The sequence below is a fragment of the Lissotriton vulgaris genome, chromosome 2_1, assembly GCF_964263255.1.
Source record: "Lissotriton vulgaris chromosome 2_1, aLisVul1.2, whole genome shotgun sequence".
Taxonomy (NCBI): Eukaryota; Metazoa; Chordata; class Amphibia; order Caudata; family Salamandridae; genus Lissotriton; species Lissotriton vulgaris.
Window position 1 is genome coordinate 1426586595 of NC_141687.1, and position 144179 is coordinate 1426730773.

The 144179-nt window shown below is 43.8% G+C and overlaps 1 protein-coding gene and 1 long non-coding RNA gene across 5 annotated transcripts; one reads left to right on the forward strand and one right to left on the reverse strand.

The window, feature by feature from the left end:
• Positions 1-676: 676 nt before the first annotated feature.
• Positions 677-8220, reverse strand: LOC147732703 (uncharacterized). Of its 2 annotated transcripts, none has more exons than XR_015308487.1 (3): positions 8086-8220; positions 5511-5646; positions 677-2224 (listed from the first exon to the last, which is right to left on the reverse strand). It is a non-coding gene; the product is annotated as an uncharacterized LOC147732703 (long non-coding RNA). The 2 variants fall into 2 exon arrangements; XR_015308488.1 differs by having other exon boundaries at positions 5511-5643; positions 8086-8211.
• MMADHC (metabolism of cobalamin associated D) lies at positions 8204-100550 on the forward strand. Of its 3 annotated transcripts, none has more exons than XM_086957250.1 (8): positions 8204-8283; positions 19856-19897; positions 20446-20590; positions 31404-31621; positions 60203-60311; positions 61918-62048; positions 82191-82277; positions 99431-100550. In XM_086957250.1, exons 2-8 carry the CDS (start codon positions 19889-19891, stop codon positions 99623-99625), a joined length of 894 nt encoding a protein of 297 aa, XP_086813376.1. In that variant the 5' UTR covers positions 8204-8283; positions 19856-19888; the 3' UTR covers positions 99626-100550. The 3 variants fall into 3 exon arrangements, with proteins under 3 accessions (XP_086813376.1, XP_086813374.1, XP_086813375.1); XM_086957248.1 differs by having other exon boundaries at positions 8242-8357; XM_086957249.1 differs by having other exon boundaries at positions 8252-8353.
• The last annotated feature ends 43629 nt before the right edge of the window (positions 100551-144179 follow it).

The window sequence follows — 144179 nt, forward strand, 5'->3', positions numbered from 1 at the left end:
ATAATTCACTACTTTTTCACTCTTACCTTGTGCTCTCAAGAAAAATCTGTGACGTTCAAGCACAATATTCATTTTTTCTCCAAACTGACACTAGTTTTTTTTTTAGAGTACATTGGTAAATATCATGTTGGGGGGGTCCCCATGGACCTCATCACTGCCCCCTGCAACCTCACTCACACTATCAGGCAGATCATCATAAATTTCTCTCACTTGTTTACCCAAGTTGTGCAATAAAATATGGTGTTTGCGCACAGATGAAAATCTGCCCCCCCCCAATTGCAACCAAATAGGACTCAAAAATATTCACCCATCTCTTCGAGGGAATAGGTGGTTCCCCATCTTCATTTAGGAAAGGAGGAGGTTGAGACATTGCGAATGATGCCATGGATGACAATAGAGGAGAGGATAAGGAATGGAGGGATAAAAGACAATATTAATCAATACACTACAAAATATACTCTGTGCTTATCTGCGAAGAAATATTTTTGCAGGTAAAGTAGTGAAATCAGCTGTGCCTGTCAGCGATATGATGAACTGACAGGCTGGCACTAATACAACAATAAGAAAAATGTTTCCTCAATGGCCATAGTTTTTCAATACAGGAATACATTACATTCTTAGTATGTCATAGGTGACAGATTCACAACAAACTTTTTTATTTTCTACAAAAAATATATGAAGCTTTTTATTTTCTATTAAGCATTGCTTTCAAGTTTTTATATTTTTTTCATAATATTTCAATTCATAAGAGAAATTTTATCACAGATTACATTGCATAAATAATTTCATGGTTCATACAATGAGAAAAATATATTATAACAATCTATTTACACAAATAAAAATCAATTTATACAAATTCATGTACCCCTAATATCACACAATCAATCACAACATACTAACACATTCATACTCTCACTACATTCAAATCCTCAGCATCTGAAACGGGAACTGAGTCTTGATTGGCAGGGAGCCCCCGCCAACTAGTAGGTCTCAAAGCTCAGTTTAAGACCCCGCACTTGGCATGCAACCAAAGTGAAGCATGCGGTTATACTGACGGTTGGAAGAGTTTCCATTCAGATTCTTCGTGTCCCACAAGCATTCAAATTAAAGTGGAAGACGCTCTGCGACATATTTATGCGCAGTCAATATTTTTAAATTATCCATTCTAAACCTTGTTGGTACCAAGACTCCAATCTACTGAAATAATTCAAGCTGAAGATTCCCTGTGATATTTGTTGCACAGGCATCTTCTCTCGCCTTTTTAAACATCAATATATTACCTTTGAAGGCTGCAAGACTCCAGTCTACCAGGGTTTTCAAGATATGACGTATATGTCCTGAGGATGGTTTCATCAACTCAAGATTAGAGGCCGAAACGTCGACATATACGCTTTGTCTGCTTAATCAACTGTGAACAGGCAGATAAGCGCATACAATTGTTATAGAGAGGCTTTGTTTGATTGCTACATCTGAAATATTCTTCATATAACATTGTTATTTATTCTGTACCCTGGTCTCAAATCGATCTTTGAATATTAAATACTATATTTTTTCATACACACCTTCTCCTCTCTTCTATATTGGATCACTTGAAGTGACTTATGTATATTGATTGAACGTTTGCTGACTGTTGCTTTGCACTATCGGTCTCATGTGTATAGGGCCGCCAAGTATTGTTTGTAATTCTGTTAGAAATATATAATAACAAAATCCCTTGAAGGTACCTATACCCTATCATATCGTGGTGAAAGGGAGGCATGTTTTTGTCCTTGATATTTGGATTTAAGCGGGGACTCCAAGACAAGTTCATTTTCAGGGTCTGATGCGTCATTTTTAGTTGTGGATTTTTGATGAAGGACACTAACCATCCTTGCTAAAAGGGCCAGGTTTTCAAGTTTCTGCAAACTCATCCGCGAACTTGCATCACCAGGCTGAGAAGTTGTGCTTTCAGCATGAGCTTGGGTTACCAACTCTTATATAATCCAGTCCACTCTGCTTGGCTTTTTTGTCCTTGCATCTTTTCTCTGCAATTTCTTCCTCTTGTAGTTCGCGTAACCACCCCTCTTAAGTCTACCAGCGCTTCCCCGATTGCCACAGTCCATTAACATCTGCTTTTCCTCCAGTGCCCTTCAAAGTAACACCCGTTTTAGACCCTCTGTTGTGCCAGAACAGCTTGCAATTATCTCTTGAAAAATATCCTGAATCATTAGACACAGTTTCTTCACTAAAAAAAAAACAAGAGAAAAAAATATATAAACTTCAAAACAGATAAGAACACATTGACCACTTGCAATATATCTTCACGCTCTAGCCATTATATATAAATAAAGAGGTATTGATAATAAAGGACAAATGTACAATCTATCCATAACCAAGTAAGTATGTTTTCCTTAATAGACAGTACACATTGTAAGCCTGAACTTGAAACTCCTGGAAAAAGTTGCCTAAATAAAATAGTTTATCCAAAAATGGCTGCCTTATAGTAGTGCCACAAGCTAAACGTTTCAGTCCTTTTAATAAGTGTTAGATTTGTCTCTGGAGAGCAATCCAAGGCATATGTGGGTATGACGGTGCAGGTCCCGACGTAGCTGCCGCATTGCCCTCTAACTATGCTATTGTTAGAGTAGATAGAGAAAGACAGGTAGGAGGGGGTATTGCTGTGATTTTTAACAGGGACTTTAACTGTGACCTTGAAATGGTCAACATTCCCGGATGCGAAGCAGCATTTTTTAAAATTTCACTGAACCCAAACTTTATGTTTTCTGTTTTTTTAATTTATCGCCCTCCTGGAAACAGTAATGTTTGGGCTGCGAATTTGGTTAATTTCATTTCACCTTACTTTTTGAATGCCCAAAACCGGACTATATTGGGGGATCTACATCTCCATTTGGAGGACAAGCATAGTTGTCAATCTCTTGGAAGATTTCACTACTTTGAACATGATACTGCGAAATGAGGGCCCTACTCATAAAGCTGGGCATTTGTTGGACCCCATTATATCCAACATACAGGAGTTAAAATGGTTAAAAACTGACCCTATTTGTTGGTCGGACCATTTTTTAACTCTTTTTAGTATTACTCTTACAGAATCTAAGCTGCCATGCTCTGCTCGGCCTCCGATTTTCATGAGAAATTGGAAAAGGTTGGACTTGACCGAGTTGCAGAATGCATTAAAGACATACCCCCCTGTTTTAGGTGTTGACATGGAAACAAATGCGCTGGAAGCCCACACTTGGCTGGAGAGAACAGTCAACACTTGTTTGCCTGTTACCAGGTGCAGAGGGAATGTTCATCGCCCCCCTGGTACAATGAAGAACTGAAATTAGAAAAAACCAAGTGTAAGGCACTCGAGCGGAAATGGCGCAAACATTATGATCCTCTAAAAAAAGAAACATATCGTAAGGCCAGAAATCTTTACCATACGGCCTGCACCAGAGCCAAAGCATGCTATGTAACAGAGACCATCAACACTGCCGCCAATAAAGCGCGGACTCTTTTTAATACAGTCAAAGAACTAGCCGGAGCTAATTCTATGGCGGCTGCACGCCCCCTTACCCCTCAAAAATGTCAAGATCTTGCCACGTATTTTGTGGAAAAGATTGAGACCATTATCGCCAATATTAATCCCTCGGTAAGGGATGACAGGGAAGTTCCGTCTCCTGTAAGTCCAACAGGACATTGGCTTGACTCTTGGCCACCTATCTCTTTGGACACCCTGAAATCCTTAGCTGCTTCTATTAAGTCGGGCTCTCCCTGTGACCCTCTCCCTATTAGCATTCTGAGCCAACTGGATGACTCAGCTCTGGGGATTATTGCTGAGACATTAAATGCCTCCATTCATCTGGCAACTGTCCCAGCGGCCTGGAAGCACGCCATGGTCAGCCCTCTATTGAAAAAGCCGGCTGGTGATCCCGAGGTGCTGGCCAATTACCGCCCGATATCCCTGTTGCCTGCTCTCTCAAAAATCTTGGAGAAGCACATTCACGGTGTACTCTCAACATATACGGAGAATACCAACTTACTCCATTTTCCCAGTCAGGTTTTAGGGCGGGCCATTCCACCGAGTCCGCCCTCTTGGGAGTCACCGAGAAGATCAGGGGACTCTTGGACGAGGGGCAAACGGTTGCTCTTGTCTTGCTTGATCTAAGCGCAGCCTTCGACACCATCTCACACAACAGACTGCTTACCAGGCTGAGTGGGGATGGTGTCGGAGGGAAAGCGCTGGACTGGATTGGGTCCTACTTGAGCAACCGGACGTTTCATATCTCGTCCTCGCAAGCTCAGTCAGACACCTTTTTCTCACCCCATGGCGTGCCTCAGGGCTCAATTTTGAGTCCGCTATTTTTTAACCTGTATCTCCGCCCTCTCGCCGATCTAGCAGAGCGAGTAGGTCTAGAACTTATGACCTATGCGGATGATTCGCAGATTATTTTTTCTCTTACCAACTCCAAGCCTTCATCCCCCTCTGCGCTGAAACTAGGTCTTCACGAAGTCTTCAGCTGGATGTCAACGAACCAGCTGAAGCTCAATGGGGAGAAGACGGAGATCCTTCTCCTAGGTAAAAAGAGAGATCTGTGGCAGGATATCCATTGGCCGCCATCCTTGGGTGCTTTTCCCATCCCGGCTACCCAGGTCAGAAATTTAGGGGTGTGCATCGATGATTCTTTATCGATGAAACAGCAGGTCAATAAAGTGGCTGGTACGTGCTTCACTATCCACAAATGGCTGCGGAAGATCATCTGGATGCTGCCTGTGGATACCCAGAAGACCGTAGTCAATGCACTGATTACATCTAGGCTTGACTACGGTAACATCTTATATCTGGGCTCCAATTTAGCCGTGATTAGGCGGCTTCAGCTTGTCCAGAACTCCGCAGCCAGGCTGCTGTGTAAGATCCCTAGGACAGCAAGGATCTCGAAGCACCTTAAGGACCTGCACTGGCTCAGAGTTGAGAACCGGGTCCGGTTCAAAGCGTTGACCTACATGTTTAAGATCAAGGCAGGGACCGCACCAAGGTACCTGCAAAAACTGGTTAGGCCCTACGTTCCTGCACGCAACCTCCGTTCTTTAAATGGAGCAAACTTTGTGGTTCCTAGATTTAAACTGGCCCGAGTGGGGGGAAAGTATTTTTCCCATCTGGGACCAGTCCTCTGGAACTCCCTTCCCTTAGCCTTACTTAAGGAGGAAAACCTCGCCAGTTTTAAGAAAAACGTTAAAACTTGGCTCTTCAATAAATAATTGTGGTCTTTGACCGGGTTGCTTTCTGTGTTTTCGGCCTCTCAGTCCTGGCGCCGGGAAACCCTTTGTGGGTATCTGCGCGCATTATAAGTGCAAAAAATAAAATAAATAAATAAATAAATAAATAAATGTGGGGACATGCATGTTCATTTTTACTGTCCATTATTGGATTAATTAATCACAAATGTAGGTTTTTACTGAAACAGGTTGGTAATTTGTACCGTTATCCGGCAGTTGCAAACTTATTATAAAGGTTTACTTATTGTGCTTACCAGATGATTGGAACAGAATCATAGCTTTAAAATCTCTCTCTTCGGTGATTGGCCGACTAGCTTCATCTAGATTTTCGACCAGCCATTGATCGCAAGTGAAAAACAGGACGTTGAATGAAACCATGATTATGTCCTGCTAGATATAAAAATCAGGAATTAGTTTGTGTGTGGTTTAAGTTTCAGAGGTAAAATACAAAGCATATCAAACTTATTAACAGATTTAACTGGAGAAAAAACACCCCAAAAAGTACACTGACCTGGTGCAATTTCTATCTAATATGCCTAGATTTTGGACTACAAAGAAGTGTTTGGGCATGCACCGAAGGCCATTGAGGAAATTACTTAATAATCAACTTTATTTTTGGAGAGCCAGAGTGTATGCTTAGGTCTTGCTGCTCAGAACAAATAGTAATAGCAAAGTAGAGGCATTATGAGAGAAATAGAGAAATAGAAATACTATCAATAAGTGAACTTTCACACTGGGTTTGTGACGGGAAATCAAGTTACCTATCCCCACAGATGCATAGAGTCAGATGCCTGCTACCCTCTGCCCACCGGCACCCCCAACATAAAAGGACAAGCGTTAAAAATGCGATAGGTTTCACCTTTTATTAAGCTAAAGATACTAGCTTTGCTAGTAGTATTGTAAGTTAATCGTGCAATATGTAATGGCTTTATAAATGAAACCAAAGGCATTATAATGGCAAATGCAAAAGCATTGGTATAGCCAATAGGTCTCCCCCCTGGGACCTTATAAGTGTTTTGCCAGAGGTGTTTGGAAGTTTGGTAAGAGATGCAATTTAACATAAAGGGATCACATACCTCGTTGACACATGCAGTACCCGCAGTTCAAACGAGAAGAGGGCATGGTGAAACCTCTTACAAGATCTCAAATAATGGGGAAGGCACGCGTTACTGCAACTTGTGCGTGCTTTCACCGTATAAATATTTAACACATGATCCGAGGCAGGTGAATGCTAGAAGCGAGAGAAGGAGAAGGAGAAGGAGAAGGAGAAGGAAAGAGAGAGCAGAGAAGGAAAGAGAGAGAGAGAGAGAGCGGAGAAGCAAAGAAGGAAAAAGAGAGAGCGGAGAAGGAAAGAGAGAGAGCGGAGAAGGAAAGAGAGAGAGCGGAGAAGGAAAGAGAGGGAGCAGAGAAGTAAAGAGAAGCATTGGGCCAGGATGCTTGGTTGAAAATGCTGCCTGCGCAGCTCCCGTCGAGACCCCAGCTCGAGGTAATACATAATCCTCCATTAAGGCAGGTAGATGATTTACTGCGTTTTAGACGCTGTGTAAACACCGCCACCAGGACACGCAGGCTCCTGGGGCAGAGTGCCGCTTGGCCATGATTGAAACCCAATGGGCTGGAATAGGAAATATTAATGTGATTTATCTCAGGGCTCGATCCCTCTGCCTCAATACTTTAGCAATAGGTCAGGTTGTAACTGGATAATATATGGCTGGGATCGATAGTGGCAGATGTAACAAGACCGGCTTCATTTTTTTAGAGATCTTAGCGGTCAAGGTAAATTAGCGCAAACAGGGAATACGTAATTGGCCCGTCTCAATAATATATACAAACGAGTTAAAAACATTGCATTCACATGGAACGAAACCAGAATGATAGCCAGTTTTGCTAAAGTAGATATTGCAAGATGCGTCGGACTACGTTTCCTAAATAGGGCGTAAACCTCAATCGCCACAGGCAACCAGCCCTTTCAATTACACAAATAGCAAACAAAATAAGGAAACAGCATTACAACGGCTAAGTTATTTGAAGCATTTATCCTTATGCTTTGAAACGCATCCATGAAAACTGCCAGTGTTTTAGAAGATGTGCTGCTCTGCACACTACACAGCTTGGGGAACGTGACCAGGATTCAACAATAGAGCACACATTCATTTAGTAACGTAAGCTCACTACAAGTTGCAAGGACACAAGTAATGCTCAACAATATACAGTATTCACATAAATAAATGTGTTTAGCCTTCTTTGATTGACAACTTTTCAGTAGATCGAAAACTGTTCCATTTGATCGAGAATCTTGATTACACGCAGGTGCACTTGGAACCAACATGGGACCTACACTACACGGGCAGTAATTTATTTTTCCTTACGGCGAAGAACTTGCTGTAAAACACATTTTTTAGGCTTTTTGCAATTTTACACAACTTACAAAGGCACGCACCACGTCACAAATACACAAAAATGCACACGCTCAAACACAAAAGGTGCATATTAAACAAGCAGGCAGGCTGATACAAACATCAAACACACATAATGCACACACATTGCAACTCAGGCATTCATTATAACACGTACGAAGCACACACATGCAGGGAGCAGCGTCTGAATTTGGCCCCTTAATGAAAACTCGTGCTTTCCGAAAAATGAGGAAGCTGGTCTGGGACGGAAATTGAGCCGGCTGGACCTAGAGCGGAGGATCGATGCTGCTCTTTTTTAAGAAAGGCAGCGCTATGAATGGGAGCTCCCACCCAGGATGGGCGCGTGCAGATATAGCGTGGAGCTTGCCCCGATGGACTAACATCTACCCCTGGTAGCAGCTGCAGCACTTACCTGAGTATACGCTAGAATCGATTAAGGAAGTGGAGTTGGAAAAATGAAGAGACCGATGCCAATCCATCTGTCCCTTTCTTGGCATTGCTCTCACGGCGGTCTTCGTTCTTGCCGCAGAACAATGACGTCACTTCCGGCCCTCCCGGATGTGCGTGGGCTTTTGCAAGAGGAATCCTCCGGCTTCCGGTATATGCAAAGGTGAGAGAGCTGCTCTCCATTGAGGACCTGCGGTTGGAGTCCCAGCCAGCCGGTAGACTGATGGTTTACAGTAGGTGATTTTGGCATTGTGTTCGAGGCAGCTGTGCTTTTTAAAAATGTATTTTAGTATTGTGATGGAGGTAATTCGACAGTCACCATGACGACAAAGCTTGTTTTCTTTTGCACGACCTATTCCTCGGGCCATGAGCAGGTCTGTCCGCAGTTGTTTAATGAGTCTAACAATCGGATTCCATTAAACTATGTGTTTGTGGAAATACTGTATGAAGGAAGTGAAGCCTGGGGGTCCAGAAAGTATCATTTGCAACCACAGCAGCTCCTCCCGGCATTCCGCATCCATAAACAGTGTGGGGGTTTGTAGGGCTTTTGGATTTTAGGGCGTACATGGTTATTTTAGGGTTGAGGGTGGGTTTGTGTTTTGGGGGGCCAGGTGTAATTTAAGGGTTTAGAGCATGTTTCGGTTTGGGGTGCGAGGGTTAATTTTAGGGTTTAGGGTGTGTTTGGGTTTTAGGGTACAAGGGTTAATATTAGGGTTTAGGGTGTGTTTGGGTTTGGTGTGCAAGGGTTAATTTGAGGGTTTAGGTTTTGGGGTGCCAGGGTTAGTTTTAGGGTTTAGGGTGTGTTTGGGTTTTAGGGTACAAGGGTTAATATTAGGGTTTAGGGTGTGTTTGGGTTTGGTGTGCAAGGGTTAATTTGGGGGTTCAGGGTGTGTTTGGGGTGTCAGGGTTAATTTTAGGGTTCAGGGTGTGTTTGGGTTTTGGGGTGCCAGGGTTAATTTTAAGGTTTGGGTTTGGGGTGCAAGGGTTAATTTGGGGGTGTTTGGGTTTTGGGGTGCCAGGGTTCAGATTAAAAATGCTTTATTCGGTATATATAAATATAACCATATAGCAACAGATACAAAATAAAAATGACATGTACATCATTAGTTTACATCAGACCCTAATTTATCAAGTACCAAATACAAGCATTATGTGTTCCTTCTTGGTTCTGGGGAACACGTAATAAGGGGTTTACTTTTCATGACATATACATCAATCATAAAAATAACATGTGGTAACTATTCAATGAGGGACAACACTCATAATATACGATAGCTGAATTAATCAGATGTGCAAAATTGGCAAACACAATGTAGAATACTCATTTTCCGACGCATGTGCAAAATGGCAATGACAAAGTGCATATGGGTTAAAAACAATGTATACCTTCATCTTAAAATACATGTGCTAACTGGCAGTGGTAAAGTATGTATAAGTTAAAACCATGTATTAAGTTCATGCAATGATTGATTTCCGTGCAAAAATGCATTTTAAAATGTATGTAGCCACATGGAAGCATATATCTGGGCTCCCTAAATTAAACATCAGCTGCATCGCTGTTAGTACTACGTATATCATATTTTAAAAAGATGGGTTTCAGATAAAATTTCCTATAAGGAGTATAACATTTACAAAACAACATAAAATGACAGCTACTCTGCTTGGAAATACCGTCACAGGGGCATAAACATGTGCCATGCTGCTTAATCAGTGGGAATGCTACTAGGTGGTGTGCAATTCCTAGGCGTAAGCAAGTTAATACAAAGCGAGTTCTGGGGGGAATCCCAATAGTGTGCCTAATGTACGCAGATGACATTTTAATTTTGGACCTTACCCCAAAAGGTCTGAATGGCCGCTTACACGCCCTGAACTCTTACGCCGAGTCTCATTTCCTAAAAATAAATATTTTAAAAAGTAAAATAATGTGTTTCCAGGGAAGGAAAAAATCCAAATATGACAATTACCACTGGTCCGTTGGGGGAGAAAGACTAGAGGTAGTTAAATCTTATCCTTTTCTTGGAAAAATCGTCACGTGTAGTCTAAGTGACAAAGCTCATACTGAGAACAATAGCAGGAAAGCTCTTGCTCAAGGGAAGAGTCTTATTGCTCTCTACAAGGCGACAGGTAGAAGGCATTTCCCCATACTGCTCGAGGTATTCCGAGCAAAAATCCCCGCATCCCTTATTTATGGACTAGAAATAGTAGATATGTCATGTTGGAATTTTTTGGATTCCACTGAAGGAAAAATATTACGTAACTTTACTTCTGTAAATACTGCGATTTCTACGTCCTCTCTGAGACAGGAATTCGGTTTGCGCAGTTCCTGGGCTCAGGCTGTTGCGAGTGTGGTGCGGTGGGTTTTTAACATTGCTGGAGGAATGCCGGGTACGCTGAGGCACCTTATAAAAAATGAGCTGTTGGGTACTTTTAATGCTTACTCATCAATTGTAAGGAATTTCCGACTGGCTGTCACATTATTACAGTTAGATGAACAAGGTCTTTTTTCACTATCTGCGGCCCAATTAAAGTTAGTTCTAAAGTCTGCTTCTTGGGAGTTGGGCTATAAAGTAGATAGTGTGGCAAGAAAAATAAAGAGAGGAATGTTCTCTACCGGTAATTCTTGTGAAGTAAAAAAACTGCAGCCTTACCTATGTTGGAATCTCCCTCATGGAGTTAGGCGATTTACCCTTCTGTTAAGATACAATTTACTATCTTTAAACTGTCTCCTATCCAAATGGTACGGTGGCTCAGATATTTGTGATTTTTGTAATTCTAACTCCCAAGATCTGTTTCATGTCATTTTTGTCTGTCCGGAACTTATGGGATGTAGACGTAAATGGTTAAGGCCAATGTGTCTTCAAATGGGTATTTTTACTGCTTTTGATTTCATTGAAGCAATGCTCAATCCCCCGAACAAAGTGTTTTGTTTCATTTTTTTAAATGTTTCTTACCGTTATATTGATAGTACAATATCATGTAAATCTTCATTTAAGACATCTTGTTGTTTTTTATTGAATTATTATGTGGACCTCAATTGAGTTCCGTTACCATAAACAAATAAACTTGAAACTACAAAGCGATGAGAGCTTTTGGTGACAACAGTAAGGTATGATTGAAAGCCTTCGCTAACACTGTGCTCTTGATAGAAGTTGAACGTACTTTGTTTTACACATTCGGTCATTCTGGTACTTCTTTTATGTTTCAGGAAAGTGACTTTAAGCTCTTTCTTTGATAAACCTGCCCCCATTATCGGTTCTTTAAAAATATCAAATTCATAGTGTTTTATACCAGAATTGAATATGGCATAACCAAGGTATATTTAAGCGGTGATTGAGCTTTAAACAGTCATTTATCACATCTGAGTGAATTTTGTTTCTTCTTTTGACCAGATTGATCGCCATAGGGCCAGGGGGCGCAAGGCGATTAGGTCCTTGACATAGTTTAAGCCCACCTCCCTGTGTATTAGCTCATTTGAGGCCGCAGCCGGGGCACAAAGCAGTCGTTTCAAGAAGGCATTCTCCTCATACTGGATTTGGTTACCACTCTGAGTATGGTAGCCCCATATCCCTGCCCCATACAGGGCTGATGATATGCACCTAGAGTTGTAAATAGACACCATCTCTTGTATTCTACGGCCCCCTAATTTCGCCGCGAATCTAAAAACGCTACTAGTGTTCCTGGCCATTTTGAAACGAACACTCTCCTGTTCATTCAATCAATCAAAGACATTTGTAGAGCGCACTACTTACCCGAAGGGTCTCAAGGCGCTTGGGGGAAGGGGGGGGGGGGGGAGTTCTGCTACTGCTCGAACAGCCAGGTCTTGAGCTTCTTCCTGAAGGAGAGGTGGTCTTGGGTCAGGCGCAGGTCGGTCGGGAGGGAGTTCCAGGTCTTGGCGGCCGGGTGGAGAAGGACCTTCCTCATTAGCCCACCTTCCTCATTAGCCCACCTTCCGTCTCCTGAGAATGTAATACCCAGATAACAGAACTTTTTTACAGTTTCCAGTTTCTCCCCATCTAAATAAAAAGTCCTGTTTTTTCTTGTCTTCCTTCCATATGACATTATAAATGTTTTTCCTTTATTAATTATCAGTTTTCTACTTTCTGTGAAGGTCTGAAACTTATTGATTAGACATTGCAGGCCATTTTGGGTCAGAGAGAGAAGGACCGTGTCATCCGCATATAAAAGAATTGGAATGGGGTTACCATTTATAGTGGGGGCATCTACTTGGATTGTTCTTAGAATTTGATCAATTTGGTTTATAAATAAAGAGAATAAAAGTGGGGCAAGAACACATCATTGTCGAATGCCTCTGTTAATTCTAAATAAAGGAGTGCATTCGCCAGCAGTACCGAATCTGACTTTGCTAGACACGTTTTCATAGAGTCTGGCCAAGAAATAAATAATTTCAGTAGGGGCACCCATTTCTAATAAGACTGGCCATAAAAGCGAATGTTCTACCAAATCAAAAGCCGAACTTAAGTCAGCAAAGCATAAGAATAAATTACCTTCTTTGGCTTTTGTGTATTTACTGATGATAAGTTCCAGGTTCACGCACTGCTCCATCGTTCCCATCCCCCTTCTGAACCCGTACTGCACTGGGGATAAGATGTTGTTTTCCTCAACCCAGGCTTCTAGTCTTTCTAGAAGGACTTGACTAAGAATTTTCATTGACGAGTCAAGAAGCGAGATGGGGCGGTAGTTACGTGCCTCTGACCTAGGGCCTTTCTTGTAAAGAGGTACGATAATGGACTGGCCCCATGTTGGTGGAAAAATTGGCGTAAATAACAAGGACCCCCTGTTTAGGCAACTGAATATGTTATACAGGGAAAATAGACAATGTAAGAAAAACCAGCGATTGAATGACGTAACCAGTGAGAGAAAGCATGTAGGAAGCACAACAACTAATTAAAAAGTACAAAATTGAATTTATTCATGGATGTACATAATCATAATAAAAACATGTTAATTCCAGAACATAAACATCAGATATTCAAGAAAACAGTTGATTTAATGCAAAATTAAAAAGTTTTATCTCTAACACAATTGACCAAAATTCATAAAAAGTGGCGGGCAGAAATAGTCATCGACGCGCGTTTCGGCGTTATTTACAAAACGCCTTCTTCAGGAGCCACATTAAAATCTGAAAAACATATGTAAAGTAAATTAAAAATAAACAGGGGAATGTCACTTCACTCATATTGCACATGTAATGGTTCATATACATAAAGCTATGCTTCAGGTTGTGCTTCCAAATAAATTTCTCCCTACTTATGTAGCTAACCAATATAACTACACAAGGTACAAACTAAATACTTTATATTTGAGCAGTGTATTCATGAAATGGGGGGGGGGGCGGGGGCAGCGGGGGGGGGGGTTTCACGAAATATGGCCTCCCAAGAATGGAAGGGCCCTGTAATATTTAGACCTGACAAGGGAAAACATAGTCAAAAAGACTACAGAGGGAGTTTGTATTCTATGTCAAGAGATAGATGGACATATACGTTCTTATTTCCTGATCTATTGACAGTTCTGTAATCTGGACAGGTGAGAACAGTGCTATTTGGAAGCACAACCTGAAGCATAGCTTTATGTATATGAACCATTACATGTGCAATATGAGTGAAGTGACATTCCCCTGTTTATTTTTAATTTACTTTACATATGTTTTTCAGATTTTAATGTGGCTCCTGAAGAAGGCGTTTTGTAAATAACGCCGAAACGCGCGTCGATGACTATTTCTGCCCGCCACTTTTTATGAATTTTGGTCAATTGTGTTAGAGATAAAACTTTTTAATTTTGCATTAAATCAACTGTTTTCTTGAATATCTGATGTTTATGTTCTGGAATTAACATGTTTTTATTATGATTATGTACATCCATGAATAAATTCAATTTTGTACTTTTTAATTAGTTGTTGTGCTTCCTACATGCTTTCTCTCACTGGTTACGTCATTCAATCGCTGGTTTTTCTTACATTGCCCATGTTGGTGGAAGCCTGTCTTCTATGGCAGTATTAAAATATCGTGTCAGGATAGGTGCCCATAAGTTCATTTCATGTTTGTAAAAATCCATGGGCACCCCATCGGGGCCCGCGGCTTTACTGCCCTTACTCTTTCTAATTGCCTGGGTGACCTCGGTTAGGGTCACAGTTAACTGCTTTTTTTGCCATTTTGAGCCGGGAACTATATCTATATCCAAAATCAGCCTATCTGAATTAAAAATCCCAGTAAAATGGGCTATCCAGGCGCGACAGCTTACATGGGAGGTGATTTCAGGGATGTTATCGTTCTTTAGGATCGGGCTGTTAATGGTTTCCCAGAATAATTTGTGGTTTTTTGTTGCCGCTGCCAAGTCCAGATTAGACCAAGCCTCGTTTTGTAATTATTTTTTTCCTGTTGGCCAACGAGATCTTATAGTTATGGCGCTCCACTCTAATTTTTGCTATATCTCTGGGCTTGGTATCTAGAGCTAATTTGAGTTTATTTAATGACAGGGCACAATTCTTATCAAACCAAACCACTTGAGTTTTCCTCAGCTTTCGACTCCTGGCTGTAAGTGAGTCGTCAATCACTTTAGTTATTTTTAAAAAGTTAATGAGTAAATTGCCAGGGGTCACTTTGGGACCTAGACAGTAACCTATTTCCACGCTACATTGTAAGAGAACTTCCATCATAAATTGGGCAGGGTTAATTCTAACCCACTTTATTCTCATGCCGTTTGGTCTTTCAGCTGTGATCCCTTGAACAGGTCTCCCATAAGCGTGGGTTTTTCGCCCCCAACCAAATAGTACCAGCGATAGGCTGTTGTGATCGCACACAGTCTGCTCGACTACCCATAAGTTGGAATAGACTGATCCATTGGACACCAAGATATGGTCAATATTGGAGTGGGCGTCCCTCCCTCTGAATGACGGACATTCTACGTTATGTCTGTTCTTTGTGCAGTCTAGCAACTCTAAATCATTATTCAAGGCGCTTCCGTAGTTGGTATGGGGGAAAGGATTATAAGCAGTACTACCTCCTCTATAGTACTCGCCTCGATGACCACAGATACCCTTCTGTGCATGACTGCACGCTTGAATGTTGAAATCTCCCACCCAAATTATTACAGGGGGATCGCCTAGTTGCTCTAATACTCCCTCTATTGCCTGCTCTATGTCTTGTACAATCATACCCCGGTTAGCTCCAATGATTTTATTGTAAAAGTTTACTATAACTAAGTCCCTACCTTTACCAGGCGCAGAATCTGCACATACGGGGCCACCTCTACACAGCTACCAAGACTGAACTCAGTTAGGGTAGTTGATACCAAAGTCAAAAGTCCGCCTTTTGCCCTTCCTGCTACAGGGATTGCTGCATCCACACTATATGATGTGTACCCCTCAACTTGAATTAAAGCTCTATGCCACGTCTCCTGGAGACAAATTATATTGTGCCCTTGTGTAATAAAGGTGTTCCAGAAAGGGGTAGTTATTTTACCGGCAATACCTGCTATATTCCAGATAATGATGTTGAGGCCTTCATCAGTATTATCATGTGCAGTGTCATAAGGTGCAACTGTTTCTAGTCTCTCAGCCGGGATAGTATCTATAACGGAGGATACATCAGTCTGAACTATTTCGGCAATTGAGTGCAAACTATCACTTGCTAGCCTTTCTACAGTGTACCCGGCTACCCTCTTTTTGCCAGACACTCCTGAATCAGTTTCAGCCATTCCCCTAGTAACAGTTACATCAAGTGATTGAGATAATGTGGTTTGTTCCCTCGGTCAGTCATTCTCATCCAGTGAGCCAAACACCTGGAATCTGTTATAAGTCGAGATTACGAAGTTGTCCCAAGGATTATATATTGGAGCAAAGTCGTAAGATGTGTTATATTGATTGAAATGGGTAGCTCTGTGGTGGTCGATTAGCTGTGCGTTGGGTGTTTCCCTGACTGGCCCCTGTAAAAATAGTCTAAAGGGAGTAGAGTTGTGTTATATTCCCAATTGGAGGGCACATGTGCATTTAAGATTGAATCTCTGGCCCAGTCAGATGTCCTGAAGTTTATAACTATACAATCACCATTTATTTCCTTTTTACTGGGTCCCAACCAACCTACTCTCTGGGTTGAAATAATCTGGTTTGCCCCACGCATCGGAAACCCACAGTTTCTAGTGAGCCAATGTAGTGTTTTGTTCTTTAGTGTTTGCTGGTTTTCAAATTGGATGGGCTTTAACTTTGGTACATTGGCGAGGATAGCTACATACGCACTGCTTTCCGGTGGTAAGTTTATCGTTGCGGGGATTATATTATTGATGTTCCGGTCAGGTGCTACCCTGTCCATATTATTGGGTTCTAAGCTGCCTTTGTTCCACAGCAGATTTCTGCCCTGTTGTTATGGTAGGGATGTTGGTAGTTACTTTTTCCGGGGCGGTGACTGCAATTGGTGCAAGAGGACTAACTACTCTTGTGTCGCCACCAGCCAAGTTGTTATTAGGCTTCCCCTTTAGGGCATTTTTTGTAGGTTGCTTATACTGTGGGCTGATGTGTTCTAACAAATCTAGATTAGCTATTCCCAGCTTTTCTAAATTCTCTACCTTGTCTGTTAAGACCCTCAATCTTTCAACTATTGGGGTAATAAGTGACTTTACTAAATGCTCGAGCTGTGTTATGAGACCCTCCATATTAGAAGGTAATGAGTCTTGTTGAACAGTACCCTGGTTTTCATTTAATTGTGGGTGGCTGCTCTGCAGCGTTTTAATTTTTTCCACCCCTTGTTTCGAGGAAATTTGGGTTGATCTCTTCTGTTTACTTCTATGTCTCCACCGGATCTATTTACAATTACCAATTTCCTAATAGGTACCGGTCTACCTTTGGGTCCACTAGGTCCATTACCGCTTATGCTTTGTGATGGGCTCATATCGGCTGTCTTATCTGCTGCATCATTATTACCACAATCATCTAACTCCTCTCTGACATTAGACACATCAATCACATCAATCACAGGAGGGGGAGCCTCACTTGGCTGCAAGTTGGGGGGTTAGTGACAGCCTGCTCTCCCGAACAGCAAAATCAGTTGGTAGTGACTGTTGTAATATATCAGCACAGTTCTGATCATTCCCCGGTTAGTCCGCATATGAATGCAATAGAATGGAGTCCTGTGACAAAGTTGTTATTATGGAGGTGTTTGCAGGTATATTAGTTCCTTGCGTAGGCTGAGTTATCAAACACATGCTCGGCGGTGGTGAAAGACGCCTCTCGTTACTTTCTATGGCAGTGACAACAACCCCTATTGTTTTTTGTAACATTTTATCGATCGCAGTCAAGCTTGGAAGTGGGGTTGTTGCCTGTGCTAATTTCCTTGACGTGGATCGGGTTGACATTGGTGTCTTTTTGACCATGATGCCACTTAGCGCCTAGGCAGGTACTATGTAAAGCCGCAATCTATTCACATGTAATTCAGCAGAGTTAAATTACCTTGTAAATGTAATGTAATGTAAATTGATACTTGTATAGCGCACTACTCACCCGTAAGGGTCTCAAGGCGCTTGTATGAATACCGCTGTGGAACCCATCCTGGCTTTCCCTGTGAGGCGTCCACTCCTGGGCACCCCCAGGGTGGAGGCCAGGCATCCTTAGCGTTGTGGGGGCCGTTGTGGAGATTAAGCAAGCTATTGCCCAGAGTTGCAGAGTGGGACTCCATGATTGGAATAGGCACCGAGGTGAGAATTATCAGGTCCGTGGAATTTTGAGCCCAAGACCCGCCGAGGTGGGGAATTGAACCCTGGTCCCGGGCTAGACCTCTGCATCAGGGTCTGCCGCTCTAACCATTGAGTCACACTTCTCCACCCATTGAGCCACTCCTTGGGCAGAGACTTGATGGTGTAGCCAAGAAACGTGGCCCAGACCAGACTCCTCAGGCCTAAGAGGGCCCGCCCTTTGCCCGGGCTTAGCCCGGCGCTCCCGCGACGCAGAGGAAGCTGCAGGGATTTCAGCGCCTCCAGCCGCGCTGTAGAGGAAGTGGGCGGTGCAGTCCTCCCAAGGCAGGCTGGGAGCTGTAGTTTACCCCACTCCGCGGCCGAGCGATGTCACCAGCTCGGCGGCGGGGGCAACCACAGCGTCAGGGCCCCAGAGGTGTTGTGCAGCCTGGTAGAGGATCGCGGCGAGCCGGTAAGCCTTAGTGTCGCCCTTCGAACACTTCACGAGTGCGTGTCAACCCCCGCTCCTCCGTGGAAGCTGCAGGGATTTAAGCGCCTCCAGGCGCACTGTAGAGGAAGTGGGCGGTGCAGTCCTCCCAAGGCAGGCTGGGAGCTGTAGTTTAACCCACTCCGCGGCCGAGCGATGTCACCAGCTCGGCGGCGGGGTCAACCACAGCGTCAGGGCCCCAGAGGTGTTGTGCAGCCTGGTAGAGGATCGCGGTGAGCTGGGAAGCCTTAGTGTCGCCCTTCTAACACTTCACGAGTGGGTGCCAGGGTTAATTTTATATTGGGGATCAGGGTGTGTTTGGGTTTTGGGGTGCAAGGGTTAATTTGGGGGTTCAGGGTGTGTTTGGGTTTTGGGGTGCCAGGGTTAATTTTAAGGTTTAGGGTGTGTTTGGGTTTGGGGTGCAAGGGTTAATTTGGGGGTTCAGGGTGTGTTTGGGTTTTGGGGTGCCAGGGTTAATTTTTAGGGTTTCGGCTGTGTTTGGGTTATGGGGTGCCAGGGTTAATTTTAGGGTTTAGGGTGTGTTTGCGTTTTGGGGTGCAAGGGTTAATTTGGGGGTTCAGGAAGTGTTTGGGTTTTGGGGTGTCAGGGTTAATTTTAGGGTTTAGGGTGAGTTTGGGTTTTGAGGTGCCAGGGTTAATATTGGGGTTCAGGGTGTGTTTGGGTTTTTGGGGTGCAAGGGTTAATTTGGGGGTTCAGGGTGTGTTTGGGTTTTGGGGCTCCCAGCTGCAGGAGGTCAGACGTTTATCTGCAATTCATTGTGCAATTATCCAACAGTTTGCATTTTTCTGGAAAACTGAAACCAAAGTGGTGGACGTGCTCTTTAAATAGACAAGCAATTCCTGTTAAATTCACCAGATGCAAAAACATCTTATTGAAAACACAATAGTACCTTTGTAGTATTCAGATGCTTATTTTCAAATCACCCCAAAGTCATCAGGAACGATGTCATCTTGTAAAGTTATCGGAGAGTCATTTACAAGTCATCCTCAGATCATCAGGAATAATGACACCTTCTGAAGTCAGCAGATACTAATTTTCAAGTCATCCTTAAATCATCACGAATAATGACACCTACTAAAGTCATCAGGTACTCCTTTTCAAGTCAACCTTAACACCTTGGCTGCTAGGTGTTTTCCCCTCCTGTGCTGCAGGCACCTCTTTCCCATTGTTCATGACGAGCTCAGCTCGTCATCAGCACAGCTCAACCGTGCATCATGACGAGCTGAGCTCGTCATCAGCATCGAAAGGGTTAAATCATCACGAATAATGACACCTACTAAAGTCATCAGATACTCATTTTCAAGTCATCCTCAAATCATCAGGCTGAGCTTCTGCAGCTTGCTGATGACTTCAAGAGCTGGATGATGTCTGATGACGTGTAAATGACTTCTAAGGTAGTTGGATGATCATCCAATGACTCTGGGATGGCTTCTAAAGTAATCCTGTTTGACCTGGGATATGTTGCAAGTAGCTGATTCCTGATTTTTCTAGCCAGAGCGTATAAAATGCATTATGTTCTTTAATAAAACAGTTTTCTTCTTTGTTTCAGAATACTGGGTTTCGCAAGAAGTAGCCCCTGAGGATGGCCTGTGTGAGTAAATTTAAAAGTAGCTTCGTGGACAAGCACTGTTATTCCCCGATATTTTAGGTTTGTTCTTGCATGCATACGAATGTATGTACCTGTTTTAGTTTAGAATACTTCCAGTAGGCAGTTCTCCAATATTAAAAGGCATTGCCAGTCAAATGATGCTAGGTGAGCATGGAAACTAATTCCCTTAACTATCTCATTCATTTTATAAGGACGTTAGGCATTACTTACTTTTTTTGTGTTGACTGAATAGTATTAAAGAAATTATGTTACCTTCTTTGTTTTGAAATAGAATTTGAAGACATTGTGTGTGTTTTCATGTGTACTTATAATATGGTTGGCTGTGTGAGGATTTGTGATTCTTTGAGTATTTCATAAGTGTACCTGTAATGCTGGGATGCACCTATGCGTGCCTGTAGTGTTTACGTCTCAACATGCGCTACAACCCCCCCCCCCCCCCAAAAAAAATAAGACATTGGTTTTGCCAGTGCTTATTTTAGAAAATATTATCTACGACAAACCATCTATGCCCACTTTCTTCTCTTTTCTAGGTGCTCTGTAATAGAGCCAGGCTGGTGACCTACCTCCCAGGGGTCTACTCCCTTGTTAGAAAACTAGGAACTACTCGTTCATTTTCTACAGCAGGCTCTTCGGGCTCAGATGAGCCCCATGTTGTGACCGTTCCTCCTGATATAAGTAAGCGACTTTTGAAAAGATATTGGCTTCTTTTATAATGCAAACTCAAAAACAGTGAGTGTATTGTTTGTTTTATTATTGAAACTAGAACATTTATATCACACAGCTGAGTGTTTTATTTAATGTTTGTGCTCTTGTCTATCAAAACAATACAAAATGTTTAATCTATTCAGGTATCTAGAGTACTGTTCTGCCATAAAAAAACAATGGTGAAATGTTCAGCAGACAAGGGATATCACAATTATCGTGGCAGAGGTTGTTGTAGTTAAAGCAAGTTATACAAAATGAATGAAGCGTTGTCCAGTTCTTTTGTCAAGAGTTCCCAATGACTTGGGAACACAGTGAGCAAGGGGCCCACGTCCGGGCATACCCATCTCACTTAGGGCGAAAAGTGCTGTGCAAACAAATGATGGACGGATATCTGGGTCCAAACTGGGGTGGCGTAGTGGGCAAAAGAACAATGGATTTAACCCAGATCTCTTGACTGGGGGAGAATGTTTGAATCATTCAGTATTCCGTCTATCATTTGTTGCAGTTACACTTTTCGCCCTAAGTGGGATGGGTATGCCCAGACGTGGGTCCCTTGCTCACTGTGCCACTGGATTCAAGCTAGTCTGGCTGATGAAGGGTGACATACTCTGAAAATGGTCCCAGAATGTTTGTTTCCGGTCCAGGGAAGACTGAAACTAGAATGTCTCGATTACTCAGCTGAGTGTTTTATTTAACGTTTTCACTTCTGTTTATTAAAACAATACAAAATGTGTAGTGTAAAATATGCAGGAACTTAGAGTATTGGCCTGCCATCAAAAAAGCCATGGTTGACTGACAAAGTGCAGATGTTTGTGCTATCTTTACACCCAAACAAATTGTCGCTACATATCCTTCAGTTAGCTATGCAAATATTTCTAGTGGAAACATAGACGCTATTTTTTTCTAAGTTGAATTAAATGGGACACGATTCTGTAAGTACTGACGTATCAAATCAAAAAATGTAAAGAAATTTGACCAAATGACATTGGATACATTTTGGAATGTGTCAAAGTAGCTCGTGAGAAGGTCTCTACTGACTTCCCTCTATTCACTTAAAGATAAAGAATATCTATACTACTATAATAAAGGAAGAACTTTGCACCTTTGAGGCGGGTAAACTCGGGAACCACAACGCCAATCCAAACACCAGATACATCATTGTAATCGTCAGGGTGTGCAGATGGACATAGGCTATATAAATAAAATAAAAATACGTTATTTAAAAAATTGACGATAGTAAAAATGTAGTCCCTAGCAAGTAGCGCCGGCCGCGACCTGCATGGTGACATCAGGAGCGCGGGGAGGAGCGGCGTGCAGGAGCGGAAGAGGAGCGGCGGACATGGCGCGGGGGAGGGGCAGTGACGAACGGCGGAATGGCGGTGAGGACCGGCGGACAGGCGGGAGGAGCGGTAAGCGGCGAGGAGCGGCGGAGTGGTGAAATGAGGAGCGCGGGGGAGGAGCGGCGGCTGAGGTAAGGCTCCGGGCAGGCGGGGGTCGGGGCAGGCGGGGGATGGGGCGGGCAGGGGCCCCAGCTGCTTGACAATGTCAGGGCGAGCGGGGGCCGGGCTGCTGCACAATGTCGGGGCGGGCGGGGGTCCGGGAAGCTTGATTGCTCATGGGGGAAGGGCGGGCAGGGGCCCGAGCTGCTTGACAATGTCAGGCCGGGCTGCTGCACAATGTCGGAGCGGGCGGGGGTCCAGGAAGCCCGGACAAGGTCGGGACGAGCTGCTAGTTGTATATAAATGACCCGTCCAGCCTACATGGATACTGACGTATCCATATCAGGAGAACATACGTGATAAGGGACTATGGACAAGCCACTGCTGTATGTCTATAGTCTGTGGCTCAAGGCCAGGGCCTTGGCAGTTACTGTTACTTGGGGGTGACGAGGCACTCGCTTGGCAGGCGCTGTAGGCGCGAGGTCACCGCACACACAGCTGACTGGAACGCCAGTCGGGATCCACGCCAGTGACCCTTGCTTGCTCTACTGCCCGCGCTACCAGCCGCCTCAGGGGTCAACAGGGCAGGTGTCAATCTGGTGTCAAGTCTGGAATCTCCTTCTTCACCTAGATCTGGAACATCATTATCCTATCTAGTCTTCTGGTCATCTAAAATGGCCGCCAGGGACTGGACCGTATATAGCCAGTGCCCTGAGGTGCTGGCTCGTGCCAGTAGGTTCTAGAACCTTCTTTGGGCTAGGCCAATGACATGGCACTTCTGAGAGGTATTTGGGACCCTAACAGCCACCATACTGGGGTTCTAGAGCAGCCATTTTGTGTCCCTGAGGAAAATAAAGTAATTCCTGTCAGGAATGCGCGCCAAGTAAAAGGGCGCCAAAACCTTGAAAGGTCAAGGTTCATGGAGGCTCCAAGGGGAGTCACTCACATGAGGAAAAGGGACGGCCACCATTTTTAGGTCATTCATACAGGTTGCCAATCCCAGTCTATAATGTTACAGGTGCCTTGTAAATAGGTGCCAAAAACCTGGTGAACAACTGGGCGTCAAGGAACATCTAGCCCCATGAAACAGCACACAAAAGATCCTGGTAGACAAAGAAAAGCGACAAATTTTGGGAGGTACAGGGGAACAAAAGAAATCATAGTGGTGAGGGGACTCTCAGAAGCAGACGGGTCTAACACGCGTCCCCCCCCCAGCTGAAAGTGGGGAGAGCTACCCAACCCCTTGGGAGTTCTCAACACTAAGGCGGAAATACCTGGAGAGACCGTCTGCATTGGCGTGGTCAACTCCGGGCCGGTGTTCCACCCGAAAGTCCATTCCCTGTAGGGAGATAGACCACCTCAACAGTTTGGGGTTTTCTCCCTTCATCTGCATGAGCCAGCGAAGGGGTCGGTGGTCTGTCTGAACAAGGAAGTGTGAACCAAACAAGTATGGTCGCAGCTTCTTCAGTGCCCAGACCACCGCAAAGGCTTCCCGTTCAATGGTACTCCACCTCTGTTCCCGGGGAAGCAGTCTCCGTGACAGAAAGACCACGGGTTGATCCAGACCCTCTTCATTGAGTTGCGATAACACCGCCCCAATGCCAATGTCTGATGCATCTGTCTGGACAATGAATTCCTTTGTGAAGTCTGGAGCCTTCAAGATGGGAGCGTTACACAATGCTTGTTTCAGAGTGTCGAAGGCTCGCTGACAAGCCTCCGTCCAGATGACTCTCCTGGGTTGCTTCTTGCCCGTGAGTTCAGTAAGGGGTGCCACGATAGTGCCATACCCCTTCATGAACCGTCTGTAGTAACCTGTGAGGCCCAGGAAGGCTCGAACCTCAGTCTGGGTCTTGGGGAGTTTCCAGGCCATGATTGCCTCAATCTTCGCCTGAAGGGGCTGCACCTTTCCCCTGGCCACCAAGTGACCTAAGTACACTACCGACCCCTGTCCAATCTGACATTTGCTGGCCTTGATCGTCAAGCCAGCCCTTTCCAGGGTTTGGAAAACGGCTTGCAAGTGCTGCAAGTGATCCTCCCAACTGCTACTGAAGACAGCTATGTCATCCAAGTAGGCAGCAGAGAAGGACTCCATCCCGGTGAGGATCGTGTTCACCAACCGCTGAAAAGTGGCAGGAGCGTTCCTGAGCCCGAAGGGCATGACGCAGAACTGGTAGTGTCCATCGGGTGTGGAGAAGGCTGACCTTTCCTTGGCTCCATCAGTCATGGGAATCTGCCAGTACCCTGCAGTGAGGTCAATGGTACTGAGATATTTGGCAGCTACCAATCGGTCAATCAGTTCATCCGCCCGAGGGATCGGATGAGCATCCGTTTTGGTTACCAAATTTAGTCCTCGGTAATCCACACAGAATCGCAATTCTGGTGTGGCGCCAGGTGGAACAGCTTTGGGCACCAAAACCACCGGGCTAGACCAAGGGCTACTTGAAGGTTCAATGACCCCTAGCTCCAGCATCTTAGCTACTTCACTTCGAATGCTGGCCTTCACCTTGTCAGACAGCCGGTAAGACTTGGACTTCACAGGTGGGCTGTCTCCTGTGTCCACATCATGGGTACACAGGTGGGTCTTTCCCGGGACAAGGGAGAACAGAGGAGCGAATGACCCCAAGACCTGGCGACATTCCTCCTGCTGCTCAGGAGTCAGGGATGGCGAGAGTTTCACTCCCTCCACGACCCATCCTTTTCTTGAGACTCAAAAAGGTCAGGGAGAGGTTCTGTGTCCTCTTCCTCTGATCCGTCAGTCACCATAACCAACATGACTTCGGGCCTCTCGTAGTGGGGCTTAAGGCGGTTGGCATGTAACACCCGATGTGGGTGCCGAGGGGTCTTCACGTCCACCAAGTAGGTAGCCTTGCCCATCTTCTCCAACACCTCATAGGGGCCTGTCCAACGGTCCTGGAGGGCACTCAGCTCCCCAGGCTCCATCACCCACACCTTCTGACCAGGCTCCAGCTCCACTGGGTGAGCGTTGTGGTCATACCACGCTTTCATCACAGACTGGCTGGCTTCCAAGTTGTCAGAAGCTCGCTTCCACAACTTAGCCATTTGGCTCCGAAAGGCCAGCATGTAGCTCACCACGTCCCGGGGAACTTTCCGAGGAGACTTTTCCCAGGAGTCCCTCACCAGGCTGAGAGGTCCACGTACAGGGTGCCCGTACAAAAGCTCAAAGGGGCTGAAGTCCACTCCCTTCTGCGGCACTTCCCTGTAAGAAAAGAGAAAACAGGGTAGGAGGACGTCCCATTTCCTCCGCAGGCTTTCGGGTAGACTTCTGATCATACCCTTCAGGGTTTTGTTGAACCTTTCCACAAGGCCATTGGCCTGTGGGTGATAAGGAGTGGTAAACCTGTAGGTCACCCCACACTCCTTCCACATTGCCCGCATGTACGCTGACATGAAGTTGGTTCCCCTGTCGGACACAACTTCTTTGGGGAATCCCACTCGGGTAAAGATCCCCATGAGGGCCTTTGCCACTACCGGTGCAGTAAGGGTTCTCAGAGGTATTGCCTCCAGATACCTTGTGGCATGATCCACCAGTACCAGGATGAACCTGTGACCGGATGATGTCGGTGGATCTAGGGGCCCAGCATTGTCGATGCCCACCCTTACAAAGGGGGTGCCAACGACGGGAAGTGGTTCCAAGGGAGCCTTCAGCTTCATCCCTGTTTTCCCACTGGCCTCGCATGACACACACGACCGACAGTATGTGTCGGACGCCACCCTCATTTGAGGCCAATAAAAGTGGGGGACAGGCCGTGCAAAGGTCTTGTCCTGTCCCAGGTGGCCTGCCAAGGGAATCTCGTGAGCCAACTCTAATAGGAAGGCTCAGTAACACTGTGGGACTACCAGGGCCCGTGACAGTCCGTGCACTGACGCCCTGGGCTCACTGTAGAGGAGACCATCCTCCCAGTAAACACAATAGTTCCCAGACTCGTTACCTGCTGCCTGGGCTTCAGCCTGTTGCCTCAGACCCTCGAGGGTGGGACATTCCCTCTGTCCCTTGTCCAGTTCTTCCCTGGATGGTCCCCCCTCCACTCGCCACTCAGCGGGGATAGGCAGATCCTCCAACGGAACTATGTCCTCCTCCGCGGACTCCGGGTCCATCTCCTCCGATGGCCTATCCGTCTCAGGGGGCACGGACATCGAGGCAGGCTCCTCCTGTCCTCGAGATGCTCCCTCATCGGCAGCTGGGTGGGCCATTGTTCCAGGCTCCAACCCATGCGACTTCTCCTCCTGAGCAGCCGCCGACCTGATACTCCCACAGGCCCAATCAGGTGTACCGAACATCTCAGAATGAGTCCGGTATTCCATCTCCTTCCAAGCATTGTGCTCCATATCATTGCCCAGCAGACAATCGACTGGCACGGCGGGGCTTACGGCAACTCGAAGTGAACCTGCAACCCCTCCCCACTCAAAGGGAACCTCAGCCACGGGATAGTGGCTCATTCTGCCGTCCGCCATCGCGGCTGGATGAAGTACGCCTGGAATCACCTGCTCTGAGGACACCAGGTGACTCCTGACTATAGTGATACTGGCTCCTGTGTCTCTCAAAGCTTCCCCTCTATGGCCATTGATCGTGACCCATTGCCCATACTTGGTAGTATTTGGGGGCACCTGGATCTTTGGAACCATCTCCCGATCACCCAGGGACACTAAGGTGACACCCGCCCACTCCCTCCCCTTAACTAAGGGCATCTCCTCCCCGAGCGCTACACTAGCAACTCCCGGGGCCTTTCCTCCAGTGGGAGGGGGTGGTCTCTTTGGGCATTTCGCGTCTCCCTTATAATGTCCAATACCACCGCACTCAAAGCAATGGACAACCCTTGGCTGCTGACTCTGGCCAGGATTAGGGTTCTTTTGTGGGCTAGCCTTAGAGTTGGAGAAGAAACTTTTCCCCTTAAAGTTATTTTGGGGGCCTTTGGAGAACTCCTGTTTCTTATTATCTCCCCCCTCTTTCTTCTGGGGAGCGCCCTGTCTGGACTTCTGAGAATCTCCTCCGTCGCCTTCGTGGACACTCGGGTACTTACCCAAATGTCCGCCTCCTCAGCAAGCTTACGGGGGCAAGTAAGTTTGCTGTCTACCAGGTGCTGCCTCAGCTCGGGAAGACACTTCTCGAGTAGATGTTCCTTAAGTATGAGATTGTACAACCCTCGATAGTCTTCCACCTCACTACCTTGGACTCACCCATCCAGGGCTTTCTTGGCATAATCCAGGAAGTCAACCCAATTCTGTGAGCTCAGTTTGTGGCTGCCCCTAAACCTCTGCCGGTATTTCTCGGGGGTCAACCCAAACTTTCTGATGAGCGCCACCTTCATGGCGGGGTAGTCTACCTGATCCCCCTGGTCTAGGGCCAATAGGGCATCCCTACCTGTGGGAGGCATGTAGCGATACAATCCACCACCCCAATGCTTCTCATGGATCCCATGGGCTCTTAAGGAGACCTCATAGGCTGCCAGCCACTTAGCTATGTCATCTCCAGTGGTATAACTGGCGACCACGTCCTTGGGTAAGTGAGGCCTGAGCTCCCTGGCAAATTCCTTAGACTCGACACCCTCCGGAGTGATGTTATGGGCCCTGAGGTCGAGCTCTCGTAGCTTGAGCTCGTGTTCCATCCTCTTCCCTTCCATCTCCAGCTTGGCTAACTCCCATCTCAATAGTCTTTCCTCTCTTCTGTCAGCTAACTCGGTCTCTGACAACCCTCCTGTTGATGCACTGCTGCCCTCCCGTGAGGCTACCTTGGGGCTGATTATCATATCACCCACCCCCAGGGGACATTCCGCAGTCCTCTCAACGACAGTACCCCTGTCTGACTCCTCCTCCTCTACCGTTCCCTCCGGATGCGCTTCCACCCAGGCTCGCAGACTAATACGGAGCTCCTCTCTTTTGGCCCCTCGCCTAACGAACACTCCCCTTTCCTGACAGAACTCCTTGAGCTGCGCCACAGTATAGGTCTCCAGCTCTGACATGTCGAATTCCATCTTGTCAGTGAAAAGTGTGGACAACCACCTCGAAGTAGGTTACAAGGATAGGACTCTGAGGGTCACCTCCACCCACCTCCAGAAGAGAATTTGGAAAAAGCAAAATATTGAATTGGAGGGCCGCTGGGAGAAAACTCTGGGTGTGTACCTGTGGCGCACACTGAATTATTATGGGGTCCAAAACAAGCACGGCTCGTAATCCCACCGCTGCCACCAATTTTATGTTGGACTTGCGATGGGCAAGCCCAGCACAAAGGGGGTAGCTTGGCTCAAGTGTCAAGGCAAGTGAAGGCTGTCGTGTTAAGCCGACTTTGACCCAATAATATCTCCTTGTACAACCACCAAAAAGGACACCACACCACTGTTGGAGAAAAATTACGATTCCTTTATGTAAAAATTCTCTGTTGTGAATGGGGATCAATTAGAAAAGCACATTTATATTTCTTTTGGTCACAATTTGCTGGGTTTCGATTTTGGAGTAGATACAATAAATACGCTCAGGATTACAATTCATCAATAAATAGAATAAATATCAGGAATAAATATCTTCAAGAAATAGAATAAATATCGGGAATAAATATCTTCAATAAATAGAATAAATATCACTTTCTGTTTAGCAGAATAAATACTGGTTCAGTTCAAGAACATTCACAGGTTCATTCTGGTATCGCTGCCACCAATTAAATACTTCAGGAACATTACATTTGCAAATACATTTCAGGTTGGAAAGATAACTCTTACAGTTTATGACGATTTCACCATTAATGTACACAGGCTTCTCTGGGCACAAAAGGAGTGTTGGGACTCTGTAAGAATCGCACGGGGGTTATGCGCGTGTATCTAAAAGGCAAGGAAAGACAGTGAACACTTCATTTACACTCGGCTGCCACCGGGTTGAGATCTCTGTTTGCCGGTGGGGTCTAAGCGCGCCTAGGGGCTTTTTCACTGCTAGCACTCAGGCGGCACCAGTCTGTAGACTGACGAACGGGGCTGCCGAAGAGGTCACATGAACTTCGCGCTCAGTCAAATAAATGCCGGTTCACAGTTCCTTTATATCACCGCTTCCCACCTGAAGAAATGGGCCCACCTCACATCGGCTGCAATCGGAAAGCGATTCAGTCGGGTTCAGCACCTCTCTCACCAGCGACGGGTTCTCAGGGGCTCCACGGACCTCCCTCCGACTTCCTCAAACAGGGATGGTTCCCGTCCACAGCTACAGCCGCCGATTCACTGGGGAGGGGCAGAGACAGTAGTCCCCCCCCCCCAACGAAGGCCGGCCTTTCCCCGCCCCGGCGCACCACCTCACCTCAGTCTGCGCAGGAAGCACTCTACGCCGGTGGAGCTCGGAGACGTCAGAGCTCCTCGCTGGAGGCGCCTGTCACAAAGAGGCACAGAGGGCGGTCGCGGTGAACTTGCTCTCGCCTCGCGACCCGAGTCTGTCGTAATTCACCACCGGGTGGGGGGGGGGGGGGGGGGGGGGAGGCACACGGAAACGGCCACAGTCTCTTGGGGGTGACGAGGCACTCGCTGGGCAGGCGCTGTAGGCGCGAGGTCACCGCACACACAGCTGACTGGAACGCCAGTCAGGATCCACGCCAGTGACCCTTGCTTGCTCTACTGCCCACGCTACCAGCCGCCTCAGGGGTCAACAGGGCAGGTGTCAATCTGGTGTCAAGTCTGGAATCTCCTTCTTCACCTAGATCTGGAACATCATTATCCTATCTAGTCTTCTGGTCATCTAAAATGGCCGCCAGGGACTGGACCGTATATAGCCAGTGCCCTGAGGTGCTGGCTCGTGCCAGTAGGTTCTAGAACCTTCTTTGGGCTAGGCCAATGACATGGCACTTCTGAGTGGTATTTGGGACCCTAACAGACACCATACTGGGGTTCTAGAGCAGCCATTTTGTGTCCCTGAGGAAAATAAAGTAATTCCTGTCAGGAATGCGCGCCAAGTAAAAGGGCGCCAAAACCTTGAAAGGTCAAGGTTCATGGAGGCTCCAAGGGGAGTCACTCACATGAGGAAAAGGGACGGCCACCATTTTGAGGTCATTCATACAGGTTGCCAATCCCAGTCTATAATGTCACAGGTTTCGCCTGGTGCCTTGTAAATAGGTGCCAAAAACCTGGTGAACAACTGGGCGTCAAGGAACATCTAGCCCCATGAAACAGCACACAAAAGATCCTGGTAGACAAAGAAAAGCGACAAATTTTGGGAGGTACAGGGGAACAAAAGAAATCCTAGTGGTGAGGGGACTCTCAGAAGCAGACGGGTCTAACACATAGCTTCTGCCTTTTTCCTCTTACTCAGAGCAGGTGGATAATATCAGCAATAAAGGACTCAAAAATAGCAGCTACGTTTAAATAATTCCACGTTCCAGGGCTTCAACCTGTAATGCCCGGATTTAGGAGAAGTACAGCTCAGAATTGTTCATTCTGGCCTCACTATTTTAGCCCTATATACAGCTGACTCCTAATAATACAAGAGTCTGGAGTTTTCATTAATTATGTTGCCACTTGATATCCGACTGCTCTTAATAATCAGAACACATATCTTTAAAACTCATTACTTGTTAGGTACTGTTAGCATAAACCCTACTGTATTTTCCAGATAGGCCTTGTCGTGGCAGAACAAGTGGTGGTTCCCTACTTGCTTGCTGACTACCCTTGTACAGCATAGTTATTTCTTAAATGTGAGTGTGTGTTAGGTGATGGGAGACCCAGGATATATGGCACTTTCATTTCATCCATTAATAAGAAACGGGGAAACCTATGCCTAAAATATCAGTGTGATACTGACAATTCGACTGAAGTTGTTAGTGGTTTGGTAGGAGGTGTTGAGATATTATACTGCTGACTGAAGTTATGAGGTGAAAATCATACCTGTAATAGTCATGCAGAATGGTTTTACTGATGTACATGTACATGAAAAATGCTAAATACAGATCTTTGCTGACTGACTAATAACAAGCAGGATTATTCATTGTGTATCCAGTATTTTCTTAACTTACGAGCTTACTTCGTGTGGAAGATATGAATTGTCTTAACTAATATTGGAGAAGAAGAAAGGAAACCTCTTGTATATTGAAATTTCCTCTAATTACTACAGTAAGGAAATGAAATTTTGTGAGGTTAGATTTAAACTTTTTTTCACCTAGACGTTCTTACCAGAGCTGATCCATGGTGTTCTTCTCCTTTGTTAATCAAGTAAGGATAATTTTAGTGTAGATATCTCAGTCTTTGAATCTATCAACTAGATATACTTTCACATGTGATGTTCTAAGTAAATGTGTATTTCCAATAAGGTTGATATGAACATTATGGTATACCAGTCAAACTTTTTTTTTTTTTTTTTAGGTCCAAGAACAGTTTGGCCAGATGAGGTTATGGGCCCATTCGGTCCACAAGATCAGAGATTTCAGCTTCCTGGTAATGTTGGTTTTGACTCGCATGTGAATGGCACTGCTTCGCAGAAAAAAAGACACGGTCATAAATGTTTGCCTGATATTTTAACGGAGCCTGCAGCAAGTGAACGGCATGAGTTTATAATGGCGCAGTATGTAAATGAGTTTCAGGTAAGAAAGCCCATTTGTGTGAAAGATGCTTTGCAATAATGATGTTATGCATTGTCCAACCACCAGAGTTTTTGCTGCCACTTTACCCTCCGTTTCATGAGAAAATTATAAAAGTTGTCTCCTATTTTTTAAACTTGCAATGAAATTGAAACCATACATGCAGAGGTCTTCAAACTTTTTTGCTGTGAGCCTCCCCATAAGCAAAATATTTTCAAGTCGCCCCCCTCCAAAACTTTATGGCAGTACTTTAGAGAGTGGAAGGCTCACGTCTGAATGCAGGGAGCAGGAGTATAATTTCGGGGTACTTTTTCTGTAGCTCCAATCCACAGCAAATATGAGACTTACAAAAGAGCAAGAATATATTAAGCAAAAGCACTAATATCTAGACTTTGGGTGTCGTGAGCCCCTCACACTTTGGAACCCTATGCAACTGCACTGGTTGTGCTAATGATAGCCGCAGCCTGAATCTCATACTGTAAGTCCTGTTCCTCTTTCCTCCCTTTCCCTCTATGCCTGACCATCACTCCAATCTTGAAACAGATGTTCTGTCTCTTTCGGAATGGAATGAAATGATCTTCCACATGTTGCCCAGCACTTAGCAGCAAGGGCGCACTCGATCCTAATGCTAACCTGGAAAATAAGCCTCCAATCCTCTTTTAAGAAATAAGGCAGTCATAATTGTTATGTGGTGGGCCTCTCAAACTCATGTCCCTAGTGCCATTGCTCCTGCTTTAGAAATGAGAGCAACTGCCTGACGAAGAGGGCAGGCTACTCTAAACCTTGTTGAAGACATTGGCCTTCATCATGCCCCATTCTCCGTTCTGTCATCTCTCTGAGACCTAAGATAAGAGGTCTCCCCCTGCTTCAAATTTCCTCTCTCTTGGGCCACTGGTCCAAAGCACAAAGCAACACTGGCACAGCAGTGGTGCACTGTGTCCTAAAGTAAGCAAGGAAGGATATTAAAACATACTAATTGGGGTTTAGAAGGTACCTCACACGCCTGGACCCCCGTGACACTGCATCTGCTGCACAAATGATACCTACTCCTCTACCCATGCCACTGGCCATCACTCCTAGGCCTGAGTACCAAAGCTGGCCCCCTCTTTGCATAAAAAAAGGGGGGGAAGCGCATAGCTTAGCCCCTGTTGCTTTGGACCTCTTCCCTTTACAGCAAGGGTCAGTTGGGCCATAATGCTAACAGCGAAATAGCATTTCCAACCATATCTTTGCTAGTAACACAGACATAATTTGGGTGCAGGGGCCTCTCCTAGCAGGGCCCCAGTGTCACTGCACTTGTCACACTGATGCCAATGATGGACATTTAAAAATAAATCTCTTCCTCTGGAGCCATCTCCACGATGAAGCTGTGTCTGTCTGTTTGTAAATGAAATGGTTAGTCCCCCCCTCCCCGCCCCACCCACATAGCACCCTCTCCTGTGGGTCATCTCTTTGATACTATCCATGACTAGGGAACTAAACAAGAAACAGGCTGTCTCAACAGGGTACTTGCTATCTGAAAGAAAGGTAAATGTGTGCAATTGGTTAATCACCATATGCAAAGGCTGCTCGAACAGAGTACAACGTTTAGTTTATGGAGTCACTAGAATCTTCATTGTGATAAAGATTGATTCTTTTTGAGAGTTTATCTAAGGGTATTACGTTTTGACAAGCATTCTCTTAATGGGCATATAAAACATTTTGCACTAGGTACAGTGTATTACCTATTACTAAAAGATATTCTTTGAAAACACTTGTTATAGCTTAAAAACGAAATAATTTTGAGCAGTCTACCTTATACTAAGGACAACTGGAAATATGCAATTGTGCACTGCTTAATCTTCTACATAATTATGGATTTGCTGCATAATCCACTATCTGCTGTATAATCTGCAGATTTTAAACAAAAAAATATGTTTCTAGCTCAAACGGATACAGAGATACTAAACCTGCAACAATACGACCTGCAGCACAGGCTAAGGCCCATCGCAAAGTTTGTCTAGTCACCTTTCTGTTGCATATTGCTGTATTTGGGTGATAAACTGGACTAATGAGGAGAAACCTTTGCCCAGACATTGTTAGCATGTGGAAAACTGGCAAAATAATGAAGTAATTCTGTTCCAAAAAGAGCCACATTAAGCCTTACATCTTTTGCCTTTTTTTGGACAAATCATTTAGTCAGCCGTGCTGCATAATTGAGTCCTACTGTCCCTTCGTAATTCCAGTGACTATGCTGATACTGTGTGCAGTACACATTTTAAATAATGACATGCATATTCAGTGCTTTTTGTTACAGGCTAGGACTTCATAGTGTTCTAAATACACAAGCTAGTATTACGCACCTCTCCAACCAGGCTGCAATTATTTGATCGTACAATTAGGCACCTGCAGTGATCACATTAACAAATTGAGGTTTCACAACATAAAAGAATGTGTTCCCAATGATGTCATGTGCTTATCTAGGTTCCTGATCGATACTGTGACCTTATGCCCCTATTCGGCTATAAATCCATTTATTCCCTATATTGGCATAACCGTTCAAGTGCGATTTTCTGTAAAGTCATCTCTGGCCTCACACGAGCAGAGCCACAGAGCCACATTCCAGCATGACTCTCTGCTACTTCCTTTGCGACCAATTAGTGCAATGACAGAGCAGCAGTCACTATCTGATATTCCTAGATAACACTCCGAGTTCTTCAACAAGATAAAAACTTAGCAAACCTGGAAATCCCCGCTTGCTATGTTTTGATTAGTAATGGAACTCTAATGAGCAACTGATAGCTGCCACTTCCTAGTGACATCTTTAATTGACGTCTTATGTCCAGCAAACTTGCGTCAAACCCGGCACCTGTCAGGTATAAATATTACCAACGTTGCCTTAAGCAATACGAAGCTGTGAGCTGTGAGAGCGAAGCTAACTGCTGTTGAGCGTTGCCTGTCGCTGCAGCCTGCTATCCTGTGGTGGTGAAGCTACTGATTACCATTATCGCCGCTACAGCGCGACCTATGGTGCAGTACGCTTGAGGAGCCGTGCAGCCGTCCTCTGCGAAGACATCCAGCCCAGCTGCCCGCGGACGCTGTCACCCCTCCTTCCTCCAGACGCGCTGAGAGAAGCCGCTGCCTTTCTCGTGCAGAGAAATCCAGTCCCGGCGCTTCCGGTTTACCCTCGCAGGTGACTGGGATATCGAGAGAGACCCCTGAAGGAGATACCAATCCTCCATCATTCTATTCAGAGGTATGGTGTTGACTAAACCCTTAGACGAGAATTCTTGAAACAAACCTTGGCAAAACCAACTTAACTTAAGCTACTTACTTACTCCCCCTTCTCACGTGTTAGGCTTAGGTCAGGCACACTGGGGTAGGCGTAGTTAGAAGCACCAGTTGAGTATGTTAGCCTAATGTATATATGACTGTATATATGTTTTATTACTTTTAAACCATTGTATGGCTAAGAAACCATATCAATGCTTTTACAGTTCTATTTCGCTATTCTTATCTTACTGTACGTACTTTTCATAATAACAGTTATTGCAATTGTGGCAATACATTTCTCTTGTATGAGAAGAAAGACTGTTCAATAAATGTTAACCCTTTATTGATAAACGCCCGTCTCTCTATTCTCTACATACTGTGAAAGTAAACTGCACTAGACTGACTGAGTGAAATCTATGTCTATTGTTTCACACGACCCTAGAGATCGACTCTTGATCTGAGGAGCAAAGTTGTCATGTTGCACGGTTGTTGGAAAGCTGAATCCCTTCTTGTCTGTGCCAAGGAAGCTGATCACTTCCTATGCAGAGAAGAAAGTTTCCAGTGACCTCTGAGCTAGTTGGTAACACAACCCAATTAAGTTTAGCATAGTCAGTGGAGGCCTGGAATATAAGCAGTTCCACGTCGATACTACTGTTTATGTTATTCCAATGCGCAGGGCCTAGTGGGAAACTAGGAACTACACTACATGGCGCCCAAACGTTTGGTAAGGCGATAAACTAACGCAAGACTTGTAGAGTAACTCAGTCGTGCATATTTCACACCCCTTTCTCCCTTAAATACTCCAATAGACGTCTGGAGTGGGTGAAAGGTTAAAATCCGCCCGACCTTAGTAGGAAGAGATTCCTATGTAAAGCTCTGGTTTATTCAACGTTGAAGGATACAGTGTTCCAAAATATTGTGCATCTAATCTTTGTCTCCTTGGAGACCTACTCTGCAAAAACTGCATTTATACAATGTCAGTAGAAAACAACGGCACCACTGGGGCCGCAGTAGATGCGACTCAGCGAGGTCCCGAATACACAGACCCGGGTGCTATTATCATCCCGGTCCAGTTAAGAAGATCTATAACTTTAAAACTTATAGAAAACGGACTGCCACCTCAAGGTGGTACAGTAAATTTTCGTGATAGAGGCTCACGAGTATCGGCAGACAGAGGTATTCTATTCATGGATAAACTTTCCAGCGGTAAACGCTATAACACAAGAGTTTCACTATTACAAAATAGAGGAACCTCCGGAAGAGTACGCTCCTTTCGAGGAGGTTGAAATTCCACTTAAATTTCAAGAGCACCTGCTCTGGTTTAATGGCGCCCTAAAACACAATGATCACATAACCAGGCTCGGTCCACTAGGTAGACCAGGAGCCACGTGGCCGGTTCTAGCCAGCTACACACCACATCCTGACATTATAAGAATGTCTAGAGAAGAGCTGTTAGCACAGCTAAACACATTAATAAAAATACATAGGCAATTAGTCCAATATGTAATACGGACTGCAACAGTCCAGCCAGCTGTTAATACACCACAGCTGACCCCTCATCAGGGGAACACAAATAAAATTACACCACAGAACATACAGTCATGTCTTGGTAAAACACCCGTAAAACGGGAACAAATTCCTTTCTGGTTAGCCCAGAAAATCACTCAAATAGAGGCAGTATTTCCTGATACTACCCCTATTGAGAAACACAGAATCTTGACCATCTGCCTTCCTATGGGAATCGCACCACACGTGGAGGACTGTGACACTTGGGGTACAGTCTTTTGCTTCCATTTACACAAAAACACACGGTGTTCCGTCTATGGCGGTAATACCAGACGTGCTAAAACAGATTCAAAATGAATTCGGTCCAGAACCAGCTTTAAATCTAGGTATGAAATTACTGAAAGACTTCAAGCAGGTCACGGCTATATTATTAGCCAATGTAAAGGGAGAAGCAGCATCTGTGGCGATTCGCCAGAAGTTGAGGGAAACAGATATAAAAGATCCTGTTGAGCTTGCAAAAATCATAGAAAAATGCTATGAAGAATTAGGTAGAGACAGCTTGGGTGGGAAACCAGTTAAGCCCCAACTGCTCGAAAATCCTGAAAAATTATTTATTAAAAATAATTCAAATACTCCTAAAAAGAGCTGGGATGGAAATAAACAATCCAGTCCCAAGGAAAAAGTTTTCCAGTCCAGAGGAAGGTCTCCTCGACGGAGGGAGAGAACTCCGACTCGAGAACGCCAGTCTCCCCAACGGGAGCCCTCTGAGAAAAGATATAACCTTAGAAATAGGGATAATATAAAAAAACCTGATAGATATCAAAGTATTGATACACGTCCCTCTCGATCTCTTCCACAGAATTCGGAAAGAAGAGGACGGTCAGACCCAGGAGAGCACACCAAGTCCAAAGACAAGGAACCTGCTCAAAATAAGAAATCTCAATTTCAGAAAAAGAAGGTAGCCAGTATTAGAGTAATCAACCATGCCGAGAATACTGAGGACACAGTTGAAAAACGGGGAGTGGGCATTGACAATGTTGGACAGTGCAGCAGAGATCAGTATAGCGCGCAAGATCTTGATGAGTCATCTGGAGACAGTGGACACGAATGAATACATTCAGGTTGAAACTGCCGACGCCAGACTTAGCGAGCCCCATAAAATATACGAAATAACATTGCGTATAGAGGGTGATAAGACTAGGAAAATTAAGGGTCTATTTTGGGATAAGCTCTCAAAAGGCTATGATATTCTGTTAGCTGAAAAAGATTGGCCCCCGGAGTTTGTCAGGGAGTGCCCTCGTGGCGAAGAAGTGATTATGCCTGCCTTCTCGAATCACATTCCGATTCATAAAAAATACACATATGCAAGGAAATGGGCAGTAGCCCAGGCACCTGCATTGTATAAAAATCATGTAGGATGGGATGAGGATTCTACACCTCACAAAATCCAACTAAAAAGTGAACCAACTGCCCAACGGCAGTATCCCATAAAGCAAGAAGCTAAAAAACAGGTCAGGGAGATCTTAGATCAACTTGAGTACCAGGGGGTGATTGAAACATGCACCTCTCAAATGAACAATCCTTTGTTTCCTGTCTCCAAGCCAGACAATTCATATCGTCTAGTTTTGGACTACAGACACCTTAATACATGTTGCAAAACTTTTGCAGTACAAAACTCGCATAGTGCAGCCCTAATGAATAACATAGTTAGGAAAAAATACAAAACGACATTAGACATTTCTAATGGTTTCTTTTGTCAAAACATTGCACCAGAAAGCAGATACTTGACCGCTTTCTCCGCATTTGGGTCACAGAAAAAATTCTGTCGACTCCCACAGGGGTTCAAGAACAGCCCAGGACTATTCTCAGCTAGGGTAACAGAGTTACTACAAATCTATGATGATGAAGCATTGTCTTACGTAGATGATATTTATCTCACAGACGACGACTTGGATACTCACTTAAAAAGAGTGAACATCATTATACTTGGGTTCGCAGCAGAGGGTTACAAATTCAACTTTAAAAAGTCCCGAATTGCCCATCTGACAGTACTATTTTTAGGGTACGAATTATCAAGTGAAGGAAAAAGCCTAGCGGACAACTTCTTAGAGAAGTGCGCTGTACTCCAAGCTCCAAAAACGCTGAAGAATTTACAATCAATACTAGGTTTTCTGAATTTCGGAAGAACTTACATTCTAAATTACGCAGAAAGGGTTAAACCTCTCTACGAACTAATTAAACCTGATTTAAAACAAATCAATTGGACTCAAAAACACACAGAAATTTTGAGATCACTGCAAACAGACATGTTAGCAAAAACTAAATTAGATACACGTGACAACACGATCGATCTTGTAATCCGAGTCATCCCAGGAAGATGCGGATTCACGTACCTAACCTCTAATGAGGGAGAAAAGGTACCAATTTCAATTAAATCTCACTTGTACGCACAAGCAGAAAAAACATTCAGTCGCACAGAAAAAACTGTGAACGCAGTGCAAATCGCATTAGCAAATGAACGAGAACTAGCAAACGGCAAACGGATTAATATCCTTACAGCGGAATCCGCCTTCGAGGCGCTATTCAGCCCAGTAAACCTGCCTACAGTGTCACTGGACCCGAAATGGATACAGTGCATAGATTCTCTTGGAGCGGAAGACGTGAAATACTATTTCGACCCGCAATACACAGAACTGAATGATTTAGAATATGAAGAAGAATATCCTCTGCCAATCGAAATTCTGCCTCTCCCACAATACGCCTGTATAATCTATACAGATAGCTTTGTACAGCATTTTAATGTAGAGAGTAAATCCTACAATGCAGCATGTGCGATCATTAAAGGTCGTTGGCTGTGCGGTAAATTCAGACCGAAAGTAACAAAAACTGAATCTGTAAGAAACTGTTCGGTTCAAAGAACTGAAATCAGATCTTTAAAGATGGCGCTCGAAAATGCAGAACGTGAATTCCCGACACTTATAGTGTGCGATTCTCATTTTTGCGTCAACTCTTACAACAATAAACTGCAGAGTTGGATCGAAAACGACTACAAAGATGACACAGGTGCCACAATAAAGCATAAATTGCTCTGGAACGAGGTAGCTCTTTTATACAAAGAACTACAAAAGACTCACGTGATTCACGCACAGAGTCTTCAGCGTGATGGCGTTCACGTTGCAGGGAATTCATTGGCTAATACAGCCAAAGCGGAAGCAACTAACCCGGCTTCCGTAGCCACAAAAAAGCGTACAGATAAGTACATAGACGGGGAAACCATGCTGGCAGTAAAAACGACCGTAAAAGGCGACTGTGCAGCACTACCCGTAAACTATCCACTCAATTATGCATACATAATCGATGCAAACTCCGTTCCTTTTGCTCGAATCCCTGGAGTGGGGGACAGAGTAATTCCAAACAGGAGCAGGAGGGGCTTCCTCATACTGGAAGCACACATGGGGTTGGGTCTGAGACACCAAACAATCAAAGCCTCTCTGAAAGAATTGCAATCAGAGTACTGGTGGCCAGGAATGAGTATAGATATTCAATGTTTTGCTCAAAATTGTGAAGACTGCAATAGAGATCGCAGTAATGAACAGGCCAGTGTAGTTTCAGGATCCCTTCTAGACAGCATAAGGCGGTCTATCTGCGCAATCAAAGAAGAGAAGCGCGTCCCAGTGTACACCATTAAGACGAAAAGCACTTAAAACATGAGGCCTCCAGCGCTCGGCTGACGCTAGAACGGTTATAAAAGATTTGCGAGTCTATATCGGCACATACGCAATTACCACGTTCCATTCTGACCAGGGTCCTGCTTTCAGCTCTCGAGCTTATGGGGGGGCCATGGCTAGCATGGGAATTGGGTTGCGGTATTCTTGTCTGTCGCACAAGTGTGGTAGAAAGAAAAAACCGTGACATAAAGCAATCTATAACAGCGAAGGTATTAGGTTCAGGCGCTGGGTGGGTCAAACATTTAATAAGTGTCCAGACTAGTCTTAACAACATGCCAAGAAATTCTCTAAAAGGTTTCAGCCCATACGAACTATTGTTCGGAATTAGAATGAACGTTCAGGACCTCGATAGTCAGATGTCAGTGGTACAAGAAGAAACAAAGCAGTTTGAAGTAAAAGACCGTTTGGCTGTTTTACAGGAACTGAATGAAACAAGAAAATCATTAAGCAACATAAAGTTAAAGCAACAGCCAAATACCACTGACGAGGCACCACCCGCAACAGCCCCAGCAAGGCCTGTCTGGATTCCAAAGATTGGGGATCTAGTCAGAGAAAAGATCGCGGTTAAGAAGGAATTTGGGCCTTCTTACAGAAAAGCAGTACCTGTCTTAGCAGTCACCGGAACAAGATCAGTTGTGCTACCGCCCCTTGCTGGTAAAAAGGAGAACAGAGTCGTGTCCATCGATCTGGTAAAACCACAAGCATGTGGCCTATAATCAACAGTAGGCCCAGTGGACTCCCAAGAAATAACAGAATACCCAAACTTGCAACAATCCAAGAGGTTCAAACTGAAAGACTAATCACATTCGATCAGCCTGCAGTGCACAATGAAGGACTATGCAATAATGCCATGGAACTCGTGCCTCTTGAAACACAGATTGAAACAGTTCGTCAAGAAACAACACCAGTCTACAATAATGTGGCATCAGAAAGTGCTACCGAGAGACAGATTGAAAGAACAATCCCATCAATTGACAGAACTGCCTCTGGTTATTTCATCAACTTCGACAACTTCTCTGAAGATGAAAATGAGCCCGAAGTGATGCCAGAAACAAAAAAGTCTTTTAAAGAAAAAGCAACGGAACTCTTTCATCAACTGAAGGAAATCTACCTAATTTCCCCTTGGCTAGAGTTCTGGTTCGGTCTAGGTGTATTTTTCCTCCTGCTTTGGCTCATCATGGTACTGTGTTTGGGAAAATTCATTGAAGGAAAATATATTACAATGGACACAGCAAGTCAGAACATCAACCTAGTCCTGAAACCACACAGATCATCCCACGTGAAGAAAAGAGAACTGTCAACAGTAAATGTCACAGCAATTCCAATACCTGGTGGGGTAGTATGGGAGAAAACAGACTATGAGATCTATGGTCCGGTCGAAATCCTGAAGTATCCTCATCAACTAAAGGTTTCCTTAAGTGACTTTGTTACACCTATTACATTCTCTGATGATTGGGACTTTAACAGTATTAATGACATGATGTCTGATTTAGTAATGTCAGCTAGATTCACAGATCATGATTATTTACAAGGTTCATCTAGTTATGAGCAGTTATTCTGTTATACCCACTATGGGGATCATTACTTGCATAAATCTGCACAGCCTAGAAATGTTTTTATGTATAATCAATGGGAACATTGTTCTACACCACCTAAAAGCAGTTCTAAAGCATTTTTTGAGAAATTCAAATATTTTTCAGGGTTTAACACCAGTGATGCAGAAACGTTTTATTATAAACTGTTAGATAAAACAGGCATGAAAACAATGCTGACAAATTCTAAATTGATATATTCAGAAGCATTTTATGACAAAATGATGACATTTGGTTTTGATTATTGGAAAAATAATATTGAAACAAAATCAATTTGGGGTACAAAAGATTGGCAGGTGCAAGGCATAGAAGCACTGTTTAGAACCTGCATGATACCAGAACAAATGTTATTTTTAAATGACACTGTACACCAAACATCTTGTCTTGGCCTAGCTAAGAACAAAGAAATGAAAACACCGTCTATACCAAAGCCAATAGCTGAGAATACAACTGCAGATAATGAGTTAAGACGTGTCACACATTTTACATTTCAACAGAACACATCCGGATTGGAAAAAGTGGTTAATCTGGCCTACAGACACAAATAGCTGTCAAGATAGATTCCTGAACAAAACACAGGGTTTAAAAATGACCAGATTAGACCCTAGATATTCCCAGAGACAACATCCAGGAATTATAACCACATACAGTGTAGGTAAACTCTGCCTAGAATGGCTAACTTCATCCACACTGGCTGAAATTAAGCAACACTTGTCTTTGTTAAAAGATGGTGCTGATTTGCGCGATTTCATTCTTGGACCACGCAAACAGCGTCAAAAGCGTTTCATAGCGACCAGCATCTATGCTGCTTACAACGAGGCTTGGAAAGTAAAGCAAATTGAAACTGCTGAAAAGATACGAGAAATTGATCGTATTAATTTGGAAAAATCACTTTCTGTGGTAGACAATGGGTTAATGACTCTGTCTTCCAGAATATATTCTTTGGACAATATTGTATCCTCTGCCTTTGATGTGATAGACAGAGATTTGCTAATGTTACAACATGGCCAGTCTCAATTACGCTCTATTATAGAACTAGGCTGGACGCTGCAAAATCTTCGTTCAGGCTATGTGCCTTGGCGTCTGATAAACACAACGTCATTATTTTCCATTTTTAACCTTACTGATAAACAGATCAGTTTGGCACAGAAAGGAGCAGACTATACAATTTTGAGCATCGAGAAACTCGAGAGATTATCATTGACAATGTCAGAGAGCCCTGTCATTGAATGGATAATACACGGAATTATCACAATTCCGATAACAACTTTCCGATTTCATAAATGCCTTGAATACATACCTGCTGGCCAGTATGAACAATTGGGTAAGGGATATGTTAAATCCGAATGGAAATTACCATACACTCATTCTTGCTATAGTGACAGCGACAAAAATGTATTTCTTAGTGGTGACAACTGTAAACACTCACTAAGCGGTATACTTTTGTGTCAGGGTATTAATTTACACGGAGCATGTGATGGCAATTCAAACAACCTTTCATGCCACCAGCTAGTCACACCTGCAACTCAGATAGAGCCCTTCTTTATGCAACTCGCAAACGGGAGTTACATTCTTAGAACGGATCACAGGTGCTGTGGCCTCGCGCCCGGACTAAGTTATCTAGTAGAAGTAACGTCCATGGTCAAATGTTGTATGCAAGCATTGTTCCCGAGCGGGCCTCCAGACACAGTGACTCCCCTCTGGCCTCGTCTGAATCTCTATTCTATACGAATTGATACATTAAGCAAAATGAAATCTGTGCTTTTACAGACAACAGTGCCTATAACGTCATCTAAAGAGACGTATGATCTTCTAGTCGCAAGGACGGCTACTGAAGTCCATGACCTTTTATCAACAAATTGCCCCGTGCATTTCGTACAAATGCTCGACGAACTCCTTAACATGTCTAGTGCTACAAGCATCCCAGGCATATTTAAGACAGTCTTTACGGGACTGCTAACACCCTTCCAGGCAATTTTGGGAATCTTTCCTAATTTTGTGCACTCCATCTTTGGTGGTATTCCACTATTTTTTGGACTCATCGCAGGGATTCTATTTTTGACCCTTCTGCTACGTTATGGCAAGCCTCGGCTCAGACATAGCTCCCATGGGAATGGAAGAAACAATCCTAGCAATGCGCTACAGGGACAGGATAACTAACGTCCTCGGATTGGCCAGGCTGAGAGATCTAAACATGACCTGGTTCCTTTCATTCAGACCGATATGGCAAAATTGCATTTTACCTGTGCTACGGTGTATGCTTTGCGGCGATGAATGCGTGTTGGACATCTGTCTTTCACTTCCATCAGCAGTACCAATGGACGTCGATACTTTGCTCAGTCCAATAACGGCTCACGCATTGTGTTGTCCCCAGCGGCTACCAATCCTGATGACGGCATTCGTGGAGACTCCTGTACTACAGCCAAGTGGTAACAGTGGAGCGAGTGACAAAAGCAACATCATCCAGGTACAACGTTCTGTGAGCATTGCTGGTCCCGACTATGATGACAGCAATCATTCTCACACCTGCCAAGTTACAGCGCTATCTAATTTGGTTGAACTATCACCTGATTTTGTAGACCAATTCTTTGCGAGCCTGTCTGATACGATGTTCTCACCCACAGAGAAACAATAACTTTTGAGAAGCTTTCCGACACACAGCGTTCCCATGAACTCTGTATTCGGCCTTCAGTTTTGATCAACATAAAACTGCCAGGAGCTTTGGTAAACTGATTTTTCTTTGAATTGGACAATTTTTTTAAAAAATATTGACCCTCTCTTTTTGGCACGAACAATTCTTTGCTTAACGTAAAAACTATTCTTAGAGAACAGAAGCTTCACACTTCTATTTCTAAAAAACACATCTAGAGACATATTAACATAACACCAGCCTCTAGCACACATATTATTACAATGCATTTTTATGTGATGATTTATCTCGCATTTCTTCTGTCAGAGGTACTTCATGTGTAATTCTTTTGCATAATCGTTCATTGACTTCATATGCAATACCTTTTGAATGATTACTAGGCTTTAAAAAACGTACAGTACCTAAATTCCATGTATTACAAGTACGCCTATTTCGAATGCATTTATGTATTTTGGGGTGGGCTATGTTACACAATGTTACACATACATCTAAAATTGCTTAGTTTTAGTAATTTTGATGGACATGAATTCGTGGAGTGGGTGTCATGTGCTTATCTAGGTTCCTGATCGATACTGTGACCTTATGCCCCTATTCGGCTATAAATCCATTTATTCCCTATATTGGCATAACCGTTCAAGTGCGATTTTCTGTAAAGTCATCTCTGGCCTCACACGAGCAGAGCCACAGAGCCACATTCCAGCATGACTCTCTGCTACTTCCTTTGCGACCAATTAGTGCAATGACAGAGCAGCAGTCACTATCTGATATTCCTAGATAACACTCCGAGTTCTTCAACAAGATAAAAACTTAGCAAACCTGGAAATCCCCGCTTGCTATGTTTTGATTAGTAATGGAACTCTAATGAGCAACTGATAGCTGCCACTTCCTAGTGACATCTTTAATTGACGTCTTATGTCCAGCAAACTTGCGTCAAACCCGGCACCTGTCAGGTATAAATATTACCAACGTTGCCTTAAGCAATACGAAGCTGTGAGCTGTGAGAGCGAAGCTAACTGCTGTTGAGCGTTGCCTGTCGCTGCAGCCTGCTATCCTGTGGTGGTGAAGCTACTGATTACCATTATCGCCGCTACAGCGCGACCTATGGTGCAGTACGCTTGAGGAGCCGTGCAGCCGTCCTCTGCGAAGACATCCAGCCCAGCTGCCCGCGGACGCTGTCACCCCTCCTTCCTCCAGACGCGCTGAGAGAAGCCGCTGCCTTTCTCGTGCAGAGAAATCCAGTCCCGGCGCTTCCGGTTTACCCTCGCAGGTGACTGGGATATCGAGAGAGACCCCTGAAGGAGATACCAATCCTCCATCATTCTATTCAGAGGTATGGTGTTGACTAAACCCTTAGACGAGAATTCTTGAAACAAACCTTGGCAAAACCAACTTAACTTAAGCTACTTACTTACTCCCCCTTCTCACGTGTTAGGCTTAGGTCAGGCACACTGGGGTAGGCGTAGTTAGAAGCACCAGTTGAGTATGTTAGCCTAATGTATATATGACTGTATATATGTTTTATTACTTTTAAACCATTGTATGGCTAAGAAACCATATCAATGCTTTTACAGTTCTATTTCGCTATTCTTATCTTACTGTACGTACTTTTCATAATAACAGTTATTGCAATTGTGGCAATACATTTCTCTTGTATGAGAAGAAAGACTGTTCAATAAATGTTAACCCTTTATTGATAAACGCCCGTCTCTCTATTCTCTACATACTGTGAAAGTAAACTGCACTAGACTGACTGAGTGAAATCTATGTCTATTGTTTCACACGACCCTAGAGATCGACTCTTGATCTGAGGAGCAAAGTTGTCATGTTGCACGGTTGTTGGAAAGCTGAATCCCTTCTTGTCTGTGCCAAGGAAGCTGATCACTTCCTATGCAGAGAAGAAAGTTTCCAGTGACCTCTGAGCTAGTTGGTAACACAACCCAATTAAGTTTAGCATAGTCAGTGGAGGCCTGGAATATAAGCAGTTCCACGTCGATACTACTGTTTATGTTATTCCAATGCGCAGGGCCTAGTGGGAAACTAGGAACTACACTACAATGATTAGTTTAATTTGCATTTATATTTAATTTACGGTATGTTCATTATTTTGTATACATATGGCTAAAGGGGAATACAATATTTACAGAACATTTTGTTCTTTTTAGCCACTTAGCAATGTCCTGTGATTTTCAATGAATACAACTTTGAAACACTAAATAAAGAAAGTCGTGCTTCCAGGCCATCTTTATTTACAAATGGTTATAAAGACCTTTGCACCCCCTGGGAACACAGCCACTGACCTCCTGGGTAGGGCACCCCACAGTTTGAAGACCTCTGCTCTAGAGTCGCATGTTGGAGTCTCCAAATATTATGAAACTCGAATGATGTTATGTAATAAATACCTTTTTGTTTCCAAGTAGGTCTAGATTGAACCTACTGTGTTTTTACTCAATGTGTTACATGAGAACAAGAATCCATTGACACGTGTGTCAGAGACATGACATCACAGAAAAATGTTTTTTCAAAAACCTAGTGTTATGTTGTACATGAATCTGGGAGTATCTGTTTTACTGAGGGCGAAAAAAAAACCTTATAACAGCTCGTGCAGGTCTTATGGCATTTTCCTCCTGCTCAGAGCTGGTGGAACATGTCAGCAGTAAAGGCCCCAAAATAGCAACCATATGGTAAGTAAGCCAGTAATTCCACATTCCAGAGGTACAACTCAGACGTTTGTTTCCAAGAATGTCTAGATTGAACCTGCAGTGTTTTCACTCAATGTATCATGAGAGGACAGCCATCTATTATTCTTATGTAAATGTGTGTTTCAGAGCCATGTCCTCTATCTATTTATTTATTTAAAGAGTTTTATATAGCCCTGGCTAGACCTGAAGGTATCAGAGCGCTTTACATTGGTTTCCACAATGTAACAGAAAATGATAACAATTACACATTATGTAAAATATAAGCAATACATTAAAAGAGGAGAGAAGGAGAGACCTAAATAGAGAGAGGATGTGGGAAGAGATGACAGGAGAGACGAAAGGACATCACCACCTCATCAGATTAGCCAAGAGATCATCCTTCAAAAACCACCTGGACAACAACGCACACGACAGCAAAGAGCTCTTCAGCATTGTGAAGGAACTCTCCAACCTTAGTGCCAACACCAACGACATACCTCCCTCACAAGAACTGTGCGACTCACTGGCTGCCTTCTTCCACCGCAAGATCGCTGACATCCACGACCGCCGCAACGACGCCAGACTCCTCCAACCCTGTGAACAACTCCCGCACCAACCGCCTGACCTCCTTGGGCAACGTCAACGGCGACGAAACACGCAAGATCATGAACTCCATCCACTCAGGATCTCGATCAGACCCTTGCCCACACCACATACTCAACAAAGCAGATGCAGCAATCGCACCCAGACTACGGAAAGTAATCAACATCTCCCTTGAGACAGCCACATTCCCGGATCGCTGGAAGCACGCAGAGATCAACGCCCTTCTCTGGAAACCCAAGGCGGACCCCAAGGACCTCAAGAACTTCCGGCCATCTCCCTGCTCCCGTTCCCGGTGAAGGTCTTAGATAAAGTCGTCAACAAGGACAACAACATCCTTGACTCATCCCAGTCCGGATTTCAAAGAAACCACAGCACCGAGACAGCCCTCATCGCCGCCACGGACGACATCAGAATCCAACTAGACAACGGTGGAACATCAGCCCTCATCCTCCTGGACCTGCCAGCCACCTTCAACACGGTCTGCCTCTGCACACTAAAGACACGGCTCTAAGAAGCCGCAATCCAAGAGAAGGACCTGTACTGGACCACCTCCTTCCTCTCGGGCAGAACCCAGAGCGTCCGCCCTCCCTCTCCCCCCCCCTCTTCCGCTCCAAAGCCACGGACATCATCTGCGGTGTTCCCCAGGGCTCATCCATCAGCCCGACACTGTTCAACGTCTACATGGCCCCCCTTGCCCACGTCGCCCGCCAGCACAATCTCAACATCATATACACCGACGACACCCAGCTGATCCTCTCCCTCACCAAAGACCCACACACCGCCAAAGCCAACCTCCACGAGGGAATGAAGGCTGTCGCCGAATGGATGAAGAACAGCCGACTGATGCTGAACTCAGACAAAACGAAGGTCCTCCTCCTCAGATCCATCTCCTCAGCCTGGGACAACTCCTGGTGGCCAACCGCGCTGGGAACAGCACCGACACCCACCGACCACGCAGGCAACCTGGGAATCATCCTCTACTCCTCCCTCTCCATGTCGAAGCAGGTCAACGCAGTCTCCTCCTCCTGCTACAACACCCTCCACATGCTCCGCAGAATCTACAAGTGGATCCCCACCGAAACAAGAAAAATTGTAACCCAGGCCCTCGTCAGCAGCAGGCTGGATTACGGCAACGCACTCTATGCAGGTATCCCGGCCAAACACCTTGCGACGATTGTAACGCATTCAAAACTCATCCGCCCGACTGATCCTCAACGTCCCTCGCCACAGCCACATCACCACCCACCTGAGAAACCTACACTGGCTCCCCGTCGAAAAGAGGATCACCTTCAAGCTGCTCACCCTCTCACACAAAGCCCTCCACAACACCGGACCAGCCTACCTCCATGTCTGACTCAGCTTCTACACCCCCACTGGAGAGCTCGGCTCCACCAGCCTTGCCCTCGCTGCTGTCCCCCGCATCCAATGTACAACCTCCGGCGGCAGATCCTTCTCCTTTCTCGCCGACAAGACCTGGAACACCCTCCCCACCCACCTATGACTGACCCAGGACCTGCTCATCTTCAGAAGACTCCTCAAGACCTGGCTCTTCGAGCAGTAGCAGCATTCCCCCCCCCCCCCCCCCCCCACCCCACAGCGCCTCACTGGTAAGTAGTGCGCTCTATAAGTACTATGATTGATTGATTGAAGACCGTCTGGGTAGGTGTCGTCCAAGGAGGGAATCCCCGTCCTGTCCGCCCTTTAGCTAAACCAGGTAGCTCCATCGGGCATCAGACAAAATAGCAAGGTCTCAATTGACGAGGGAAAATTCACATATAAACCGGGTGGGGACTAAGGGCCAGGACAGGTGAGGGCAAATGTCAGTAGCTGTAAAGTGGAGAAGAGTAGAGCGGAGAGGGGTAGGGGGAGGAGGGAGATAATGTCAGCAGAGACGCAGGAGGGTTTGCCCAAAGACTGTCTGGGTAGGTGATGGTCAAAGAGGGAATCCATAACCCATCTCCCCTTTAGCTCGCGAGGTAGCTTCACCGGGCATCAGTCAAAATGGCTAGGTCTTAGCTGTCAATGGAAAGTTCTCAGAGTAAAGGTCCTGGTGGTTGAGCGGGTGTAGGGTCGAGTGAGGGCTGGTCGAGGTCTGAACGAAGGCCAATGATTTCAGACCTGGGGAGGAAAGAGTATCTCGAAGGGTCTCACTGAGGTGGCCAACTTGAAATCCGGCAGGGGGGACGAGTCCTTGAGAGTTAGAAATTTAGTCTGCCCCCATGATTCTCTATAGCTCAGAGGAAAGTGGGAGGGCAGCCATCATGAGATCAGGTCTAAACATTGGGACAGAGATTATTGAGCCAGGTTGACGTACTTAGGATTAGTAAAGATGAGTAAATCCCCGTGGTGCAAGGGAGAGTGTGTCTGTGGTCTTGGAGGAGGCCCGCTTCATATGGATGGATTGCGTAACTTCGAGTGGTCATAAGTTACCGGGTGGCAGCCATCACTGAGTCCGGCCAATCAAGCAATAGAGTGGTGAACTTTCCTGGATGCATGCCGACTGGCCGTGAGATGAGGGTGAGTTGTTCGTCGTTGAAGACATTGAGAGTAAGGAGCAATCCGCATCTGGCTATGAGTTTTCAAGAGAGAAACAGGGGTGGGGAATTCCTATATCCCGACGCCCGAGACATCTAGATTTCTTAGGAGGGCAAGAGGTTTTAATTTGTATTTTGTCCAAAGGACAAGTAGACAGTTTTATGGTAATTCGATACACAGCTGTTCAACCCTGTAGGTCACAGCCAGTTAATTAGTTGCTCCGAGCAGTTTATTGGCAGTGAAAGGGTGAATGCAAAAGCTGGGGCCTGCACTTTAATTTCCCCAGAACAACAAAATTATAAACAGAGCTCAAAGTTGGAGCCAGCTCGATAAGCTTGTGTGGCTTACAGGCCCTACCCTGGTCCTTTTATTTTCTTCAAGCATGAGACAAACATCGAGTTTCCGCAGCTCCAGTACATTTGAAGCAATGGCATGTAAGAGGCTGCCTTATCTGCCTCTTGCTTTGACTTTAACTGTATGACCCCTGCCTTGTATTCTCTGCTCCACTCCTGGGCCTCGTCTTCAACTCACTTTGCTTTCCCTTCTCATGCACCCCGTCCTTTGCACCTAGCCTTTCCTGTACACCTTATGTTACACCCGGTGCCTGAACCTGCTAACCCCACCCTGCCACCCTCCGCTGCCCTCTCTGACATCCCTGACCTGCTCCCCTTGGCCTCTCATATATTACGTCATCGAGGGCTTACATTAAAGCTCATTAGTTTCCCCATGGGCTTTCATGCAGACCTGAGGCCACCCCCAATTCTGTCCTTGCACTAGGCCTCTCATCTCACTTTGTGCCTGCACCAGGGACATTGTGAACACATCGCTGTAGAAACTACAGCAGCTTTGGAGTTTTTGATGGGCCTCTTCAGTCTGCAGGTCCGCAGACAGAGGCCCATAATGGTCTTGAAAGGGTGGGTGGGTGAGTGAGTGAAAGGGTGGATGAATAGATGCATGGATGAATGAGTAAAAGGGTGGATGGATAGATGCATGTATGAATAAGTGAAAGGGTGGATGTATAAATGCATGGATGAATACGTGCAAGAGTGGATGATAGATGCATACATTAATGAGTGAAAGGGTGAATGGATAGATGCATGGATGAATGAGTGAAAGGGTGGATGTATAAATGCATGGATGAATACGTGCAAGAGTGGATGATAGATGCATACATTAATGAGTGAAAGGGTGAATGGATGGATGCATGGATGAATGAGTGAAAGGGTGGATGTATAAATGCATGGATGAATACGTGCACGAGTGGATGATAGATGCATACATTTAATGAGTGAAAGGGTGAATGGATGGATGCATGGATGAATGAGTGAAACGCTGGATGGATAGATTGATGAATGAGTGGAGTGAAAGGGTGAATGGATAGATGCATGGATGAATGAGTGGATGGATGAAAGGATGGCTGTGTGAAAGAATGGGAGGATAAGTGCAAGGGTGAGTGCAGGGATGGGTGAGTGGATGGATAGGTTGAAAGTGGATTGATGACTGAAAGGATGGATGGCTTATTGAAAGGGTGGATTAATGGGTGAGGGAGTAGATGAATAGATGGCTGACTGGGTGGTGGGTGGATGTATGGGTGGATGGATGGATGGATGGGTGGGTGGATGGATGGATGGGTGGGTGGACAGTTGATTGAAAAGGTGGATTGAGGGATTAGTGAAAGGGTGGATGGATATATGAGCAAAACGGAAGATGGATGAGCGAAAGCATAAATGGATTAAGTGAAAGAGTAGATGGATAGATGAGTGAAAAGGAAAATGGATGGAGGGATGAGTGAAAGGGTGGATGAATAGGAGTGAAAAGGAGGATGTGTGGGGTGAAAGGATGGATAGATGAGCAAAAGGATGGATGAGTGAAAGGAAGGCGGGATGGATCAGTTGGATCAATAGGTTTGGAAATGGCAGGATAGGCTTCAGCAGCTACAGTAGAGGTGGAGCTCTTGATGGGCCTCTTCTGTCTGCAGCTCGGCAAACAAAGTCTCGTAATTAATTTGAAAGGATGAATGGATGTGTGGGTAAAAGGATGAGTGAGTAGAAGTGTGGCTGGCTAGATGGACGGATGGATAAATGAGTGACCGGGATGGTGGATAAACAAAGGATGTTATAATGAAGGAAAGGGTGAATGAGTAGATGGGTTACAGGGTGTAAGGATTAGAGAGCGAAAGGATGGATGAGTGTAAAGGATAAATGGATGAAGGAATGGAAGGATGGATTGATGGATGGGTCAAAGGGTGGGTTGAAGGATTAGTGAAAGGGAGGGTGGATAGATGGAGTGAATAGAAGGATGTATAGATGGAGTGAAAGGGAGGGTGTGTGGATGAGCGAAAGGATGGATGGTTGAAATGGATAGGTTTAAAGATGGATGGGTAGGTTTAGATATGGATGAGTGGATGGACTGATGGATGAACAGATGGACGAACCGATTGGTGAAAGGCTAATGAATAAAAGAATGAATGATTGCCAATGTAAAGGTGAAATGTTAGATATCAGTGGGTGAAAGGATGAATGGATAGATGCTTAGATGGAAGAGACAAGTGAGCTAATCTGGAGAGGATTCCAATGACTTTTTTTTCGCTTGCTTGGTGTCATAAGAACTTTGAATCAACATGGGGGGTATTTAAATTTTCTGGTTACTCACTTGGCCTACTCTATGCTCCTTTCTGTACCTTGGGATTATCAGGTAGGCGTGGTGCTGTTTGCCAGCGCGTTCTTACTAGACAGCTAGTATTTGGTCTCATAAAGGCCACATTGCCATAGAAATTCTTGGCACTGAAAAAAACTACTTTGTAAAAGAGCAGAATGCGGTCACACACAATGAAGCCAGTTTACAGATAGGAAGAGATAGCATTTTAATAAAAACAAAAAGGTCCTGTTTAACTCCAATTTAATTAGGGGCTCAAATGTTAGTCACAAAAGTGCACCCATGAAATATGTCTTTGTATTAATGCAGATTTACGTTTTTCATGAATTTCCTTAAGTAGGCCAGGAAACCGTAGTCCTAGAAAATATTTGTGAATTGCATCTTAGCATGAGCTAATATGAATATGCCCCAGCGGAAATCTGTTGAGTGTTTACAAGTTCTACAAGTTTACTTTTTCTCCAACCACATTTTTCCCAGCCCTCGAAGAAACTTTATTTCTGCCGTTGTCAGAGGTAAATTTCCGTCCTTTCTCAGTATGGGAAAAGATTAAAAAAGAGCTGGTGAAAATCTCCTAAATTCAAATCTTTCTATAGTATTAGCCTGACATAACCAGAGAGGCTATTATCAGTGCTCTTCTATAAAGAGATTGCAGCCATCATTTGACAGCGCAATACATGGCACCAAAGGGACAAGTGGATTTAGTTACAGGACAAGTAGATTTATGAAGCTACTTGTCCCATGGACAAGTACATTTTTCATTAAAATCCACACCCCTGGAGAAAGAATCACGGGGGTTGGAGGGACCGAGCCGGCCATCTTAGGGTCAGGCAGTCTCAACTTACGAGACGGTGCTCCTCGTAGGTCCAATAGCCAGTGTCTTCAATCAAAGGACTCCTACGGTCTGGGCATAATGGGAGGAAGTCGGGATTTGCTCCGCTAGGTGTTCCGGTGCTTGGCGGGGCTTATTTTGAGCTGTGGGGGAGCTACGAGTGGAGCGGGAGCAGCCATTTTGGGGTCAGTCAGTCGTCCCTCTATCGGTACGGCATTCTAGGGAGAACCGGCGGAGAAATGCACTCCGAACCAGGCTCCCAGCAACCCGTGCCCAGGTGTTGCGCACCGTCGGCCTCGCAACTCACCGCGGGTCCAGATCAGTGCTGTCCAGGGGTCGTTGGCCGGGCACAGTCACGACAAAGCCCGCAGACAGGAGCAAGAGCCGTCCTAGATGCATCGGGCGCTGAGCTCACTCCGAATACAGGCTCGCTGTCACCCCAGTTCTTCTCCTGATCGGTTCTGGTGAGTCCTGATTCTTTCGGTTGTGTGGATGTCGGGGGTCGGTGGGATTTTCAGATTGTTTATGATTCCAGCCGGGAGCTCGAATTCCGAGCTCCTACCCCGCAGCCATCTTGTAGCTATATCTAAAAAAAATATATATATTTTGCTAAACCACTGTTTAATTTAATTCCATTTATTGATACTTAGAACAGTACAGTGCCGGTACTGGCAAAGGTTGAGATAGTTGCTTTCAAGGTACAAAAATAACTTGGCTAATTCAAAACAAGCATTGCCCTTTTCGAACATGTATGCATCTTAAAGTGGCCTTGCTTAAACACTCCTATTACGAAACTCTAACTTTTTATTCTTCTGAGAGATCTATATAGATTTTGATATATATATTTACTTGTTTCAGTATTTAATTTTTCCGACCCTCCCTTTTTTAACACTTCCTTATTGTATTTCAGCAATAACTTCAATAACCACAACATGTGTCTCTATTCTAAGACCATTCCAAACGAGGTCACAAAAAGTAGCCCCAACTGTTTGATTTCAGGGCTCTCATGGTTCCTGTTGTAGACACTCCTATATGGTATTAGTGATGTTATGTAGAATCGGTAAAGTATTTTAAATTGTGCCAGTTTAAACCAAGTATTAGGAGCCACGTTTCTAACCTGCATGCCAATTCTCCCCCATTGCTGTTCAAAGAACTTTGTTGTGGAATACTCCTTCAATTTTATTTCAGTTCAGTCTTTGCAGTTTTATCTGAGCATCCTTTACCAAGTGTAGATGTTTGTTGCCTCTGGTGGTCAGTTCTATCATGCCTGTTAAGATATTAGCCCCACAAATGTATTTATGAAACGGAGTGCAATGTAATGCTTCTGTTTTAAGTCTCCCCGAGGGCACCATGGCCATTATCCTACCCCTACCCCATCTGCAAGTCCGAGTTGAAGGAGAATGCTCTGATAGTACCCTCCGATGATAATAGGGACTACCGATGCCTGTGATCATATTCCAAGATATGTTCGATTCCAGCCTCGTAATTACCTTAAGAGCCACTGAGTACAAGGATTAGTGCCTCTGATTGTTATTTCTCACAAAATATTAATGAAGTCAAGATCATGTATAGCCATACTCCGACTGCTGCCTGTTAATTTTGCATTAGTTCCAAACACCTACAAAGAAAATGACCAATGCATCTTTTGATGTTGTCGCTCTTTTTGGCATTCTGGAATAGTTGTGTTTTGTGCTGTCAATCGTGTTTTGTTATGTAGTTAATTACATTAATTGTAAAAAAAAAAAGCATTTACAATGCAACGGTTTCGCCTTTGCAAAAGTTAGAGCTATTGGCATTGTAAATGACAAAAATGTTATTTATGTGTTGGTTTTGAAAACAGATAAATAAATGGCATTGTCATTTACATCGCCAACAGCGTAATCTCTAGCAAATGTAAGACCTATTGTACCCTACTGGACGAGCTCAGCAGACAGCAATTACTACCACACACACACACCCAGAGCCAGCCCCACACACCCAGAGCCACACACACCCACACACCCAGAGCCACACACACACACACACACCCAGAGCCACACACACACACACACACCCAGAGCCACACACACACACACACACACACACACACACAACCACACACACACACACACACACACACACACACACCCAGAGCCACACACACACACACACACACACACACACACACACACAACCACACACACCCACACACCTAGAGCCAGACACACCCACACACCCAGAGCCAGACACACCCACACCCAGAGCCACACACCCATAGCCACACACCCAGAGCCACACACCCAGAGCCACACACACCCACACACCTAGGAGAGCCACACACACCCACACACCTAGGAGAGCCACACCCACACACCTAGGAGAGCAAGCACAGCGAGGGGGCAGGGGAGCAAGCAAGCACAGCGAGGGGGCAGGGAAGCAAGCACAGCGAGGGGGCAGGGAAGCAAGCACAGCGAGGGGGCAGGGAAGCAAGCACAGCGAGGGGGCAGGGAAGCAAGCACAGCCAGGGGGAAGGGAAGCAAGCACAGCCAGGGGGCAGGGAAGCAGGCACAGCCAGGGGGCAGGGAAGCAAGCACAGCCATGGGGCAGGGAAGCAAGCACAGCACCCCAATGTGTCTCTTCCACAGAACAATTCGTGGAGAAGTCGTCATGCGCAACAGGCCACAACAGGGGTTTTCATTGGAAACAGAATTAGCCCCTAGTTGTGATCAGGGGTCAAAAGTAGTACTGGAGTCACCGACCTCTGAATGAAAAGTATTCAATCCACCCGGACGGATCAGCAAAACTCTTGATATGCAGATTGCACATAATTCTTGGCAGCAGGCAGATTAACCCGCTGAGCTATCTTTTGATTGGACGCAGACAGAGGAGGCTTCCAGCATCATAAGGAAATTAATATGGGCCTGAAAAGCAGGACATTCGTCTGAAGTGATGAACACAAAAAGTTCTCCTCACTAAAATGTTGATAACCTTTGTAAGTTTCAAAAGAAAGAATTACAACATCTCTCCACAAAAAATCAGGCGTGTGCAACGTTCTTTTTACATGAGTGAGTATCTTGTGTAAACCCCAAATAATGAGTTACCTGTATGTCAGCTAATCTCTGTTAACTGTGAAATTAGATAAATTAATCGGCGGCATGCTCTGTGGTATCACGCGAATTGAGAAACTGTATGAATACCTTGTGCTGAACACTTACAATGGAGCTTGGTGGGGAGACAGCCAATGCAGCATATGGATGGGGAGCGGCGATGCACTGACTACCCCCTCCCCCACGCCACCCCTCACCAACCACACCCATACCGAATCTGCAGACAGCACCTGCTGCTGCGCCCTCTTTGTCTCGCTCCAAAAATACCCACAGGGCACTGACAGCACTGTTGCAAAATGTATTAACCGGTTGTTTAAATGGTAACAGTGCTTTCAAAAGTTTTCAGTAAGGCGCTGCCGTACCAAATGTAAACTCTTTTTATAGGTTTCCATTAAAAGGACAAATTTAATTTTAATCAATTGAAGCCTTTACTGGTGCCCAAGCAGCCTTTTGATTTGCTGAATAACCAATTTTACACATTTACATTTGTTTAAGGCAGCGCACCTTGCAGAAATCGCTTGTTTCTTCTTCGGCTAGTTTGTCACTTCCCCCAAAAAGAAAAATACCGGCCATTTGTTTATCTTTTAAGAGTCTATAAAGGCTGTGATGTGATACTGAAATAGAACTACATATAAAGTCATTTGTATTCATTTGTTATATAGTGACTCTTCTGTTTTTATTTACTTTACGTGGCAGTCAGAGATCAGAAAGGCAGCTCTAGATTATGTTTTAAAGCTTTCTTCTTACATGTTGTTTGATAAGGGGGGGAAATACCGGCGTTAGTTGAGTTTACTAATTTTTATTCCGGCCGTGGCATTTAAATAATGATTCATGCGGGTAGAAAACCAGTCAGGTGGCAGCAGAGCAGCAGCACTCATTCTTCAGCTGCCTCTGCCTTTTCTCTCGTCACAGTAGAAGAGACCTTTCTTGTCTCCTTTCAACTTGCGGAACTAAACCGTTGCAGGAACGGTTGTGTTTTTTAATTTTAAAAAAAAGGGGAACTCTTTAGACCAACTTTATCAATCTTGGGAACGTCGTTCTTCCGTTCATCTGCCCACTGCAACGGTTCGACCATTTAGATGAGAGACAAAAACTAGGCTCTTGCATAAACATTACTAAGAGGATTTCATGAAGTTGTAATTCAGGTTATATTAAACTAGTACAAGATGGCCTTTGAGACTGAATAAACGATCTTTACGTGTTTGTTTGTATGAGCTGACTGTCATTCTGCCTCATGAAACAAAATCACATCACTCCAAGATGGCCGACCGAAGCTGCCGGTCTGTCTTATATCGTCTAACGAACTACCACTCAACCATCCACAGCAGAGAGGAAGCGGATGTGATGTCTAACGTAAACCGGAACTAGTGCTACCGGTTGCTTCCATCCATGTGTGTTCTACTACAGTGAGTTGTTTTCGTGACGTCACCGCATAGGTAAAGTCAGTGTAGAAGGAAAGATGGGCAAGAAAAGCAAAAATGACGGACGTTTTCGGTAAGGCAGATTTGCTCACGGACAGCGGGAGGGGGGGGCGGGCACACGGACACCGGCAGGGGGGCCTACGAGGACACGGACACCGCGAGGGGGGCCTACGAGGACACGTACAGCGGGAGGGGGGGCACGGACACCGGGAGGGGGGCCTACGAGGACACGGACACCAGGAGGGGGGCCTACGAGGACACGTACAGCGGGAGGGGGGGCGGGAAAGGAACGGACAGAGGGAGGGGGCAAGGAAGGCACTCACCTGGACTTCCTCGGGCGGCGGGCGGCCGCGGAATGACGAACACAAACATGGACGCACAAAAAAAATAAACCCCCCCCCCCCCACGGCCGCGAGGACGACATCGCAGAGGCGGAGAGGGAAAAAATCTCGGGAACGCCCACGAATCTGGTCCGGCCATGACGGACAGATCTCTGTTCCAATGGCTAGCCTCCATTTATGGAGCTAGCCAATGGAACAGAGGGCGTAATCCCAAGCCCACTCTGTTGTAACATAAGATTTCGCCTGCGCCGAAAAGCTGCGCAGAGCGCAGCCTTCGGCCAGGCGAAACCTAAAAAAATGAAAAGGAAAATCTTATGGTAGTTACATTGGTTTATTTTGCTTGTAATATATGCGCACACACACACTCCACACCCTGTTCACAAAGTTACATTTACAAATGTAGATTTACTCATGTGTGAACTTACTGTTGCTCCTAGTGATAACATTACATTTATTTTTTACTATTCACTGTTTCCAAGTGCAATTTTTTTTTTTACTAGATGCAGACTTAGTTGCCTATACCCCCTCAAACTAGTAACTTTGCACACATAGCCAGATATCTCTGCCAGCAGGACTTGGATATCACTATGTTAAACTATAGAGAAAAATAATAAAGTTAAATTATTAAAAAGAAATTGTGCATATATTTTAATGTAAAATACAAATGTACATTTTACTTCAAATAGTTATTAACCCAGAACAATTTTTTTATAGTACCACTCATCAAAAGAAGGGCCCCCTTACGATGTCAGACGGACATGAGTCCGTCCAACATCTTTGGGAACTGGGACCGAGCGGCCTCCTGTCATTGGTCCCAACCCAGTAATTAAGATGCGACGAAGAACGTTTTGTTGCATTCCTATTCTTTACTGTGGGAGCATGCATTTCGAACGGAATGCATGCTCTCATTGTAAAGAGCTGAGGTACATTTAATCCCTGTACCCCGTGGCAGGCACCTCAAGGGGCCTGCCACGGGGTGTAGGGATCAACAGGGGGGCACCATAGTTGCCCCCTAGGCTGCCACCCAGAGGCCTTGTACCCATGGGGGCCCAAAGGTTGTTGGAGTCTGCCGTCGTAATCCCTCGGACTGAAAGAGCCACCTGAGGGATTACTGGAGGCTTTCCGAAAGGCAGACGCGCTCTTTGAGCCAGTCAAGAGGCTATTCAGAAACCCAGTTAGGATTCCTTTCCGACCGACCCCATCAAAATGGTCATAAAGGAATCCGAACAGCCGATTACGATGGCATAGGAATGGCTCCGACCAAGGGGCTCTAAATATTTAAAAATGTATTTAAAAATATTGATTTTCATTTCTATTCATTATCATTTCAATAATTAAAAACCCCCCCCCCATCATATTTATATTTAATATAAACTGTATTAAAATATTAGTTAAATTCTTATATTTTCTTATTTAAAGTTAAGACCTTTGTAAATGGAGAGGAGAGCACCACATAGAAATGATAGGTGAAGCTTAGGGCTCCACATAAGTTTGTGAATAGCATTTTGTAGTACATGAGTATTGTATTGTATTTGCATTAATATAGCACTATTTTAGTAATAAAAATGTACTCCAAAGTGCACTTTGTGAATGGAATAGGCCCTTATGTTCTGCCTTGTGGAGAATGAAGATTAGTGAAATATAGCTGATCTCTGTGATGTATATCTTGAAGAGCCTGTAGTCAAAATTCCTATTTATTTTCCTTTAGGGTAGTGATGTCCCGGTCAGACAGCAGCGGATTAACAGTGTTGCAGCTTACTTTGAGAATGCAAAAGTAGAATATGCAATACAATCATGCCCAGAACTCTTACGAAAAGGTACCTTTTTAATTGTACACAAGCCATCCACATGTAATTTGTTAATTTCATTTAATGCTTAGAAATAAGTTTTGCTTGGCCCTCACAAATTGCTGTGCGGGAGAGGGGTGGATTGACCAGATTGATGAAAGAGCATTGGGTGTGTAACATTAAAATTCGGAAAACTTGAAAATAACTTTTAGAAGTCTTAAATGAGTTGCTCATTCTCACTCACACATTTGTGTAAAATAGTGACAAACTGTGCAATTTAAATTACACCATTCTAATCACTTTTAAGTAAAGCGTGCTCATATTTAAAGACCACTCTAAAGGATAGATGAGGGGTTTATCTCCCAGGAGTCTTTGTTAAGCATAGTACCCAATGGTGCATATCGGGCAAGTAGTCCCGGCAATGGTATAATGGATTTACACACTGCTTTCCAAGGGTTCTAGATTTCCTCCAAGATTGTTTAAAAATATTGATTGGCAGATTGTGTATGTGTGGGGTGCACTAGCAAAACTACAAAAGAATGAAGGCCATTTCATAGGCGGCTTGGGGATGACACCCCATGGAACTTTGAAAATGCAGATTGTTTCTACCAAACGCCTTGCAACTGTAAACCTGATTGGTCACAAACTTGACTGGGATAAAAAAAAAAGTTACTGGGGTGTTTGTACCACTAATTAAACTGTGACGAGATCTAAAGATAACTTTACAGAGGGTAATTTACTAAATATAATTTTAAAGGCATGATTTGTATTCTTTCCATTTTATTTGTCAACTAAAACCGATAGTTGCACTTTCATCATACCGTCCCAACCGGACTAGGAAGAAGGGTCCCTACTTTTACAAGTCTCAAACCCTTACCAACTAGAGACCCCCATTTCTAGCAGATACATATTTAGCCTCTTAATGTTTTTAACCTTAAACATTGTAATAGGAGAATAGCATCTCAAACAGCTAGAATGGATTTTTATAGCTTATGCGATTCTGCATCCAGGAAAAACATTTAAATATTTTGAACCTCAGTCGGGCCATTTTATGTAGCGTAAATCATGTCCCATACTTGTTACTTTTAGTTGCGTTTATGCACACAAACAATGATTTAACCATTAAGGTTGTGGATTACTTTCGAAGAGTTGCATAATTAACCATTTTGCCACTGCTATACTTTTTATAAGCCCCGCTTATATTTTGTCTATGTAATTTATTTTTGGGTATTTCGTAACTGATCCACTATTTCATAGTTGTGGGTGCTACATTAGTTCTGTTTCATGTATCTACTAATAATCATTCAAGTACCAAATTCATAACAGGAAAATAATGGAAAATGAATGTGAGTAAAACTGGCATAATTATGTACAGATCATGAGTAAGGCAGGCTGCCTCAGTTTTAGATGATTTCTAAGGTTAAATCCGTGATCATGAGGTTTATTTGGAGCATAGACTGTATACATTTTCAAGCATCCTATTGAGGCTGTAACATGCAGCTCTATAGCATTCAGATTTGTTGTATTCTTTTGCAGCAGGATGCTTGCTTTCAATTTTGTATTTGATGCATTTGTGAATTTAAATGGCCAATTAAACAGTAAAGAGGTTATTGAAATCTAATTCACGTTTCTCCAGACTTTGAATCTATGTTCCCAGAATTTCCTGAAAATAATCTGATGGTGCTTACTGTAACACAGAGAACTGCAAATGACATGACAATATGGAGCGAAGAAGTGGAAAGTGAACGAGAAATGCTGCTTGAAAAGGCAAGTAATGCTAGATTTTAGATTTTCAAGTAGGTGATAAATTTAATGAGAAAAACACAGTTTTTCTTGGTGCTGAACATTTAGTAGTCACCAAATTTTACAATTACTTTAAAATGTGCCTGTCTTTATAAAAATAGATTAAAATGGTTTTCATCCACAAATTTGAAAGCTAGGTGACCAATGGTTGTCATAATTGCCTAATTCGTAGTTTACAGTCCCATTTCTTTTGCCTAGTGGGAGCCTGTAACTGTCTTTCAACCAAAAATCGCCATTTTAATATATAAATGTGCATATTGGAGGCAAGGTAGCAACTGTGTAATTAGGGTTTCGCCACACTTTGAATTTGAAAATAATTTTTTTGATTGCCTGTAAATTAGTCCCATTTTCTGAATGTGCATACCCCTACTGAAAGTGGCTTAGGTTGGGGATGTTAAGATTTGTGTAGGCCAATTCAAGGGAATATAAGTTCAATGGGTGAGGCAGGGCTCGAAAAATCCACTCACATAGGCGAGCTAAATTTAACAAGGTCGAGCTGTTTTTAGGTCCTACTCGCCCTTTCTGGCGAGTAGGAAGACAGACTAACTTTTGTCCTCTGTCTGTGAAAACTGAGCAGAAGGACAAGATAACAAGATTTAAAGGCATTTTTATTGCTCGCAAAGTTGTTGAGCAATGAAGAAGCATTTAAATCTTGTTATCTTGTCGCATTTGCTCCGCTTTCAGAGACGGAGGTCAAGTAGGTTGCAGTTAGGTCGAGGAGATTTTTCAAGGCACTAGTCCTGCAGGGCTAGTGCCATTTTGGGGATTTTTCGAGCCCTGTGAGGTGTCGGTAAGCTTGCTCTTCTCGTTCAAACTCCCATAAGAAATATTGCTGTCTGCTACAGCGAAAAACTCCAAACAGACTTGCACCAAACTTGTTTGAAATAGAACATCACCCAAAAAGCTTGTTTTTTCGATTGGATGTAAATCGATTCAGTAGTTTCTGAGATATGCGCTTTAAAAAATGTGCTGTGCGAGCATTGAATAATTACAATGTAAAATTTCTTGTCTGTTTAAACTCATGAGCTCAAGTTCAGTGAATCCTATTTGAATTTTGCAGATTGTGAGTGGATAATCAGGACTACAATTTATATTTTTCCTGCCCATCAAAATTCACAGATTTGGTGCTTTGAAAAAAAATTCAGAGAGGAGGCAAAGCATGTTACATTTTTCCAATAATCAAAAGGGGTTGGATATGATAACAGACATGGCAAAAATTGTAATGAAATGACCAATGTAAGAGCCAAAATGGCCAAGTGTTCCTTTGGCATATTTAAGTTTGCATCCAAGCTAGGTTCTAGGCGGATACCCGACATGTTGTACTTATATCGTCATAAATGCGCTGCCCTGGCCCTCTATGGCTCAGGTATATGGGCCCACTGTAACCATAACATGCTCCACGTGGAGGAAAATAAATTTGTTAAAAAACTTCTGTGTCTACCACCCTCTGCTTCAACTAAATTGATCCATCAGGAGGTTGGACTGGAACATCTTTCTGATTTGATCAATTTAGGACCACTGATAGTATGGAGATCTATATGGATTAAGGAGCAGACGGGGTTCACAAAAAAGATTATTCTAGACTGTCTCCACATGGAAAAATGTTCCCGTATTCCGTGGCTTAATTATATTATTCATGAATTTAAAGATGTCTTTAACCTTGCAGTGTGTGATAATCCACTTCGTGTTATAGACATCCCAAAGACTGAGCTTAAACACGAATTCCTGAGGGCCAGTATGGTAAAGCGTAATGTAGCTACCTCTAAGTTTTCTACACATGTTTTTTATGATAGGTATAACATGGTAGAAACAGGATTCGCAGGATACCTTAAAATGGTTACTATTCGTTCCCACCAATATGTTTTGACAAGATTGCGGATGGGGACTGTTCATTTGCTTGTTGCGTATCCTCATATGAAAACTTACACTACTGCCCCCTGTCCATGTGATGGGACTACAAAGCAAAGCCCGGAGCACTTTCTATTGTTATGCCCTTTTTATCTTCATCTCCGTAAAATATACTTGAAACCACTTTTTAAAAAATATAATGTATCCACAATTGTATCTGCTATGAGGCTTTTATTTGGTCTTGGGTCGCAGGACATCTGTTTTTTTACTGCTGTATTTATCTTGAAGTCTGTACGCTGGAGGAATAATATGTTTCTTGATATATGAATGTTCTAAAATCTGCTGTACCTATATGTTTTTAACTATTTATGTATGTATGTACTTTTATGATTATTAACAAATGATCGAATAAAGTTTTTGAATTGAATTGTAAGAATAGTAAAAAAAATGAATTTAGTGTATGGTAAATTTGCGTGAATTTATGAAATCCGTAAGCACATGGCTACCATTTTGTAATCACAAATGGGTTCAATTGTCCAGAATTTGCGAGTTTAATAAAAACAAACATTTGCAAGTGTAAATTTGCAAGTTTTCATTAAATCACAATTTTCATAAAGTTAAAAAGGTAGTAAACCAAGGATATTGTTGGGTGCAATTTAGCTCAATACTCCCAGAAATTCCTGAAGAAAGTTTAAGGTTTGTTATGAATGAAAACGCACTTATATAGCGCATGGCTACCCATAGGGCATCCCAGTGCATCGTGTCACCACACTCATTCAACGTTGATCAAGCAAAAAGAAAAGTCTTCAGCTGTTTCCTAAACCTGAGATGGTCAACTTCGAGGCGGATGGAGTCAGGAAGCGAATTCCACTGCCTGGTTGAGTTATAGGAGAACAATCGTCCTCCCGTCCGAGACTGTTTGACCTTTGGAACTGACAGCAGTTGTTTATTGCTAGATCTCAGAGTCCTCTTAGTGTCACATAACTGCATCAAGGGCTGCAACAAGACTGGCCCTTTACCCGAGATGCACTTATGAACAATACACAGTGCTTTAAACCTGACCCTATCTACAACGGGCAACCAATGAAGTCGTCTTAGGGCAAGTTTAGCTGACTTATGCCTAGGGATACCCGTCAAAAGTCGAGCAGCACAATTCTGTGCTGTCTGCAGTTTTCCAATGGTTCCCAGTGGTGCCCCCAGGTAGATTACATTTGCGTAGTCCAACCGTGAAAGGACCAAAGATTAGACCACCATATGCCTGGCTTCAGATGGCAAAAGGGAAAGAATCTTCCGCAATGTCCTGGTCAGGCCATAACAATTAGCGGCAACCTTACTTGCCTGAACTTTGAGATTCAATTTACAGTCCAACCAGACCCCAAGACTCTTAATTTGTGTCTTAGGGACAGGAGGTGCACCAAGACAGACAGGCCATAAAGAATCCAGATTTTGGGGTGCAGCATGCCTAAGAATCATTATCTCTGTCTTTGTGCCGTTTAATTTAAGAAAGGACAGGTCCATCCACTCTGAGACCTTCACAAGACAGCCCTCCAAACCTGAGTTTGGGATATCTTGCCGATTAAGGCCCACTACTAATTGAGTGTCATCCACATATGTGACAGTGTGAATCCCCCAGGGAAGTACCACCTCGGCCAATGGCCTCATATAGATATTAAATAAGGTGGGACTCAACGAAGAACCCTGCGGGACTCCACACTGCAACGGCCTCTGCTCAGAAAGAGTGCCTTCTTCAAAGACCACAAAGGACCTGTCCGAAAGAAAAGACCGTAACCATTCCAGGACAGTTCCTTCCACACCCATCTCCCTGAGTCTTTGAATCATGATGTCATAATTCACAGTATCGAAGGCTGCGCTGAGATCTAATCAAATAATTGCAGCGCGGCGTCCAGTATCCAAGATCTTCCTGGACTCTTCAAGGACCGCAAGGAGGGCGGTCTCCGTTCCATAGCATCGCCTAAAGCCAGTCTTGGTCAGGTGTAGGTGATTGCTCTCCTCCAGATGACTAGTCAAGACTGCTCTCCTCCAGATGACTAGTCAAGACTGCATTGACGTGTCTTTCTTGCAATTTGCTCAAACCAGGGAACAGGGAGATAGGCCGATAATTGTTATGGCTCAGTAAAACTGATATCCATCTAAGATTCTCTAGTTCCAGTGTACGGTGCACATAGCACACCATATCGGACCCCTAATGATGTTTTTCTCTGAAGGATAGCTTTTATTATTCCGTGTGCCATTCGCAACTCTGTGTACTGAGGATAACCTGGAGGTCTGTTAAGGTGTGCATTGAATGTTATACCTGGAAAATTTCAGTGGGTTTTGTGTTTGTTCTCAGAACTATAACATTTTATTTACATTTTTTTAGTGAATGTGTGTGTGTGTCGCCAGTAGGCTGTTATATTTAGGACCTAGTTTCCATAGGGAAAAGCAATTTTATTTTTTTTGATTTGCCAATAACTGACACCGTCTGACGAATCTTCGCGAAATTTTCAAAACAAATGTGCCACTCACTTCAGCTGCTGTGTTGAAAGTTTTGGGGTGGTCCATCACGCTGAGTCCAAGAAAATGGTGGGGGCTCCCAAAACGCTTTTTTTCCATGTTAATTTCCATAGGAAACTTTAGACACAGCTACATCCCGAACTGCGGACTAGAATTAAACCAAATTTGGCAGAAAGGTAGCTCTTGGCCCGGAAAGCACTCTTTTTGTTAAATGGTGTAAATCAGTTCAGTAGTTCCTGAGGAATGTAAAGATTTCTCAGATATACAACTGTGGTCGCGGTGGATCAGCGAAACTTACCTATCTCGTGCCTAGAAATCTGATTGGCTAGCAACACTTCAAACCAGGAAGTGCTTGCAGCCATCTTGTGACTCTGTTGAATGGAGTCACAAGCAAAAACGTTAAAAAGAAAAGGGGGCATGGTAGAAACACCCTGACCCCCTATGCCTTTGTAGAGGGTTCCCCCCAAAAAAGCATGGTGGGCTCCTGCCCCTCTCCGTGCATCCTTGAGGACCCACCGCCTTCTCAGGGCTATATATTATTACTAGCTTACCCGTCGCGTGTTGCTGCGATCTCAGAGGAAAGGAAATTTAAGGAAACTTGTTATGATCACATTCAATTTACATTGTGTCATTCTTAATGAAACTTATTCATTTTAATATGGAAAACATTTCAAAGTGTTTTAATGCTGCTTATTTATTCGAGTGCTTGTGGATACACAATATTTTATGTTTTTCCGTCTGGTGCGTAGACTAATAAATCAGAAGGTTTTCCGACGCGTGAGCTGGCCACATACAGTTGTCCATGTGAGAAGCACGGATTCTCCAAATCTAGTCCACACACTTGCAGCGATTGTCCTTCTGCTTTGTTGATGGTCATTGTAAAAGGGAGTCTTACCGGAAACTGTAAACGTTCATTATTGGAAAGATTATGAGGGCCCTGGGGGGCCGATATTTAACAAATTTTCTTTTTTTTTTTGCCAGAAACCTTCGCGAGAGTTTACTCAACAACTTCCCAAAGTTTCATGCCGATCGGATGAATGGTGTAGTATTGCATAAAGGACAAACAGACACACTTTCATATATATATATATATATATATATATATATATATATATATATATATATATATATAATTTAATGCATGGGGGCTCCATCCCTCCCCACGCAGCCCCAGGGACCGCCACCTCCCTGGGGCTAAGTTCTAAATGGGAGGGAGGGGCCACGCGGTCCTCCTCCTGCAGCCGTAAATGGCCCTGGGGACCTCCATCCCCCAGGGCCGGCTCCAGCAATGTCCTGGGGTGCCTGCCCGGGACATTGCATTGTGCACTTTGAGCAAGTGAGAGCATTTTGCACTCTTGTGTTAAAAGCGGAGCACACTTTGCTTTTTACATGCAGGGAGCAGCTGCATTTCAGTAGATCCCTGGGTGTACAAATCAATGCCGGCTCCGACGGGGGCCTTTAGACTCACTCTTCGGTCCCCAACAAGAGGCCATGGGGTCCCTTAGGCCAAAAATGGCCTGGGGAGAGGGGGCACGCAGCCCACTCCCTTTTTAAAAAAAAAAAAATGGCCGGGCCCTGAGTGATGAGGTCCCTGGGGCCAAAATTGGCGTGTGAAGGGGGAAGGGGAGGGTGTGACCCCTTCCCTTTTTTTTTAATCGCAAATGAATAAAAACCTAGTCTAAGGGGATGGGATCCCTGTGGCAGACATCGGCCTCGGGATGTGTGTCCGCGCTGTCCCCCCCCCTCCCGTTTTAATTTCTTGAAATAAAAAAAAATGGGCTGGCGAATGGGGTTCCCGGGGTCCAAAAGGGTCCATGTAAGGGGGAGCCACACAGCCCCCCCCCCCCCCCCCCTTTCCTAAAATAAAAAAAAACTAAGCCGGCAACTCGCCGGAGGCCCCGCCCCCTTTACTTACACTACTTTGCAAACACGCCTCTGGCGCGCTCTTGCTTGGGGGATGAAGTCCTCTTTCCAGCGGAGGGTCACTAGGGGCCAACTAGTCCACCTGTTATTTCCAGTAAGCCCCACATAGTGGGATTGCTAAGAGGTGCTCTGAGACCATGCCCCTTTTTCCAGCACACTGCAAACGCGCCTCCCAGCGTACTACTGGTGGGGCGATGAGTTCCATGTGCCTCTGAGAGCCTCAGAACTAAAGTGGACTTAATCCCCAAGCAGCAGTGCGCCAGGAGGGGTGTTTGCAGAGTGGTGGAGAAAGGGGGCTTGGCCACTGAAATCCTCTCCGCAAACCCACTGTGTAATTTGTTTTACACCTTTAAAATATGTGTGTTTGTGTGTGTATATAAGGTGTAAAAAAAAAAATACGGCTTTTGTTTGCTGAATAATTTTACATAATTCACTGCTATCTGTCATATTGTAACAGATGACTTTGTGGTGTGAAAGTTGGTAATCCATTGAGATGTATGAACAAAAAAAGCTTGGCATTGATGATGATGTATGTAACCCATAGAAAATGAGGAGCGCTATCAACAAAAAGTGACTAGTCACTAGAGATTGAAATGTTCTATATAGATCCATAAAGTGTTCTTATTGTCTTGAAAAAAACCAGCTGTAGAAGCTGTCTGGGCATTTGAAACCCATGATACCTTTTCTTAGAATAACTCTCTTTGGTAGTACTTCCATTCTGTAATATTTGACTTCACTCTTGACATTCTTTTAGTGTCTACTATATCCTGCTGACTGTCTTTATTGAATAAGCAGTCCATGTCTACTTAGAAAATCCTGTACTGGTGGCATGTGCTAAACAGAATTCTCTCTAATATCTTCAAGTAAAACTGGCATGCCAATAAGCTCTGTAAAGCAAGACATAGTACAAAGTTTGACCTATTTAGGTGGCAAAATCTCCCTTGTGCCTTTGTCAAAATTCTGGAATATTGGACTCTGTTCCATTTCCTATATATCATGTGTGATTGACATAATTGCAAAACCGTCAAATACTAACGCGGAACAGTAAAAGCATAACAAACCTATATGATAGAGACTTTAGTAGCCACCTTACTTCCATACACCAAAAGCCAACACACAGTAGAATCTAGCCTGTTCTGTACATTGTTGGTTTCTGATGGGAAGTAACAACACAATGTAACCTTATAAATAGGGTTGTGGAATTTAATAAAATATCTACTTGTCCATGGGGCAGGTTGCTTCATAAATATACTTGTCCTGTAATAAAATCCACTTGCCCCTTTGGTGCCATGTAGTGCAGTGACACATTATGGCAGTAATCTCATTATATAGGAGCTCTGAGATAGCCTCTCTGATCATGCAAGGGCTCATACCATAGTTGTGTTCGAAGACTTGCAATACCCTTATGTTGCCATGTTTCTGCAGATCTACAACTGGGGCTGAAGGTAGTGGTAAGCAATAGTTACAGGGTTAGAATGCCTATTTGAGTCTGTGGAAATCTACTAACTTGCAGGTTTTAAGGGTTTTCAACAACTCTTCTCTAATCTTTTCCCGCACTGAGAAATGTTGGAAATTTACTCCTGAATATGGCAGACGTAAGCCAAGAAGTGGTTGGATGGAAATTGCACTTGCAAACACTCAGATTTTCGTATGATCCAATCTACACATGCATATTTGTTCATGCTAAAATGCAGTTCACAAATATTTTCTAGGAGTTCTATTACTAGTCCTACTTCTGTAAATTCTTGGAATTCACAAAAGCTGTATAGCTGCAATTAATGCACAGACATATACCATGGGTGCACTTTTGAGACTTTTCTTTAATAATTTTGCCCCTAATTTGGTCTGGCGTTGACAGTGACCTTTTGTGTACATTAAAATTCTGTCTCTCTCTCTCGCTCTCTGTATCGGCTGGCTTCACTGTGAGTGACAGCATTGTGCTCTTACACAAGAAGCATATTGGCGCACAAAGTAGTTTTGTTCAATGCCAGCAACTACTGTGGCAGTGTGCTTTTTGAGACCAAAAAACAATATTTGCTTTTGCCAATGTTTGTTATAATGGTGAGGGCCCGGCAGCTCTCACATCAGTAAGGTTTCACAAAAATCATGCCAAAACAAGTCACACATTGACAAAACTAAAAAGCAGACCACCAATTTTAGACCTAATGGCTTTGCCAATGCTTGTTTATTTTAGTTTCCCATAATCTTATTGAAACTGGTTACACTGATTTTCCATTGTGAATATTTTTGGGAAATACTAGCATGCATCAACACGTGTTGCTAAATGATGCTGCAAAGAAATTGTACCTGAACTGTTACCGTAGTTTAGCAAAATGTATTTTTTTCCTGCTTTTTTTCTTTTAGACTTTTTTTTTTTAAGCAAAGAATCCTCAATCTTGCTTTCAAGCTTTGGCAAATATTTGCATCAAATCAGAGAGCATTCTGGAAGAATTATACATTGCCTGATATTGCTAAACTTTGAAAACGTGTGTACACATTTTTATACTGGAACCACTGTCTGTAGGGCAGTCGGAGCTTACAACATTTACTTAGATGCTCATTCTAATAATAAAGGCTTTCAATTAATGAACCATAAATAGAAGTTTGAACAGCACTAACATATGGGCAAAAATATATATTACCTTAAATGCAAACAGTGCCCCTCCCTGATCCATAATGTGTTACTGCAAACTGGCAGCCAAAGGGTTGGTGCTGCACGGGTTGGACCTACTTGTCCAGTGGACAAAATACACATGAAAACTTGTTGCTCTTGACCCCAAACAATATGTCCTGGGCGTCCGGCTATAGGAATTCCACATCCCTGCTTATGAATTCTACATAGTATTTGTACCAATCTTTAATAGGTTATTTTTATGTTTTTGTTTAACCACAATGTCTATGCTCAATATTTTAAAAGTGATTAACAAACTGTAGAACAAGAACCCTTCATGAGTTGAAACAGTTCTCAAGGAACATACGTAATCAATTAATGTGCCTCTCACTTGAAAACAACATTTGAATCCTTCTGCGTGCGGGCTTCATGTGTCCTTTTGTCTCAGGTTAGAGAAACCTCCCCCTTCTGGATATCATCTACTTACCTTATGGTATCACTAATACAACATTCTCTCATTTAGACCAACACACACACAAATCTTTCATGCCTATATCACCTGTCCTGTTAAGCGCAAAGTTTAAATCACCTGCGTTTGTGCTAGTCAATCCGATTGACTCTTCTCTAAAGTTTGTTTCTTAAAGCAGTGGCCTTATGTCAATAGACTTCTTCGGTTACCAGTTTACTTGTGTGAGTTCCCTTTACTGCGACTTCACTTAAACACTAGTTTGGTTTTCTAAAAAGGTCCACTCTCATCCTATCCTGCCTGCAGTGGAGATTTATAATGCTCCGATCTGGGTTGCTGCATTGGATGGTGCAGGCTTGTGGGGCCATTGTAACACGTCAACTTTGGGGATAGACAAAAATAACTTTAGCAGGCCACTTTTAAATCTCGCCCATGGTCCCAGCCGGCTGCCCTTGAGGCTAGACCCACACAGCCATGCAGCCACCCACACAACCACTCCACACAGGCACGTGGCCACTCCACACAGGCACATAGCCACTTACACAGCCACCCTTGCAGACACTTAAACAGCCACCCATGCAGCCACCCACACAGGCATGCAGCCTTTTAAGCAGCTCAGCCCCCAGTCTTTACAGTGCAGCCCTAACCAAGACTTCCTGTTTTGCTGTCAAAACTCGTTTATCGGATCCCACCAGAAGTTTAAAAGGTGCAAGGAGATTTAAACAAGCACACTGTAAAGCAGATCTGGTGTGGTGAGCAGGAAAACTGCATCCCTAAATGTGTTTAGAGACACTACTATGTCTTGGAGCAGGCAGGGAGGTACACCACCCGTAACCATGTGGTAGCTGACAGTCTCAGGAACTATTATCCTACCTTCTCTCCACATTGATCTTTAGGGGAGCTTTCATGCTGCAAGCAAAAATACAACTCTCCTACCATAAACAAACCCACTTAATCAAATGGCATAAGTGCACTTGTCACAATTGATGCCTGAAGGGTCTATTTCCCTTGAAGGCCAGGCTGAGAAACTAGTGTGTGATAGGAAATGTTGCTCCCCAATTGGTAAGTAAAAGATGCAATAATATTGTAGCACTGATGCTTGGGAATGACACTGCTATTCTGTATTTGAAACCTCATGGAGCACCTCGCAAAAGATATAGTGAGCACTAGGTAGTACTAAATTCTCTACTTCTATGATAGTTTGAAGGGGATCCTGGAGGGTTTGAAGGGCACATTCAACAGTATTCTTCCCTTGAACGGTATGACAACAGGGAGATGCTCCCCTCAATAACTGGGATAAGAAATTAAGCAGAAACATTTCTGTTAAGTTACAAACAAGTAATTTTCTTTGTCTTGTTTGTCTTGGTCTTTCCACAAACATGACTGACTTATTATCGGGACATGACTTAATGTAGGTATTTTTAAGTCCTGATGATGGTCGCTGACCCAGTTTGCGCACCATGGAACCACCAAAATATGTCAACTAAGCAATCATTTAGAGTTGCAGGCCAATACTAACTCATTACCATCCCATAGAGTTCTGTTTTGAATCCTTTTACAGCTAAGAAGAAACTTAGTGTGGGCACATGGCTTAGGTAGTTTTAGCTATTGAAATATTCAAATCCCTAATTATAGTACCCTGTGCTCCCACTACGTTTGAGCCCATCCAGACACACACACACACACACACATATATATGTATATGTATATATATATGTATATGTATATGTATATATATATGTATATGTATATATATATGTATATGTATATATATATATGTATATGTATATATATATATATATATATATATATATATATATATATATATATATATATATATATATATATATATATATATATGTATATTCACCAAAAGTGCCCCGGTACTATAGAAACGCCACTCCACGATGTTTAGGTACAACCTTTTAATGGCACAAAAACACAGTTGTAGCCTCTTCATTTAACTGTCCCAACGCGTTTCATTGCTTGCTGCAACTTCTTCAAGGGGAAATGGAGATTTTAAAAACCAGAAGTATTACATCCCACTGCTTTTAGAGTCATTTGTTCCCAAGATGCCCAAGTTTACTCACTGACTGCTGGGTATTGTAGTTCGTCATTGTATTTTCTTTTTAGTGGGGTCCGATTTTAGTAGTCTTTTGTTTTCCGTTTTTCATTCCAAAAGTTCGTTTATTTTTCAAGCCCTCCAGTGGGCTATGAGGCCACTCGTGTGTTTGAAATTAGCCAAAACATCGTGCCAGCAAGGTGTTTCCAGTAACAACCTCGCAGACCTTCTTCCCTTTCCAGGCGGTGCATTCCTTTGCGGCTCGGAGCCTGCCGCATATTTATTCACCAAAAGTGCCCCGGTACTATAGAAACGCCACTCCACGATGTTTAGGTACAACCTTTTAATGGCACAAAAACACAGTTGTAGACTCTTCATTTAACTGTCCCAACGCGTTTCATTGCTTGCTGCAACTTCTTCAAGGGGAAATGGAGATTTTAAAAACCGGAAGTATTACATCCCACTGCTTTTAGAGTCATTTGTTTCCAAGATGCCCAAGTTTACTCACTGACTGCTGGGTATTGTAGTTCGTCATTGAATTTTCTTTTTAGTGGGGTCCGATTTTAGTAGTCTTTTGTTTTCCGTTTTTCATTCCAAAAGTTCGTTTATTTTTCAAGCCCTCCAGTGGGCTATGAGGCCACTCGTGTGTTTGAAATTAGCCAAAGCATCGTGCCAGCAAGGTGTTTCCAGTAACAACCTCGCAGACCTTCTTCCCTTTCCAGGCGGTGCATTCCTTTGCGGCTCGGAGCCTGCCGCATATTTATTCACCAAAAGTGCCCCGGTACTATAGAAACGCCACTCCACGATGTTTAGGTACAACCTTTTAATGGCACAAAAACACAGTTGTAGCCTCTTCATTTAACTGTCCCAACGCGTTTCATTGCTTGCTGCAACTTCTTCAAGGGGAAATGGAGATTTTAAAAACCGGAAGTATTACATCCCACTGCTTTTAGAGTCATTTGTTCCCAAGATGCCCAAGTTTACTCACTGACTGCTGGGTATTGTAGTTCGTCATTGAATTTTCTTTTTAGTGGGGTCCGATTTTAGTAGTCTTTTGTTTTCCGTTTTTCATTCCAAAAGTTCGTTTATTTTTCAAGCCCTCCAGTGGGCTATGAGGCCACTCGTGTGTTTGAAATTAGCCAAAACATCGTGCCAGCAAGGTGTTTCCAGTAACGACCTCGCAGACCTTCTTCCCTTTCCAGGCGGTGCATACCTTTGCGGCTTGGAGCCTGCCGCATATTTATTCACCAAAAGTGCCCCGGTACTATAGAAACGCCACTCCACGATGTTTAGGTACAACCTTTTAATGGCACAAAAACACAGTTGTAGCCTCTTCATTTAACTGTCCCAACGCGTTTCATTGCTTGCTGCAACTTCTTCAAGGGGAAATGGAGATTTTAAAAACCGGAAGTATTACATCCCACTGCTTTTAGAGTCATTTGTTCCCAAGATGCCCAAGTTTACTCACTGACTGCTGGGTATTGAGCAGTCAGTCACTACTAAAATCGGACCCCACTAAAAAGAAAATTCAATGAGGAACTACAATACCCAGCAGTCAGTGAGTAAACTTGGGCATCTTGGGAACAAATGACTCTAAAAGCAGTGGGATGTAATACTTCCGGTTTTTAAAATCTCCATTTCCCCTTGAAGAAGTTGCAGCAAGCAATGAAACGCGTTGGGACAGTTAAATGAAGAGGCTACAACTGGGTTTTTGTGCCATTAAAAGGTTGTACCTAAACATCGTGGAGTGGCGTTTCTATAGTACCGGGGCACTTTTGGTGAATATATATATATATATATATATATATATATATATATATATATATATATAATGAAGCATGTCACAAAATGTTGGTGAAGGCTTCTTTTCCTAAAAGAAAATAAATCTCTTTTATACCATCATAGTTGTGTAGAATTTAGTACTACCTGGTGCTCACCTTACCATTTGGGTGAAATATATTCTGTAAAGGAAGAAGGATTAGTCCGCTTTGTGAACTCTCACCCCTCTTTTATATTGTATACTTCATGGAACACGTCCTCACATTCACAAAGAATGAAGTGATTGGTTTTATCTCTAGGAATCTATCTGTTAATAAGCCTACATTTGTTGAATTAATTAATTTCCTCTCCTCGTGCTCAGAAAAGAGACTTTACAATTCTGATAGAAGAAGAATTAATCGAGACTGGTCTAGTCCATAAATAAATGAGGCCTAGCGCCTTCTTTTTAGGTCTCGTGGTGTTAACCGCGCGGTCTCGCCAGAGACTTATAGTGAGCGACTCAGCTTTTCAGGAGACAAGAGCTGGCCACGCGCATCTTCCAAAAGGCGAGCAGAGCGGGCCGCGCGCGTGAGAACGCGCACAGTGTGGCCATCTCTTGTCTCCTGGGAAGCACCAACACACACGCATGCGCACACACAGAGACACACACACACGAGCGCCTATGCACGCATGCACACAAACATACAGAGACACCCCCCACACCCCCCCCCCCCCCCGCCGTCGCACACATATACACACACACACATGCGCACACACACACACACACGAGTGCACCGAGCCCCCCCCTGCCGTCGCGCACACACACACACACACACGTGCACCGAGACCCCCTCCCCCCCCTCCTACCTCCTACAACTAAGGCCCACTTACCGCCACTCCGGACTTCAGCCGCCACCGCAGGGCTCTCCCTCGGGCATGGGAGCCCCGCGTCACCACTGCTCCTCTCCTGGCTAGCCACTCCGTGGGCGCAAGCTTCCAGCACGAAACGGAAGTCCCGCCCCACGGTAGTTTTCTTCACGCGCACGTCTTAGTTTTTTTCATCTTGCACTTGTTTATTGAAGTTCGTGTTTAATTTTCAAATGGGACGTGGTCTTTGAATGCATTCAAATTCTTCTAATTTTACCTTCTGCTGGGCTCTCTTACAAAACATGATGGCTCATCTCCGCGCCAGAATCCCAAAGGAGACCTAGGTGTTTCTTAACTTCGAGGAGCTGGTTTTGCACCAGCTCATGTTTCTGATTTTTCTCTGGACTGGCTGCATTAGATTGCTCTCGACTAGCTGCATTAGATGTTTGAGTGCACCGAGTTCACTCATTAAAGCTCAGACCCAGAACCTGCCAAAAATCTTTCATGACACAGAAGAGATGATGACCGAGCCTGTCTTTGCAGCATAGGCCTTGCCGCGTGGTAAAGTTAAAATAATTCCTATATTGTAGATCACGATGACCTCCTTTGTGTAGTAATGTGTGTGCGTAACGCTAAGAGCGCGGGCTTGGGGGTAGAAGCCACCAGGGCAGGACAATGCTGAGGGCTGTGATAGGGATAGTGAAGAGAGCGGGCACAGGTGGGGCAGTGGAGGGGACACAACTATGTAGAAAACGTTTTGGTGTCATGCACAAGTGGCGAGAGTGATGTTCTTATAGTGCCTTAGGCCGTAGCGCTTCGCTGTGTGGAGGAAGGTCTAGTCACTAGTGAGAGGCAGCATTCCCAGACTATATTAGGTGTCTATTAGAGTTTACTCTGTATTTCTCATGTTGACTTTATGGCGTTTGCTGAATATTTTCAATTCACCTCCTATGCTGTATGTAGACTTAGTCACTTAGACTTTAAATCTTGTGGGTCTGGGAGAGATGGGGCAGGGAGAGGACAGACTGAAGAGGGAGGAGGCATTGGGTTACATTTGAAGTTAGAAGGGTGAGCTAATGGAACTGTGTGTCACAAATGGGGGGCAGAGGAGTAGTACACCCCAAGCCCCACGCTTTCTACGACCCGTTCACCCCAGCAGCATTTTTTTATACGATTTTTATTGCAAGCAAGCAAGCCAGGTGTCTTCATTAATAATGAAGCAGCTTGTGATGACAGGCAGCTAGATGGTGGCAGACGTCATGTTTTCTACCAACCCCCCCCCGCCCCGGGTTTCTTACCTCAACTCTGTTGTGCGTTCGGCCTGCGAGGACCCCCCATAACAACAAAGCGCTTTGAAGGCGACGCTGGGACAACAAACCGCGCGCGAGACAAGAGCCACGATGATGATCTACAGGTGCGCAGGACACACGGTTTGTTACAAGTACCTATGACAAGGCACATGAAACTGTTAGATTGTGTCACTGCGTATTGCGCAGCCTCGCAGTGAAGCGTGGCCTACAGAGTACAACCGAGGGAGGAGACAACCTGGACCATCACACACAAGAAAGCCTCAGTATTGAACTACGAGGCATCATCAGAGCTGTGTGCATAATAACTGCGTCAGACCCGTGTGTGAGGTGCATCATCAGAGCTGTGTGAATAATAACCGCGTCAGACCCGTGTGTGAGGTGCATCATCAGAGCTGTGTGAATAATAACTGCGTCAGCCCCGTGCCTGAGGTGCATCATCAGAGCTGTGTGAATAATAACAGCTGTGAGCCGCGTGCCTAAGGTGCATCATCAGAGCTGTGTGAATAATGTCTGCGTCAGCCCCGTGCGTGAGGTGCATCATGTTTATGTTTTCAAATTTCTAGAGCGCATGGCTGCCCGCGAGCGTCCCAGCGCTAGTAATAGAATGTGTGAGGGCAAATGCGGGGAAATTAGGGAAACAGCCAGGTCTTAAGAAGCTTACGAAAGGAAAGGAGATTGGGTTGGGTGCAGATGTCCAGTGGGAGTGAGTTCCAGAGTTTGGAGGCGTTGTACGAAAAGAGGCGGCCTCCTGACCGGGCCCTCTTGATCCTTAACATGGCGGTCAAATGTAGGTGCGTGGATCGAAGAGTTCTGATGGTTTTGTATGGGGAAATAAGGTCCTTTAGAATAGACAGGGCCTTGCCATGCAGAATTTTATGGGTAATGCACAGGGCCTTAAAATGTACTCTTTCCACGATGGGCAGCCAGTGCAGTGACCTGAGGGCCGGCTTAGCTGAGCTGCGGTTATTGGCGCCCGTTAAAATCCGAGCCGCAGTATTTTGCACAACCTGCAGTTTAGCTGTCACTTTCTGTGGAGCGCCCAAATACAACGCATTGCCGTAGTCCAGTCTGGATAGTAGAAGGCCCTGTATCAAGAGCTTCCTGGACTGAGTGGGCAGCAGCGAAAGGATTTTTCGCGCAGTTTGAAGGAGGCCGAAACAGGCTCCCGCAGTTTTTCTGGCTTGAGTATTAAGTGTGAGGCCTTGATCGAGCCAGATCCCCAAGCTTTTAATGTCTGATTTAGAAGTTGGAGGCAGTCCGATACACGGAGGCCACAGCGTCTCTGGGCGGAAATAAGACTGGTTGCCCATAACCATGATCTCCGTCTTGTCGCTGTTAAGCTTGAGATGGGAACTGTTCATCCAGCTGGCTATGTCACCGAGACAGGAGTACAGATCGATGGAAGGGCAGTCCTGTTGACTGAGTGCTACAACCAGCTGGGTATCGTCGGCATAAGTCAAGAGCTTAATGCCATAGGGGGTAACAATTTTTTCAAGAGGGGACATATAGACATTAAAAAGCGTGGGGCTCAGGGATGAGCCCTGGGGGACGCCACAGTGTATTGGGGTTGTATTGGAGATAAAATTGCCCTCTGCCACCTGAAATGACCGATTATGTAAAAAGGATCTCAGCCAAGACAGAGCAAGTCCTGAAATACCCAAGTCCCTCAACCGCTTAACCAGCGTTTGATGGTTAACAGTGTCGAAAGCCGCGCTCAGATCCAGGAGGATCACTGCCACTGATCCCTTCTGAATCTAGGATCTTCCTCGCCTCTTCATCATCAGAGCTGTGTGAATAATAACAGCTGTGAGCCCGTGCCTGAGGTGCATCATCAGAGCTGTGTGAATAATAACAGCTGTGAGCCCGTGCCTGAGGTGCATCATCAGAGCTGTGTGAATAACAACTGTGAGCCCATGCGTGAGGTGCATCATCGGAGCTGTGTGAATAATAGCTGCGAGCCCGTGCCTACGGTGCATCATCAGAGCTGTGTAAATAATAACTGCGTCAGCCCCGTGCGTGAGGTGCATCATCAGAGCTGTGTGAATAATAACTGCGTCAGCCCCGTGCGTGAGGTGCATCATCAGAGCTTTGTGAATAATAACTGCGTCAGCCCCGTGCGTGAGGTGCATCATCCACATTGCTCAGGTCACCCAAATTCCTGCACTTTCTACCACACTGCTTTCAAGAAAAGCATACTCTTGCACACACTCACTGCTCACCAATTCAAAGTTTGCTCAAAATTGTATGCAACGCATTGTCATACACAATGCCAATAACTCAAACTTTAATGCTGCGAGACCTATTGCATTGTAAATGCTTGTTTATTTTAGCTATGGTTGCCTCTCCACTCCCCTATGGCTATCCAGAATGTCGCTAAGACATACCTATTGGGTTCCACCTCGCCAGTCTACCAAGTTCTCATCCAGTTCAAGTTTGGTTTGAGTCTTACTTTTAGAATAATGGTTTGCATACGCAAATCTAGACAAAAAAATAATGGGGTACTTTAGGGGAGTACCTTCCTCAAAAACGTATTTTCTGCAAATTTTTTTTTAAATTTTTTTTTTAAATTCCCCGCCCTTTTTTTGCCTCCCACCGATTCTGTACTACAGTACCCCCATGCTCTGCCCCATATACTGCAAATGTCACTGCTTGAGCTCTCCAGAATTTTAAGAGAGAGGAGATAGGATGAAGGGTGGTGTTCTTAGGAAATCTCAGAGTATCAGTCACCCTATGGTTTAGTACGAGCGTGCTCTTTGTGAACTGACTAACCCAAGAATTACTGCTAGAAAAGCAGATTTCCACATAGTCAAAATCTGAAACTCTTTCAAGGTCGTCCCCCTCGAGTCTTATGACCCCCCTCTAAAATGCCTGTGCGGCTGAATAGCCATAAACTTTGTTTTACTGGTATTAATATCTAGACCATAGTTAGTGCAAAACAATTTAAACCTAGTTAGTAGGTTTTCTATTCCTCTTGGTGTTTTAGATACTAGCAGGTTGTCATCCACAAATAATAAGACCTGGCGTTTTCAAGCCACCTTAAGCTGGGTAGTCATCGCAGTCCAGAAGTAAATCTACGCAACCATTTATTTAAAAAAAATAATTAAAAATAGGTGTTGTGGCCTACACAGCCATGTAGAACATGTTCTGAAAACATCAATAAATGGGGTAATTATTAGAGTAAACACTGTAGTGAGGATTGAGGTTGCTCTGGTGGAGGAAGTAAAGTTGCTTGATTTAAGCATTTGAGACAAAAGTAAATCTTCTGAACAGCAGACTCTGATATAAGCTATCACATATATTTTGGGAATACATACAAATCTCTCCTGAGAAGTAGAAGCATGTTCCTGCAGGGAAAATTAAAACTAATCAATACCACAAACTAAGGGTAATTTACTTAAATGCTTTTTGTGAAAGAGATTGTAGCTTAGAAAGTAGAGTACTCACCACTCAGTACCTCACAACTGACCTGACACATTCTTAAGGGATAAGTAAACAGATAAGATCTAGAAATTAGACTTAAGTTGTCCTCTGGATACCGTTATTGGGTCTGTTGGCACCAAGATAGTTGTCTATTGAGCTAATTACTCAATCCTTTTTACAAGTTAGGAAAGACTTGTTCATTTGTGAGGTGGGTCAACGCGGCCTTTTCCCTTTTTATAACCAAACTAGGGACTTTCTAAAAATATTTTTGTGATACCTTACTATCTTATTTCGCCTTTTTTAATTGGGCTGTGTAAATTATGGTTTACCTTTGGGATGTTGCTGTTTGCATTTACATATACACCTGTATGACTATTCCAAATCATTGGGTAGACTTAAAAATATGAGCATAGTTGAAGGTTTGTCCCTTTTAAAGATATCAAACGTGTGTATGCTTAAGTAATTCTTCCAAGGTATCTAAGCATGAGCAGTGACAGATTAGAGACTTTTGCCCTCAGGTACACCTCGGTATCCCCAAAGTGGCAGTTTGAAATACACATTTGAATGCTCAGGGCGTTTGTCTAGCTGTGCAAATGTCCACCAGATTTGCGGTTTCCAGTGGGACAGAAGACTTACATGGATTCTGAGAGCTACATCTAAATATATTAGTAGCTCAATCACACTTAAAGCAAACCTCTTCCATCACTAGGAATTCCAGTTAATACAATACCACAGTTTCCCTGAAATTGGCAAAATTCAATGTTTACTTTATTGTGAGAATGTCTAATTGTAACCAGGTATCTGTGTATTTTGACACTCTATTCACTTCTAGTTAGATTTGTATTTAAAATGTTGAAATCGTGTATCAGCCAATAATTTATTTCAATGTTCACCTACGTTTTTGTTCTTGTTTTGTTTTTAAAACATTGAAGTTAAATATTCGAACCGCAACAAGTTAAGTTTTATTAAACATGGTTGTACATGTGTACCATTGAGTTGGGTAACAACAAACATCTGTTATTTCAGCGCCAAGAGGCCCGTAGTGGTGAACGTGCGCTTTACAAATACTCATGTTACTCATGTTATGTGTGCAATCCACATGATGAGCAAAGGCAATTTCTTAATTTCCTATGATCAGACACCTGATGGGGTGTTACTTATCTGTGTAAATTGATTTAGAGCAAACCATTGGTTATTGAACACAATATTGATCGATTGTTAAAAGTTTATACAGTTTATTTGTACATGTGGACACATTTCCTGTATGAAATGTTTCTATTTAGGTGCTTTCTCTTTTTTCAACTAAAATATTTTGTTATTCTTTTAGTTCATTAATGGTGCCAAAGAAATTTGCTACGCTTTACGTGGTGAAGGCTTCTGGGCTGATTTCATTGATCCCTCTTCAGGTTTGGCTGTGAGTGAATATCTTATGCGGATAAAATAGATATGTGCAAACGATTTCTTAGTAACACTAATCCAATTTGTCTTGGTTACACTAAGCTAGAATGTGTGTATTGTCGGCTCCTCTTCTATGCTACCTGAGATACTAATGACAGCAGGTTTTGCTTTAAACTATTGTACCTTAAACAGTTCTCTAGTGGTCGAAATATTCTAAGACTATTATGCCTTGAACAATATACACAGTGTTCGGCAAGTTGAAAGAACAGTCTTCTACATTTTTTTAAACTCTGTCCCTTGAGTTGTATGATCGCTGTTAGGGAAATAGTACTCCAACAATGTTTTGCTCAATGGAAGATATCTTTCTGTATTTAGTAACCATACTTGTGCTGTTGCAGCCTCCAAGACACAGAAGTAAGAATCATATCAGTGATGTAAATCTGTTATTCAAGATTTGATTTCCCAGCAAGGGCAATATTGAAGTGTGGGGGGGGGGCGGGGGTATGGGTGGTGTTTCTCAGTGTATATGTGGGTGTCTCTATAGCTGCAGGACTGGTTTTGTTTTGCTCTCCATTACATCATTCCGCAGAACCATAGAAATATGTTGCATGTTCTCATAGAAGGTTTTTTGGCTCTTATAGCAATACCTTGCTAAGATTCTGTAGTTGTGATGCTTAACTCTCCCCTGCATCCTCAACAAGAAATGGTCCGGTAGATAACCTGATTTGAAAAGCCATCAAGTGGTGTAGAATTTGCTGACACCACATGCTTCTGGGTTATAGTCTGACAATCAAGAACTTTGTTGCTTCCATCCAAATTGTAACACTGATCCGTAGAATCTGAGCAAATTATTATAGGCCTTTTTTGTGCTGCTTTTCTTCAGAATGACATTTGCTCAACCTCTAATCTGAGAACCTGGAATTAAAGACTCGGCCTTCTGTTTTCCAGTGTCTACAAATTGAAACCAGTTTATATATTCTACTGCCATAGGGTGAAGCTTGTGCTCCTGTGGGTCTCACTGTTCCTGCTTTAAACACTGGTCCTTTCATTTTGGACTCCTGTCAGTTGCTGTACTGAGATAGAGATAGGTTGCCTGATAATATTACGCCTCTACCGATTTTCTGATTTAGCACATGGGGGTTCTGTTGTCTCGAATAATAACTTCCTTACCAGAAAGATGAAACTAAAGTACTAGTTTGATAGCTCTGAACCAATGCACATTACTTTGAAAAAGATTTGTATTCTCCAATAACCACCCCTGATCTGACTGACTACTTGTGTAGGCAGGCAAACGCGGAGGTATACTTTTTCCACTAACTCCTGTTAATAGGCTACTGCCTTGAAGATCTGTCAAATAAGTAATGTTTTTTTTTCACCATCTTTGAATTTTGCTATCCTTGCCACTCCTATTAGTACAAAAGATCTGTTAATTTCAAATTATAAATATGTTCTCTCAACCTAGTCAATCAGTCTGTGACTGGTACCTGTGTTTTCGCCACTTTAATTCTGGAATTATCAGTAGTACCTGCCATTACAGCATAATACATAAAGCAATACCACCATTATCTATTGCATATATCGTTTGGCAGTACACAGCCTACATATTACAAATGCAGTAAAGACAATACCTTAATGTGCTCTCTGACTTTGTTAGGATTGCCAAACAAAATCAACTTGACAGAGATATGTAATTACAACTCTGAAGTTTATTTTTTCAATATTTAAACCAAATTCTCCTGAATCTGATTGCATTGAGTGAACAGATGGCTTAGTCCGCTTTGGCGCAGTGCATCCCCAACATTTGGAATCTTCTTTTAACTCTGAATGAGAAAGATTCATTGCTGTATAATGTGAATTGTGTATTGTTTTAAAATGCTGGACATTCATTTTGCTCTGTTGGCCAGTGTGACTTTTGGCCTTTCAGAATGTGGCTTGTCTTTTTGTTCATTGTGACTTTAGTGCTCCTGATCTCAGAATATCTATTGGAAGCGTGCAATCATTGATACATTTGCATAATGATATTTTGCTACTTTTATAGTCATAATCTCCATTAATGAGATGGTTTGCAAATATATATATATATTTTTTGTATCAAATTATCTTGGATTTGTAAGTACTTTAAAAATCCTGATCCAAGAATCTTAATATTATTTATTTTTATTTTTTATTCTACAGATAAGCAAGTTGCCCTGTCTACAGTTCTAAGAAGGGTACATTGCCATATGCAAGTAGTGTGTCTCCTATTAGCAGGATTATTTTATAGTGGAGTATATTTCATAACAGTAGGAAATCTCTAAATAGTTTATAATTCCTGTCATTGAGCGATGGAATACTGTTAATGTTTAAATCTTGCTTTTTCTAGCAAGAGGACTCTGAATAAGTGCAGCTGGAAAAAAACTAGCTTAATGTCCATGCAGCCTAACCAAATAATCCAGTTTTAAATTGAGGACACTGCAGATGTAAGGGCAGTTGCATGCATGTAGCAGAGTGCTCTTCGGGAATGTGTGTATCCAAATAAAACTGCTCCATTCTGCTCTACCTATCAAAGTATAATAGTTGGAGCAAATAGTGGTATTTGTGTGAGCAGATACAGCAACTTTGCAACAGAAACAAATTTATGATCTAGAACCATGGCATGACCCTATGATATAGACTGCCAAATGGACAGACTCTCTGCAAATTCCTTTATTATCAGTTCATAATGAATTTTATCATTTTAAAAACTTAAATGTAAACTGTTGGGTATGATGAAAATGTATCTAAGGTCTCCGCTCGTCTTTTTAAAAAACAAAAAATATTTTTTTGTTGTAAAATATTTGGGTTTTGTCCAAGTTAAGTAGGTAACTAAATAGCTGCCCAAACACCTGAGCTCCCTTCTCTATTGTGACTGTTCAGCAGCAAGTATGTTAGGCTTATTGCTTATGCAACAATTTTTCTTCTCCTTCAGCCCCCAACCGCTGTTAAACATTTCAGATGATATGCTCAAGCCAATTAGTTTTGTATTTAAACCTTTATTTGAGATTTTAATTAATTGCAGACCTAATCTCATTTTTCCCTTATATTTCTTTCTATAGAGAAAGGCCCAGTAGACTGCCAACTGTTATTCTGGCATCCAAGAGGATAATTTTAGCCACTAAACCCTGTGATTCAAAAACATCAAATATTGTGGAGTCCATCTTGATGTGCCCAGTGGTGTCTCTAGAAAATATAAAGCTAGGTTTCATTGGGTCCATTAGGTGTGCTGTTTTAATAACCATTTGTTTTGTTCTTATTATTGCATTGACTTTAGTGTCTGAATTTGTCAGTGAAATGGCTTAAGACTCCTGGAATTTAGGGTTCTTGTTATTTTTTTGCGAATATAGCGCTGTTAATATGTCCCTAAATAGTAATTGCCAGGCGGTTAGTAATTAACTAGAATAGCCGAGCTAATTCCTTTGAGAAAGGTTCATAAAATTTGAATATAATATGTCCTTATCCCAGCTGCTTCCCCCCATGGGAGATTCATAGCTGCTTTTGTAACTACTTGCATTGTGAATAATTCCGTTAATCTTTCAGTGTCACTAGGTGATGTGCCACCGTTTTGTCTGGAGACCAATTCGTTAACAGTTGTAGGTTTTCCTCCCTATACAAATCTGAGTAAAAATCACAATGTTGCCAATGTTCATTTGGGGTCATAGTTCTCACCTCCGTTTTGATCAGTAACACTACAATGTATGAATTCTTCACCTTTAGTTCTAAGTGTTTCAATTCAGCCCATGGCCTCACTATTTTCAAAAACATTGTTTCTTTGCACTGCATGCTTTAGCTATTTTGTGCAGTCTTTCAGGAAGCTACGTGTGTGGAGATATGAGTTTCATGAGTATAAACTAATTCAGTACCTACGTATCATTTTTCCGATTGTGCCTCCTTTATCTTGGCCGTTGTGTTCAGCTCACTTACATAACATTTTAGTAAAGGTGTTATTGTGATGCTTATCTTCATTTCAGTTCATGAGTATTTATTCAAGAATGTATCTTGCTTACTGACAACATTTTTCTCCATGCTAACACACCTTGTTATCCTCTCGCCTTCATCCTCCTTGTCCCGGCTATGAGGTTGGGGTACAATACATTTCAGAAAATCAACCATTACCCTGGCTGTCGCTTACAGCCATTGACTGTGGACCCTCCTTCCATCATAAGTGAACTCAACAGAGAAATAAGCGGTGCCTTAATTGATATCATTGTACTAGGAAACAATTGAGAGGAGTACATTTAGAAAGGATACATTTCGTGGGGATCTTCTCTCCACTCTCTCATTTTCGTGGAGTGAACTGAAGGCATCTTTATTACTAAACAGTTAATGGAGGGACATACCTTGAAAGTCTAATTTCCTGCCTCCTGCTGGAAGGCATTTTGTAATAACCTTGCAGAATATTTTGAACCGAAGGCAAGCCATTAGTGTGCAATGGATATATTGTAGATCCAATGTACATATTTATGAACAAGACTGGGATTAAATGTTTGCAAGACATCCGTTTTGATCCCTTGCCTACAAATGTGTTTATATTTTTTTTTCAAAATGATTATGGTACATATGCCATGCCCGTCTTTTCTGTTGGGAAAAACTTGAATATTGCCCCGATTGATATAACTGAAGGAAAACATTTCTGTTGCAGTCTCATCAAAGAAGCTGTACACCTCTGCATTCAAAGGGCAGAAAATATGGTTCTGGCACCTACTTGTTTGTGAAGGAAATGTTGTTCCTTTTCCCCTACTGCAATATCCTGCAGAGAGTGTGTTGTAATGTGTTTGCGTTTAGTGATTGATAAAGGAATTTTAGCCAGTACAAACCCTTTGCACAGCTCTTGGAATGTTCTATGTACTTTAGGAACTGTTGGTACTGAGCTATCTGGCACCTTGCTTTAAAGGGTGCATAATTAACTCTGAAATGCAGTCCAGTGTCCGCAACCCCACTCACATCTAGGTAGAACCTCTAGCCACATCTCTTGTTAAAACAATTTGATTCCACATTGTATTATTCACAACTGCTGCTCAGGAGTGAAATACTGGTAGGAAATTGTTTATTCCACCAAAACCTTGACTTATTTATTCTCATTTGAGACATGGTTCCAGAACACCTAACATTTTCATGGACATCCCTTTCCCTTTTAATTCAGTAATACGATGTGATCATGAAGGCAGGTCTGGCAGTAACTTACAACAATTCAATACTAGGAGATCATCACTAACTCTTACCCCTCTTTTTGTGTATGAGTCTTGAAATCAAATCGCCACTGTACTCCCCAATCAGACTCAAGGTTATATTTATTCCTCCTGGTGACACTCTGACCCTTATTGAGGAATGTGGTGCTCCTAACTAACCATTTTCTCTGATGCAAACACCTTGAAGAGAATCCCAGCCTTGAGTGATCAAAGAGACGCTGCAGTTCATCTGTTCTCTCGAAATTATATTTTTCATTACTGCTTTAAGCTTGTAGACACTAAAGGTTCTAAGTTTTAATGTGTTTTGCTTATCTCCAGCGATCTAATAACCTGTTGAGTCATCTGATCATTTCCCAGTCCACTGTTCCTTGTTCTTCATGCATAACAAAACCTTTGGCCACTTTATAAAGGAATTAATTTGGCTTTGAGGCACCAAAAATCATGATTGATGACAATTCTTTTGCTGCACTGTCTTTGAACAAACTCCACCTTATTAGTACTAATGATGTCAATGCCTCCACCTGCAGAATTAATGAATGTATGTCTTTCTCTTAAGAGCAAAACAAGAACACCCACACACTCTGCTCCATTTGGTCCAAAGGTTACATTTATTGAGCAATCTTTGTCCCACCTTTGAGTCACAGGTGACCCTAAAGCTTTTATGTAAATCCAAGGTCAACTGGCTCAAATGTTTTAGTGCATCTGGCTAATTTGTCCTAGCTCCTCTAAATCAACAACAGATTTTCTACTTCACTTGCTTTAACACAGGGAAGTCAGACATCCCCTATTCTGGCTCCAACTTTGGTAAATCTTGTATATAGATCCACTTGGGGAATTACTCAAGAACTCTGGGATTTTTATCATCCACTTGAAATTTACTTCTGCCAATAGTGTCCAAGTCTTGCCCAAGCTACACAAACTGTTCTAGATTGTGTGAGTGCTCTCCATTTAAACCTCAATCCTTTAAAGAGTGTTTTTTTCCTTATCTCATTAGTCTCCTCCTTTCTGGCAAATCTGCCATCATCAATAGTGCATTGTAAATATCTAGGTATCATTTTTGATAAAATAATCCACACCAATTAACTCCATAGCTAAAATACTGCACTTTCAACAGTTTGTCAGTTTATCCCAGAACAAAACCTCTAGATTCTTGTCCCATCTCTTCTGACGGGAAGTTCTTCGCCTAGATTGTCTGGGCCTCAGTGATTTGCACAAAATGTGGAATCCCTGAAATGCCCGTAGTAGTCTTAGGATTGATGTAGTCTTGATGCAGGGGACTAATGTATTACTAGTGTCGAAGGCCAGTTGTAGTTGTCCTTTAGTACTCAATCGTATGGTATCCTCTTCAGAAGCACAGGTGTGCTCATTTGGCAGGAAGGGATAATTAATGGAGAGGCTGTAGCTTTCTTATAGTGCAGGCTTGTATTAACACCACCTATGTCATTATGGTTAAAACATATTGGGACCAATGTGAGCAATCCCATGCTATATTTGATGGGGGAGAGCTCACCCTAACAATGTCTTGAAACTACTACTAGACTAGTCCAAGACCTCTACTAGGCTGGTTTCAGCATTGTCACGGGCACTAATACTATTAGTGCTGCAGGAAGGTCCTGCTAAATATCTAGAGCAAGCAATACGTGCTAACACATTTTCACACTTTACTCATATGCATGCAATACTCAATCAGGAAGGGCAGTTTGGGAAGCATTTAAAGCCTACATCTTAGTCTTAGCGTTGCAAAATAGTTTGGAATGCTCAAGCCAGTTTTTCGCCATGCTAGCCAGGTGAGAACTCTAAGTTTGGAGCTGGAGGATGAATATGCAGGTAAATGTAGTGGTCATCACGGGAAGGTTGAACTACTACTTGCTTGAAAATCCTAAAGAAATGACTATGAAAAACATTTAGATAAATATGCAGTGGCCTGGCTATATGCGGAGGGAGAGCTGCACCACAGGACAATGTGGTTCTGTCGGATTCACCTATTGCATAGAGAAAGAAAACATTTCAAGAAAAAACAGAAGTAAAAAAGTCAATGTCCGATGACAACATTTCACCAATCAAGTTTACAGTGTGCCCTGCTGAGGTGCTCTGTCATAAGTGCGAAAGTGGTCATGCAGTGCCAAAATGGGTGTATAAAACATAAACAAGAGAAATCCATGTGCAACATTCACAAATCTTTTATTTAAAAACATGGTCAAAACATAAGGGGCCTAATTACGATGTCGTGGAAGGAACCAACCAGCCATAGGTCAACTGTACCGACCGTGCATTGGTGCGGTCACAAACTTCAATTTTTCAATAGGAGCTTGTGCAGCAGGATGAAACCACCCGCTGCACTAGCTCCCATTGGAAAAATTGAAGTTTTAAGACATCCCTTCACCGTTGCTGGGATGTTTACTGGGGCACCATAGATGCCTCCCAGGGCCAAATGCGGAGGGCCAGTAAGGACGGTTGCCCTGCTAGCGGCCCCCAAAGTCCGTTTCAGACAGCCAGTCCATGTTGGAAAGGCCAAAAAGGTTTGGCTGTCGGAAACCGAAATTATACTCCCAAGAGCGGAAACGCTGTCCCTAAGGGATTATGAGTGCTTGCCGACGGGCTCCTTGAGCGCGTTGGATTCCCCATCCGGTTTAAACTCTGACTGCTGTCATCGTAATAAGACTGTGGACTTTAAACCTACCATGTCGGTCGGAAAGCCTCTGACCATTAGATAAACAAATGCAAGAATTTATAGAGCAGCAGCTCGATGGCTGATAAGGCGTGGGTCTCACAGCGAACCTCGTCAGACCCTCGCCTTATCAGCCATCGAGCTGCTGCTCTATAAATTCTTGCATTTGCAATCCGCGAATATCCTGCCTCGTTTATTTACACGTGGTAAACGCTGCTCAATATTTCTGCATCTATTTCAACACGGACGCTGCCAGCGAGAAAAGCCGACCAGCACGCCCAAATTCAAGTGGAGGTCTTTGCATTCGCCAATACTCTGCCTTGTTTATCTATAGGTGGTAATAACCCTCACTATTCCCTCAACTATTCTTAACACGCATGCTGAAAACAAACGAAGCCGGTTACTATGACATTGGCACAAGCTCCTCCAGCGACCTTTTAACAGCCCCTGGGCTTCAATCTAATTTAGACTGTACCATCCGATCACCAGTTAATGACATTTATGCAAATGTTTGAAAGTATGATTAGACAAACATGATTTTCATTTTTGTCCTGATGATGATGCCCTGTATTTAAAGTGTGGCATCGAAACGTCGTCGAGCAGTGAGCACCATATGTACCAAACATTGTTATAACAAGCCTTTACAATGGTGTGTGTAAAATAGAATCAAGTCAGTATAACTGAATACTAGTACAGACCGCCTTGTACGTTTTTGTATATAATTTCCCTTCTTGTTTTGTCTTGTACACCGTGGTTGTGCCCACTTGTCATTTTATGTTGATCTTCTGAGCTATTTTTAAAGATTTTTGAAAATAATAGAAAATCCTGTCCGGCTGGACAAAGGACATCCATGGTATTTTGTGTATGTCTATCGTTCTATGATTCAGATTTGTCACAGTAGGGCCTCACCCAAGTCACTGTTTAAGGTTACCTGTCTGCCATTTCGGCTTTTTTACGGGTGCCGGATCAGCCCTTTCTGTGACCCATTGTGACACATTTTCTTAAGAGCTCACAGTATTTGTTCTTCTTACCCTTTTGTTATGCCCCAGTGGGACCTTAATTTAGTCTTTACATTTCTCATGTGTTCTCCCTTTGAACCAGTGCACAGCTGCCCTTTGAGATTTCTGCCACTTGTCAGTCTTCTTAGTGGCAACTACTTCAGCCAGGAGAGTGAGTTTCATGCTCTTTCTATTAACCCTGGTACAGAAGCTTTTACCCACACAAACTGTTTTTTGGGACACATGCCTCTTTCCTGTTGATGGTGGTGACACCGCACATGTAGGCCAAAACATCACACTGCCAGCCATTTGTTTCTCTGCCTCATCCTTCCTAGGAAGAGGGGAGACTCCATTGTTTGGATCCAAAAAGAACCCTTTCCTTTTACATCGTCGCACCAAAGAAAACTGGGTGGACGATCAGCTCCTCATTGGATTTGCTGGAGCAACAAAAGGCAGGGCATTGCAAAAATGGAACCTGTCTCAATGGATTGTACGCTACATTAGCTAGGAAGCAGCCTTCTGAAGGTTTATGGGCTCATTCCACCAAAGCCAAGGCAGCTACTACTGCATTAGCATGTAATATGCCTGTCCTGGACGCCTGTCAGGACGCTACATGGGCATCATTTCACACATTCACGAAACACTACTGCCTAGACAGTCCGTCCATCTGGACATGCATTTTATCTGTTCAGTTCTCCAGGACTTTTTTGTTTATACCAGTTCGCAGGCCCACTTCGGGGAGCTATTGCTCCGTTATTTATTTTAGGTTGAGGAATCTACTGTAAGAAGTCTCTATCAGAAGAGCAAGTTACTTACCTTCGGTAACAGTTTTTCTGGTAGACTATCCTCAGATTTCTCACCACCCCTTCATCTGCCCTGCTACGAAAAGCTCTTTACCTAAAAGATCCTGTGAGGCTGCACGCTGCTCACAAATCATTCTGACATGGCTCTGCGATTTTAAGTCAGAAATAGTCACAAAAGAAACGGATGTCCGAGAACCGGGGTGGCCCCTATATAGGCACCATGTATGTAATTTCCAACGTGGACATTGTTGATGCAGAGCCGCTGGGGTGCACAGGTACTGCTCAAGGTTTTCAGGATCCAGTCAGATGTCTGAGGAAAATTCTAAGGTGAGGAATCTGCTGTTGGATCGAGTCTCTACCAGAAAAAGCATTACTGAAAGTAAGTAACTTGTTCTTCCTCATTGCGATTAGTTCAGCTTCCTGTGTGTGTGAATTACATGAACTCTGTAATGCAGCCCCACACCACCTTCCTGGACAAGCTAATGCTCAGTGCGAGGGCAGAATTGCACGCCCTTCCTGATCAGATATCACCCCGCCACACCTATCTAAAGAGGAAGAAAGACTTCATTGCCTTGACCAAAGAGAACTCTAAGATTTTACCTCGACCACTCCAAAGAACATCTGGCGGATGATCGGCTATTTGTTGAGTTCTGTGGCACAAAAATTGGTGAAAACTGTTCAGAGAAAAACCCTTCCCAAATGGATTGTCTTGTGTATCCAAATCAGTCATGGACTTGCCCATAAACAGCCTCCAGATGGCCTACTTTGTCATTCCAAACAGAGCAAAGGTAGCTACCACTGTGTGTAGGAAAGTGCCTCTTTTAGACATGGTCACCCCCACTTTTTGCCCACTTGTACTGATGCTTTTGATTGAAAGTGCAGTGGCTCCCTGTTAACAGGGCGCCAGTGCTCCTTCCCTAAAACTACACCAGTTGATTGTAACCCAGTTTGCAAGGACTTTAGCACCCTAGTATGACCTTGGTAAAGGAAACCCCTGGTACCCAGGGCATGGGTACTAAAGGGGATCCTCAAGGGCTGCAGCATGTATTGTGCCACCCAAAGGGACCCGGACACAAACTACGTGCAGCCATTTTGAAAACACGACATTGCCCACTCCCTGTATGCAAAGCCCATGTACACTGAATGGACTATATGTAAGTCACCCCTACAGCAGGCCTTAATAGTCCTACGGTAGGATGCATTATATATATTGCATGTGAGGGTACTTGTGCACGATCAGGTGTGCCCTGTGATGCCTAGTTCCATTGCAAGTGCTCAGGAAGCCGTTTTGAGGACAGTGGTCATTACGTGTTACCCAGCTACATAATGGCTTCACTGAGAGTAATGGTGCTTGGTTTCAAACATCTTGTCTTATTAAAATGCCAGTATCCGATTTGAGACGTGCACTCAGAGGGCCCCTTAGAGATGCCCCCTGTATCCCAACTAGTCTCTTACTGTGTGGGCTGACTGGCATTGTCCAGCCTGCCACACCCGACTGGTGTCTGACTCCCTGCAAGGGAGAGCCCGTGCTCTCAGAAGGCAGAAACAAAGCCTGCTTTTCAGAAGCTGATCTCACCGCCTCCAGAAGGATGGCTAGCAATTTAGCTCACCAATGGCAGAGACTTCAAGGCCTCTGACGCCTTTGACCTGCAACTTTGGCTTCCCCTCAGAACTGGGGAAATGCCACCCGCTGCCGTGGGGCCCAGTTGGCATCATAACAGACAGGAAATTAGTTATTCAGGATTTGTTTCACCCACTGGCCAGCCACATACCTAGAGTGGGCGACATGAAGTAAACATCCAGAGAAGGGTTTTACCCTCTTGTTTTGGTGAAATGAAGACTACTGGTTCAGGACACTCCTCACAGAAAGTGGTCCTATAGGGGTGTGTGGCCACCCTATGCTTAGGTAGCCCATTGGCTAATACCCCGTAGTCACCCCCAAACACCCTTAAATTTTGAACTATGGGGTCCCCCGACACCAGGTCCGCAGATTCGACTTTCTGAGAACTGAACAAGGACAAAGAGACAACAACGCGAGAACCAAGGACCTGCAAAGAAACTTGCACTAAACCCTGCCTTCCCCCTTAACAGTTGCAAAGACCTGACTCGCCCTGAGGCTGTGCTTCCTCCCCAACCTTTGGAGGACTGCGCAGCACTTTGAAAACCATCTATAGTCTCCCTTGAGGTGGAGAAGCCATCCCCTTGCATCCCCAGGCACCGACCGCATTTGTCCGGTTCACCTTGTTGGTGGCAGTTAGGCCCACCGAGGAAGCATCACGTCAGGAGGAGGTCTTCATGACTTCTGGCGGTCAGCCCCGTCTGTCAGTTTAGTGTTGTGACGCTAGACCCTCCAGGAGCTCCCATGCACCAATACCTTGAGTACCAGGGCACCTGCACTAGCCAAGGCTTGCTTCGCGTCTAGCCCGGACACCACCAACTTGGAAGCTTTCCTGCACGTTAAGAAACATCAGGACAGACGAGACCCACGACCAGAGTGGCCCTGCTGGCTCGTTTTTCTCTCCTTTACAGGTATACCGTCAACCGTAAGAGCCTCAAACTCAAGTGGCCAGCCAGCCAAGCACCTTTGTACCTGAGCTCCCCAGTCTGGGTCCACGACTCTGACTGCTTCCCCTTGGCCTAGGGGTCCCCGTGTCCTGAGCCCCCCAATGGGTTAACCCGGACTTGCCACCAAGTCCCCTCTTGGAGTCTTTGTTTCAAGCACCATTGACCTTAACGATTTAGAGTTCGAGACTACCAATCCCTCTGCACATGGACACACCAGAACAGGTAAAATAAAACTCTGGTGGTTCTTTGGACCTTGGTCCCCTAGCACCTTAAGTCCCAATGGGCACCTTTTGAAGTTAACTTGCACCTGTTTGGTATATGTGATTTTCTCCCATAGGGTAACAGTGTAGTGTTCGAGGCACTTGCCTCCGAAACCATTGTTTTAGCTATTTTTCTGTTTCACTTTAAAACGGATATCTCCCTTGTACTAAAGATCTTGGTGTCTAAATTCTTATAAAAATCTGCTTGGTTTTTATAAATTGGTCTTGGATTTCTTGAGTGTTTGTGAACCATTTGACTGTGTGTGTACAACAAATGCTTAACACCTCTGATAAGCCTAAGCTGCTCAACCACACTACCACAAATAGAACACTAGGGATTGTTAAAGCAAGCCCTATAAAACATGTAAGGGTCGCCTGAGCCTTTTGTATGGTGTACCTTTACATTGGCATCACTACATAAAAAGCCAACTGTTCTAATAAATAAGATCGGTACACCAAGGAATATCCCGAAGTAGATTTATTCTTAGAGAAAGATCCTAAACAGCTTCTTGCCAGACACAGCTGGACCAACTGATAATAATGCCACAGAGTTGACATCACATTAGAATCTACTTTGATCCCCAAGTCATATTGGTGTGGGCAACCCAGGATGGGCGGTCCTTCTTCAGCCACATACATTTTCCCATGAGTTTCTCTCCCCCCCAAACACTATCTTTGCATCCATGTACCCTACCACTTTGATGTCATTCCCTTGATATGATTTCAAAACAACATCAGATCTTGACAATAGATCTGATGAACATGGTACGCCTACAAGGGAGGGAGATGGGTCGGATGTTTCACGTGTTTTGAGGGGTGCTAGTGAAAGAAGGTTACCTGCGTATCTGAGTGATTGTTTCTTTATTTCTTGGTTTATGAACTAGATTTATTCTTAGAGAAAGATCCTAAACAGCTTCTTGCCAGACACAGCTGGACCAACTGATAATAATGCCACAGAGGTGACATCACATTAGAATCTCTGGAGCATCATAGAGATGAACCATTCTAAGCAGTAAAACACATGTACAATACAGATCAGCATTATATGTGAATATAACACATTTCCCCCCTTTACAATAAAACAAGAAAAGAAAATGAAACCAAGATTTAATAACTAAAATGACTAAAGTTCATAAACCAAGAAATCAAGAAACATAATCACTCAGATACGCAGGTAACCTTCTTTCACTAGCACCCCTCAAAACACGTGAAACATCCGACCCATATTTGCAATCTCCCCTTTGATATAATGCAACCCGCCTTAAATTCCAAACTTGACCACTTGTTAATCTCACCCAATTGCTGCCCACAGTTTTCACCTTAAAAGGTCCCCTAAACTTGTTGACAAAATTGCTATGTACACCAGGCTTCACTTTTACCCAATCTCCAACCTTAATGTACCGCTTGTCTTTCACACTTAACCTCTCAGACTGTGAAACTGCACCTCTTGGTTTTTCCCGCATCCAAGAAGGAAGTAACTTAGTGCCAGCCTCCCTTCCCCGCATCATTCCAAATGGACTTTTACCTAAGTCATTATTCACTGTTGTGCGATACGCCCACAGCAGTTCACTCACTGACTCAAGTACAGGCAGACCAGAGGCATAAGCTAATTGCATGGTACCCTTAACTATACGATTAATGCGCTCCACGAGTCCGTTTCCTTGTGGATTATATAAGGAACAACAAGCATGCTTTATGCCGAAAGAATCTAAGAAACATTTCATCTCTGTTGAGATCAATTGCGTGCCATTGTCAGTCAACAAAACCTCCGAAATCCTTCCCTCTTAAAAATATCCAACAAGACGGCAATTGCAGCTTTGGTCGTGATACTACTCATAAAAGCAACCTCCACCCATTTTGATTTTGCATCAACCAAAACCACAGCAAACCTCTCACTCTCTTTTAAAAATGAAAATGGTCCACCAAAGTCTAAACAAACCTTTTCCCAAACCTTGTCAGCGACAGAAACATGCTGAGACTCATTAGTCGATCCAATGCCAACCCTTAACCTCTTCTAAGACTCCTTGCACGCCACACACTTTTCTATCCACTCTTTCACCTGCTGATCCATAGCGGGCCACTAGTAATGCTCTTTCAATCTCCTTATGGTCATTGTTTGACCCAAATGACCTTGAAGTGCTAAACCAATTAATCTAGCACGCAAACCCCGCGGCGGTACAAACTTATCATGACGCATTAACACCCCATCATCTGTAACAGATAATTGATCCACAATCTTCAAATAAGGTTGTACACCAAGTGGAATAGCACTTTCTCTCCTGATGACACCCTTCATCATCCTGCGAACACCAGTCAAAGTTGCATCCTCTTCCATCTCCTCAGTCCAAGTCTTCCTCTGAATAGCACCATCCATGCACTCTATTGCATCATCAATACTTGCCACAACTTCCTCCGTTGAAAGTTCTACAACCACAGCTTCCTTAGCCAGAAGCCTTGACAAGCAGTCAGCGACCTTGTTGCGCCAACCTGGGACATACTCCACTTTGCAGTCAAATTCTTGCAACTTCACAGCCAGTCTTGCTAACCTACCTGAACAATTACTTATACCTCCTGGACCCAAAACCTTCAACAACGGTTTATGATACGTGCACAACCGAAAATGACTGCCCCACAAGAATACCCTAAAATAACTTGTAGCCCAGGCCGCCGCCAAAGCCTCTCTCTCTATAACAGAGTAGTTGCGTTCACACTCAGACAAGGAGCGAGAAGCAAACGCTACTGTCCTTTCAACACCCCCACGCACTTGTGCCAAAACAGCACCTATACCCACGGCACTGGCATCCACAGTAAGAATATTATCCAGTCCATTCTGGAAAGGAGTCAACACACCTGCATGAACTATTTACTTTTGGAGGGAGATGGGTTGTATCTTTCACGTGTTCTAACAGGTGCTAGTGAAAGAAGGTTACCTGCGTATCTGAGTGATTATGTTTCTTGATTTCTTGGTTTATGAACTTTAGTCATTTTAGTTATTAAATCTTTGTTTCATTGTCTTTTCTTGTTTTATTGTAAAGGGTGGAGATGTGTTATATTTACATATAATGCTAATCCATTGTGCTTTGCACGCGTGAGTTTGTATCCCATCCTCGTCGCCTAATTTGTTATAATAAATAAGCTAGGTACACCAAGGAATATCCTGAAGTAGATTTATTCTTAGAGAAAGATCCTAAACAGCTTCTTGCCAGTCACAGCTGGACCAACTGATAATAATGCCACAGAGGTGACATCACATTTGAATCTTTGGAGCATCATAGAGATGAACCATTCTAAGCAGTAAAACACATGTACAATACAGATCAGCATTATATGTAAATATAACACCAACTTACTACGTCGTGCTGGTGTGCCAATCTCTAACATTTGCCAGGCTGCTGCGTGGGCATCACTCCTCACATTCATGAAGCACTACCACCTAGATAATCCGGTTCGGCAGAGCCATTCTACAGGCCAACCACTTAAGGTGATACTGCTTTGGTTTGTATTCACAAGGTGGGAAATCTGCGGTTAGAAGTTTCCATCAGAAGAACAAGATCCTTGCTTTTTGGTAATGCTTTTTCTGGTGGATCACGTTTCTAATCTCAGATTTCTCACAAACCGACTCACACACCCATCCAATCTGTGAAATGGACGGGTCTTGTCCATACTGATAATATTCCCAGTCTAGAGATCTGCACACTGGCTCAATCTGGTTATTGAAGGCTTTGTGCCCAAAGGCGTGGGCCGATATCGGAAAGAAACTGAGGTCAGTTCATGAAGGTGGCGGCTATGAAGGGATCTGCGGTCACATCTGAAGCAGGACTAACTTGATTTGGAGCTGCGCAATGTCACCTGCCAATGCACCAGTGAATTACTGAGAAGATTCTCTTGATCCAGTGTGGTGCCAAGCGATATTCCCAAGTTAAGAAATCTGCTGTTGGAATATTCAACAGTAAGATCATTACAATGGTAAAAAATGTTCATAGATCCTCAATTGAACTTTAATGAATGAGGAACCCTTAACCAATTTATACTTTTTCTTCTAAGTCCCATTGGTATCTGGATGCAGATACCAGCCTGAGCCAGACAAGAGTCTTTTCTCTCAGCCTGTACAAGGGTGCACACATGCATGTGCCTATGTGTCTACGTTCCTGTATTACCTATTTAGAGCTTCTTAACTCAACCGTGCAGTAGTGGAGCTTATCTTAAAAGGTGGGCCCTGGATGATCAAGCTCAAATCTGTTTTTTAACCAAATTATTATTAAGTGACACCCCACGAAAAGCGGTCCACAATAAATAATAAAAAAAGTATGATCCCCGTGGTTCAGAATCTTCTTCCCTACAATCACACATGCTTATCTTTAGCTAACTGTCAAATGGAAACATTTTCTAAATTAGTCATTTATAGCACTGAATTTACCCACATCTACTCAGTAACAGTTGAAGGGCATACCAAAATAACATATTTTGGCATCCTTCGAAGTCCCAAGAGTTTTTGGTTAAAATGATCTTGTCACTGTATGTCACTTAAAGCATGAGAGGTACATCAAGTATAACATTTGTCCAAATTATGTTGTTTTCCATAATAAAAGAAAGCAGAATCAAGCAACGGAAATAGGATGTTATATACCCGAGTATTGTAGGTGTCTAATCCTTTTTTTCTTTTTGTTTCAGTTCTTTGGACCCTACACCAACAACACGCTCTTTGAAACAGATGAACGTTATCTGCATCTAGGATTCTGTATTGATGACTTGGGGTGCTGCAAAGTTATTCGCCATAACCTCTGGGGAACCCATGTGGTTGTGGGAAGCATTTTTACGAATGCTCCACCAGATAGCCATGTCATGAAAAAATTGGGAGAAAACTAGAAGACTTTGGCAGGCTTGCTGTTCCAAGCTTGCCTAATTATCCATTATGATTGACAATTTGATTCATAAAACATTGGGGGATACATTTTAATTTTAAGCATCTGCTTATTAATATAAATATTAAAAAGTTATATTTATTTTTGTTATCAGAATATTTAAAATACCTCATTAAGCAAAGTGAAAGAAATCCACTTAGTGAACCATAAAAATTGGACCATTAATTTGAGGAGTGGGCTGCCACCAAGCGGAGTCATTTCTGAAGGATTTATAATAGTCTAGGGGTTATAAAATCATCTGGAGTGCCTAAAATGACCTTTTTTCAATCCTTAACGTTACCTGTTTTTAGAGGGATAGATGTTGACATAGTACATGTTTTAGTGTCCTGACTTGAAATTAAATCTGAGTTATACTATTTTACCCCGTGTACTCTACATGCATTAATAGGACTTTTGCAAATCTCCTTGTAAAAGATTGTTACTGTGTCAATTTGAATATGTCCCGTTACACGATTTTCAAAATACTGGACTTTTTTTGTTGTTGAAAACCCACATTGATTTACTGTGGAACAGAAGTTGACAGCACTCCTCTCTACTAGCAAGCCAATTTTGGTTTTAATTCAACGGTGGCCATATCTGTCTGTATTTTGAGGCTTCTTATTTAACATTACTGGTGAAATTCATCCTGAAAAATAAAGAGAAATTCAGGGGACACGTTTTGATTATTTATACTTAAAACACCAATCCAAAGATGACTCTGACATTAATTTAGAATGATGTCATTTACGTTTAAGTTTATGGTACAAGGATTGGATTGGTGAATTTCTGCAAGGTATGTTTTGTGCTCACTTCACCGTTTCAGTTCCCAGCTACTTTGCTCACCCAGTTTATCAATAAATGGAATCAAAAGATGGAATATTTTGCAAAAAGGCCATATTGACTGAGTTTTAAATTGAAAGTAAATAAAAATTGTCTTTATAAATGGGATTTTGGGTGTAGGGGTGGGTGAAATATTCAGGCAGAATATTGGCAACTGTGTTACTCTTGTAACGTGGCATTCAGTCCAAATTCTGCCTATCACCGCATGGTGGAATTTTTTTCATACCTGCAGGTCCAAGACGGTAAGTTGGCAAGCTAGGTTTGGCATCCCCTAGCGCGCTTGCTGGGGGCTAGGAGGACATCCAGTGACATTTTTCTAAAAATGGCGGTCATGACTATTTGCGATCAGAAGGCTGCCGCTCAAGTAGAAAATCTACTCTAGCAGCAGCAAAATCACCTGGAGTACCTGCGCCATGTGGCGCATCGCATGCTGCTGTTCGTTCTGAATTTTTTAGCGTAAACTGCTCTCCCTGCACTAAAGCACAGCGCAGGCAGCCCAATGTACTTATTTCCGTTCGTTGGCAGAACTCCTTTGTATTTCACAGATTCTTTATGTAACTCAGCAGAGTCCAATTCCACGAGTTCCACCCACACCTAATCTAGAGCAGAGTAATGCAACAATCTCCATGTTTTAGGAAGCAGTGGCTCTCAGCCCAGGCACTTGGAGTAGTAGCTATCCAAATCGGTGGCATTCATTCATGCTTTCTTGCTTTCTCTCTTTTTCTCTCTCTCATGCACACGTTAATCATTCTCTTCCCCTCTCACTTTGTCCATGACTCTACAATTTGATTCATTGTATAACGTACCCTGCACTGTTGTCACACATTTCTGTGAATGAAGGAATGCCAGGCATCTGTGCTGATTTCAGGAGCAGCTCCTGGCTTGTAGCGAAGACTGTAAAGTATGTTATGTATTTATGTGCGCAAGTATGTGTGATGTAGTGTTCTTCGCCTGCAGACAGTACCCCTCTTTCTCCAGCATTGTATCTTGTTTATAGAGTCACATGCTGAATCTTCCTCATCATCATGGTGGGACTCCCACAGTAACAGTATTTTTTATTTTTTGGGGACGTTTTATATATCGCATACTCAACCCAAAAGTATTAGAGTGCTTTACATGAGCACCAGTTGCGTTACAGACAGACACATTCATTTTAAAGGACATAGGGTGATAAGTGATTAGCGCAGAATCACAGGATGTTGAGCGTCCCTGCAGAGACTAACCGGTTTCCTCAGCTTCCAGGTCGACCGCTCTAGCCATTGTGCCGCATCCTCTTCCCTATTAAAAGTAGTGCTAAAACGTTAACATTAAACTCAATTGAAAAACTCATAGTAGTTAGTAGCCAATTCATATTGATTTAACACACCCAAATTTCAGCCACTCACAGCCAAGACCCTGGACTACTCATCCCCTGCAGAGCGACCATACCTTCGATTTCTTACCGCACATTGTGATAGGGTGTCTCCCTGAGATCTTCTCAGTCAGTGTTTCGCTGCTCCCTTTTTGACCTGCAGTTTCCTGTTCATCTCTTCAACTCATCATCATCTGAGGTATAGTTGGGAAGTGTATTTGGCTGTGCTTTCACTCAGAATGTCTGAGACTAGAAAAGGGCTTTTTAGGCCCTGCAAGACTTGGTGAAAATCCAGAATTTTGTGTTGACTTTATCTGCATCATAAGCCCAGGACTGCTGTACTTTTTCTGCAAAAACCCTCCAAGATTCGGAGGGTAGATTTCTTCTGTGGCTACAGAAAAGGAAGGCTGCCAAAGTACTCGCACTCTGAGTGTGAGGAGTGAGGAGAGAGTTCATAGCTCCTCTACCAAAAGGAAAGACTGAGAAAAGTTCAAAAAGGAGCTGGCAGGCCCCCCTTCTCACATCAAAGATCTGGTTCAGCACCTCCATGTGCTCCTCAAACCCCCTTCAAGGAGTCCTCTTTTAAAAAAAAAAATTTCAAAACAAGTCCATCAACGAAGCGCTTACAGTCTACAGCCTCTATTTCTCCAGTATCAGGCACATCGTCAACGGTCTCCTCTGCAACTTCCACTATGTCGCTGATCAAGATCGCAATGGCGACCACGTCATCAAAGGAAGTAATATTGGCAGTCGCCTGCAGCATTGAGGAAGTCTCTGACGATGATTTCCTTGTTGATCACCTCGAATGTTGCACTCCCAGCTGCTCTGACTCAAGATTCCTCTTCACACTGCATCATCAGCGTTGCTGTCGGCAGACCCGTCGATGGGGGATAAAGATGTTACACTTCTCCATCAAAAGGCACCACTCAATTTCTGCTTCAGGTTTTCTCCATTGCCCCCAGCTCACCTCCTGGCTTTTCAGGAATTGGAGGAGGAGGAGGATCAATTCAGCCATGCATACAGCCCTTCACAATTAAGAGTCAAATGTCTGGAGTCAGAGGAAGATGAGGCTGAGGATGATCTATCCGCTTACCTTGAAGACGACTATGCCTCTGATATGGGGCATCCCTCCGCTCAGCACTTGGATACCTTCCAGGAACATTACCCTTACAAAGACCAAGAGGATGAGCACTGTCAAATCCAAGAACCTTCCATCAATGTTCCAATGTCTTTAGTTATAGACTTGCCTTTGATGCTAAATGATTACTGCAAAAACTTCCCTGTTGCCAACTCTGCTCAGTGGCCTCCACCTAGGCAGGAAATCCCGATTGCCATTTCTGCTCAGCAAAGCGTGCCTATACTGCAAAAAAGATAAAATTATACCACCTCCTACAATTGGAAGAGTGTGAGCTCCAAACAGATCTTGATGCTCATGATGAATCGGATGATTACGTTGTGCCAATGCCACCCTCTCCTACTCCACCAGGAGCCGATTTACTGCCTGCGGATATCGGTGGGTTTCACAACCTTGAGCGAGTTTCGAATCACTTCAATCTTCCTATGCCAGCTTAACAAACTGAGCGCTTCTTATATGATTTTTAAGGCTGGAATACAACCCACCACTCATGCTATCCCTATTGTGGATTTTGTTATGACATGAAGGTCTCAAATTAAGACACCGGTTTCCATTCTGCCTGTCATGCCAAAGCTCAACAAAAAGTACAAAGCGCCTGAGAGTTCCTCCAGTGTTCTCATTGGCCGTCCTTGAACTTATTCGGTCATCATACAGGCCACTCAGAGAAGAGCGAAGAATCCTTCCTCGCTATACATGGCACCACTGGATAAAGAAGGTCGCCAACTCGACATTATATAGGCAAGAGATTCTCTGTGCTGGTGGCTATTTCCATCAGAGCCTCCAATGCTATGGCTATCATGGGGATGTACGACCAGCAGATGTGGTCTGACATCTCATCCCCATTGGAATCTCTCCTTGAGGACAAGAATAAAGAAGTGAACAGTATTCTGTTGGTAGGTGAAATGGCTTCTTCTGAGATTATCGATCTGGCCATGGATATTTGGTGGTTTTGAAAAGCCAAGGTTGGCTTAAAGCGACCACATTCCTGCCAGAAGTACAAGCTAAAGTGCTGGATATGCTGTTCAACAGAAAATGCCTTTTTGGTAAACACATTCATGATACACTACAGTCTATCAAATCCAATACTGACACTGCAAAATTGCTGAGGAGCTTGCAGCAGAGGAGGTTTCCATCCTTTCGGGGCAGGGGTAGAGGTCAATATCTCGCTCAACTGCAATTGAAGCAGCATTTTCAGCCCTATATCCCAAAATGGGTTTCGATCAAAATATTCACCTCCGGCTTACCGACCAAACACAACGCCCTCTTATTCTACATGGTTCAGTTTTACCTCTCATTCAAACGGTTCAAATAACGAGATATTTTGTGTCTCTTTGCCGCTTGCGTTCTATTTCTGCCGATCACTGTCTGGTGTCAACTATCACACTCTTATATTTTATCAATCGTGAAGAAAGTGCATCCTTTAAATGGAGCACCTGTGCCTTGATATGGGCTAATGCTAGCGCAATAGTATGATTTTATGTGAATGAGGGCACCTGCTCGCTCAATGGCTTGGTCATATGCGTTAATAGCGTTAGCGAAGGGATGCCACACATACCTTCGGTGGTTTTAATTTTGTGCCTCAACGGGTTCCCAGTGAGTCAAGGAGGCCTACTGAAATAATTTGTACAGATATTTAGAAATACAGGGGTGAAGGTTAATATGTTACAGTTTTCGGCGGCGTTGACCTGTCCATCTACTACCTGCGGTCTCGCTCCAGTCACGACTTGTGCTGACTCCACCACTCTGGGCCCGGAAGACGAATATCTCTTCCAGGTGTCGTTATATCTCAGTGGAGAGTTTGCAACAAAGAAAAGACTAGCGGTTGTGAGCGGGAGTCTATCCTCCGGTTCTGTTTGTATTTAAAGTCTCGAATTGCATGCAATTAAACTCGTGTGTTTGGCAAGAAATGTTTATTATTTTTGGGGTCATGCAGAGCTTGTCAAAATTTGGACTAGTAGCTGTGCATTTGTGCTCTTAATACTCGAGTTGACAGTGGAAGCAGACTTCCAGTTTTTAAGCAGTAGTCTGTCTTCTAGTTGTGTCAAAAATGCCCTTAGTATGGGTGAATAAAACGGGAATGAAGAGTAGTTTAATAAATTAAATGTGATTAGTATTTATAAACGGGGGGCACAATTACTATGATCAGTTATTATGAAATCAACATATTTTTGGAGATAATTCTGTAAATGTGTGTATAGTAAGTAGTAGTAATTCATCAGTTCAGGTACAACATAGTGCTTTCGCTCAGTAGTTTCATTATATGGTCAAAATCTAATTATTTAGACTCAACCAGGGGATGTTATCGTTCAATCCCTGTGAATCAGTTTTGAGTCTGTGCACCCACCTTTGTTCTTTTACAAAAAGGATTTTATCCGCATTGTAGTCCTTGTTGTTGAGGGTTTCTAAAGCAATCCAGTTTAGATCTTCAATGGTAGACTTTTTGGTGGTACTTTTTCTGCATTTCACATTACTTCGGTGTTCGCAGATGCGCTGTTTCACCTTTCTGCACCTCATGCCGATGTAGCGCTTGTCGCATGGGCATGTGATCATATAGATCACATGACTGGGGTTGCAGTTGGTATGGTTCCTCATTGTCCATTTTAGGTCGGGTAGTAGTTGTATTTCTTTTACTGTCTTCGTCAGTGGGCAAACTGAACATGAACCACAGGGAAAATGTCCTGTTACTGGACGATGATCCCATAGATGAGAGACTTCTGCTATGAGTTTCTTTGGCGGTGGTCTCGTACGGACCAGCATGTCTTTAATGTTACGCGTCCTTTTATTGGCAAACCTTGGTTTAGGCCAATTTATATTTGCAGAAGTCAGGATTCTCCAATTCTTGTTAATGATCTTTTTTACATTGTTTGTTGCAGTGCTGTATGTGGTTACACATGTCATCAGATCTGGTTCAGGGGCCCTTTGTGCTGATTCCAATAGACTGTCCCTATTTTGATTCCTCACTCTTTTCTTGCATTTGTCAATGACTCTTGGGGGATAGTCACGGCCTTTTAGTTTTTCACACAGTTCATTTGCTTGCTATTTGTATTCTTTTGTCTTGCTGCAATTCCTGCGTAGTCTTAAAAATTGCCTGTAAGGGAGATTTTCCCTGAGGGGACGAGGATGAAAACTCTGATATGAAAGTAAGCTGTTCTTTGCTGTCGGTTTGAAATAAGTTTTTGTCTGCAAAGTGTGGTTCTGAGCGCAGATGAGAATGTCCAAAAAATCAAGCTTCTGTTTGTCAGCTGTGTACGTGAACTTAAGCCATTCATCTCTTGTGTTGATCCATGAATGAACGTTTTTGAGGCTCTCCATGTCACCTTCCCAAATAAGGATGATGATATCATCTATGTAATGCCGCCAGAATAATATCTTTTGTTGGTAGGAGTTGTTGACATGCTCTTCCTCAAAATTGCTGACATAGAGCCCTGCTACACTTGGAGCGAATGTGCTCCCCATCGAGGTTCCGTGGCATTGTTGGTATAGGGTGTCATTGTATTGGAAATCCTTTTCAGTGAGGGCCAACCTGCAGCACTCGAGTACGAAGTGTCTGGGAGTTTTGTGATGCCAATCATTGTTGAAAATTAGTGTTTCCAGTGTATCCAAGGTCTTTTGTTTGGGGAGGTCAGTGTAAAGGCTCTCAACATCTAGCCCCACAAGAATCATACGCTCCTCTGAATAGTTAATGTCCTGTAAGAGGTTAAAAAGATCTCTTGTGTCTCTCAAGTAAGTGGGTGTTTTCTGCGTTATTGGTTTAAGGTATTGATCCGCAAATTGTGACAGTGGTTCAAGCACAGAACCAATGCCGGAGACTATGGGTCTTCCGGGTGGTGGATTGCGTGCCTTATGGTTCTTCGGTAGTAAGTAGAAGTATGGTGATCTTGGGGTTCTGGTTTCAAGGAACTTTGCCTCTTTTTTGGAAATCCAATTGTTTGTTTCTGCCTCCTCTACCATCAGAGCAATGGTCCTCTGTAGTCTCGGTGTGAGGTCTGTGGTGAATATTTTATAGAATTTTTGATCTGAGAGAAGGTCCATACATTGCTGGTTATAACCCTCTTTACTAAGAAGGACTATACCCCCACCTTTGTCCGCCTGCTTTATAATGATCTCACCATCATTCCTCAGATCATCAAGAACCTTTTGTTCAGCTTTTAAAACATTTTGAAAGGGTTTCTTGATTGTGTCTCTGAGTCCATCAATGCCTTTCATGATGGCTTGTTCAAAGGTAATAATTTCAATTGGAACTTGTGAGTTCAAGGGACAGAATTTTGACTTCCTCCGCAGTGAAGTGTCTCCATCTGGAGTAGGGGTTTCTTGATTGTTAAAGAAAACTTTTAATTTTAATTTCCGGCAGAATTCTGCAATCTCACATTTGATTTTAAAAATATCTAAATTCGGTGTAGGGACATATCCTAGACCTCTATTCAGAATTTTTTCTTGGTCTTCTGTGAGAATTTTGTCTGTGAGGTTTACTATGAGGGCATTGTGCTTGTTCCGGATTTTGCTCGGGTCATGCTCCTGGTATGGACCTGTTGTGCCTGGTCTGACCAGGTCACCCCTTTCAGTCTCGATCTCTGATTCACTTGGCCTCTCCCTAAAAAAGGAGACCTTTGTTGGTAATTTGGTCCTGTTTGATGTTGCATTTGGAGGTTCATCGGGGGTGGTCCTTGGAAATAAGGATTGACCCATCCGTGGAAATGCGGATTAAACGGTTGGAATGGTATCCCTTGTGGGTTCATTTGGTAATTAGGAATATGCTACATGTTCTGTCCTCGCCGATTACCTCTTCTGTTCTGATTCCTACCCCTTCCATGTGTGGGGAATTCGTCACCACTCCAGTCAGATCCAACAGTTGAAGACCCACTATTAGAACCTAATTTGAAGCATTGTCATTTGTGGTGTAGTCTTTGTGACTATAAGGATTTATACTTTCCAGAGAGAGCTCCTTTCCTAGTTTTTGTAGTTTGGTCTGAGTTAGGTATTCTTGTGTTTCGCTCATCTCTCTATTTATTTTTTCTAGTCTTTTTTTGTATACTGTTATATGAACCATGTTATTAAGTTTGGTTTCAATGATTTGAATTCTTATTGTGAATTCTTCAGGAAGTCTGGTGGCTGTCTTTATTATGAGTACTAGATAGTCTCTTGTACATTTTCATGAAATGGCCGACCAGTCCTTCCTAAAGGCGAGATCTTTCTTCAAAAGCAATCACAGACAAGGTGGTCTGCTGACCCCAGCAGGCCACCATGCCTGTGATTGTTGCCAATCCTAGTGGGTGACAATTTGCAACCTAGTTCCTGCATATTGATGAGGCAGGTTGAATTGTGACCCACTATGATTCTGTATTTTGTGAACCAACCTACTAATTCATAGTTCGGCTCACAAATTCGAAAACTGTTTGGTAAAAGCTGGTGTGCAATATGCAACCACTTTTACCAAATCAATTCTTTGTTCATAAAGCTCATGTCTCCTGTCAGCAATTCTGACGCCGGGCTCCATACTTTGATATGTTGTAATTATTGTAGTGCATGGGAAAATCAATGTGCGCAAATTGCTTCCCTGACTACCTTCTCTGCTAAAAGCTAATAATATTAAAAATAATTCAAATTTGTAAAACGTGCACATATTACTCCCTTAAGGGTTTCAAGGCACTTATTCATAAGGCTTATTACAATGCAAAGCATGCAGCAATCAGCATACCACCAACCGTGAGTTTGTCACACATGTGCTTCTCTATAAACTGTTTTCATCACTCCCTTGGGTGGCAAGCTCACAGTTGCTGGCATGCTGATTGCTGCATACTTTGTCATGTAATAAGCCGTATGAATAATGTTTTAATAGAGCTAATTTTCCCCGTTACCAATTAGCCTCTTGGTTTTTAAGGCACATCATATTTTGATACTAAGGGGGCCGATTCCGATCTGGGTCTCAAAGCTCTCTGACCGAGCCGGATCCGGAGTGTTTTCTGACCGAGCCGGAGTCCTGCAGTCCGACCAAGCGAGTACGATGCGGCCGTATGCTGCCAGACTCGGTTCGGTCGGACTCCCATAGAAGTCAATGTGAGTCGGTCGTACGACGTATACATGGGCTCCCATTGACTGATTTTGTACATCTCGCACAAGGGCGCCCCCTATAGTGGGTACACGTCGGTGCCAACCGCACCATACATGCCCGTGTTGGGGGGACCCTTGGGTCTCCCCCTGTTTCCAAGTCGTAAGGCGGTGGGTGACAGGGGGTCCGACGCGGACCCCCAAAGGCAACATCCTGGACGTTTTGCGAGCCAAACCGGCTGTCTGACGCGTGCATCGTACTGGCATCATACTGGCTCGGTCGTAATTCGCATCCATTCCTCGGCACGGTCAGCTTACGGACGAGTCGTACGGAGCGGTTCAAACCTGGAAACAACTCGGTCGGTGAATTTCGCATTGCTCGCATCGTACTTGCTCGCGTGTACAGGTGTAGGGGTCGGGCGGAAAAAATGCGTACGGGTCTAACTTTTTCCGGCCGGATCGCGTTCGGAACCCTTCTGACCCAGACCGGAATCGGCCCCTAAGTGTTTGAATTCTGTATAATCCAAGAACTGGTGCCGAACACTGTGTAGATTAGATTCATTTGGTTCTGACGGATTGCCTGTTGATCCTTATGGACTTTACAATGGCAAGAAATAAAAAATTTCATGGTTACCAGGTATCATTGCCTCCTCTAGCAGCCATCACGTTTTTAGTTGGACAAGCAAACTCGCCAAATAAACCCCCTTTTAGAAAATTGCTTAGTCTATTTTTAAATCACTATTCATTATTCATAGCTACATTTCCTTCAATTTACACCCAGGGCCCTATACCTGGACTTAACTGACGGCATTGGGACAAAAGAACTCCTATAAAGAGCCAACTTGAGGGTGCCTGTCGCGCATTGCAGTGCCGGCCTGATGAGCAGCAAGCCAGATGAAGCGTGACACCTATTCAGGTGTTTGAGGGACTAAAGAGAAACGACACCCCTACCTTTGTTTCCTATATATCTGACCTGATACCTTCCTTCTTAGGAACTGCATACCATTATTTGTTACAGTATAATTCTTTGAACAAGAAAAAGAGTGCAAAAATATTCAACAATTGGTTGTCCTCCTTGCATCACAACACAGAGTACATTTATTTGCACTAAGTTTTTCAAAGATGTATCAGACTAGAATAGGTATTGAAGTAGCACTCGTTTTCTCAGTTTCATACCATGCAAACATAAGGCCTCTTTTACAATGAGGCTGCGCCACAGGAGCTTCACTTTTTGCAATGCTCCAGTGGCGCATTGGGTCTGCTCCATATCTACCAAGCAGCTCTAAGCCACTTTGCGTGGCTTAATGCGGCCTTGTAAATATCTGCAGCACACAAAGAAAGAGGAAAAAGCCTCTAGTGATTGTTTTGTGCAGAAACGTTTCCCTTCCTTCATAAAAACAATCATCCCTGCAGCGCAGGCACCCTTGCACCATGGTGCAAAGGTCCCTGCGTTGGTGCATGACAGCCTATTGTGCGCCGGCGCAGGGGAAAAGGGCAGGGATGCACCATGTCTGATAGATACAGCATATTCCTGCCCTTTTCTTTTGCCATAGGGCAGCGCAGTAGGAAGGCCTGAGGCGCTGCCCTACGGCAAAATCTTGTAAATAAGGCCCTTGGTTCGATATTCTTTGAGTCAGTTTCTGTCTGTTGCTTTTTCTTGCCTTGTTACAGAAGCAACAAATGCGGTGGAAAAATTGTAGTGCAATGTATGTACTCCTTTGTGAATTTTCCAAAATGTGGCGTGCAATTGCGTGAAAAATCTTCAATGTCAGCTGGATCGTAAATTTTGAGAATGAAGTTACAAGGCTACGTGTTCGAAGGCAAATCACCCCGAGCATGTTCTTCCATCAGTAATTTAATGAGACGAAAAAATGTTTAAGTTGAGCAATAGCTTTAGTGGCACATAAAAAGTACTACATCTGCTGAAGCGTGGTTTTATTGTGCACGGACAGGTGCTAAGAGGAGAGCACAGCTGACCGGCTTTTACAGTAATTAGAACACTGCCCTGTGAAAACATGCAGCATAATGCCTTGCGAAAGTTCCCTAATTACGCCTTTGTCAGTGTTTAATTGATGGGCAAACTGAAGATTTCCTGTCTCTGAGTACCGTTGATTCATTTTGACATCTGTCATTTCCGATAAGCCTGAATGTGTTGGAATTCCCTTCCGGTGGATGTCCAAGTGACAGAGCTGATGGACTTCTGCAGGCGACGCAAGACATTCCTGCCTGGTCTTGTCTCCTCTTGAGACTACACTATATTTTAGTTCCCTTAGATTGGACATTGGTATAGAAAAACGGTTTTTATTTTTTTACTGTTTCATTATGTAGTACAAAACATAATGTCATTAACATATATATCCCACGTTTCCTATTGCATATTAATATTTCTTGATTAATCATTTAAACATATAGAGAATTTTTCATACAGTAGCTAATCGTAACCATCAATCATTATTTGGTTTTGCTCTAGAAAAATCACCAATCCAATCTGTGGTCAAAATATAGATAAATAATAGTCATCATTGAACATAAAAACAGTGTGTATAAATATATCCGGTGTTGTAGCACACTAGGACAACCTGAGAGAGATGTCACACATGATCCTGCCTAGATTAGGAGGCATGCTTACTTAACCTAAAACTGTAGTACCACATCATGCTGAGCTCACACGTATTGGGAGGGAGAGGACTTGCAACCTCCATCTTAAAAGTGGAACGCAAGCATTAATGTGTACACAAAGTCAATATCATTCTTTAAAACCCAGAGCTGCTGCACTTCATGTCTGCTGCTCAGAATTTCTGAGACATATTTTAGAAATGGTACTGAGAGATTGGTAAAGTTAATTAGCTTTCTGCTAAATTAAAATATAGAGCATGGGCATTTAATATACATATCAGTAACTACTCCTAATGTTAACTAAAGGATGAGAGATGCAAACAGGGCCTGATTATGGGTTTGGCAGTGCAGGAGCAGACCGCCACGCTGGCGGCCCCCTCCTGCGCTGCCAAACCTGTGTGCTCACCACCCGCCAAATTTTGAGTTTCCTTGTGTCTGATGACTTTTTTTGACAGACCCACGGTGGTGCCTCTGAAAATGGGCAATCAGTGGGAAAACCCAAAAAAGTTCCTGCAAGGCATGGACTGTAAAGTCGATGCCATGCATGAACTGGGGTCATACACACAGGGGGTGGGGCACATGTTGTGCACCCAGCATGCATCCCCATGCAAATGGGCAACAGTGGGCCCTGTAGGGCCCTGTATGTTTCAGGACTGCCAGCCTTTTCATGGAGTAAAGGCCTGGATGACACCGCTGGCAGGCTTGTAACTCAAGTCAAATCAAATCAAAAATAGCTTTATTCGGGTTCAGATTTGAGAATCCATAAAAGCGTAATTTAAAAATTAAACCAAATTACATACAGTTTAAAATTTAACATGTCCATTTGAGATCAGAATCACGAACCAGAACAGAATTAATGCAAAAATGCTAAAATCAGTTAATTGATAATCTAAATCTGATCATACTTTTTAAAAACTTTGATACAACATACAATGTCAGCTCATCCTCCAGCATTTGTAGTCTCAATAGTGCTGTTATCCAGTATTATGGGTATCTTTCATAGATTCACATGCCTGAATCATTCCCCGTCGTTGGGGTGGGAGTCCCCGGTATATAGAATAGTGATGTCCTAGAGACATACATACAAACTAATAGGCCAGAGGCCTCACATTAGTAACCTATCTGAGTCCTTTTGTGAAAAGGACCAAACTTTGGCCAGGAGCCAATCAGCTACTACCACCCTCTAGAACCTTCCTGGAAGGAGCCCTAGTCCCTCAGATTTTCTACCACACGTCGTGCTAAGGGAGTCTCCACTGAGCTCTGCTCAAGTTTCTGGTTTTTTACTGGATTTTTTCCCTATTTTCTCTTGTTGCTTACTCTTGTGAAGGAGGGCTACAATCTACCATGTCTACCACTCCTAAAAAACGGCTTTTTAGACCTTGTGCCTCGTGTAAGAAGCTGAGACTGCATGTAGATGACAAGCATGAAGACTGCCTGTACTGTCTCTACCCTGACCATTCTGCCAAGGACTGTAAGGTCTGTCGCACTTTCTCTGTCAAGACTGTTAAGGACAGAGAGGGGCGCCTGCTTCTGTGGCTCCAGAGACTGAAGGACAAGGACCAAGTAGTCTCCTCAGGTGAGAGCGAGTGTTCCTTCAGGAGCTCACACTCCTCTTCTAAAAGGCCGAGACAGACTTCTCCAGGTCCGTCTAATAGGCCTCCTCAAAAGAAGACGCCTAAGTCTTCAGAGGGCTGTCCAAAGACCATGACAGTGAAGACTTCTCTTCAGGAATCTACATTCAAGAAGCCTGTGCTTGTGTCTTCTGCCTTGCCAGTGACAGCGTCGACAGTCACCATCTCTACGTCGACAGCGTCTGCCTTCACCGCCTTGACGACATCTACTTCAACTTCGTCGTCGTCTGGTAGGTCTATACCATCTGTCCTTCCTGTCAAAAGACCGTCGACGACTCTTCCGTCGTCGACAGCTCCTTCGACGAAATCGAAGCCCTCGTCGTCGACGAAAGTCCCTTCGACGTCGATGACCACCTCATCGACGAAGCCATTGACGACGAAGCCATCGACGTCGACACCAGCGTCGACGAAGCCGTCGACGTCGAGACCGTCGACGACAGTATCGTCGACGAAGCCGCCGACGACTGTACCGTCGACGAAGAAACAGACGTCGACGCCGATACCGTCTACGACATCGTCGTCGGAGAAGACGTCGACGACCACCTCGTCGACGGAAGGCTCTCCCAAGATAAAGTGTATTTATACGCGACGTCTCCTAGCAGAATCCAACCGCTACCGCCAGCCAATCTGCTGGAGTCAGAGGACTATGATGATGGAGCCATGTTCCCAGTGGCGACAAGCCCATCTCAACTACTCGTTAAGGTACATGAAAGTTCAGACAACGAAGACATGGATCAGGAAGACACTCCTTATCAAGAGGAATATCATTCGTTTTCCACTCCACAGCCTATGGTGAGCCTCCCGGCTTCAATTGTCACGGACCTCCAATTCCTTATAGCAGACTACAAACAGCGGTTCCCTCCTGCTCCGCCACCTGTAGTGGTACCACCTCAAGCGGTATCATCTGCCCCTCCTCCTCGGCATAAACCACCTCCGCTGGTTATTTCCCCAGATCCTGTGTCCCTGCCTCCGCAACAATCTTCGGACGAAGAGGAAGTAGTGGAAGAGGAAGAGGAGGGTCAACGAGAAGAGGGAGAATTACAAGAGGATGAGTGGGACGAATATGTCATCTCACATCCAGCTTCACCAGATCAGGCACAGGCGGACTCTCCTCCGGAGGACATCGGGGGGTTTCACAATATCATAGAGTGTGCAGCAGCGAAGTTCAAACTAGAGCTGTAGGTAGAGACCAACGAAGATCAGGAAGATATCAGAATTTTTCGGGACCACAGATGATGCCTGGACAACCATGGTGGCCACCTGCTCCGTGGGGGCCACCTGGCAGTTTTCAACAACCCTTTCAACAACAGTTCCAGGCCTATCCTCAATACCCCAACCAGCCGCTTTTTCGGGTTGGCCCCCGACGGTCCCGGGGAAAAAGAAGACCCGTACAACCACAGGCGCAAGGCCAAGCACCAGCACAGGTGCATTGGAACGAGACGGAGGGTCCTCATGCAGGAACGAGGAGCCAGAAGAGGAGAGGTGCACAGGAATAGACATTACATCAGATTCAAGTCTAGTGGTGAACCTGAGCAAGCGGGTTCTAACTGATACAGAGGAACACATTTTGAATAAAGGCCTGGGTTTCGTATTTACCGAAGAGGGAGATCCCTTCTTATTGCAAATGGAACTAGCACAGTTCTTTCGCAAATTGAAATTACATTACTTCTTCATGAACAAACACACTGACAATTCCAATCAAGAAAAAGAAGTAAATACAGGCCTACATATGAAATCTACCTTCTGTCCCCCTATTCACTCTATTCCATCTAAAGTACTAACATTCGAGCAGGCTGTCAAGGATGACATAGAAAACATTTGGTCCAATGAAAACAAAGGTTTCAAGAATTTATCAAGGCAAGAGAGACAAGCTCTTCGAACGCTGACACAAGACCGAACCATCATTATCAAGCCAGCTGATAAGGGGGGCTCCATCGTTTTACAAGATGTAGATAGTTACAGGACTGAGTGTTTGAAACAACTTAACAACAGGACCGCATATCAAGTACTAACCTCAGATCCAACAGCAAGATTGACCTGTGAAATTAAATCCATGGTAGAAGAGGCATTGGCAGAGGGTTGGGTAACTCCTAAAGAAGCTCAATTCCTACAAGCCCAAGCACCCATCACGCCATATTTTTACACCTACCTAAGGTGCATATGCCACAGCGACCACCTCCAGGTAGACCAATAATTTCAGGCCAGGGATCTCTCCTTGAGCCACTCTGCATTCGTGGATCACTTTCTACGTCCTATAGTGCATACCATGCCCACTTATCTCAAGGACACAGCCGATGTCTTGAGAATTATTCCAGATATAGACTTCAACCAAGAAACTGATCTGTTGGTATCACTTGATGTTGAGTCCCTGTACACCTCTATCCCTCAGGATGAGACTCTAGATACCATCATATCCATCCTGGGGGAGTCTGAAATTGACTCCATTACTCCGGTTCCCTTCATCATGGATTTGGCTACCATGGCTATGAAGGAGAACTTCTTCAAATTTGAGGAGACCTTATACCTACAGATCTCGGGGACCAGCATGGGCAGTATTTTTGCCCCATCGCTGGCGAATCTATGTGTCCATAAATTTGAAGAACAAACTGTGTTGGCAACATCTAACCCTTTCCTCGCATCAATATTGTGGTGGAAACGCTATATTGATGATGTTTTATTAATCTGGAGAGGCAGCACTGACACTTTGCTTCAATTCCATGAGTGGCTGAATGCACAAAATGCTTTCTTACGGTTCACCATCGAGACCAGCAAGGACAGAATTGATTTCCTGGACCTCTCTATCTATACCACACAAACTGGCTTAGAAACTGAACTCTACCGGAAGCCCATGGCAAGGAATTCTCTCCTTCTATACGAAAGCCAACATCCTAAGTCCTTGCGAGACAACCTGCCTGTTGGCCAATTTTTGCGCCTCAGGCGTAACTGTTCCACCACAGAAACTTTCAATACCCATGCCAGTGCTTTATCGCAGCAATTGATACACAGACATTACCCCAAGAAGTTAATTAAGCGATCATGGAAACGGGCGGCGAATAATAACAGGGAGGCATTACTTGAAGGCTCCACTAAGGAACCCCCGCAAGATCGATTAACTCTGGTCAGCACCTTTAACACCAAGTCCAATAGTGTGCAGAAAATCATAAGACGACATTGGCGGATACTCAACAGTGTAAAAGAGAAGATTGAATATCCCCTGTTTGCATTCAAGAGAGCCAGCAGTTTGAGAGACTGTCTAGTGCATACTCGCCCTCGAGAACAAGTCAAGAGACAACTAGGGACCCTATGGGACCTACCCGCAATCAAAGGGCACCACCTGTGTGGTACTTGTTCGATGTGTGCTTTGACTGGCAGTGTCACTAGCATAGACATCGGTACCACCAGACCATGGGAATTACGTCAATTCTCCAACTGTAATAGTGAGAACTTGATCTACCAAATCACATGCCCCTGCAATGAAAAATACATTGGGATGACAACAAGGAAAGTAAAGACACGCATGTTAGAGCACAAAAGCACTTTCCGATGTAAGAAGAACATCTCAAAATTGACACGACATTTCTTGGAGAAGAACCATGGAGAAACAGACTTCACATGGACTGTACTTGAGAAACCTTTCATACCATCACATGTCACAGACGTGACAAGCTTTCTTTTCCGAAAAGAACAAAAATGGGTGTTCAAACTACGTACAGATACACAGGGGCTAAATGATGACATCCCCTGGCTGAGTCTGAAGTGATCCTGGTGATTACTCTAAAATTCCAAAACCAACAGCTGCATATATTTAGATACTATCGGCACTGTACACAAGTAGGTTCAGTACTTCCACTTTATTCAATTGAGTAAACTTTTGGTTTTCTGAGTGGGGAATGCACTATATATAGTATCTAAGGTCTCCGGTGCAATACAATTTGAGGTTACTATGGTGTGACATACAGCATCCACACTTGGGACAAATGAAGAGGTGATGATATGAGAGGCTATTAGAATGCTCTGCACTGTCCTCACTGATTTATCAGTCCTCAATAATAACAAAGGACAAATAAAATAAAGGAACTAGGTATTTTCCCCTCGAGGGGTAATTTATTAATTTATTTTTTCAAGGGGTCATATGCCTGTATCCACCTCAGGCCTCTATCCCTGTGTATATATTTGATTACACCTCGTCGCATTCCCTCTAGAACTACAGGAGAGACAATGATGACATCATCCTGTAGTCCTAACTACTCTCGCGATATCTCCGCGACTCAATCTCCCAGTGTGAAATTGCTTGTCTAAACAACGGAAACGCCGAAACGCCGCCTGAGCTGGTCCGCCGAGGGATACAGTTTTACAGCGTAACGCTTATACGAACAACGGAATCACCCAAACGCCGCCCTAACCGGTCCGCCAAGCACTACATTATTACAGCTGCCTCACAACGTGATATTACCCCTGTGTCATCATTATAAATACCAAGCTGTACAGCCACAGAGAGGTTGCTCTACCTAGGCTGTCCTCAAGAACATATGAGGTTCAGTATACCGGTAGAACAATGGGAGCATATTACTAACAGAGACTGGTAGCAGGTCGCCTACTTGAAAATACTATTTAGATTTTTGACTGTATGTACTCTGAACCCTACTTGACCAGTTTCCTGCCATCAGCATTAATTAAAGACCTGCCCACCATTACGATTCGGCATATCCCGTTTCTCATACCAATCCAAGTGATCTTTAGTTCATTTCTGTCTGCTCAACCGCACGATGGTACAGTCCTGAGGAAGGCACTTTTACAGTGTCGAAACGCATAGACAGGAGACTGGAAACCATCTAACGAATTTTTAATGATTATCCTTATGATTGTAGCTATGCATATGTTATAATGCTTTTTTATCACTGTGTATGAAATAATGTATCAATTTTTTATTGAATGTGATTCAAATGTGTATTAAATATGTAATTTGATATGTACAATTAGTGGTGGCATGTAATTCTTTTTGTGGATCATCCACTCCATATGTGTTAGTTGTTCCGTATAATTTGCCTGGGTTTTTACTCACATATATATATTTGATTACACCTCGTCGCATTCCCTCTAGAACTACAGGAGAGACAATGATGACATCATCCTGTAGTCCTAACTACTCTCGCGATATCTCCGCGACTCAATCTCCCAGTGTTCCAGGGGCTTAGACTTGGGCGATCCGATCTCTAGGCTCTGTGACACAAGGCTTTTGATCATCATAAGCACTGTTGAACTGTGCAAGAATTCGGGCACGACCACAGTTTCTACTGCTGAATATTTGCAGAAGGGTAATGAAAATACTCGTTATCGGACCACAAAAATGGACGCCACAACGTCATTCTGTAGTCTGAGACAGTATCGTGAGACCATGTGTTAGCGGCTCTTTACTGATCGCTTCACAGATCGGTTCGCTCGCTTGTGTTTGTTTGGTTGTTTTATCGGGCTCACACCCAGCACGCTGTGCGCATGGGTCCCTGATATGACTGACATGCTCTAGATTTGCGGAGGGGTAATATAAATAAAACATACGCGTTCGGGCTACAAAAATGGACGCTATGACGTCATTTTGTAGTCTAAAATAGTATCGCGAGATCACGCGATGGCGATGTTTCTCAGATCGGTTCGCCCGTTTGCAAGTATGTGAGTCCTTAATCAAACACACATCTAGGACGCTACAATCATGAATCCCTGACGAGACATACCAGGCATTGTGAAACCAGAAACAAAATAGAGAGACAGTGCTTTACATCGGCTGTCTAACCGCATTGGTGGAGAGACCACCTTGTGACCATTAAAAAGGAAGGTTCTAGCTTGTTTCTTTGCCTCCCCCTGTCTCAGCCATAGCCAGAGACAACGCCGGACAGGTAAGGAGTCCCTTCCTGGGCCTCTTTGGATAATTCTCTATTAGCCTCTGCAACATACTGTTTTTTGACAGTTTAACAGAGAGCTATTGATCACTGCCGGTGTGTAGTGATCTTTTTAACAAACAATCTAACTTTCTATGGGAGGAGTAGTTGATGGGTTTTTGTGGGGTGATGTCCCACACAGCAAGGTCATAGTAACACAAGTTTTTTAAGTAAAGGGGTAGTAAACTCACTGGTACATGTAGGAATTAGGATTGCACTGGATTAATTAGTCCTGCAGCCTATATTCAGTTCCAGTGTACTTTCCTCTTTCAGAGCGGGGTCTCACTACGCCTGAGCCAGGTCCAGGACGAGGTGAGGTCTCTTCCCCGGGCACACTGGGTGAGTGATTATATGTACTATAGTTAGACATATATGTAAGGCAAATCTAGTCCTTTGCTTAAAGATGGTTTTCTCTGTGTTTTATTTTTGTTTCTTCCTCTACAGATTTAATAGAATTACCAGGTGTCATGGAGGAGTGAAGCTACAGTACTTGGAGACTTATATCCTTTACTGTTTAAATTGTATATCAGGAATTTTTTCATTTGAGTTTTGCACCAACACTATTTACGCAGTCGCATCATTATGAGAACAGAGGCCCTGATGAAAGCCTAGGGTCAATTTCCCGTTAAGGCTGAAACATGTTGGCCCCTATGCAGATATTTGTTAAACTGCAGGAGTTTTGTTTTGCGCTGTTCCTTGTTTTTAGTCAGGAAGAGGTCTTGGTAGAATAAAATTTGGAATGAGACTCTCTATCCTATTTTAATATTTCACACACTTTTCTTTTTGCACTGCACTTACCCGTCTGATCAGATTCCTATGGTTGTCCAAGTGTTGGCAGGTGTAAACTATGAGTCCGTAGGTGGTACTACATTGTCTCAATGATCTAGGGACACTGGACCTAGGATGGAGGACCACATGAGAATATTGATCATACATGATATTGATGGGAATCCAACATAGCGATTCACGTTGCTAACACAGGGTTAACCATCTTCTGGATGACGCATTGAGCTAGTACTCTTACCAATCTGTGGTTGAGACAATAGCTCTATTTCTGACCAATGACTCAGATGTTACACCCATAGGTTTTCTAGGTTGCTCGGATTCTGGTATACGGGGGATGAAACCTATGCAGGTCTTTAAATGTCCCTCAGGCCCTCCCCAATGAAGTGTGTTATGTATCAAACTAGAGATGACCACACAACCTCAGGACTGCTTCTTATATGACTTTAAGGAGCCATTCAAAAAGTCTGTCCGGTCAATCCCGATTATCGAACACATCTTGGATCAGGGATTAAAGATTATGCAAAACCCCTCTTCTCTGCTTCCAGTGCCAGCCAGGCTTGGTAAAAAATACAAAGACCCGGAGAAGGCACCGGCGTGTCTTACAGGCCATACTAAACCGGACTCTGTGATCACACAGGCCGCGCAGCGGAAATCCAACAATCCGGCTGCCGCACTGACTGCGCCTCCGGACAAGGAAGGCCGTAAGCTCGATAAAACCGGAAAAGGTTCTCCTCGATGTCGGCCATTACCGTCAGAGCAGCGAACTCACTTGCGCTCCTGGGACGTTACAATCGCCAGATGTGGGCAGATGTAGCACCATATCTAGGCTCCCTACCAGAGGAGCAGAAAGAGGAAGGAAATAAAATCCTCCTTGAAGGAGAGCGGTCCGCATCAGAAATTATTGATGTGGCGATGGACATCACCTCAACAGGGTTTCGCCAGCTGGCGGGGGCGGCTGTCCTTAGGCGCCAAGGCTGGCTGAAAGCTACATCTTTCCGACCCGAACTTCAAGCCAAAGTACTAGATATGCCGTTCGATGGCGAGCTTCTCTTCAGGAAGCACATCGACGAGATGCTCCAGGGTATCAAGAAAGACACCGAGACCGCAAGATCCCTGGGAACACTACAGTACAAGAATACTTCCTTTCGAGGTTCCAGAGGGAGACGCCAACAAACTAGAGGTGGATACCAGGGATACAAATCCACCTACGGCTCATCCCAGCAATACAAGCCTCAATACCAACAGAGGCAACAACAAGGCCAGTCCTCTTACAACAAGTCCACCTTTCGAGGAAGAGGAGGAAAGAAGGATCCCCCCAGAAGACAGTGACTTCTTTCTCAACCAGGTCTCCGCTTCTTCTCCTTGTTACGTAGTTGGAGGGAAAATTTCCAACTTCTTCCACAATTGGCAAAAGATAACTACGGATCGTTGGGTTCTCCAACTGGTTCGGTTTGGGCATACCCTGGAGTTTGTGGACACTCCTTCGAACCCTCCAAGTCCCATGCCACACAAGAATCTTCATCTTCTTCAAGCGGAACTCTCACTAATGCTTCAAAAGGGAGCGGTAGAGAGAGTCTCCAGAGGTCAGAAGGGGAAAGTATTCTACTCACGGTTCTTTGTGATACGAAAAAAGGAGCAGAAATGGAGACCTATACTGGATCTAAGGAACCTCAACACATACCTCAAAAAACAATCTTTTCGGATGGTATCCATTCAGGAGGTGTTACAACTCCTCAATTCAAGGGATTTCATGGTGTCCTTAGACCTCCAGGATGCCTATTTCCACATACTCATCCACAAGAGTCACCGCCAATTCTTAAGATTCACTGTGGCGGGCAGACATTACCAGTTCAGAGTGTTGCCGTTCGGCTTAAAGTCGGCACCACGCATTTTTACGAAATGCCTATCTCCAGTGGCAGCCTACCTTCGCCAACAGCATCACCAGGTATTTCCCTACCTGGACGACTGGCTCATCAAGTCCCCTTCTCTAGAAGGCGTGAGCAGGTCTTCCAACGCCTGTCTTCAGCTCTTCGAGAAACTAGGACTTACACTAAATCAGGAGAAGTCAGTGCTACAGCCCTCTCAACGGCTCACTTTCCTGGGGGCGATTCTGGACACACATCAAGAGAAGGCCTTTCCATCTCAGGAACGTCAGGCCAAACTGAGGTCTCTGGCAGCAAGCATTCAGCTCAAAAAGACCATCAAGGTGTGACTTTTCAAGTCACTGCTAGGAATGATGTCCTCCAACATCCTCCTGATTCCACACTGCCGCCTTCGTATGCGTCCCTTACAGGAGGCACTGTCAGCCCAGTGGATTCAAAGTACGGGATCCTTCGACGATTCACTCAGAATCACCCCGTTCATGGTGAAGGCCCTACACTGGTGGCTTCAACTAGAAAATCTGAACCAAGGCCTACCATTCCTGCTTCCGGTCTCCCCACACGTCATAACAACAGATGCATCACTAGAGGGATGGGGTGCATTCCTGCAGGAACTTCAGATACATGGTCAGTGGTCGCCAGCGGAGAAACTACTCCACATCAACCTGTTAGAACTGAGGGCAGTATACCTGGCTCTTCGAGCTGTCCTGCCCAGAATCAGGAACTCCCCAGTGCTTGTGAGGACGGGCAACACCACCACAATGCACTACTTAAACAAGCAAGGGGGGACTCGATCCAGGACGCTCTCTCAAGAATCGCAGCAAATTTGGAAGTGGCTACTCCAATACAACATCTCGCTGAGGGCGGAGTACGTCCCAGCAGCAGACAACACCCTGGCGGACTCCCTAAGCAGGCAACGCTCTATCTGCCACGAGTGGGAGCTTGACCAACATGCCCTCGATGCGGTGTTCTCCAGATGGGGCAGGCCTCCCCTGGATCTGTTTGCGACAAAGATCAACGCGAGATGCCAACATTACGCAAGCAGGTTTCCCCAGAAAGGGTCTCTCGGGGATGCTTTTTCGATGACATGGTGCAACGTCTTTGCCTATGCTTTTTCACCATTTCCCCTGATCCCCAGGGTCTTGCAGAAGATGAAGGCAGAGCATTGCACTTTGATCCTGGTAGCCCCAGCGTGGCCACGCCAACACTGGTTTACAGAACTCCACCTTCTATCGCTGGAGCCTCCGATTCCGTTCAAGCCTTACCCACATCTCCACACCATGAACCAGGGGCAAGTCCAGCATCCAGATCTGACATCTCTCAGATTATCGGCTTGGCTCCTGAGCTCAGAGAGTTCCAGGACCTAGATATCCCTCAGGACTGCAGAGTGGTCCTAGCCCGGGCCCGGGCTGACAGTACCAATAAGACATATTCCCTCAAGTGGAAGAGATTCTGTTTATGGTGTAAAGCGAACAATCTGCACCCGTTCTCGTCATCTCCGGCACAACTGCTGCCCTACCTGCTCCACCTAGCCAACTCGGGACTGGCTCATGCCTCCATCAAGGTCCATCTGGCAGCCATATCTCGATTCAGACGCTCTTCGTCTGGCACTTCTCTATGGTCTAACAGACTGATCAAGCAGTTTCTAAAAGGCTTATTCAGGACTTATCCTCCAGTGAGGCCTTTACCACCTACATAGCAGCTCAATCTTGTCCTGACACAATTGATGAAGCACCCCTTTGAGCCGATACATAAAGCGGAGCTCAAATATTTGTCATGGAAAACAGCTCTCTTACTGGCTCTCATGTCAGTGAGGAGGGTGAGTGAACTACAGGCCTTCTGCATTCAAGACCCGTTCCTTCAGTTTAAACAGGACAGAGTAATTCTACGGACTAACCCCAAATTCATACCTAAGGTTCCGTCTGCTTTTCATCTGAATGAACCTATTGTCCTGAGATCTTTCTTCCCTAATCCATCCTCTCCAGCAGAAAGATCTCTACATTCCTTAGATCTGAAGAGATGTCTGAAATTCTACCTTCATAGAACAGAACAATTTCGCAAATCCAACCAATTGTTCATCGCCTTCAGCAGGCCCAGGAAGGGCCTACCATTGACAAAGCAGAGCATCTCAAGATGGATATCTGCATCTATCGCCTTCTGCCACCAACAGGCGGGTCATCCCCTGCCGGCCAAGGTTCGGGCTCATTCCACTAGAGCGGTTTCCACATCCTTGGCGCTCTTTTCTGGGGTGCCCATTGTCGACATTTGCAGAGCGGCGACATGGAAAACTCCACATACATGCACCAAGCATTACTGCTTGGACTCTGAACTTATGAAGGATGCAGCAGTGGGACAGGCGGTGCTCCGTCATCTATTCCATTAGAGGTGAGCCTTCTTCCTTTCATCCCACCTTTCCTATCCTACTGATTGCACATTTCCTATCTGGCTACTGTTTGCAGTTTCTTTTGTTGCACTATTGATAAGTTGTTATCTGGTGTCTTGCATACTATGTTATGCGAAATGTGCTGCCTACTACTTGCTACTCTGATTCAGGCATGGGAATCTATGAAAGATACCCATAATACTGGATAAGAAATGTGTTACTTACCTGTAACTGCAGTTATCCAGTATTGGTATCTTTCATAGATTCACATGCAACCCGCCCGCCTCCCCTGGAAGGGCTCACCTTGGTTCTCTCAGTAGGTACTGCTTAGCACGGCGCTTACGAAAATCTGAGGGACTAGGGCTCCTTCTAGGAAGGTTCTAGAGATTGGTAGTAGCTGATTGGCTCCTGGCCAAAGTTTGGTCCTTTTCACAAAAGGACTCAGATAGGTTACTAATGTGAGGCCTCTGGCCTATTAGTTTGTATGTATGTCTCTAGGACATTACTATTCTATATACCGGGGACTCCCACCCAGACGACGGGGAATGATTCAGGCATGTGAATCTATGAAAGATACCAATACTGGATAACTGCAGTTACAGGTAAGTAACGCATTTCTTCTACATTGCCTTAGTCCCCACTTCTTGAGCAATACAAATAAATACTTTGTCCTAATTGAGGTATAATATTTGCAAAACAGGATGCAATGTATCATGGAATGGTGGGAGACGCCATCACACGGGCAACGGATTAATGATTTCAGCCAAGTGTTAACAGCAGGGAAGGTCAATAGTCTGAAAAGGTTCCCTCCCCTAAAGCGGGTTAATAACATCGACGTGTAACTACTTTTCGTGCACACTAAATATTGCTGTATACCCTGGTTCTGTAGCATTAAGTGATTCTGAATCACCAAACTTTTCTTACCCTCTAATTGCCACCTTTTATTTTCTAAGAAGATAAGGCAAATTTCCTTCAGCTTTTTTCTAGAAATAGTCGGTGGGTTATCGAAGAATTCAGCATGCCCAATATTTGTTAAGAAGTGTTTCACATAAATAAACCATTCAATTTTTCGGCTCCCATGAAATTTCAAACAGTCTTTAATAATGTCCCTATTCAGTTCTGTTTCCTGAGAGACCCATATCTTGTGCCACAATAATATTGGGCTCACTTTAATAAGATCGGTTACATAAACTAATTCCAGCTCTTGGTGACAGACATAAGTGGAAGTGGACCTAGGGGTTGCTAATAGATAGCGAACAAAAGCATTTTCACACAGCTGAATCTCACTTGTGTCCGCAATCCCCCAAATCCCTGCACCGTAATTCACAATGGAGACTCACTTGGATCTATAAATGTCCAACAAGATGTTTACGGGTCGGCCCCCAAGCTTAATCGCAAAGTTTCTCACAGCTCCAATGGCACGTGAAAAAGCTAATTTCCCAGTGTTGACGGCTGCAGTCCACATTCCACTCCTCTCAAAGTTTATCCCCAAATAGGAGAAAGTCTTTGTGCTTTCAATCCTTATGTTTGAGAGGAAAATAGTGCAATGGACATTCCTCTTTTTAGAACAGCACATGCTAAAGGTTTTGCTGCTATTGGTTTTCAGGCCTCTCTCGTTCATGTAGTCAGAAAAAACCGTGAGGGATCTCTGAAGGCCCACTTGGGTCCTAGCCATGATCACAGCATCATCTGCATACAGTAGAATTGGGGCGGAATTTTCTCCAATTTGTGGATCATCCTGTTTATATTGTATTAAGTGGGATGCTATACTATTAATATATAAATTAAATAAAAAAGTCGCAAGTATGCATCCCTGGCGGACTCCTTTTTTTTAATTGGAAATTTAGAGGTACACTCTCCTTTACTGCCAAAGCGAACCTTGGCACCAGCCCCCCTGTATAGCTCTTTAATAAAATTGAGTAGACTCGTGGCAACTCCCAGCTGCATTAGCGTTTCCCATAAAAATTCGTGGCTCAGGCAGTCAAACGCCGAACTTAAGTCCACGAATGTTAAAAACATCTTATCCCCCTTTGCAACCACATGCTTTCCAATAATTATAGCTAGGTTCAATCCCTGTTCTACTGTACCTAGGCCTGCTTTAAAGTCATATTGAAATTTCGATAGGACTCCTATGTCCTCTGCCCATTCTTGTAATCTATTTAAAATGACCCTGCCCGCCACCTTCATTAGAGAATCTAACAACGAGATTGGCCTGTAGCATTTTGGTTCATTGCAGTCACCCTTCCTAAAAATAGGGACCACAATAGCTTCCTGCCATGTTATAAAAAAACCCTGTTTTATTAGCACAGTTTAAAACGTTGGTAAATTGAGGGGCCCATAATTTGATGTTAGATTTATAGATATCAACAGGAACCCCATCAGGCCCTGGGGCCTTACCCCCAGAGCTCTCACAAATGGATACTTCCACCTCAGGTAATTCAAAGTTAATGTCCAATGGGAATAGACCCGTAGAATTATTGTCCTTCTCCCCCATAGCTTCAACCTCCCTGCTTATGGGTAGGGTATCCTTCTTATAAAGTTCTGTGAAATTGGTGCTCCAGGTATCTTCCTCTATTGCTATTTCTACGGTGTCTGATTTTCTGTCTGCAAAAAAGGGGCGTTCACTGCCTTCCAGAAGCCTATGTTATCCTTCTGGAGGCAAGCGTGATGGAGCACATTCCATGCCTCCCTTTTTATTTCCTGCTTCCTTTTCTTTATTGCAATGTAATGGGTAATTCTAGCTTTTTTAATCCCCGCCATACACTTGGGGTCACCTTTAGGTACAGCTTTTAAAGCTGTATGGGCTTAACTGCATTCATGGTTGAGGCGGAAGCCGGGAGATTTTGTTGCTCTGTTGTGCCTGCACTTTTTAAACTTACTCGTAAAATCGGAAAACTGCTTAAAACTGTGCTTTTTAAATTCATTCGCAACATTGCCTTAAACTGCTTGATTTAATAAGCTTTTTATTGCTCACACCTTCCCCCTCCTCTCCGCTGCCCAGGGCCACTCTCAGCCGAGTATTGACGCTGTGGAGTTGGTCCCGGGTACAGACTTACGGCAGCCATATTGAGTGTGGTTGTGATTTCCCGCGCACTAGTTGCACATAAAAGGGGCATCTCTCGACCCTGCGCTCATTTGTATTGAGTGTCTGTGTCCCTCTTGAGGCGGAAGCCGGGAGGTTTTGTTGCTCTGTTGTGCCTGCACTTTTTAAACTTACTCGTAAAATCGGAAAACTGCTTGAAACTGTGCTTTTAAATTCATTCGCAACATTGCCTTAAACTGCTTGATTTAATAAGCTTTTTATTGCTCACACCTTCCCCCTCCTCTCCGCTGCCCAGGGCCACTCTCAGCCGAGTATTGACGCTGTGGAGTTGGTCCCGGGTACAGACTTACGGCGGCCATATTGAGTGTGGTTGTGATTTCTCGCGCTCTAGTTGCACATAAAAAGGGGCATCTCTCGACCCTGCGCTCGTTTGTATTGAGTGTCTGTGTCCCTCTTGAGGCGGAAGCCGGGAGGTTTTGTTGCTCTGTTGTGCCTGCACTTTTTAAACTTACTCGTAAAATCGGAAAACTGCTTAAAACTGTGCTTTTAAATTCATTCGCAACATTGCCTTAAACTGCTTGATTTAATAAGCTTTTTATTGCTCACACCTTCCCCCTCCTCTCCGCTGCCTAGGGCCACTCTCAGCCGAGTATTGACGCTGTGGAGTTGGTCCCGGGTACAGACTTACGGCGGCCATGTTGAGTGTGGTTGTGATTTCTCGCGCTCTAGTTGCACATAAAAGGGGCATCTCTCGACCCTACGTTTATTTGTATTGAGTGTCTGTGTCCCTCTTGAGGCGGAAGCCGGGAGGTTTTGTTGCTCTGTTGTGCCTGCACTTTTTAAACTTACTCGTAAAATCGTAAAACTGTGCCTTTAAATTCATTCGCAACATTGCCTTAAACTGCTTGATTTAATAAGCATTTTATTGCTCACACCTTCCCCCTCCTCTCCGCTGCCCAGGGCCACTCTCAGCCGAGTATTGACGCTGTGGAGTTGGTCCCGGGTACAGACTTACGACGGCCATATTGAGTGTGGTTGTGATTTCTCGCGCTCTAGTTGCACATAAAAAGGGACGGCCATGCCTTTGCGCAGCGGACGCGATCAGCGGCCGCGCCGAACTCGCGCCGGACTCGCGCCGGACTTGCGCCGGAGTCGTGCCAGAGTCCTGCCCGTCTGCGCCCGTCCGCGCTGAGGACGCGCTGCAGGATGGGCTGGACGCTCTCTCCCCCTCCATTCAAAACTTAGGCTTTCTCACCACTTAACTTTCATTAAGACCGCCACCTCTGCCTTATCATCACACTTTACCCCCAGAGGGAATTTCTTTCCTCAAATGTTGCTGTAACTCTTCCCCACGCGCCCGCCCTAAACCTTCCAGAAAACGTCAGGCCAAGGCTAAATCCTCGGAACATCTGGAGAATTTAACTGGCTTTCTCATCAATGCCAGATCCCTGATCAAAAACAAAATCGCTTTCAATGACTTTGTGGTACAAAGAAAACCTTCCTGGGTCTTTATCACAAAGACCTGGGGATCCACCTCGGCCGGTCCTGACCTAGTGGAGGCTATTCCTGATGGCTATGCCCTGACCAGAATGGACCATATTGACCGCAGAGGTGGAGGTCTGGGAATACTGTGTACAGACCAGTTTACCTGCCGTATCGATCCCCTCTCATCCCCCAAGGAGAAATATGAGGCTCTACATTTCACAATTCAATTAGCTTCCTCTGTTTCCTTCACTGGTATCCTCTGCTATAGGCCCCCTGGCCCAAGGACCGATTTCTGCCACAATTTACTTACCTTGCTAGAACCTTTCACTAACAAGCCCACACTCATCCTTCTAGGTGACTTTAATTTCCATCTGGAACTATCAGAGAATAACACCATCAAAGCACTAACAGAGGTTCTAACCTCTTGTGAACTTAACCAATTAGTCGAGGGTCCTACTCACGATGCTGGACATACTCTAGACGGCATTTTTTCTAACGATACCAGACTGGGGATCGATACCCCGATTCCCCTGTCCTGGTCCGACCACCCGGCTATTCCCTTCTATTTTACCCTTACGCTTTCCGGCTCCGATCTAACCAATAAAAAAGGATTGGAGACTAGGAGGAACTATAATAACATAACCAATATTACGCTCGCTCCCTTCCTGACTGATATTCATCCCCTCGCTCGGACTGATGCTAACGAGGCCGCGGTGGCTCTGTCCGCCACGCTTACTCATGCCCTGGATTCACTAGCACCCCTTAAAAAACACTACTCAGCTAGAAAGAGCCCCTCATCACCCTGGTTCTCGGAACAACTTAGATTTCTGCGGCAGAAATGCAGACAGAAATAAAGAGCCTTGTATGCCCACCAGGACCCTCTGAGGAAAAACCTACATAAGTCCGCCCTGAGAGAATATAAAAGCCATATTGACGAAGAAAAAAAGAACTACTTTAACAAAATCACTACCTCTTTGAAATCCTCCAGGGAACTTTTTAAAATTATTGATACTTTGGCGACTCCCAAAACAACTGAATCAGTGAATGATTCGCAAGAACTCTGCGACAACATCGCAGGATTCTTCCACTCCAAAATCGGGGATATTTACAGCTCCCTCAAATCATCCAATACTTCATTAGATACCAACAGTACACCCCCGCCCTCCCCCTCCTCTCCCGTACATACGGAGACCACTGATTCTTCTGATACCCTGCCAAATTTCCCCAGCTTTCCTCATATATCACTTGAGGAACTAAACCACCTTCTCGATGCTACCAAATCTTGCTCTCCTCTTGACCCCTGCCCCCTAAAAATCTTGAAGGCCTGTAAAGAGTCTGTCCTCCCTCCTCTCCTGCAAGTTATGAATATGGCCATTGACGAGGGATCGTTCCCAATTCCCTGGAAAGCGGCAGTCGTAAAGCCCCTTCTAAAGAAACCCTCGCTCAATCCGGAAGGCCTAAAAAAATTCCGACCAATATCTTTGCTCCGAGCCCCTGCAAAGATACTTGAGTCCCACCTCAACTTTCATCTGACCTCCTATCTTGAAAAAACGGTTCTTCTTGACATCTCCCAGCATGGGTTCCGTGCTGCTCATAGCACCGAGTCCGCCCTCACGGTCGTGGCTAATAACATCCGCACCGAGGTGGACAGAGGTCGGACAACTATGCTGGTGCACCTCGATCTCACAGCAGCTTTTGATACCCTATCCCCTCCTATCCTGGTTGACAGGTTGAAGGGGATAGGGGTGAGGGGAAGTGCCCTAAATCTTCTGTCTTCTTTTCTCTCGCAGAGACAGCGAAGGGTTCAGCTTGGTGGCTTTCTATCCTCCTTCCAAGAGGTGCAATGTGAGGTTCCTCAGGGCTCGGCCCTGAGTCCCCTGCTATTCAACATCTACGTAACTCCACTTGCCGAGGTAATAAGATCTTTTGGGTATCAAATATTGTCTTATGCAGATGCTTCCCAAATTATCATCTCCTCTACCTCACTGACCACTGAGGCCACTTTCAAAGTTCGAACTTGTATGGAAGCGGTCTCTAAGTGGATGGTGCGCAATTACCTGAAGCTCAACGGTGAGAAGACGGAGGTCCTAGTCTGTGGAGGAAACCCTGGCATCTGGTCCAAGGACTGGTGGCCTCCCTCTTTAGGAGATTGTCCCCAACCCACCAACTCGGCCAGGAACCTTGGTGTTCTCTTTGACTCGGCCCTCTCCTTTGAACTTCAGGTAAACAGAACTGTATCCACCTGCTGTAATACCATCCGCATGCTTAAAAAGATTGCCCCCTATTTGTCACCTGACGCGTGCAAGCAGTCAACCGTTGCCCTGGTATCATCCAGGCTTGACTATTGCAACGCACTGTATGGGGGCATACACAAGAAAGCCCTCCTTCGTCTTCAGATAGTCCAAAACTCTGCTGCTAGGAGGGTCCTAAACCTCCCAAAGCTATCATCTACTACTCAGGCCAGAAACGATCTCCATTGGCTGCCCATACATTCCAGGATTTCCTTTAAAATTATATGTCTGGCGCACAGAGCCGTGTTCGGCTCTGGCTCCAATGGCATAAAGGCTCTGGTCAGCCCCTACTCCCCCAAGAGAACCCTCCGATCATCTTCTAGAAATCTGCTGGCGGTCCCCAGATTTAAATAAGCGAAATTGGGAGGAAGAGCCTTTTCCACTCTGGCCCCAAATTGTGGAACAACCTCCCCCCCGAACTGTCTAACCAACCTTCCCTGATCATGTTTCGGAAGCTTTTGAAGACTTGGCTCTTCTCCCAGGCCTATCACTGAATCTTAAATCTGCTGTTTGTTTTCAGTAACTGTAATTGTCTAGTTATACTTTGTTTCTAGTCTGCGCCTTGATGCCCTTGGGCTAAGTTCGCACATTACAAATAATCATTCATTCATTCATTCATTCAACCAGCCCTCGGTTTTATCCCTATTTTATTTTCTCTGTGGTCCCTCCAATGATTTACTGATCTCCTCCGTAATATTACAAAAAGCCGAGGTAACTAAGACCCCATCGCTCGTTCCAGAGAGGCAGACCATAAAATCATTTAACTTGTTTTTTATTAAGTTTTTGAGAAATCCGACTGGCTCGATTTTATTCCATTTTAATGTGTAACATTTTTTTTCGCTAAATGTATCCTGTGGCGGTACAGATTATTAACTGTTCCGTTATTTCCCGAGTTTTTTACTTTATATCTAGAGAAAAGCTAATGGGATAATGGTCACTGATTACAATTTCACCCATTTCAAAATTTAGAAAATTATGGGATATAGTATTTGAGGCCAAGACAAAATCTATTAAGGAGTTGCATCCCCTACCATTATATGTAGGTGTAAAATCAACCTGTGGGGTACATAATTCGTTGCAGAAGCCTAGTTCCATCTCAAACATCAAATTCTTCACAAGTTTCCCAAACAAAGTGTGAGCAAAGTGGGTACAGGGATCACCTTCCTTAATAGCTAAACCACATTTATCTGTATGACCGTTTGGACACAAAAAACAATTAAAATCACCCACCCAAAAAAACACGGTTCCCTGAGAAACAATCCATGTCAGATTTGAGCATCGTATGTGAAAGGCTTTCAAATACATTAACCATTTCATCCTTGGGGATAGTATTATAAAGATTTATCAAATTAATGGTCTCTATGCCATCAAATGTAAGCTCCACCTTCTGATAATATTTTGAAACTACACAAAATCTGCCAACCCTAACTTAAGAAGTGTTCGAAATGTAAACACAGAGGCCCCCCTTGTTTCTGCCCCTTTTCGATAACTCGGCAGCTGTATGGAACATTCGATACCCATTAATGTGAAATTCTTCCATCTCCCATGTCTCTTGAAAGCAGATAATGGAAAATTTATTTACAAAGGGTAAAAAAGCGGATCATTTAGCTTATTGGATAGTCCGGCCACATTCCAGGATAGGAAGGTTATGGGCTCGCCCTTTTCCCCTACCTCCTGTCCTGAAGTAGAGGATATCTGTATATCTACGCCCACAGTCGCTCTGTGTTGAGTGTCAGAAGGGATTAAAAAATTGTGTTCCATAGTATCCATATCCCCCATTCCCTTTTCTATAACTGGCATATTGCTGCCTATTTTGATAACCATGTTTGTGAATCCCTGGTTATTATTAGTTTGTTGGGTCGCCAAATAACTCATCTCCCCTTTATCAGAACACCCAGTCCCACTGCTCTGATTTCGATCTATACTTGGATTCAGTCAGTCCACCATTTCTAACATACTCAATCTATTTTGAAGGGGCAGAGGGCACCGATTATGTGATGGTCCATAGTATTGATTGCCGACCCTGCCATAACGGTTATAAGTTACATGAGTCCAAGGCTCTCCTTCGTCTGGCTGATTCGGTGGAGGATAGAAAAAAGACAATGGGCGTGGGTCTATCAAGGAACCAAATTCTTTATAGTTGTTATTCCAGGAGCAGATATAATCCACTTTCCGCGGGTCTTTAAAATTAACCACTACACAGTCCCCTTCAATGGTTTTTTGCCTAGTTCCCAGCCAGGGTAATCGTCGCACCATCATAATTTTGATCCTAATATGAGGGGGTAAAGGTCTGTTCCTATTAAGCCAATGTGCCACCTTATTTTTCAAGCATATAAATGGCTCTTAGCTAGTATGCTTTACCTCTGGGACGCCCGTTAATACTATCACATAGGGTCTTGATTGTGGTGGTAGATTTATACTGCAGGCCCTCCTCGGTGCCTCCACAGATGCCCCTTCTGCACCCTCTTTCTGTGTTATTGCTGATTGCATTGGGCCTTTTCCCGCCGTGATGGGCAGCTCTAGCGTGCACACGGCTGCCTGAGCTTTCTTGCCTTTTAGACAAGTTTGCTCGGCATTGGGTGCAGGCTGATGAACTGCCTTCACCTCTGCAACCAAATTTAACTGAGATGTGCTGATAAGACAATTTTTGGGATTCCTACTGGTCTTGGTACTTCTCATAGCCAGTTCCAGCTTAGAAAGCTGTTTTTCAATCCCAGTGAGTCTTAATTTCAAAGGAGCGAGGCTAGACATTAACAGTCCCTTCAGCTTATTAACTAGGGGGTCATCTCCTGTCTCATCTATCTCCACTCTGCATAAAACATTACTAGTGCTAGTGCTAACACCATCTCCGTGCGCCAGTACTTGATTTGCAACCTCCGGAAATGGTGGGGCACATTCACTCAAAGACTTCTGCAGATCAACCCCCCTTTGCGTAACTAACATGTTGTGGCATGACTTGCCCTTCAGGAGATTAGTTTTTTCCTTGCCTATTGCGGCAGACGTTGGTTGCTTTCTCTTAGGAATAGCGCCTTCCTGTCTCCCGCGTAGCTGTCTGGTGTCATTTCTCATAGGGGAACTATCTACTACTGTTACCTGTGTAGCCTCTAAATCTACATCTACTGGTGGGTTTACAGTTGGCACAGGCAAGGGGCAAAATGAATCTTGGGAACTAGGTGGGCTGTGTATAAGCACCTCGATGTCCGTCGTTCTTTCTCGAATATTAGATTCGGGCGTGTGGGCATTCGCAAGGTGGCCCATGGACGAGCGTTTGGCCATGGCCAAATCTTGTGAAACCCTCCGCTCCATTGGAGATATCCCTTCATCAATCACGGAATTTGTTCTTATAATAAAGCTATCCAATGTTCCCAACAATAGTGACCCTGCAGCAGCCCTGCTTCTACTTTCACGTGTAGACATGACTATCCCCTAATTTTTATTTCCTTTACACATCAATACAATAGGGACTTACGCTTTTTATCAGAAACAGAGATTTTAAAGTATTACAGTCACTAAGTGCAGGAAATTAGAGGAGGGGGCCTGGTCCGGTCTTGTTCGGTCTTTAACGGGCTACAACGGGCCCGGGCTTCGCCCGGCACGTGCCCGCGCGCCTCCCGCGGGAAGCGGGCAAGGCTGTGACTAAGTAGAAGAAGGTTGGGGGCGGGAAGAGGTTCCAGGTGCCGCAGATGGGAAGCCGCAGAGACTGCTGGTCCTCGCAGTCCCGCTCCCGTAGGTGTCTGCACAGGTCAGCCCCAAAGTATCCACAGGTCAGCCCCAAATCGGCAAAGTTCCGGGGGAAGCTGGGGGAAATCCTAAAGTTGCTGGCAGAAGCTAAAACACACAAAGTCCCGACTGCGAGCGGCGCCCGCGGAGCGGGGGCCCGAGTCGTTTTCAAGTGCTGGGAGGCGGGGCGGGAAGAGGGTCCAGGTGCGACCGATGGAGAGCCGCAGAGACTACTGGTCCTCGCAGTCCCGCTACTGTAGGTGTCCCCACAGGTCAGCCCCAAAGTATCCACAGGTCAGCCCCAAATCGGCAAAGTTCCGGGGGATGCTTGGGGAAATCCAAAAGTTGCTGGCAGAAGCTAAAACACACAAAGTCCCGACTGCGAGCACTGAAAGTCAATATCATTCTTTAAAACCCAGAGCTGATGCACTTCATGTCTGCTGCTCAGACTTTCTGAGACATATTTTATAAATGGTACTGAGAGTTTGGTAAAGTTAATTAGCTTTCTGCTAAATTAAAATACACAGCATAGAGCATGGGCATTTAATATACATATCAGTAACTACTCCTAATGTTAACTAAAGGAAGAGAGATGCAAACAGTTAGGGCCTGATTATGGGTTTGGCAGTGCAGGAGCGGGCCGCCACGTTGGCGGCCCCCTCCTGCGCTGCCAAACCTGTGTGCTCACCACCCACCAAATTTTGAGTTTCCTTGTGTCTGGTGACTTTTTTTGATAGACCCACGGTGGTGCCTCTGAAAATGGGCAATCAGTGGGAAAACCCAAAAAAGTTCCTGCAAGGCATGGACTGTAAAGTCGATGCCATGCATGAACTGGGGTCATACACACAGGGGGTGGGGCACATGTTGTGCACCCAGCATGCATCCCCATGCAAATGGGCAACAGTGGGCCCTGTAGGGCCCTGTTTGTTTCAGGACTGCCAGCCTTTTCATGGAGTAAAGACCTGGATGACACCCCTGGCAGGCTTGAAACTCATAATATGCATGGCGGTGCTGCAGTGGCACTACCAACATATTACTGAGGTCCTGGCAATGAGCCACCTCCAGGAAACAGCGGTTCCCAAACGTCTGTGGCAGTGCAATGGTGGTCCAACCGCCAAAGTTGTGATATGACGAATGTACCACCAGTGGCTGGACTGCCACCGCCGCACCCCAGTGCGTCTAGCATTCCTCGGACTGCAAGACTCCTAATTAGACCCCTAGTGTTGCTATTTGCAATAGTAATTGAAGTAGCAACATATTCACACTATACAGAGAACTGCACTATTTACCCAATAGGTCAACAATTTATATTTGTAGCTTGAAAGTGAACTTGAGGAGAGGAGTAATTCAGAGGATAAGTAAGTCATGGGAGGCGTGGCTGAGACAGAGAGGTTAATTAAGAGGAAAAAAGTTTTGAATTTTGTCTGACAATTCTAACGGTGATGAAAATTACTGTGGCTTTTCTGCAATAAACATTGAAATGTTATTGTCTATACATACACTGATGAGTATAGAGCTATGAAGAATGCTGCTGTCATACCTGAACATGCAGCAGGTTGACATATTACCAATGTTATGGATAGGAAAACCTTAACATGGCAATGGAAACTGACAGCAGAGATAAATTAAGCAAACGCACAACTTCTCTGAAACCAATTTGTTGCTGTATTTCAGATATTGTATGTAGCACAAGATACTGCCCTATACTTAACCACTCTCTATCCTCGTGGGCTAGGAGATCTTTACTCATGGATTTTGAGGAGCTGTAATCCAGCAGTTTAATGTGTAAATACCCTCCCCATCACATGTAAAGTTTGCTGAATTTTAACATTCAACGTGTCCTAGGTAGTGTTGGGCCAACATCTATTCACCATGCCAGACGTGCTCCTTGGTTACCATTAAGGGGAGGTTCCTTTGATTTCAACCTGTTCGTTCAAATGGTATTTTATCAATGCCTATGATGATAATACATCCTCCCACGGTTATTACTTAAAAGGAACACTAGTCTAGCAACAATTCATGCATATCAGACAGCTTCTCTGTTTAGACAATATGGCGTCAATTAATATCTGCAGATTACAAAAGATTTTGGCAAGAGGCATAATTAAGTGAAAAAGTAAGTCATGGGAGAGGTGGCTGAGACAAAGAGTTTAACTAAGAGGAAAAAACATGTTGAATATCGTATGATAATCTTGAGTGTGATGATAATTACTTTGCATTTCCTGCAATAAAACACTGAAAATGAATTACTATATATATATATATATATATATATATATATATATATATATATATATATATATATACACACACACCCCCCTTCCTCGTTGTTTGGGCCGTGCGGCGGGAAGTGATTGTTTCGGCGTTGCTGCTGGAGCGTGTTTGATCCTTGGAAAGAAGGAGCCGTGGTTGCCCCCGTAGAGCGAGAGGAGTATCCGTGCAGTTTGGTGGATGAGAGCTGGTTTCTGCTGATTCCTGTTTTAGCGGTTACCGGCACCCGAAGTGGAAAGGAGGCACGGAGTTCGCATCTTACGGTGAGGAAGTAGTGCGCGAATTTGCAAACGCCTCTGTTGATATTTCATCTAACGGAGGAGTTTAAAATTGCCCCTAGTTTGACAAAAGCACCATGTCCGCCGACATGTTACGAAGTCGGGAAGCGGCGGCAAATGACTTGTTTATTGATGTTCCCAGTGGTAATATTGCCTCCAATTCGCTGACCGCCCCCAGCTCAGATTCAAACAGTACTGTGAAAGACATATAAAAAACTGGAGAAACTTATGAAAGCTGAGTAGGCAAAGTGGTGGGAGCACCGCTCTCTAAGTCGTTATCTAGAGGTGGGCCGAATACCATGTGGCCTGCGAATATTACTGGCCCCAAGCCATGAAAACCCTGAATCAAACATGTTGGCTGATTGAGCTGAGATTAACTTGGATTCCTCGAAGCGATTGGTGGTGCTTCAAGTAAAGTACTCGGAGAGTGACAGAGAAAACTTCAAGTACAAATGGAGGCCCTGAATCAAGAAATTGCCAAAATAGAAATAACACCTGTAATAACGAAATATAAAGAAGACATGTTGGCCCGACTGACCCGAGAGGAAGAAATTATTAAGAGACGTAAAAGCTTCAAGTTCCAGAGGGACAGAATGGACTATAAAAACGGGCAAATATTTACATTTGCCAAAAAATATGTCAATGCAAAGGCAAAGAAACAGCAACAACAACAACAGATTTCAGGGCCAGCCCAACCCACCATGCTAGGTGAAGTGCCAACTACTATAATGACATCAGCATCTGACTTGAGCTCAGCAGTTGACAGTGGCTCCGATAATGAGACTACTCGAGCTCAAAGGGCGGGGTTTCACAAGTACACCTTAGCGCAGGAAGTGGACTGCCTAAGGCAGGACAGGCGACAAACACTGCGCTCAGGGGCACAAAATGCTCAGCAATCAGCACAAGGAATCACAAGAGATGGGAGCGGCGCCAATGCCACAAACAGCGGTCCAATACCAAAAAAACGTACATCAAGAAAACCAAGAAACAATGGAGTCGATAAATGTGAGGACTGATCAAGATGAGTAGGTACAAACAGTTGTAAATCTAACGGACACACACTTAACTGAGAGTGAAACATCTATCCTTTCGTTTGGATTGTCATACTGTCCTAAAGGAAATTTCAATTATGCAGATTGCCGGATTGATATGTACAAGTTTATAAGAAAGATCGAATAAAAAAGTTCCATTTGTTACAAGGCACTGGGAAACTGAAAACACCTTCGGCCATAACAGGGGCAATACCTTCAGGCATAACAGTTCAGGATGCTGAACTAATGAGAGATCTTCGTGATCTCCGAGATGAAAGAAATATCACGCTCGAACCTCTCAGCAAATGCCTAGTGAACATGCACGAGGGCCATTGACAAAATTCAAACCCATATCTACATTTTGTCCAGTTATGTTACGTGATAATATTGACATCTTTCACGATAAGGTAACACAAGAACTGAAAACTTTGTACAAAAAACAGAACGAAGCCAAAAGAAGGTATACGGCAAGAGATGATGCATATTTCAAGCTCATGAAAAAGTTGAAATCAAATAAGAACCTAATTATACGCCAAGCTGACAAAGGTGGGAACATCGTTCTCTGGCCATACAGTATGTATATGGAGGAGGCACTGAGCCAGCTAAGTGATATGGACTGTTACAGGCGTAGTGACATGAGAACAGTAAAAGCCTCATGGGACAACTTTTATTTGAGCTTGATAGCTTGGAAAAATACCGGACTGTTATAAACTGATGAGTTTTGCTTTCTCAAAAATGACAATCCTATAATGCCAGTGGTATGTTTTATACCTAAAATCCACAAGAATAAGACCCATCCCCCTGGCAGGCCGATAATATCTGCATGTGGTAGCATTATGTAGAATGCAAGCAAATATGTTGATTACTTCCTCCAAGAATCTGTACAAACATTGCCTTCATTTATATTGGACACTGGTGATTTGCTACGTATATTGAAGAATGTGGTATGGAGTGATGATATGCCACTAATCTCTATGGACGTATCTTCCTTATATACCAGCATACATCATAGGGATGGTCTTAAGGCAGTTGAGCACTTTCTTAGGAAACGTCCAATTTGTTATTTAGAACATAACAAAATGTTGATGGCTATTATCACAATGTGCCTTGAAAATAACTATTTTCTGTTTGCCAAACAGGTATACCAGCAAATCAGAGGGGTAGCTATGGGGGCATGTTTTTCCCCTAGCTACGCCTGCCTGCACATGGGGCTATGGGAAACACATTTGTTAATGTCAGAAGACAACCAATTCATTATTTACCATATTGCTCACATGTTTAGATACATTGATGATTTGCTATTTATCTGGAAGGGCACAGAGAATGAAGCTGAAATCTTTATTGACTCTCTGAACATCAACAATATGAATTTGCACTTTACCAGCCACATTAGCAAGTCCTCAGTGTTCTTTCTTGATGTGGAAATATTTATCTCAGATAACCTCCTCAACACCAGGTTGCACAGGAAAAGCACGGCAGGTAACTCCCTGCTTCATGCGGAGAGTAATCATCCTGCACACCTAATCCGCAGCATATCCTATGGGGAGATGCTGCAGATTAGGAGAATCTGCAGCCTTGATACAGATTGTTTAAAAGCACAGAGGGAGTGTCGGTCAAGATTTACTGAGAGAGGATATAGTCCCCTCATGATCGACAAAGCAACAAAAAGAGCAAATACACAAGATAGATCTCAGGCTTTAGTGACTAGATGCGGAGCCAAAACTAGCCCAAGTGAGGATCAACCGTTAAGGCTTATACTAATGTATAGCAATCAACATCAGGCAATCAGAAAAATCATCACAAAGAATTGGCCTCTGATTAGAAATGATCCCATCTTAGGAGAGAAACGTACACGTTCTACTACTTGACATTTAGAAGAGCCAGTGCCATGAGCAACACACTAGTCACTAGTAGTCCAGAAATAAAAACAAGTGATCTGTGGATCTTGGGATGCAAAGGGTTTATAAAGTGCGCAACATGCAAGGCATGCAAACAAGGGATTAACAAAACCGAATATCATATCCCCTTTAAAAACAAACCAACTAAAATAGATTAAAAAACTGACATGCCGCACTGAATATGCCATATACGTACTGGAGTGTCCTTGTGGTTTAAAATACGTGGGGAGCACAAAACCCCAATGCCACAAAAGGATACTCCAGCACTTACGAGCAATCAAAAATGGTGATGAGACGTACCCTGTAGCCAGGCATTTTGAGGCTATGCATTCCAAGAACCCTGATGAATTGACATACTATGTAGTGTATTGCATTCCCCCATTAAGACGAGGAGGGGATAGAAATGCTAAACTGAGAAAATTGGAGACAAAATATATACTGGAGATGGACACTAAAAGTCCGAATGGATTGAATTCCACAGAAGATTTTTTTACATTTTTATGAAATGATTCTGTTTTTAAATGTAAATATCTTTGAGGGTTTTTTATCAATGAATTCAACATTTGCAGTTTGCTGTAAAAATACATATTTAATATAGGTTTTATTCACTATTATATTTTATTTTAGGTATTGGTATACACATTATTTACACTTGCACTTTACTTGGACAAATCCTTGTATTGCCCACTTGGGCTTTATTGATTTTGTGTCATTTCCACACATGTATTTGATGCTGCTATTTTAAATGTGCGCTGATTTTCGTGCTTTATTAATATATTGCGATTTTTTGGTTGACTAGGAATTCCAAGCACATATTTTAATTAATGGTGTTTAATTACTTAGTTTTCCTATTGTATAGCTTTTATAATTGCATTTATAATGATTTTAAATATTTATTATAAATATTTATGTCATGCACTTTGCACATTTATAGACAATTGCACATGCAGTTATTTGTATTTTACAGATATAATAATGTAGTGGTTGACGCTCAGTCTGTTGTCCATTTCTATTGCACTTTAATTTGCACTTTAAATTGAATAAAGCTTCCCCATGTGACCTGTCATGTGATCAAGGTCCGAGGAGGACCGAAACGTGTCATGGCGGTGGTGCTGGGTGAAATATAATAAAAATATTGCAGCACGACTTTGGGTCCGCGTCGTCTCTTTGGAGATTGTTCCTGAGGGTGAGACGACTTTCAGGATATATATATATAAAGTAAACAGCTTATTATGGACTGCAGATGGACGCACGTATAATGTGTGACCAGTGGCTTTGCTGCATATTATTATTATGTGGTTTGTGTTCCGTAAATCAATTAAGGAGCCATGCACTTAAAATGTCTTTATTTATTGAAAGATATATATTTTTTTTTACTGAGATGTATATATATTTTTTTACATATATGAAGGTGTACATTTACGAAATTATCTGTAAATATGTGTGATTTTAACTTGTACATTCCACTCGATTTTCCATGTATTCCTTTTGCAGTCTGTTGTATATACATTGTGCGTTACATAGTCTGTTTTTCAGTTCTATTTTGTAATGTCACAGCTGTTTACAATTTTGTGTTACCTTGCACTTTAAATTTGGCACTGGTCCGTGAGTAACGCGTCATGTGATCAAGGTCCAGGTCGGACCGAAACGCGTCATGGCGGCATACTGATGCAGGGCGAAAAAACTTTAAATAAATAAGAAACGCACGAAGAAAATGGGTCCGCGTTGTCTATCTGAGTCTGTGGTTTGGTGAATGGATTCTGTAAGGATAGAGTACTGGAATATATATATATATATATATATATATATATGTACAAACAAACTCCTGATATACACTCCCCTCCACGGAATCGGGTAGGGACCACTTCGAGCTAGATTTAAAGTTCTTTATTGCGGCTTAATCCCACAGCATGACGCGTTTTGACTGGGTCTCCCTGGTCTTGATCACATGATGTGCTTGAGCAAATGACACAATATATAGGGATATGAAACTAGATAAAACACTCCCCCTGATATGATAGAGCTATACAACATACTAAATCACATTTTTACTTAGCAAATGTCACCGTAATTGTTTACATAATGATAACTGCCTTTATCTAAACATGGAATAACCTATATGGGCAATTGTAGTCAAGTGGCTAACAGTATTATTTAATCAGCACCATACAATTTGTAGCGTTCTAATCTAGGACCCTGATCGATACTGTGACCTTATGCCCCTATTCGGCTATAAATCCATTTATTCCCTATATTGGCATAACCGTTCAAGTGCAATATTCAGAAACTCGTCTCTGGCCTCACACGAACAGAGCCACATTTCAGAATCGCTTTCTCTGCCACTTCCTTTGCAACCAATTAGTGCAATGACATAGCAGAAGTTACTATCTGAGATTCCTAGATTAACACTCCGAGTTCTTCAACAAGATAAAAACTCAGCAACCTGGAAATCCCCGATTGCTGTGTTTTGATTAGTAATAGAACTCTAATGAGCACTGATAAACGATCACTTCCTAGTGACATCTTTATTGACGTCTTATGTCCAAAAACTTACGTCAAACAAGGCACCTTTCAGGTATAAATATTACCGACGTTGCATTAAGCAAATGCTGAAGCTATCAATGCCATAGCTGCTGTGTTGCTGTCTGCCGTTGTTTCGCTGAAGCTGATGCTGCCAGCTATCTCGCTGCTGCTGAAGAAGCTGTCATGCTGATGATACCATAGCTGCTATCGCTAATGCTATCGCTGCTAACTAGCGAACGATGGTGTGGTGAACTTAGGAGCTGAACAGCCATCCCCTGCAAGAGCCCAGCAGATGCAAGCTGCCTGCGGACGCTGCTCCTCCTCCTCGACGCGCTGAGAAGAGACGCTGTCTTTCTCCTGCAGAGAAATCCAGCTCTGGTTTTTCTAGTCTACCCTTGCGGGTGACTGGGATATCGAGTCCTGAGGGAGATACCAGACTTCCATCATTCTATTCCAGAGGTATGGTGTTGACTAAACCCTTAGAGAGAATTCTTGAAGCAAACCTTGACAAAACCAACTTAACTTAAAGCTACTTACTTACTCCCCTCCCAAGTATTAGGCTTAGGTCAGGTACACTGGGGTAGGCGTAGTTAGAAGCACCAGTTGAGTATTTTAGCCTAATGTATATATGAATGTATATATGTTTTATTCCTTTTAAACCATTGTATGGCTAAGAAACCATATCAATGCTTTTACAGTATTATTTCGCAATACTTATCTTACTGTACGTACTTTTTATAATAACAAGTCTTGCAATTGTGGCAATTCATTTCTCTTGTATGGGAAGAAAGACTGTTCAATAAATGTTACCCTTTATTGACAACGCCCGTCTCTCTATTCTCTACATATTGTGAAAGTAATCTGGACCAACCTGACTAAGTAAAATAACTGTCTATTGTTTCACACGACCCTAGAGATTGACTCTTGATCTGAGGAGCAAAGTTGTCATGTTGCACGGTTGTTGGAAAACTGAATCCCTTCTTGGCTGTGCCAGGGAAGCTGATCACTTCCTATTCAGTCAAGAAAGTTTCCAGTGACCTCTGAGCTAGTTGGTAACAACCCCAATTAAGTTTGACATAGTCAGTGGAGGCCTGGAAGATCCGCCCTTCTACGTCGATACTACTGTTTATGTTATTCCAATGCGCAGGGCCTATTGGGAAAATAGGAACTACACTACATGGCGCCCAAACGTTTGGTAAGGCGATAAACTAACGCAAGACGTTAGAGTAACTCAGTCGTGCATTTTTCACACAGACCCCTTTCTCCCGTAAATACTCCAATAGACGTCTGGAGTGGGTGAAAGGTTAAAATCCGCCCGAACTCAGTAGGAAGAGATTCCTATGTAAAGCTCTGGTTTATTCAACGTTGAAGGATACAGT

Coding starts and splice junctions, on each gene's coding strand:
- MMADHC (XM_086957250.1), top strand. Junction 31,622..60,202: donor AGTATGTAAATGAGTTTCAG/GTAAGAAAGCCC, acceptor ATTTTCCTTTAG/GGTAGTGATGTCCCGGTCAG. Junction 62,049..82,190: donor GAGAAATGCTGCTTGAAAAG/GCAAGTAATGCT, acceptor TTATTCTTTTAG/TTCATTAATGGTGCCAAAGA.